The following is a 144179-nucleotide window of genomic DNA, read 5'->3' as shown; positions in this document are numbered from 1 at the left end:
TATTGAAATCAGCCTGGAGCCTATTTAAATCAGGTTAAGGTGTTACAAGCCAGTTCGTAGTCGTTAGTATTTACAAACATTTAGTATAAATTTTTTTTACGCGGTGGTTTTGGGTCATTTGTATGAATAATATACGTGCGTTAGAATTTATACATTTATTTTGAAGTTTTATTTAAAAATTAACAGTGTGTTGTGGTTTTGCTAGCGGTGTTGAGCATTTCGTTTTAGTGGATACATATGTATATCTCATCTATCAAATTGTAAAATACAATCGTAATGTGATTAAAAGCAACTAATATTTCTTAAAGTTTCTGCAATGGAAACCACTACACTAGTTTTAACAATGCTTATATCTTTGTCGTCTTCCACCGGATTATCTAGAACACATCTGATCCCCACCACCTAAGGCATAACCTGTGTTTGAAACCACTAGCGAATAATGATCTAGCTTATACCAACGATGTAAAGCTGTCATTAATAATTATTATATCAATTAAAGCAAATACAGAATTTCCTTACAATCGGTCAACGATACATCGAAATGATTCTTCGATTTTAAATTCTACTACTTTGTGATAAAGCATATTATTCATATATTAATTTAGTGTTTGACTTCGAGTTAGTGTTTACTTACATGTCTATCTCTGACGATCGCATGTTAACCTTTGAGATCTATTTACACGTATTCATAGGTTAAGCATATCAATTCAGGTGGGTTTACAATAATGAGATAAATTAATATCTTTGCAAGCTCAAGATTTAGGGTTTGATAATCCAGGCTATTTTTATTAATATTTCGGTATTTGAGATACATAAAAAGATCATGCATCCGAATTCTGGTTTGAGAAAGTTGAAGTTTCTATCAGTAACATCATGTATTTGGAAGTAAGTATTGTTAAATTTTAGAACCTCAATATAAAGCGATTAGTGCTCCACCCATCTCCCTGTGGTCATGTTAGACAGGCATTCCATTTGAATTAGAATATGGGGGAATGGTAGGTCTATTTAAATTTATGCATACACTTGGGCGCAGCATTTTTATAGGCAGCTGGTTAGTCTCCGTTCCGAATGACTAACTGATATTAAAATCAGTCAAGTTTGTCAAGAAAACATATAATAATAATAATAAATATTGGATAACATCACATACATACATGATTTTAAAGTAAGTTTAAATATATTTTTTTAATACTAAGTAAAAGATAAAATGTTTTATATAATGGAAATTAAATAACGGTCTAAGAATTTCACCAACAAAAATGCAAGGCATTTTAATAGTAGTCTTGGAAACGTTGCAGAAATCTGCTAATTAAACCTCAACTTAGCTTAAGAACTTTTGTAAAGGCTTCGTCGAATATATGTAAGGAGAATTTCATACAAAATTAATGTAAATTACTCGACACAGTTTTGATTTTTTTTAATTAAAAAGTAAGGGTTTATCATCAAATAATAATAGTCGAAATTATCCACATATAATATACATAGTTAGTGTAATAATGATCTTTTCTATTAAAAAAAAATATATACTTTTAAGGCAACTAATAAATAGATCATTATGATTTTTTTAATACACTGTAGTACAATTTTCTGCTCAGTTTATCTAACAACCTCATGTTTTTTTTTATGCGATATTGCAGAAGTGGTAGGCCCAGAAGAGAGAAGCATAAGTTTATGAAATAGAGGAATACCCGAGAAAATATATCTTTTATTATTCATAATTATTTTGTATAAATCTATATTTCCAAGAACGAATGTGAAGAAGTAATTCTGAAGTTCAGAAGTCGCGAAAGAAAAACATTACGCCTTTAATGAAGGTCGTGATGAAATTATCAAGTTCTGTTTTTCTTCTTTAGTCTCCAAAACTAATATACTTCAATGTCATGTAATTTTCGCTTGACTTTGACTTCATTCGAATATCGAATTACTAATGACAGAAATAGACGAGAATAATCGTTACGTGTTGATTTTACCTTCATATAAAATATCAATATGAATGTCAACTTACATGATAGAATTATCTATTCTATACGTATACAGGTTGAGGCCAAGTTTTTGTAATGTCTAACTGAAAAACTAAACCTATATACATTATTTTTTTACCAGAAGGAACAGTGCGTTTCTGAATAGGTTTTATTTATATGTCTAGATAGACTATCAAAGATAAGAAAGCGTCAAAAAAATTGCTACCAACTGTTTTGCAGTACACGCACACTAGTAAAGAAGAATGACGTTTGACGAATGTCAAGCGAAGCAATCACGCACACCAAGATAATAAAGTTGGTACATTAGTTTTAGTCCTTTAGTAGTAACATAAGCAGCCCGTAAATGTCCCACTGCTGGGATAAAGGCCTCCTCTCCCTTTGAGGAGAAGGTTTGGAGCATAATCCACCACGCTGCTCCAATGCGGGTTGGCGGAATACACATGTGGCTGAATTTCGTTGAAATTAGACACATGCAGGTTTCCTCACGATGTTTTCGTTCACCGCCGAGCAAGAGATGAATTATAAACACAAATTAAGCACATGAAATTTCAGTGGTGCCTGCCTGGGTTTGAACCCGAAATCATCGGTTAAGATGCACGCGTTCTAACCACTGGGCCATCTCGGCTTTAGTAGTGCGACACTCAAATTACACTAGACTCATATAAGACTATTGTAGTGACAAACACGAATCTCTTATTCTTTTAAGACGTCATTAATACCGCCAATATAATAATAAAAATTGTTTGAAATCCGGTATTTATCGTTCCTATCTTACAAAACTAGATAAGAAAAAAATATTGCTTATACAAAAAAACTTATACAGGTTGTTTTTTTATATCCACGCTGAAGGATAGTTTTGGGATATGCCATAAATGCTTGCAAACGATATTTTCCACCAAATATCGCCAGACGGCTATCGTAAATATATAAGTAATAGGACAACAGGGCAGTTTACTTAATACAAACTCTTTTGGGATCGTTTGATAAAATAAACGTGTTTTACATGCCTTTGCTCTTTCAAATACATATGTTTCTAAGAGCTGGTGTTCCACGGTGATAAAAAGACCAACTGATATTGAGTCACCTTTGACGATGAATTTAGGCACGTGCATGTGTTTACTTCATAATGATCGGTCGAATAGTTAACACGTTATAGCGTAACAAACAAACAATAATACACAAAGGTACTTTCGAATTTTTAATGTTAGTTTAGATTACTTACAATATTGTACCAATTAAAAGGTGTAGGATATATTTGTTTCTTGCGTTATTGATTCTCCAAACGACAAAATAAATGACGACCGGACCTTATACAGAAAGCATTACCACTAGCAAAGTATTTACATTAACTGCCTGTAAATTTCCCACTGCTGGGCTTCCTCGCGATTTGAGGAGAAGGTTAGGAGCTTATTCCACTACGCTGCTCTAATGCGGGTTGGTGGTACACATATGGCAAAATTTCATTTACACATTAGCACATGAAAATTTAGTGGTGCTTGCCTGGGTTTGAACCCGAAATAATCGGTTAAGATGCACGCGTTCTAACCACTGGGCCATCTCGGCTCAGTATTTATTTTGAGTTAAATCACCGTTCACAATCTTTCGACAGTTCATGATCTCGCGATGGAGGTTATAATCTAACGTTATTTACAATTTTACGGTGACACATATTATGAGTAAAATTCTTAAAGTGTTCTGAGCTAATCTTTGAAAAGACGCAAGGAGATTTTATCTAGTTGTTTTGGAAGGTAAATGTAATTCGCCATATCGTTGTAATTAAATTCCTGCTTTTTCAGTCATTGGATGAAACTAGCTCTAAAATTATAACACTATTTAACTAAAAGAGAAATATGAGATACTGATCGAGCTTTAATTGAAGAGATTTCTTAGAATATGCTGTATTTTAAATATTTATTACACGTCATATTGTTACGCTACTGGACTGAGGTTTGTAACTATCCTTTTGTGGAGACGGCTTGGAGTTTATGCCACTACGCACGCATAGGATTGGTAGATGTGACAGAATTTGATAAAGTTTATGTATTTATGTATTAAAAAAATATATTTAGGACAAACACGTTATGGAGTCATTTAATTATAATTATTTGTAAAACAAATATTTTATGTGAATTAAAATCGAAAATAATACAAAAAATATCGTTTTATTTTAAATTAAATATCATTAAACTTTTTATTCGTTTTTACCTCTCGAAATAAAACCGTCCTTCAAAGTTCAAGACAATTAGTCTCTATTGTATTATATTGTATATTGTATTGTATTTACACTATTTTAGTAGTCTGGCAGCTTCTCGAGGGAAAACCGGCCGCAGTTGGTAGGTTTGCCCTGATGCGAACCCCGGAAAATATTTACGGAACCCTGCCAAGGTAAGGATTGAGACGAGTCTCTATCCTCGACTGAAGACAGCTACACCCAATAAGCACGCCACATTAAGCACATTATGTCAGAACGAATCCTAGCCCCTCCAAGCCGTGCAGAAAATGTCCGTCGTCGGGGATTTAGTGGGTAAAAATTCCACTTAACTAAGATCCCTTTAAAGAACATTCCAGAGTTTCTGTTCGGTATATAAAAAAAATAAAATAAAGTGCAACTGCGTGTTGTAACTGCTTATTAATAAAAAAAGGCTATAAAAACTTAAATAGTAAAATTTATCAAATGTTATGGCCGAGTCGGTAAGTGGTAGTGCCACTCTGCATACCTTCGGGTTGCAGCCGAATGGGCCGGCACGCCCGGGGAAGTACCACTCTCTCACTTAAAATCAGCGTGAAGTGGTAGCTATGTTACCGCGTTTCGTCTGGTATGTGAGAGTCCCGGAGGCCCGATCCCCCCCCCCCCTAAACATGATGGTTGTGCAGAATTTGGTTACATTACCCCAGGAGGGTACCATCAGCGACTGCGGTGGAGAATCCCTCCCTGGGCATCCATGCTCAGGACGTACACCACCTGAGCAGGGATGCCCAGGCTGCCCTCCGAATTCTGGGGGGGGCAATTTTGCGCTCGCCACTGTTCGGGGCAAGCGGAGCAGGCATCATAAGGCAACCCCTACCACCCTCACTGTGGACTTCTGCAACATAAGGGGACTCAACTCGAACTTGCTCTTTCTTACCGAGACTCAGATATCTTCTCCTGCCGATACGACTTTTCTTTCCTACCCCGGGTATAAATTGGAACATTCCTTTGTACCACGAGCTGGGGTGTGCGTTTACGTCAGAGATGATATCTGCTCTCGACGCCTCGGCAGTCTTGAAGGACCTATCAATTATCTGGCTGCGTGTAGATTGTGACGACCATCCGCGAATCTACGCTTGCCTTTATAGGTCCCATAGCGGTAATGCCGAAACCGACCGACTGGTTGAGCACGTCCAAATGGCTACAGATTCCGTACTGCAGCAGATCCCATCCGCAGAGATCGTGGTTCTTGGTGATTTTAATGCCCACCATGCCGAATGGCTTGGATCACGTACTACTGATCATGCGGGTAGATCTGTTCTCGACTTCGCTTTAGCATATGATTTGACACAACTGGTCACCTCGCCAACGCGAATACCGGACGTGGAGGATCATACACCTTCCCTGTTGGACCTTCTGCTGACTTCTCATCCGGATAGCTATCAGGTTATCGTCGATCCCCCTCTGGGCTCGTCGGACCACTGTCTCGTTCGGAGTACAGTTCCGGTTATGCGGTACTCACGACCTCGTTTCATGGGCTGCCGCCGCGTGTGGCACTACAAGTCAGCGGATTGGGATGGGATGCGGTCCTTCTTTGCCTCCTACCCATGGGGGCAGGTTTGTTTCTCGCTGGATGATCCGAGCATTATTGCCGACTCTGTTGCCGATGTGGTGCTTCAGGGTATGGAACTGTTCATTCCGTTTTCTGCGGTGCCCATCGGTGGCAAGTCCCAGCCCTGGTTTGGTCGTTTCTGCAAAACGGCCTCACGCCGAAAATGGGAACGTTACCATGACTGGGCTAACGCATCAGCGTCTCGTGATGTAAAGACCAGCGCATTCAGAAAGGAATATAACTCTGCCTCTAGGTCCTTCAAAAATGTGATTGCTAAGGCGAAGACGGAGTACATTGGCAGAATTGGCGAGAGACTGGTGCGTCTCCCTTCAGGAACACGTGCGTTCTGGTCTCTCGCTAAAGCTGTTCTTGGGAATTTCTGTCAGCCTTCTTTTCCATCTCTGCACAAGGACGGTGAGTCATTGGCCCATACCGCGAAAGAGAAAGCTGATCTTTTAGGCTCTCTCTTCGCGTCGAATTCGACCCTGGATGATCAAGGAAATTCACCACCAACAATACCGCGATGTGATACCACGATGCCGGAGGTTAAATTCCGGCAAAGTGCAGTTCGTAAAGCACTTTTTTCCTTGGACATTCATAAGTCGAGTGGACCCGATGGCATCCCTCCAATCGTGCTACGGACATGTGCTCCCGAGTTGGCACCGGTCTTAACGCGTCTTTTCCGGCAATCTTACGCATTAGGCGTCGTCCCGATCTCCTGGAAGACTGCTTTAGTGCATCCGATTCCCAAAAAGGGTAACCGCTCAGACCCGTCCAATTATAGGCCTATAGCCATCACCCCCTTGTTCTCCAAGGTAATGGAGTCCATTGTAAACTGTCAGCTCCTGTGGTATCTAGAGGAGTACCAGCTGATTAGTGACCGCCAGTACGGTTTCCGTCGAGGTCGCTCAGCCGGTGATCTTCTAGTTTACCTTACTCATAAATGGGCGGAAGCAGTTGAGAGCAAGGGGGAGGCATTAGCAGCCAGTCTGGACATAGCGAAGGCCTTCGATCGCGTATGGCACAAAGCGCTTCTTTCGAAGCTTCCTTCCTATGGGCTTCCCGGGAAATTATGCAGTTGGATTACCAGCTTTTTGGCAGATCGGAGCATCAAGGTCGTTGTCGACGGTGCATGCTCCGACCAAAAATTCGTCAACGCTGGTGTTCCACAAGGCTGCGTTCTGTCACCCACTCTGTTTCTTCTGCATATCAATGACTTTTTGCAAATCAGGAACATTCACTGCTATGCAGACGACAGTACCGTTGACACCTCATACACCGGCCGTGCTAATGTTTCTCGGGAAAACGTCGAAGAAAACCGGAACAAACTTGTGTCTGAAATCGAGTCTTCGTTAAACGAAGTCTCGAACTGGGGCCGGCTAAACCTAGTCCATTTCAACCCCAAAAAGACGCAAGTTTGCGCGTTAACCGCTAAAAAAACACCATTCGTCGTATCTCCACGATTCGAGAACATTCCGTTAGCCGCCACAGCTAGTATCGGAATACTTGGCGTTGATGTTTCGAGCCTCGTTCAGTTCCGCGGTCAACTAGAAGGCAAAGCCAAATTGGCATCAAAAAAGCTTGGTGTGCTCAGCAAGGCAAGACAGTATTTCACGTCGGCCCATCGCCTAAGACTATACAAGGCGCAAATTCGGCCTCACATGGAGTACTGCTCTCACCTCTGGGCGGGTGCTCCCCAGTACCAGCTCCTTCCATTTGACCGTATCCAACGTAGAGCAGCTCGAATTATCGACGATCAAGCCCTTTCTGATCTGCTTGATCCTTTGGCGTTGCGTAGAGATGTTGGATCACTCTGCATCTTCTACCGAATTTTCCACGGGGAGTGTTCCGAGGAATTGTTTGGATTAATCCCGGCAGCTGAATTCCATCTTCGGACATCTCGACAAAATTCTAAATTTCACCCACACCACTTAGATGTCCGTAAATCCACAACAGCGCGATTTTTAAGGCATTTTCTGCCTCGCACAACCACTCTGTGGAACCAGCTTTCGCCGGCGGTTTTTCCGAACCGATACGACTTGGGAACCTTCAAGAAAAGAGCGTACTTATTTCTTAAAGGCCGGCAACGCACCTGTAACCCCCCTGGTGTTGCAGATGTCCATGGGCGGTGGTAGTCGCTTTCCATCAGGTGAGCCTCCTGCTCGTATGCCCCCTATACCATAAAAAAAAAAAAAAAAAAGAGATGGCCCAGTGGTTAGAACGCGTGCATCTTAACCGATGATTGCGTGTTCAATTCAAACCCAGGCAAGCTCCAATTAATTTTCATATGCTTACTTTGTGTTTATAATTCATTTCGTGCTTGGCGGTGAAGGATAACATCGTGAGAAAACCTGTGTGTGTGTCTAATTTCAACGAAATTCTGGCACATTTGTATCCACTTACCCGCATTGGAGCTGCGTGGAGGAATATGCTCCAAACCTTCTCTTCAAAGGGAGAGGAGGCATTAGCCCAGCAGTGGGATAATTACAGGCTGCTAATGTAATTAATGTTATGTAATCAATTGTTTCATATTTAATAAAACAAAAGTCATTATTACACATCAATCCTTTTAGAAAGGTATATTTTTAGGAGTTATTACGCTATTCTCGTGATCATTTTTCTCCGTAAACTCACAAAGGTCGGCGTATAAAAACCATTCAAAAATAACATTGACATTACATAGTCCTCGCTCCGCTTTTACATCGATTCTTTTAAAACAGTTCTATTTTATATTTCTCGGTTTTTATCTCTGAAATCTTCCTAAAAATATTCAACTGAGAATTATCAGCTGTAATTTTAGCTGACGATCTATAAAGAAATCTATTTTAGAAACGTCTGAGAGAATTTTTACGTATCGATTGTTGAACTGTCCAGATTAGTACCAAGTCGTACTACAGGAGTTTTTTACACGAAAATTCAAGTATATAATAAACACAATAAAATTCCATTTGTAAGGTGTTATTAAGCAGATGATTCGTATAAGGTATTCTTTCAACCACAAGAGGACAGAAGCCAAATAAACAACATTTGACATCGAATTAACGCGATACCATTGGTCAATTCGATCAGAACTTAAATAGTCTAAGACATTAATTATGTATTTACGAAAAATTGCGTTTTTAATGTTGACGGTGCTATTATTGAAACTTTCAAAGAAAATTAAATTGAGTATAAGTATATGACGACCTCCGTGGTCGGTTAGTGTGTACACCGATTTTCGTGGGTAAGCCGCTCCGAAGTGCCGGGTTCGATTTCCGGACGAGTCGATGTAGAAAAAGTTCATTCGTTTTCTATGTTGTCTTGGGTGGGTGTTTGTGGTGCCGTCGTTATTTCTGATTTTCCATAACACAAGTGCTTTAGGTACTTACATTGGGATCAGAGTGATGTATGTAATGTTGTCCTATATTTATTTATATTTTATTTATACTATAAACAATAGTTTTATACTATAAACAAAGATATTTTCAATCAACAAATGTTAGTTGTTTACAATATGAGCTGAGTTATTACACAAACGCACGGAATACGTAAATCTAAGTTTTATTTTTACATTCTTTATTCGATTGAAATAGGCAGAGGTTGATAAAAAAATATCCAATAATCATAGCCACGTCGAATGGTGTATAGAATTTCACAAAAAAATCTTGGTTTCCTTACAATTTTTTTCATTAATAAATAGTTTTTTTACCATAGGTGACTACATGGCCACTCAGCACGGCTAAGCTCCTATTTTAAGAACAAAATTATAATATTTACGTAGCGTACCTTATACGTGGTTCTAATGTTGCTTTTTAATGAGAGCCGGTTTGTCATATACCTTAACGCTGCGGTTATACCGCTATGCTTATATACGAATATAGGTTCGTGTTCCGCCCCCGTGCACCCCACTACCCGCTGTCGTCGAGGCTGCGGCCTAAGTCTCGAGAGCTACATTACACGTTATGTCACTTTGTGAAACTACCCAGACACTATGAATGTTTCATCTCTGTGATGTTAAATGTAATGGGTTCATGTTTATATATATAATATATATTTTTAATCAATTTAAATTAGGAACACTGTAATCGAAAACTATGGTGTAAAGTTTTTTGTTTAATTGACTCAAAGAAAGCAAACTAGAGGATAGTTCGTTTTATATTTAGTGACAACCTTCGCCCATAGACAGCTCTTCTGGAACCTTCAACTATCCTTTTTAATCCACAGCCAACCTTGAAAACATAAGGGTGTCTACTACAAGTAACTTATGACTAATAATAGTGCTATTCATTTCTAATATTTATATTAAAATTGAGTCCATTCGAAAGGAAAAATAAATTGATTCAGAAAGTACCTTACGTTTAAAACAAAATGTTTATGGGCAGTGATGACGACCTCCGTGGTCGAGTAGTGTGTACACCGGTTTTCATGGGTACGCCACTCTGAAGTCCCGGGTTCGATTCCCGGCCGAGTCGATGTAGAAAAAGTTCATTAGTTTTCTATGTTGTCTTGGGTTTCGGTGTCTGTAGTACCGTCGTTACTTCTGATTTCCATAAGACAAGTGCTTTAGCTACTTACATTGGCATCAGAGTAATGTATGTGATGTTGTCCAATATTTATTTACAGTGATGCAGGATCTGGTTTATTTACCAGTCCACCTACCACGACATAAAAAAATATATTTATTTAATTATATATATATATATTAATATCATTCGGTCATGTATATACACATATAAACAACACGTGGTCATTAACTATTTTAATTTTTTATTTACGTATAGTTATAAAATAAATCACGATTTAGATTAGGTACTTACTACACTAAGTTAAATTTTGTTTAAAACACGCGTGACATACCTACGAACATGACTTTACATGACTAACAATGAGGGTACCTTGTTTGACTACAAAACTCAGTACGTAAATAAATGAAATCAGAGCCAACAGTAAATAGATAAAGGTAAGTCACGTGACAAGAACAGAAACCCCGTTCATTTGAAAAGGGTCAGAGACAATACATGCGATTAATCGCTTTGATACTAAACACACTATATTATCATTTAATTATAATTTTGTAAAGAAAACACGATGAACACGAATGGAAAGCACGTTTCAATTTCGAACCCATTTTTTTAATTATTTAACGAAAAATGTTATTAAATTAAATTACATTAGCAGCCTGTAAATTTACCACTGTTGGGCTAAAGATCTCCTCTCCCTTTGAGGAGAAGGTTTGGAGCATATTCCACCACGCTGCTCCAATGCGGGTTGTAATACACATGTGGCAGAATTTCGTTGAAATTAGACACATGCAGGTTTCCTCGCGATGTTTTCCTTCACCGCCAAGCACGAGATGAGTTATAAACACAAATTAAGCACATGAAAATTCAGTGGTGCCTGCCTGGGTTTGGACCCAAAATCATCAGTTAAGATGCATGCGTTCTAACCATTGGGCCATCTCGGTTCTTTGAATTTTTTTTTTATATCTAAGACTGAACTGTCAAAGTAACAGAAATTGATGGGCTATTTTCGCCTTTGTTTAACAGATACGAAATGGATCATTTCGATAGCGAATATACCGTTTCAATGAATGTCTATTAAGCATATTATGGCAAATCATAACGACGGATTTTAAGAAATAGTAGTTGCGTCTCTGATATGTGCTTAAGAAAGAGAATTTACGATTATATGAAAACTATGATTAAGAAATAGGGACGAAGGTCTAAGCTTGTCCAAAAACTTGAAAAATATATAATCCTCAATAGTTTAGCGTCTACTGCTAATTTACATGCTGTTGATTTTAATGCGAGCGAAAATTTATTTCTTCTTTAAATTTTTGTCATGTTTGAAGTTGTAATAAAAATATTGTGTTTTAAAGTACGTTTTAAATATAATCACCCATGTATTGGAGCAGAGTTGTGAAATTAGCTCCAACTGAGGGCCATTAATTAGAGAGATGAGATGATCATTTATTTATATATTATAGAAGACTATTTTATTAAAAAGGTAATAATATGAAGTAGGTAGAATTTTATTTTTTATTTTTAAGACCCATAAAATTTATAAAGCAAAATTGCTCATCTATTTGATTTTCTATTGGTAAATTTTATTTTATTTCAGTAACAATAAGACTCTTACAGCTACAAACTGATATAATTGCAGAAAAATCCGCGGGCACAGTTAGTTAATAATAATTACAAATAATCTAATCTAAGGTTAGACCTTTTTTCTTTCGATTAACCACTTCTTCTGTCGGGTCTCACCGATACTTCAAACATATATTTGTTTCTTAAATCAGTGGTTGCAGCACGCTTGAGACGGTAACCCTTGGTCTTCAGACACTTGAAGAACACAGCCAAGGGATATTATATTATTTGTTGGGCTAACAAAATAGGCCACCTGGTGGTAAGTGGTCATCACTACGCATAGAAATTAGCGCTGCAAAATATTATCCATTCTTTACATCGCCAATGTTCCTCCAACCTGAGGAACAAAGATGTTATGTCATTCGTGCCTGTACACTGGCTCACTCACCCTTCAAACTGAAGCACAACTATACTAAGTTTGGTCTTTGGTAGATAATCTCATGAGAAGTACCTATTCAGACTTGCAAAAAACCCTACCACCATGTTTTTACAATTAATACAAAATATTCAAAGGAATTGTTATCGACTTGCCAGTGTGTCTTAATACAATGTATTATTCATCAATAAAACTTCCTTAGATTTATATAAAGTCGTGTGAGTAGTCACTTAAGTCGGTTGCTAAGCGACTGAAGTCCTCATCCATCGTATCTTTGCGCAAAGTCAAACCAAATTGTTTGCTCAAGGGTCCCAGATTGAATTATGAAGGCTTAAGCTGAAGGTGTGGTTTTTCAAATTCAAATATTAGCAAGAAAGTTGAAGACAGACAAAACTAAGATGAACGTTAAATTATAATTTGAAATATTTATTCAATGGAAAGAAAAACATTTTATTTGAAGGAGTTCAAATTTATAATAAATTATCAGACTCAATCATTAATAGCAAGAGTTTTCCTATATTCAAAAAACGTGTAATGGAATATGTGCAAAATAATTTATAAGTTAATGTAACCCCTACCTAAACATGTTTGTGTAATATAACTACCCGCAACATTTTATTTTACTGTATATAATTCATAAGGCAGACTTTTAAATGTACCCCCAAGCAAAATTATTTATTATAAGTGAACTTTTGTGTTCTTTATGAGAAATAAATGTCTTTAAACCGAAGTTTATTCCAATGGCAGTAGCAGTTAAGATAAATAAACCATAGATTATTTCCTAGACAATTAACTAATAGTTCTCGCTAATTAAATTCATGAGATGAAGCTCCGCGGTGAAGAAAGACATCGTGTAAACCTGCAAGCATTCAATGAAACTCTGCCATATGTATATTTACAAACCCGTATTGGAGCAGTATCGAGAAATACCGCTAAGATTTATCCTCTAAAGTCGAGCAGACATTAGTAGCAGACACAAGTAGGTATTTATACAATTACCTATTTTTTTATATAATAACCAGACCATAGTATTAGGCATCGGGTTTACAATTTGTGGTATTAAATATTATTGGCAATAGGTAAACTTTGAAATATCTTTAATTAAATTATTTTAATAAAACAAGCTTCTGTAGGACCAGAAATATAACCATTAAATGTCGACGAGTAGCGTAAGGGAACCCTATAACGTATTTTTTATTTAATCTAATCAGGTCTAATTTTTAATCATAAAATAATACTTTTACATAATTTATAATTTAGATGACTATAACTATCATGACGTGTTTTATGTTATTAATCTGTTAGTTAGGTTAGTTAAATTGAGGCGGCCCGGAGAATACCTGCATACCGCTAAATCTACATACGAAAGTTATGTCAGCCAACGCATACAAAACTTACTTATTCTCGAAGTGCATCGTTATGCGTTCGTTATATAATGTTTCAGATGTAGATTTATGGTAATATTGTATGTCAATGTAAATTATAATGTTAAATTTTATACTCATCAATACCTAAACAAACGAATCGTTCAAAGCGGAACACAACAATATGGACAGTTTTTTACATATTTTACATTTTTGTATCTCCAAGCTGACTCAATCTAGGCATACGTCAATACATAACAATATATATATTTTTATTAATTGCCAGTACTGGTAATGATCAGTTGCATTCCACTATTATAACTCGCCTGAGGTCCATCAGCTCGGCTATCTTGGTGCAAAGACACTTGAGCTCCGTACCGTTTATGTTTATGCGTTTTGATATATCTATTTTGATAAATAAACTTCTACGTGTTGCAACGATTATATGAACATTCAAAGATATTCAAAGGGTTCTGGATGTCGACATTCTGGCATTGGGTCCAATAGTCATCCGCAGATTATATCAAAGTGCGGTGTGTGCGCAAAACATACCGATGGGACGGCAAATTCTATTCGAAACGAAAATTTCAGGCGCAGGATTAACGGCTGAACTTGCTTCTCGAGGCATGCTTTTACTAATTTTTCTATAGAAGAACCCTTCGACGAGGCAAATAAAGATATGCGAGTACATTTTTATCGAAATTTCATACATAAGTACATACTAATGCTACATGTTATTGTAGAAGAAATAATAAAAAATATAAAAAAAAATAATATTTAATAATTTTTAGTATAAATAGATTCGAATTGGCCCAGTGGTTAGAAGGCATATATTATCTTAATCGACGATTGCGGGTTCAAGCACAGGCAAGCACCACTGAATTTGCATGTTCTTAATTTGTGTTTATAATTCGTATCGTGCTCAGTGGAGAAGTAAAACATCGCGAGAAAACCTGCACGTGTCTAATTTCAACGAATTTCTACCGCATGTGAATCCTCCAAACTGCATTGGAGCAGTGTTGTGGAATACTCCGAACCTTTTCCTCAAGTGGAGAGTCTTTAACCCGGTAGTTAGAAATTTACAGGCTGTGCATATGATAAAAAAAACCTTTATAATTTGTAGGTCGCCAGTAAACAAAGCCATTGTATAGACCGATATAACTCTGAGTCACGGCTCTGACAAGCTATGAGACACAGCTTGAAGTTTTATCCTCGCTTAATAAAAGTTCTAAAAAAAAAACACACTCGATGCTGATGAGAAAACAGCTTAATTAGTAGGGTGAAAGATCTGACTGGTGTCGGAGCACGAAATCTCATTAAAACGCCCGTTGGGTCAGTGTGAATAAACACGATAAACAATTAGTAATACCAGATTACAGACATTTCAATTAAAACTAGATTTCACAATCCAATTGTAACATTGACGAGTCCGATAAAGTCAAAAGAGGAGTAGTATTGAGCAGTTAATGATGATATTCGTTGAACGAAAAAGAAATTAGACCGATGCATAAATCAAGTTCAAAAAATTACTTGTATCAATTTACTTGAAATAAGCAAAACGATATTAAAAAAATATGAAATTCTAGTTGTTATTTTAGTGATAGTTTTGTTTTCGTCTTCAATATCTTTAGAGCCTTTGACGACGTGCAAGACAATCGACTAGAACAGCTATTTTCAACAATTTCTTTGTGATTCTTTAAACAAAACAATATAAATGTAAAACATGTTGGACATTTTTTTTTGTTTATTTTTTATTTTATTTTCATACGAACATTTTAACATGTAGGTAGATTATCGGAATGTTCTTAAATAAAGTCATGAATCCATAACTATATCTTAAGCATGAATATAATTATATGTTAAGTATTGTAGTATCGTATGTTTTACGTAACTCATAACTTTAGTAAAGTCACTCCAACCTCTATATGACTTTAACACACTAGAGAAAGTCTGCGTTAATTACCAGTAACTTAGAATTAGTCTAAGCGCGTATAAAATATTACGGTTTCTCTTTATATATAAATACAATAAAGGTAGAAGGTTAGAAGATTAGTAGATTGAAATTCCAATAATATAATTTCAATTAATTTATTTAAATATTTCGTTAAAAAATTATTATAAATAAGGAATTATACAAGGTTCTAGTCGCATTATTAGGTGCCGAGATGGCCCAGTGGTTAGAACGCGTACATCTTAACCGATGATTTCGGGTTCAAACCCAGGCAAGCAACACTGATGTGCTTAATTCGTGTTAATAATTCATCTCGTGCTCGACGGTAAAGGAAAACAAAGTGAGGAAACCTGCATGTGTTTAATTTCAACGAAATTCTGCCGCATGTGTATTCCTCCAACCCGCATTGGAGCGTAGTGGGATATGCTCCAAACCTTTTCCTCAAAGTGAGATGTGGCCTTAGCCCAGCAGTGAGTAATTTACAGGATGTTAATGTAATGTAATGTAATGTAATCGCAATAGCGATGTAAGAAATGGTTAAAATTACTCACGATGCCGATGGTTATATTCAATGGTGACCACTCACCATCAGGTGGATCATTTCCTCATCCACGTGCCAATGTTATCAAACAATTTGCAAGTGGTTCTACTAAACATCGCAACTTAAATTTAAAAAGCGCGTAGAAGTATTTCTACTTTCAGGCAACAAAAAATGAAGACTGTATTTGGTTGATACAACTGAGTAACTGAAATGCTGGAAATGAGTATTTACCGAGTTTCTTGGCAGTTCTTCTCGGTAGCATCAACATTCCGAATCGGCGTCAGATTTTTATCTATACTAATATTACAAAGATGTAAAATTTGTTCGTTTGTGTATAGTGATTAATCTCAGAGACTATTCTTAATAATTTTTCACATGTCATAACGTCTAATTTATTCTTGTATCTTAAATATTTATAAGCCTTTGTTAGTTAGTATGCTTTAGTTTAATATAACCCTACAAAATGGTTATTTAAAATTATATCATAAAAGCCTACTCGAATGAAATATACTTTTATTATTTATTGAAATTCAAATAAACAAGCTTATGTGAATATTACAAATTGTTTAATATTATGATTGAAATTACCTTAAAATTATATATTTGTTTAAGATTTTAATAGTCGTGTTGGGTCGTGTCGTGTCGTAATTATTATGATATAACTATTCCCATTAAATAACTTTGTACATATCTCACAGTACAATGATCTCCATGTTGCTTGAAGAGTTTGTAATGTAAATTATAACGAAGACACAACATATTATGAAGATATAAATGGCAATTTATGCATCTCAACATCATTAATCTAATGCAAATAATGCTAATTCTGATCATGCCGTGGAAAGACGGAATACGTCAGTGAGTAGGAGGAATCCGGTATAAACGCACGACTTGTCCGTTAGGTAAATTGTCATGAATAACACGATAAAATTGATCGGACGTAAAACCAGAACACGGTCCTTTTGACCGATTTCGGTCACGGCAGCTATCCTCGAGGGAGACAAGCGATCTGCGCGGGATATATTACTATAGTTTACGGGTGTCTTTTGCCTTTCTCGGCAAAGTTGACACAACTGAAAAGAGTCTAGGCGAAGGACCATCGGTTTATGTACTTTCCGAGGTACTGGAGTTATGACTCTGCCGATTTGCATTAAAAAAAACAATACATTTTTGATAGATTGAACCCGGGACTTTGGAATTGCATCTATAGTCACTAAATCAATGAGGCAGGAAGCGAACACAATATTGTACTCAACACAACATAGAACGTGCGAGATTATTTGATCAAACTATTATTGTTAAATGTGACTGTGGCAGAACTGTTAGTTAATTACGTTTTAATCATTTCAATTTTAGTTTCTATTAATTGTCTGAATCGTAATTTGTATAATTAAGGAAGGGTTACATTAATTAACATGTTTAATGAAACTATGTTTCTACTGGAATATTTGTTCTCCATTTCGTATTTCGAACACATTTTCTCGACTTCAGACGGTTTAAGCGTTGAAAGCGCTTCGCCAGCAAAGCGTCTACTTGATTTATGTCTCTAAATAGACTTAAAATAAATATTTCCACAAAAGTATTCTGCAAACTTGGTTGGAAGAGTGAATAGTTCAAGACAGGTTCGAGTTCAAGGGAGAGCTGTATCGGAAGCCTCTAGCGTGAATTGTCCACGTTATAAATTTATAATTTTTAGACGAATAAAAAATTAAAGCTGCTATATATAATAAGAAAAAAAAAACACTTTAATAACGAATGAAATAATTTGAAACTTCGAACCGATTATTGAATATTATTTTTCATTTTAAAATGTATCTATCAGCCTATAATTTCGTTGAGCGCTGGTTGGGTCTAGGTGGCGCGAAACGACACGAATAAATATTAAGATTTTATAAATTAGAAATCAAATGATATCGAAAACAAAGTTCTCAAACCACTAAGTAGTTACTACTACTAAATAACATAACGATTGATTGTTAAATTTAACCATATTTATTAGGTTTGAAGCGAGCCTTTGAAACATTTTACCCAAAGACGAAGGTAATACGATTTCAGTCGGTACGTTTTTGTTTTGTTTTTTTTCTTTTCCCGCATACATTTCAAACATACAGTTCGACAAATAAGGTAATGTTAGCAGTGTTTTGATTTTCCACTGGTTATAGGTTATGTGACGTCACTCTAAACTCAATATGACCTCTATATAGATGATGAAAATCCTGTAATATTTTTTGAATGTTCCGTGTTTAGTATCAACTGAAATGGGTCATTTAAAAAAGATAACTCTCCATAATTGTGTAAAACCTGAAGTGATGTTTTAATTTTTAAACTTTTATGTATAATATAGATTTTTATGATTATTTTACAGAATCTAAATATTTGAGCTCCGATTACCATGCTTAATGCGTGAATACCAACTGAAGTTTGTGGGTTGAAGCCAGGCAAGTACCATACTTTTACACATATTGTCAGAAAGCCCCTAGCTCTAATGACTTCTGCTATGCACTATTATTATGGTGTTATTATTATTATATATTTGTTTTTGCGATAAACAGTATAGATCAATATTTATTTTGTAGATTATGCATACTATATGGATATATATATATGTTTTTTTTTTGGTAGTTTTATAAAAGTATGTGCATATATTGTTATATATTGTTAATTCATTTTTAATTACCGCCTTCATGGTTTTCTGTTTGGCCTAAAGGTTGACTGGCAGAGAATGCATTCAGGCATTAAGTCCGCCTTTTGTCCCATTTACTTTGTGGTGGTCAATAAAATATTTAAATAAATAAAAAAATATGCCACATGTATTGACACCAATCGTTAAAGATCAATATGACTGGTAAGACAGTTTACTTTTAACGAATTTCAAATACAATGACTATTAATTTAACATTAGTGTATATAAAACCACAATACACAGACGATACACACAATATCAAGAGATGATTTTTAAAATCTCTAAACGTTTTCCGCATCAAGAAATATATATGAAGGATTTCGACGCAATAGAAAGGGACGTCGTTAGTACATCGAAGGGATCATTCGAACCTCTTTTTATAATATTGAATCTGAGTTCATCAATCATGGACAGTTTAAATTGCCTGAGCAATATCTGCCAAACGATTGTAACCTCTACAGCTGTGCGATAGGATTTAAAATGCATTGCATTTAAAATCAAAATAAGAATATAAATCGGTGCGTTTGAGTGATTTATTTAATATTTACTGGTGGTAGAGTCATATGGTACCGTGTAGGTTGGAAATAATTTCTGTTTATCTTGAAATCTTATTGAAAAATTATTGTATTGTTTCAGATGTGGTATTTAAATCGAATATCCTGTATTATCCATTATTAAAACTTGTACTCTAGTAATTAATTCAATACTTAATTAAACACAATTTTATTTCGAGTGAAATTTTAAAATAAAGGAATTTTTATCAATGTTTTAATAAAATTGACACAGATTTTACTTCTCGTAATAATAATTATTTAATTAATGTTATGATACGATGAATTTGATGTCAAAAAATGACTTATTAAGTCCAGCTAACGTTTTTGGGTAGAATGAAACGACCTCCTTGTATAAATATAATAATTGGAAAAAAAAATGTCACGATACGACATATATTTTAAGAAATCAATAATAATTAATGTTACTGTTTGTCTGTAATAAAGGAGAAAACACGAAGGAGGTTGCTTGGTATTTTTTTCTTAAATGGCGACACTGGCGCATCAATCGGTTGGCCTTATTCTTCTATTGTAAGATCAAAATACTAGAGCCAACGTGCAAAGTGCAAATATTGGTTACCAATGTATCACTTATTTTGCCCTAATAATTTTAGTCCTTCAATTACCAAATACGATTTAATTCAAGCGGTTTAACGAAAAACCAATAATCTAATTAGTCTGAATGGTTTGTATCTGAATATATTTGGTTAAATATCTGTAGAAAGTTTCGAAATACTTAATTATTTAGTTTGAAAAGTTTTATAAATAAATTCAGTGGCAATTAATTTAACAGGACAGGTATATTAAATTATTATTCATTTCAATTAATAATTTATAAAATTAATTAAAACATTATATAAAATAATCATTCAAAAAATACTCGGAGCTTTCCCTTAAAAGATTCGGTAGAAGGTTGAAGGTGCAGGCTGGAGAGGGCTCGATCGTCAACATTTCGAGCTATTCTACTTTGAATACGAAAACAGATGAAGCTGATATTGGGGAGCTCCCATCCAGGTGAGAGCAGTATTTCATGTGGTGCCGAATTCGCGCCTTGTATATTATAGGCGATGAGATCTTTTATATTATATACAATTATTGTGACCGTGTTGCGGCATTTTAAATTGTAGTCAGCATATCTGACTATATTTTTTTTGTTTAATTTTATATGTAAAGACTTGCACGGCTTTTTGTCTAAAGGAATAAATCTGACGCCATTAAATCTGGCGATATAGACAGTCAGATATTAAAGTCTCGAAAATTTGAGATCACTGGGTCCAAAAATTGTATCTCAAAATCTCCATCGATGCCTGAGCTGTGTCAGTGTGTTTTTGTCCTACTGTCGTGATATATTTGGTATAATAATAATAAGTGACAATAGGTACGTTCTTCAGTCTCTTCGTAGCTTGTTGTAAATTATTTTTTTTTGTCTACAGCACGAATATCGCAGCCCAGTGTCCTGTCCAGCACCTTCAAGGTCATTGACAAAAATTGATCACACGGAATATGTCTGTTTCATACACGCCATGAATACATAACCCAGGCAAATAGGGTTGAGTGCCTCGTCCGTCTAATGGTTATTTACCTTAGAGGGCCACAGATCCTGAATTATTGAATTCAAAAACAGCGTCAACTATTCAAAAGCCTACGTCTTTTATATGCGTAATAATTATGATTTTGTATCAATATTTTTAGTATAAGAAAACATATGTTCAATTTCTACGTTCTAGTTATATACGTGTAATCTTATGTCTAGTAAAACAAATTTTCCTCATATATTTCTCAATTAACTTTTCTAAGGAGTTTTACAATAGTTGAACGTTTTTTTAAATTACTTAATATAATTGAAAGCAAAAATCCAACGACTTACAAAATGACAAATAAAGTGAACAACAAAAGAAAATCCCCGACAAAGACGAAACTATTGACTGACAAAAAAGTCTCGCTGTATCTTTAAAACGAGTATTGTTATCACTTTTTAATTAGGAAAGAAAGTTTATAAACGACCTTTTAAATTTAACTGCCTTTCATAATCGATAATTTACGATAATATTTCGTGGAATAGAACCCTATTGGTAATACTCCTTTTTCTCTTTTCTTATCAGGTCATTGTAACTGCGGCTCATCTAAAATTCAATCTAATTCGATCGGAAATATTTGTGTGCGTGTTTTTTTTTTTTAATTATTCAAAAGTATATTTTTAATAATGCCTAGAATTACTGATGTGTCAGAGTTAATCTTTGAAATAAATAAAATTGTTTTGTTTTAAAAAAATATTAAATTAAATGACTGCAAATAAATGAAAAGTCATCGCTACTTCTTGAGGCGAAGTTTGTTCTGTTATTCCACAACGAAGTTCCGGTTTTGGTTGGTCACATATGTTTAAATAGATACCACGTGGTTATCTGGCACAAATCCATGATATATGAAATAATTGTCAATGTGTTATGCGTCTACAAACTAGTATATATTTATAGATCTAGTCCTTGAAATTACATTTCGTTTTGGAGCTGACAGTTTCATAATAAGATGAAGAAACTAGAACACCTGCGCGATCAAGTGAAGTGACAGGAAGCGCGATGTTGGATCGTCTTTATTGCTATGACCAAATTTTTGCGAAAAAATAAACAAAATCGATGTTATTTTACGCGGCTTACATTAGGGCGAAATTTTGGCATCCATCCGCAGATATTTTTAACTTTGCCGATTGATAAATTCTAATAAAATTTGTGTAAAATAAATAAATAAAATAGCATATTATATATATCAATACAGGATTATTATATACATACCATATACACTTATATATTTAACTAATATAAGTTTGTATTTTAAATGTTAGAAAAGAGAAACTACGGCGTTTCTTGCTAGTTCTTTTCGGTAAAATCTACATTCCGAACCGGTGGGAATTTCACTTAATACAGTTTTGTGAAATGACAATTAAAAGTGATTCTACAGGTCTACTTAGATAAAGTATATTTTAATTGACTTAATATAATATTAGTTAAAAAAATATTGATTTAATTTACACCGGTTCTATTTTTAAATATATATATAATTAAATAAGATTTGTCTTGATTACTCGTATGTATAAACCATGCTTTAACGTTGTTTTAGTGAATTGTAATAAATAATGTATTATCATTGTAAAGAATTAACACGAGTGTTATGAAATTGTGGTATTTAATATTTTATTATTAAATTTATATATTGAATAATACATATTTATTTTAAATTTCCAATACATAGTGATCTACTTTATAAAAGTTTATTGGCATAATTAAACGTAAGCTGATTTTTTAGGTCATTAGACGTTGAGCCATTTTAGTGCCTTGAAAATGTTGTTGTTGATACCAATGTCTTTCTATCCGGAAACAAATCCTGCGCTGTGTAATTAAAATTGGTCATTAGGTTTATTTCATCGAGATTTATTCCATAGCAACCATAACCTGGTGGCAAACGAGTAAGAGGCTCACCTAACGGAAGTTGACTACCACCGCCCTTGGGCATCTAAAACACTGGGGCGCTTGCAGGTCTTGCCGGCCTTTAAGTAATATTTACGCTCTCTTCTTGGAGGTTCCCAAGTGCGAGGAAGAAAATTTCTTAAAAGTGGCGTTCATGTGGACTTTCGGACATCTAGGTGAGGCGGGTGAAATTTGTTATTTTGACGCGATGTCCGAAGGTGAAATTCAGCGGCCAGGATTAATCAAAGCAATTCGGTAGAAGATGCAGAGTGATCTAAACTCTCTATGCAAAGCCAAAGAATCAAACAGAATAGCGACTTGAAATAAGAAAATTAGAATATTCTGGAAAATATTACGAATAAACAATCATATTAAGTTGATATTAAAGTAAGTAGATAATAATATGGACATTAATAAAAACAAGTCTTGTTCTTTGGGATTATTTGAAATGTCACTTTGATCTTCTACGAGGTACTTCCAAAAATATATATTCCACAATTCCATTCGAAGAATTTCTTCTTTCGAAAACTGATTATACATTTAATCATAAATATAATTAATTACAAACCTAATGAAAGTATAGAAGCACTTGGACGTTTATTCGAAATGTCAAGATTTCGTCATTTCTGTTGCTCGATTATTATTATATTTCTTAATTTATATGTCAAAGGATTTGTCATCGGGATTACTTTGACTGGGTTCCATATTCTCAGAAACCAAAATAATAACTCAACCTTTTTATCGTTACAATATATCAACTTAAGAAACTCGACAATTAGTAGATTTTTTTTAAAATTTAGGTAGGCAGATGGGCAAATTGGCCACCTGGTGGTATATCGACACAACTCCTCATAGATATTGGTGTTATCCCTCCTTGGGTCTGCAGGATACTGGCTCACTCACCCGTTAAACAGTAACACAACAATAGCAGTTATTACTAATAATGTTCGGCAGTAAAATATCTGATCAGTGTTTGGTACCTACCTAGACGGGCTTGTATGAAGCCCTACCAACAACCGGTAGAGCTCTGTGCAAGTAATATCAAGTCATTATTAAATCGTTAATCAATTCTGTATTCAACATATTTGACAATCACTTAAATATATTCGTCGATTTCATCGAAGTTTTAAAGTCACATAGCCTATAAGAAATAAATAAAGCAAAAAATATTTCTAAAGACTCTATTTTTTTAATGATATACGGAAGCGGATTAGCAAATGGGCCACCTGAAGATGGTCACCACCGCCCATAGACATTCGCATTGTAAGAAATGTACATATTGTCTATGTTAACTACATTCAAATTTTTTCATAAATTAGAACAAAGTCTCTAAAGAAGATGTGTATCACATATTAACAGAGTTTGTCCGAAGTTTGGTGCCAGACAGAACGTTCGGATTCGAAAACATCGTTTTGAATAATCCAACATCCGCAGCAGAAAAAGGATGGATAAGATGGAGCGCAATAATATGAATCGTAGAATTAATAGAACTATATAGTCATCATATTGAATCAGTTCTTAAAATGAGAAAAAAAAAGATCAAAGTGCTTACTTTAGATATTTATTTGTAAATTGATGCTAAGACTTTTTTATCATATGATATACAAGGCAAATACTTCTTATAAAAGTTTGATTAATTTTTTTTACTAAAACAATATTTACAATTTTAAACGAATTTAGGATTAACAATGACATAACCATTTAGTACAAGAGTTGCTTGAAAAGGTGTCCTAAACAAACCGTATTGAATAGGACATTGGGTTGAGCATTAAATAATACGCCAAATTAAAAGTAAATATCGATTATCTTGGGTTAAATATTTGATTAACGTATACCCATAGAATAATTAAAAAGTAAACTGAGTTTTAATTACGATGATTAATCAATCGAGTAGTTACTGGTTTACATATAGAAATCAAATTAATATTTATTTTTTAAATTTGGATTGTAATTGGTCACTTGTAGTCGATACAGCAATAGGCGACCAACGAGCGTTCAGTACTTAGTCAGATTAGTATAGCTTTGACAAGCAGATTAAAAATTTAAAAGTGTCATTCTAAAAGGGGGCTTATTTAAATTTGTTAATAGTTGAATGAATAAATAAACACGTTAACAACTAATACGAAACGAGGTTTGTTACAACAACGTATTTTGTGATATTATTTGATCGATTTCGATAGCCGTGGCCAATTTTACCGACAATTACTTTAGAGAAGTTGATTTTATACATAAGTCTTAGTACTTGGTGGTTGGCTTTGTGCAAGCCCGTCTGGGTAGGTACCACCCACTCATCAGATATTCTACCGCCAAATAACAGTACACTTTATTGTTGTGTTCCGGTTAGAAGGGTGAGTGAGCCAGTGTAATCACAGGCACAAGGGACATAACATCTTAGTTCCCAAGGTTGGCGGCGCATAGGTGATGTAAGGAATGGTTAATATTTCTTACAGCGCCTTTGTCTATAGGCGGTGGTGACCACTTGCCATCAGGTGGCCCATATGCTCGTCCGCCAACCAATGCCATAAAAAAAGTCTTTTTGTTAATGGTAGATCTGCATCAAAATATATATCATATGTTTTTCAGCAGAGTACAAAAGAACCATCTCATATGAACGCGTAGGTGTCGTAAGAGCCGACAATGGCAATTGCTGCTAAGCGCTTCCATTAATCGAGCACGTATATTACGGTGAGGAACACTTCACAAGCAAAAGCATTCCACCATAAAAGTTTGCTGAATCTTAATATAAGTCTATTTATACTGCACTGATTTCAAATGAACGGATTGAAGGCAAGTACTGCGAACTAAAGCTACGATGATCGCGTTTTCGGTTTCAAAAACTGAAAAACCTGGTTGATATATTTTTTTTTTTACATTTGAATAGTTTAGTTTATAACGTCGGCTTTATATTAAAGCGTTAATACATAGCAAGAACATTAAATTGAATGTCTAAAAATACTGCTAGCTTTCTTGCGATCATTTCACGTCATCATGATTTCTACAGTTACTATAGGTTTTTAATTTTTATTTTTATAAATTGAAGTCTCAATGTAAATAAAATTGATATGATCTGACTTCAAATATATTTGCATTATATACTAAAATTGCAATGTATTCGATCCAAACCAACTATAGCAACTAATTTCGAACTTAAGAACTATAGCAACTAATTTCGAATTTAACGTGTACAGTTGACGAGCAATGAGTTGAATATCGTTACTTTGAAAACTTGTTAAATTTGTATCAACTGTAAGATGTAAATAGTTGTATTTGAAACTATATTTGAGAGAAACGATTTGAAACAGTAACATAGCCGATATGACCTAGTGTAACATGACAATTGTAACCGATAATAGTCGGTCCACATTTATTTATAGATCTTTGGGTAGATGATAATAAAGCGTGGAGATAGAATATGTTTATTTTCAGGATATACTGTCTGTATATAGATTCAATTGTGGTTTTTCTTTCTTTTCTCGATACCAAACGTATTACGCGTTTCCCCCGTGTGAAAAGAGGAGATATGTGGGACACGCTGGTGCCAAGGATTCCAAGTGCGCCGTAGTATACCGGAATACCCACTAAAAATGCAGCGGTACCCTCTCCGTCTTCTCGGCGTTCGCCACAGGATCGCTTTCGCATGCTACGGTCGGCCCGCCGCCTGGCGGTACCCGGGGTTAAAAATGTGAAATGTTCTACAATAACTATGTGTTAAAAGTTTCTACTGAGACTCTTGCAAGATCTCAGTAGGATTCCGAAAAGTGGTTAACATTGAATATTATCCTGTAAAAGGAAGGTTCAAAAAGGATGGTATTTTGTTTAATTTGTGTTTTATTAATTCATCTCGTACTTACATTTATCATATGTATTTATATAAGAAGGATACTTTCCTGTAGCGGAAGAAATTTTGCCAAATATGCCCGATATAAAAACCCACAGTGATGCAGTGTGGTAGAATAAGCTGAAAATCTAACTGTACGATCGATCTGCTTGATTTTCCGTTACTAAAATTAACAAGAAAAGAGAAATAAAGAAATAAATTAAACTTTAGCTATATTATTGTAAATTATTCTATTGGTGCTTACGTTATTATTGTACGGAGTGATTAACATGTTTCTGAACTACGGTTTGCATAATCTTGGTGCAAACACAATGACGTAATGTTAGGTAGAAACTTGTAAAAACAAACTATTTAAATTGTTAGTATATAACGTGTATGAGTCAAATATTACATGTAATTTAATTATTTATTAGTATCACATTACGGTTGATATGTATGCAGCTTTAAAGCAAAACAAGCGTTCCGATGCAAGCAGTGTTCAGCCAATAGCCGCTTTCCTTAAGAAAAATATTTAAAACGCCTTTTGGTCACCTAACTGTGGGTACAAGACTTAAAGTTTTTTGAATCCCCTCACTCTGAATTAAGATGGGCCTCGATGTATAGGAGAAGACATCATTTTTGCTTGATTATTACGGTTTGAAGGGTGAAAGAGCCAGCCAACAAGCACAGGCGCAATTTCTTAGTTCATAAAGTTGGCGGTGCATTGGCCAAGTAAGGAATGGTAATTATTTCTATCAGAGATAATGATTATTACCTGTGGTGACCACAGACCAACAGATGGTCTCCGTTGGGGCCAACAAATACATTAATATAAAATTACAAAATCTTGTTATTTTAATACATTAATGAAATAGGAAGCCTACGTTATTCATATTGTGTTTTTTACGTGACTGCTTTTTGCGTGTTTTAACGTGAGATACAGCGAATGCTACTTATAAACACGAAGTAAGATAATTCGTCAAGCCATCTGGTTTCGCTGACAAATAACAAACTTAGAGGAAACTGCCTGAAACATGTCAATTCAACTAAGACTTACGTAATGACGGAAATTTATCCTGAACTTTGTTATTAGTCTGTTCAGTCAGTACATAACAAGATTAATTTAAACTTATCTACCTTGAAGGTCTCGTGACTTGATTAGGAACCTGATGAATCTTTCCGAGGTCCTGAGGTCGATATTCTTATTATTATAACAATAATTAGCAATATAGTATATAATGCACGCATAATGCATCACATGGTCGAGCAGACGTGGATGGCATGAGACAGCATCATGGCGTATGACGTCACAGCATACGAGGCTTACCTCCAAAGCGCACTATACGTAACATACGCAAATAAACAATAATCAAGAATTTTTAGTAAAATATTAAAAATATACTATACCAATTGAGATTGCAATAGTATACTTAAGCATCCAAACCAAGGCATGCTTTACAATAGAGAACCTACTTGGGTATGTGAAACCGTGATGACATACAATTGCAAACATCAAATACAAATAGTGGAACTAAATTTCTAGATTCGATTGTTAACATCGAACAAGTGTTTCGTGGAATACGATTCGTGTTTATTGACAAATACTGAACAAAGACTTCAGTATAAAGCAGTTGTGCGACAAAGCATGTTAGTTGAACTGAATTTAATAACAATCCCTAGGAGTTAGGTCTCATGCAGACATGGAATAAACTCAGACTATAACTGACTAAGTGGTATTTTAGAGCCAGAATTGCTAACTGGGTGGAATTAATGTTGTGGATTTAAATCCGAGTAAGTAGCAACAAGTTTTCCACGTTCTTAATTTATGTGTAGAATTAATTTCAGGTTCAATGTTGTTGGAACAAATTTAGCCTCACGAGTCCATCAAAATGGGATGAACTCGGATCTAAAATAAATAAATGAGGAGGTTTTATAAAAGGTAAAAATAATGTATTTTATCAAGGAGGCCTCATTTTGTAGTTTTATATATAGCTCCAGCTTAGTTAAGTACTCTTCTTATCTCATTTTAATCACTTGTTTTATAGAGAAGACATAAAGGTTATTATATCATGTTAAATAAACAAATGAATTATATTTTTATATCCAATCGTTACAATTCATAAGAAGTTTTATTACGACGTATCTAGCTCATAAGTTTTATAGTCTAACTATGAGCAAGCAGAAAATATAATCTGTAAAAGTGAGCCGAAGGTTCCCTTGATCTTGTGTTACCATCACCATTTTTAAAATGAACCAATGTCACAAGTAAAACAAAAAACATTTTGAATCAACCTAATTTTTTGCGTGATGCTCGAATGAACTGACAATTTACAGTTTTATAAAATAAAACTAGAAGAGCATTTCTTTGAACCGTGAAACACTACTAAAATAGCTTGAACAAATAAAATAATTATTCATTTGTACCTTTCAAGAACAAAGTCGAAGGAATGTTTAATTTTAATCTTGAACAATGCGCAAACTTCTACAAAGAATGTAGTTTAATGCATTTGGTTGAACTAGAGTTCATTCATACTGTTTTCTCAAGACTTTTTTTTTGGGTTAAGTTACAATGTAGCTGAATTGAAATGGTTGAACTATGGTCACCATCAATTCTCTTTTTTCTCAGGATTTTTCTTGCTTTTTTAGGTTAAGGTTTGCATGAAGGCTTAGGCATTTGATTAAAATATGCTTAGTATCCATATTATTGGTCGTTTTTTATGGTCATTCGAGACAACGATTTTTTTAGGAACTGGAACGTAAAGTCTTTTAATTTTAATCAACAACACATAACTGTCTTATATATAAACAAATAAAAAACATAAAGCCATCACGACGCCCCTAAAGTGTGAAACTTCGAAATTGATTGTCATTGAGTCAATTATAGAAAAATATAGAGAATATTTTCTATTTACTAAGAACGTATAAAGTATGCGCGCCACCCATAAAAGTTAAAATCGCAGCGCAGAAAAGACATGACGGCATAAGAAAGCGTTATATAATTTTCCATAACAGCTTACGATTCGGACTTTTATCGATCTTCAGTAGACAATATGATCACTAAAATTGTTTTGTGCATATTTGTAACTAATTGCTCCAATGTGCTTACAAAACATCTTAGCTGATGTTGTTAAATGTTCATCTTAATGTAAATGTGTGATTAGTAAGGTCTGATGTAAATCAATAAAGATATTTTCTGAAATATTGAATTAATGTAACTAAAAAAATTTTACAAGATTTATTTAAAGCAAACCGATTTCGAATGTAGGTTATACCAATAATTCGAAATCAATTTTCAAACTAATTTTATTATCAAGACTGAAAGTTTCTCCAGCATCGTTGCCCCTTATATCATATTTTGTAACTTAATACAAACTAATGCGAAATTGATAACATCCGTTCTTCGTATAATGTATATTGAAACCTATCTCCAATATTTTGGTCACGAACCTTTAGACGGAGGTAATTTCAGCCATAAATAATATTTCTGAAATTTAATATCGTTCAAAATATTTGATATTTTAAAATTTTATCATCAGATTTTATACTGCGTGATACTTTTTTATAATTAATCGTCGTCGTTAAGTTATGATATCAAGTTTTTCAGTATTATTTTTAGTCGATATGAATAGTAAAGAAAAGGAGGAAAACGCCATGCCGGCTATTTTTTTAGTTGACTTTACAAAGGAGGTTATTAATTGGGTTGTATTTGTTATATATGAATTGACTTGGAAATTTTTTCCCTTTCCGTTTGATCCCATTTAAATTTGAAGGATATATTAGAAGTCCATTATTTTCTTGTTAAAATTTTATTTTCGTACGCTAAACCCTATCTTCGCCGACTGTAAACCGATATTGAAGATTCCAATTTTTTTAAATACGTTATTTTTATTTAAATTTTCGGAAAATATTTTATTAAGATTGGAAAAAGAGGGTTCGTTTCTTTGTTGAGTCCTGCTATGCTAATTGTGATTTCATTTTAAAGATTTTTGAGTAAATGAATAGTCTATAATTTATTGGTTATCTATAATCTTGGCTGTATAGTGTATCGACAAGTGTAATCGAAAAATGTTTGCGTCACTATTTTCTCTAAAAACAGCGTTGTCACCGTCACGTCGATGATTCTCAACTAGTATTAGGATTGATGCGGTTTTTTCTCTATATAAAAAAAAAAACGCTGTTGGTATAGAATTATTTGATATTAATAGACTTCGACACCGGTAGACCTACCATTTTTCATGACGACGTTTTTTGTACAAAATACATTTTCTTGTTCACGCCACTAGATGGCGCGCAGCATATAAACTTCTACGTATATATCGGACAATATTTTAGTGCAAGTTGCATCGGTGTATTATAACGCATACCGAGAACTATATATTATTATAATTTAATATTGTACATAGCTTCCAGATTGTTATATAAAGGCACGCAGCAAGGCAGAGTTACAGATGAGAATTCACCCGACGTACATCGTAATTTCTGTATTATTGTCTAGTAAAAATTATGTTACAAAATATTACAATGTTACTTACTTATTTTTTAGGTATCAATCTATAATAAATATGACAAGTTCATTTCAAATTTCACTTGTGAATTAGCAAAACCGTTTATTCGCTTTTTATATAAAATACCTAAAATCGCGTACGATAAAAAAAACACCGTTTGTGCGCCCATTCAAAAATGATTTGTTTAACTGCCAAGTTCTTTATTGACGTTGACAATGTTATAAATTCAATATTAACGACCTCGAACGCTTTTGAGGTTTTAACAAATGGTGTTTTAAAAATATTAACCTTAAAATTGTTTGTTACAACTTGTTTGATGTCAGCGATGGCGAGTATTCAATGATAATTTGTAATTGGAATAATAATGGAGATATTTCTTTGAAGACTTTTATATATCTTTAAAGAGCCCGGGGACCCTCGATGAATCATGTCGGATCGGGATTCTCCTCTCTCAGCTATTATATTCTATAATAATTCTTCAGCACTATGTGTTGAGTTAGCCTTTTCCGTAATTATTGTAAACTTTTGGTTAATTATATCTATTCAAGATATCTATTAGGTAATATTTTTTAATTGGTTTGGCTGTGGTAATAATTAAGATACAAACTTGTTGGTAGGGCTTTGTGCATGCCCGTCTGGGTAGGTACCACCCACACATCAAATATTCTACCAGCAAACAGTAGTATTCAGTGTTGTTGTGTTTCGATTTGAAGAGAGAGTGAGCAAGTGTAACTACAGGTACAAGGGACATAACATCTTAATTTCCAAGGTTGGTGGCGCATTGATGATGTAATAAATGGTTAATATTTCTTATAGCGCCATTGTCTATGGGCAGTGGTGACCACTTACCATCAGGTGGCCCATTTCATCGTCCGCCTATCGATATCATAAAAAGAATAAGATCTCTAAATATACTTTCGAAATTAAAAAAATATCTTTCATATTCTTATTTCCTATGCAATGTTTAAAAGTCTAATCAGTAATATTTTTTATTTCATTAAGATACGAACTCAGATCATGGATTAAGCCAGCAGTAGTAGTAGTCGTAGTATACCACTAGTTTTATCGTTTACGTAAGGTGATATCAGAAATTCATACTTTGCAGAACGTGAGTGAATATACATAATAATACCAACACTCGATGAAGAATATTCAATATGGTTGGATCGTCTTACTAAAAAATTTTTTCGCCATTTTTTGTTTATTTTTTTCTTTAAAAGCACTTTGAGTTCAAGAGAAAAAAAAGCGTAATAAACTCTGGATTTCACCTGTAAAACTCGGTCTAGGTGTAACAACCTGCCTAGGGCTGATCTCATTTTGTTACAAACGACTCATATGTGAGTTAAACATACTCAGGACATAATGACTATGTATTTTTTATATGTTTGTATACTAAAATAATCCTTTGATATACTTGTATATATGTTATGTAAGTCGGAACTAAGCCACAAACAGCAGTTAAGCCTTTCCCTGTTTCTAAACAGAAATTAAAGTCGCATTTTCCGGACTAAGTAAACTTTTCTATAGTGGTAAGTTACGACGAATAGGGTGACAATAATTTATAATAAATAAGGCAGAGATCAAAGTGAAATTGATTAAAAAACATTAGACCATCATCATCATAATTTTTATGATTCTATTAATTGAGATTACTGAAATAAATAATTTAGCATTGGAGCCGAGTTAGAATAATTTTAAGGTTATGTTTTATTTAAATTTACGATAACTTTTTTTTCAATTGGTTGTATGTAGGTAGGTATCCTGGCCAACTGATCACTTCCTGAAAGAAATATTAACTGTCCCTTAAATCGTCAGAGTGCGACTAAACTAAGGTGAAGATAAAGTAAGAGTATCCTTTACACTGCTACCCTCAACTTGCAAACCGGAACACAATTATATTAAGTGTTTAGCGGTAGAATAAGCGATGACTTAGAAAAAATCTGACTTGAACAAAACCTCCAATCCTTAATAAATAAACTGTCTTAATATTTCCAAAGACAAAATACATCACTATGTAACATATGTACATGTAATTTAAAATTTCTCAAGATACGTAGAATATCATTACATTTTTTTTCTTTATTTCTGAGAATAAAATAAGTGTTCAAGAAAATTAGCACACTAATTGGTCCTCAGAAATGCTTGCCTAGATTTATTTTTTTTTTAGTTGAGATTTACTCTTTAGGAATTTCGCCTCTATCTACATAGTTAAACCATTAGAGTTCATTTTTCCGCCGTATTCTGGAATTAGAAAACAGACATAAGTCCTGTAAGAAATAATACTTATTCTTCATATCACTGATACGTCGTCAATCTCGGGAACTAACATATTATGCTTCATATGCCTGTAGTTCCACTGACACGGTAATCCTTCAAATCGGACAATAATAAGTCTATCACATGTTTATCTAGCCGGAGTTACATGGTGGAATGCGTTTGAAAACATCTTAACACTTTTGTTTAACACTTAAAGGTCATTACGCACGTAGTAAACAATTAACACATTTTAATTTTTATTTAATAAAAAAACAAAAAAAAATGTCTCTAATCTTTGACGTAGCTTGTTCCCTCTACTGTGGGCTTCGGTGCTCATCAGCCGTTTCAACATAGCACTGGTTGGTCGAGGGTCTCCGCCTGGGCAGTTTGCGTACATCATGTTACGGTCGCAGTCCTAAGGATTAGAACATTTTAGGTTTAAGCTTAGAACATAAGTGATGAGATGTATTTGAATAGTCTTTTTAACTTGGATAGTTTTGAAATAGTATTTGGCGTAGGTAAACGTACATTAGTTGTTTTAATTTCGTCATAGTAGCCTAAACCTTAAAGCTAGAATGTATTTACGTGAAATGACTAATGACAATATGTCTTTTTTCAATGTTTACTAAGTCTGGATGGTATATTTTATAGAATTTAATTCTTTTTTAATTGTATTATTCTTTTTGAAAAATAACAAGAGTTCTTTATGGAAAAGGAAAGGACACATAATTGGAGTGGTGAACAATCTACTTGACGTCGCGTTGCTTAGAGATCAATTATTATCCATGAAATGGGTGTAACAGAGGTGCAATACTAAAAGTATTCCCGTGTCCAAATGGAATTCATATCCTTTCGTCTGTAATTAAACTAATTCAAACACCCTTCTTCACTAACTACTTTAATTCAACGTTTTAAGATAGTTGAGAAAGGCAGACAAGAAATTTTCTGCTCTTCTAAGATAAATAAAAAATGATAACGTCACCACCATGTAGGAAACCTTAACAGAATAATCAAGTCGTAGGAAAACGCAGTCGAACTTACTCAAGTTAGATTTTTTAGAGTTACTTTCAGTACTAGGGTTTAATATATATTTAAAACCGATGAGACTTAGTGATTAGAACAAGTGTCTCTTAAACAGAGATTGTGCTTTATAATCCAGATAAGAACGTCTGAATTTTTATTACCTTTGCTTAATTTATGTTTATAATTAATCTCGTGCTCAACTGTGGAGGAAAACATCGTGAAGACTAAGTTCTCCACCAATCGCTTTTATAGTTTGAAATACACTTTTAACCATAAAGGCGGTTTTTATTTTAATCCTGCAAAATATAAATTGATAAAATTTTCGTTCACGTCCTTACTTTTGCGATTAATAAGCAAGACCACTGCAAGTTTTAATAGTTTCAGCTTTTTCAGGTTTACCTTTAATTCTGTAAAAATAATTTTTAAACGCGCATTGACTATAAGATCAGAATGGCTCTATGAAAACAAGGTGGGCGAAGTACAGGTAAAAACCAATAATGTCATAAATTCGAAATATCTTTTTTAAATTTTATATTTCTTTTTTAGGATTCTATTTAAATTAAAAACAATTTAAAATTCTGAGTATAATGAAAATACTTTTGTAAAAATATATGCTCGTATTGTGGCATTTCTCTTTTTATCCAGAATTATTTTAGAGTTAAGACACGGTCTTCTTATTGGATAATCTTTTTTTAACAAGCATAGCTTCTCATTTTTGTGTAGACGTAGTTTTAATTGCTGGCACTTATTTACATTTTTACAAATGCGAACGTTTATGAGGTAAATTTTTTTCAGTGTCTCTATTGTGTATTTATTTGTATAAATATTAGTACGCACTTTCAATCTCAGTCGTTAAATTCCTATCACCAGTGTTTTTGTGATAGTGGAAAAACGATCCAAAATGTATTTTATTTCTATGAGTGTCCTATGAAATGTGGGACTACTGGTAAGTAGCCGATATTATGGTCATTATGATGTCTTCCTGACAGTTTTCAGTCATGTTGGGCAATCTCAAGGGCGATCCGTCAACTATGCAGGACATATTATAGCATACAATTGTGTATCCAAACACAGGTGCACGCTCCAATTGTCAAATTCTCAAATCCGACACTACCCGAAAGATTCCTAGCGCAGAACCAATGGCTTTAAGTGCTATCCGAGGTACGGGAGTACACATTTGCAACTTCCAGAATATTGGCTGTTATCGAGCATTTTTCGACAGAAAAACCCAATAACTTTTTTATCGGCTTGACCTGGTGTTTAAGCCCAGAACCTCGGTTTTATGGCCTTATATTTAGCCACTAGACCAACAAGGGAGCCATAATATTATAGAAGGCACGTGAATAAAATTTTTATCTTATGTTATATCATAATAGGAAAATATATGATCTTTGTACTGAGGTACAAAGAGAGTCGTGAAAGTTAGAAACACGGCCACAATGACAGAAACTAAGTTTGGTATAAATAATACCTGATAAACTCCTCCCTCGGAAACAATGACTGAGAACTTCTGAAGCGTAGCCGCTTGTTCTTGCGTACATTGAGTTGGCTTAACGAAAAGCGATTCGAGAGTGCAGCGGCGGAATCGAGATCTTGCGCTAGAATAAACAAGTGCAAATTATAACTCATGTGTTGTGTATTATCATGAATAGAGACATTGTAAGGGTCCACTATATTTAATCACCGGAAGTACCATCAAGTGCCTCCAGATGACAGTCTGGGTACAGTACAGTCTGGCCGCAGTTGCTTAGTTGACTGCGAAAACTACCTTCCTAGGAACTGTTCAGTTTTTAGTGCCTTATTGTGATTTATGACAATTATTTGAATTTGGTTAATATTTGAAAAGAGTTTGTCTAAACTTCTATTTTAATGCATAATACCATCGTCGTCTGAAGATGTTGGTTTTAATATTTTTCTGACCAAATATCCTACACATGTATTTCAAAGCATTTATGTTCCTACCATTTTTATTACATAGGTAGGCGGACGGAAAAATGGTTCACCTCCCAATAGGCATAGGCAAAATACGATTATACATTTCCTTATATTTGCCTGTAGTTATACTGGAAGGGTGAATGATCCTTCAAACTGGACAGACAAGAACCAAAATCTTCTCCTCAAAGGGATAGGAGGCCTTAGCTCAGCAGTGGCTTAACAGGCCGTTGTGGTAGAATATGTGATGAGTGAGTAGTAGTGACTAGACGTTTTTGTACAAAGCACTTCGCAGGTACTTTCGAATTAAAATGATGTTTGAAGTTTAGTTTTTGACTATCAGCATGGGATGCAGAGGCGAGATGGCCCAGTTAGAATTATTGGGTCATAAGTTTTTTAAAGAATTTTGTAATATGTAAATTATTTGCCACTTGAATGATTGTTTATTTTTATAAAATGTATCTAGTATGTGCGAAATTCATCCAAAGTTACCCCTCCCCTTGCTCTCCCTAAATTTGAAATTTCTGAAATTCCTTTCTTAGTGAGCGTCTACGTCGCGAAAGGAAATGATAAATTTTACGTCAATTGAACTTATAGTTTCAGAGATTTCATGCGGTATTTCGCTTATATAACATATTATATTAAGGTTTAATTAAAATGATAAAAAATATAACATGCACAAATTTAAAATTCCACTGTTTTGAAATTCAACAAGCTCTACTGTAATTTAACATCAACCCAAAGGCCTCATGTTTTATTCAATGCCGCTATTGGTTTTTACTACAGAGAATTTTGTAGTTTGTCAATACTGTTAGCTTGGACATCGAGAATTTTGACACTGCCACGAATTCACAGTTGATAAAAGAGATTATATATACTTCATTAACAGTTAACGTTCATATACCTGAATAGAGTAGATGAAGTAATATGTATTAATGACTATTTATTTTAATGAAGAAGTGGTGACGTAATAGTTATTACGTCACTTTAAATCGAGTCAATATCAAAATAATAATGTAATAAATAATAACATATGTTGCAAATACACTAACAGATGGGAACGAAGGTTTTGTTCGTTGATGGTGTTTTGTATCGTTGTTGCTGTTGTGAACTGTTGATGGTTAATAGATAACTGATTGCAGGGAAAATTATCTTTATAAACTCAATGCTATTACCAGATTTATCCAAATTAAACATTTAAAGGAACAAAAAATCTTGTGTTCTAAAAAAATTGCATTTATATAAAACAGAAAATTTGATATCAAGTAATTTAAAAAAAATCATAGTACTATTTTATACCGACGAAGTTGTTAAGTTAAAAAATATTTTATTCAGCATGTTGTGTAAGCTTTCCATATCAACGTCAATAACATAACCAAACTGTATTGAATTTGATTGAAACTCGCATCTTTCTATTAAAGTTAATATCATAATCGAAATCAAATGTGTTTTCTTTACTCAGAACATATATCAGATCCAGGCAAGGAACAAATTTGTATTTGCAAAGCCATTCCCGTTAAAAAAATAGGAAGAAAATCTAAATGACATCAAATAATATGACATCATTATCCCTTGCCCTTTTAACTGGAAATACAACATGACCAAAGTATGTTCTGATGTAGAACAAGGGCCTTATTTGCTTTTCAAGGATCGGGAGCTTATTGACTGACAAATTGACTGTTATCGACAATTTACTGAAACAGAAAGACGTATAACGTTTGGCTTGACCTGGGCTTAAGCCTAGAATCTTAGGATTCGCAGCAATATGAATTAGTCATTAGTGCATACCTTGAACATACTAACGAGGCTGAGGGAATAATTATCTAGACACGCGGGAGCGTGTCAGCCAAGTACAAATAACAGAACTGCCGATCAGCGCCGTGTGTAATATGACACGAACCATTTGGAGCCACTTTTGACCTCCTCATAACTCAAAAACTATTTGACATAAACGTGTCAAAATTCTCAGCTCAATATATAAGCCAAGAAAGACCTTAGGCTACAATATGTTATCCTAAATTATAAGAAGAAATGATATTTTATGTAGTTATAAATAAATTTTAGGAAGGACCATTGTACTTGGCACCCATTTAGATCTCACTTCTTTTGTCGTTGAAGTCAACAACCAAGGTATATCATAATATTGTACTTGGTTCTCATTTTTACATTTATGTTTTTGATGGGATTTCCTTAACAGGATACGATGCCAGCCAATGTAGCTCAAATGACTCAACAACAAAACTCAGAAAAAATTATACGAGTACAGTAGCCCATCAAAACCAAGATTAAGATATTCACTATAAAACCTTACCAGCACAGCTTAAAATGTACTTCATAATGAGTCCATTCTTGGCTAGTATTCTTGTGCTCCTCAACCGAATCCTTGAAGTTAATGTAGCAAGTTTCCCATGAATCTGTTGAACTTTCAACACAGAGCGCAATCTCATCGTACCCTGAAAGATTTTATTATTATATAAAAAATAAATGACAAATATAGCACAGGTTATACACAGGTACAGTTAACCAGAAGTCATGTAACTCGTACCATAGTAAATTGAAAAATGCGTTGCATGCCATATAATTTTTGACCTTATAATAATTTATAGTACAAGTTATTAGTATTATATAAGTCTAAATTGAAATATATTAAAGTGTTTCTAACTTGATAAGTATTAAGAAATTTGAAAGATAAATGTAGATCTAATTTAAGGTCATGGACTTAAGGCGAAAATAAATTCGGGCATTTGCGATTTATGACTTAAAAATTTTCAAAATTACATAAAATTTAACCAAAAATTAACTAAACTGTGAGCTTTTCTGAATCAAGCACTTTTTTAGTTCATTAAACGTTTCATTTTAAGAAAACAAGTACAATCAGGTAAATTGGCAATTAGCAACGAAAATTCCTTTTTGCTGGCTTTTAATTTGACATATTTTTTTTCGTAAATGTACAACTGCTGACTAGTGGATCGTGACGGAACCAATGCCTGTCAATCAAATAATTAAGGGAAACCGAAAAGAAATGCTGAATTGGCGGAAATTATTTTTAGCCGTGAAATTATTTAATATGCCTCAATAAAAGACACGGTTTACTTTTAAAATGCTTAAATCGAATTATTTTAAGTCTAACTGTTGCTAATTCTTTATTTATTCAGGAAACAGATTTACGATATACCTTTAAAAATAGAGTATGAATATAGTTTAATGATGATTTAGTGTTCAATGTCTCCAAAACGTTTTAACTAAAGCTGTTTGTCTATTCAGACCCAAAATATTTCTAGAGATAGTTATATACTTTAAATAGTGATTTAAATATTTTGACGAATAATACTCATTATAAAAGACTCTATAACAACGATCCTAAGGAGTTTGAAAAATTAAAAAGATAAATAAATCTAAATCTAAAAAACGATCCCTAAATTGATATAATTTTAGTAGGTGCAGGTTCAACAGGATAAAGACGACTGATAAACAAAAGAATTAAGACCAAGGAAATTCTACCTTTTTTGAATTTGCAAGCAGTTTTTTTAAAAAACGAAACCTTTTCATTGTATTATACTAGTTATATAATTGAAACCTACTTATGAGGAACCATTCGTCATCGCAAATATTGTTGACGACGTGAATGTGACCTTTGATACTTTCTTCGTTAAAACGACTGTCAGTAGCATCTTTACAATCCGTGTTCCAATTGATAGCGCAATTCGTAAGGTGTCTTATAGCCCTGGGGAAATAAATATAAGTATTACATATAAAAAAATATTGTCATAAGCGTCTGTTTAGCACGCGATATTTGTGTCGTTTGACGTAGTGCACATTGCAAAAGTATTCTCTAAGATAACAAAAATGATTCAACAATTACTTAGCAAAAAACTGCTCTGTAATAATTTTGGTTCTTATGTTTGTATAAAACTTCTTTGGGTTGGTTTGGCGATTGTTATCGCTGTTTTAATCTCTGCTGCTTATTATTTCAAAAGGTCGTTTGTATTAATTTTACTATTATTATTATTATATTATAATATTTTGGCATTTATTCCGTAAATAATATGCTATGCGTACCTGATACCAGTGCTGGTCGGAAAAATTGACGATAATGATCAATTACATTGAAAATAATCAACCACAAATTTAAATCACTACATATATGATAAAATATTTTGTTGCAAACTGTTTAAAATTGAAATAGGTTTTGTAATCTACCTTTTGATTGTAAAAGTCAAGCGTTACATAACAGTTTTGTTTTAATAAAAATTCCAAGGAGATTTTAGAAGCCTCAGTATTTTTACATGAATAAAGTGTTATTATTTATTTATCTACCAACCCGTATGGTTCCGAAGAATAAGCTAAAAACCTCGTACGAAGAAAAGACCTTGGTCCAAAGTGGTACATTCAGTGGAGAAAATCTTTTAACACATAATAATATAATAGTATAAAACAAAGTTTCTGCCTGTCTGTCCCTGTGTATGTTTAGATATTTAAAAGTACGCAATATATTTTGATGCGGTTTCTTTTAAATATATAGAGTGATTTAAGAGGAAGGTTTATATTCAACATACATGCATAAAATGTTGTAGAGAAACACTGATGATTTTAGTGGTTTATTATGTCGTAGTTTTGCGCTTACATTGCAAACTCTGGCTGAACACTACGAGATAGATTAAAATAATATACTACAGTATTGTACACATTAAAATGATCTACAGAAAAGTCCGCGATGGTATATGCCTATCTCTTAGGAATAACTCACAATGACCATTTTTTATCCTTTACTTTTTACGAGAAATAATGGTTTATTTTCGAAGCGATTTTGAGCAATTATAGCATTAATCCTTATCCAATTAAGTATTTTAAATACATTGTGCATTTAGTACACTTTACAGTATGTAACTAAAATGAATATTTTCGAAGAAATTAAGGATTTAAAATGCAGGGACATATTGGTTTGTTTTGTCTCATGAGTGAAAAACTGTAAACGTTGTACATTCTGTAGTATATTTAGTATCAGCATTGCACCCGTGCGAAAACGGGGCGGGTCGCTAGTTATATTATAATATTGAAATGTAATGGGTAAACTACCTGTAAACTTTCGTTGCGAAGCGTGAACAGTGTACATTTCATCTTATATAGTATCTTAATGGTCATAGAAAAATATATCATTACTAACCGACACCAATCATTAACTTTCGCAGGGTAAGGCGGAGACATTCTACTTGAGTTATAAATCATTGCCGCTTCAGCCGTACAGTTGACGGCATATTGTGTGAAGTCATCACAGTTTAAATTATGAGGAATATTTCCTGAATCTTTAAATGGAATTATAACAGGTTCAGATTCATAATTTTGAGATTCTCTTACGGATCTATTTATCGATTTATTTTTATAATTTAAATCTAAAACTGAAATATTACCTGATTAATTCACTAGTTTAGTTTTATCATAACGAATTAAAAATTCTTGTAGGAGCCGACTTTTTTAATATTGGCCGGCAACGCACCTGCAAGCCCCCCGGTGTTGCAGATGTCCATGGGCGGTGGTAGTCACTTTCCATCAGATGATCCTCCTGATCGTTTTCCCCAGCTACACTAAAAAAAAAAAAATATTGAACTCATATTGCTACGATAGGTACCCAAAATTCCTAGTCCCATGAAGGTCAATAAACGTTGGTGGGTTTTTTAGTCAAAAAAGACTTAGAAATTTATCAGCATTTCCGTGCCTAGTGTAGCAACTGCCCCTCAATGGGATAATGAGAATAACGCATAGAGAATGCACCTGTGGTTGGGCTCACAACAGTACATAATATTATCGGCGTCAAATTGAGATAAACTATGTGCGTTGAGCGATATTCGATCAGCATATTAAAAAGTTTTAATAAAATAAATGGAAGAACACTTACACACCGCGCTTATATGATCAAAAAGTATAACGAAAATTGGTATTTTCATCGTATAAATTTGGAAGCATTTTACGTATAATATACAATATCTCTAGAATTAGATTTGGGATCGTCAATATGATAGATGTCATTTCTCTATGAATGCCAGACAGAACTTTATATAATAATTTTGACACATAATTTCGTCGCATCCATTTCATAAAATACTCGCGAAGGATATAATAAATAGACAATATTTATATTGTGAGGTAAAAATGTTTAAATTTAAATTACATTCTTTTAACACTTTCAATAAGTCACCACAGATTCGACATTACGTTGTCTTAAGGTCGATTTTGTCCATCACCAGGTAAATTTTATTAAAATAATAACGTAGACGATACAGTTTATTGTAAGACAATATTGTGATATTCAGTGATCTTGGATGATATCTCTTCTAACCTGTAATGTATTGTATTGTATGTATTAATGTATAAGCGCAGTCAGCCTTTAAAATGAAACTCAGAAGATTTTAATTTTAGATCGTGAATCCCTTCAATGTAAAGCTTCCCTAATCAGTCGAATGATGTCATGATGATGATATCTTTTTTATTCAATTTTATTGTTATATTCATCATAAGAAATAATTCGTAAACGTATTCAGATTTGAAAATGAGACTTTACGTGGAAGACTCGTATAAGCGTATTTAAAACAGGATATTATCATGTTTTTTTATGAAGCTCAAAAGAACCACGAGAATTAGGGCAAGCTACAGGCGAAAATCTCATTACGAGCCGTGCCTTAGGTCACCGCATGTTTTTAACGTAAATAAACAAAATGTTATACATTTAAGAATTAATTTAAATTAAAAAAGCTTTCAATATTTAAACTACGTCTATTGAATTGGTCAAAGATGTAGTTCAAATTCAAGAAAAGGTCAGTACAAAATGATCTATGAATTTCTGAATAACTCCAGAAAATATATTTTTTTTTCATCATAAGTTTTTTTAACTTTGAAAAGTTTTATTACTTCAGGAAATACCAGTAATGTGTCAAATCAAATCAGGCCGGTTCTTCTCGGTAGAGTCTGCATTCCGAACCGATGGTAGCTACACTTAATATAGTTTATTAAATGACGATTCAAATTGCTTGTAAAAGTCTACTTGAATAAAGTTTATTTTGAGTTTAACTCATTCACAAGGTACCAAGGTTTTATATGAGATTTGAGTTAATGAAAATTTCCGTCAAATATCTATTTTTGACATGCAAACAATCTTTATATGAAGACTTTAATAATAGTTAAAAAAAAAATACTTACGATTTCGGCCATAGAAATAATAGAATTTTTAAGAGTGATCAGCTTACAACATCGAACTACACAAGATCACATAAACAAACATTAGCAACGGATAGCAACTACACAAGAGTTAGCCGAAAAACTCGTATACTCGATCATTTTCAAAGTTTCATAAAGCAATGAGACGGCAAATCCGTTACAACTAGAAATATTACAGCCTTAGGTGAAATATTTCTAGTTGTAACGGATAGTTTTTAACAGCGTTTTCTATCTTTTTCAAGGCACGGAAGAATAAGCACTGCTAACCTCAAGTCACTTCTGCTATTGAGAAAATCTTGACAGAAAATTGAACCCAGTTATGCTATATCTACGACGTTAAAAGCTAGTCCTAGATCGACTAAATAGAAGTAATTACTGGCTCAAACAAAGGACATCTTCAAATCCATGTTAAGCGAAGCGCTAAGAAGTTGTTTATAAAGTTTCCATACAACAGGCTTTTGTTCTGCATTAGAATATTTATCAAAAGTTAACCGTGACTCCCTTTTTTCTCAACAAAAACAAAATATCAAATAAATCCACTCTGAATAATTTTGTCGATCACTAAGAGTAAAATGCGGTACGGTATTGGTCAGAGAGTATTTACTGAGTAACTGTTCACATTGAATTGAAACTTTTCTACTGTTAATGAATGGGTCTGTATGAAGTATGACGATAATAATTCTCAAATAATGAACATGTATATAAAAGATTTAAATTTAAAAGACAATTTATAGACTTTTGAAATTGTAATATTAATGGGGTCCTTTGTTTCATTGTCCCTTTTCGGATTCTTCATTCAATTTTATATCAGAACGAGTAAGTTTAATTTACAAAATTGTTTTAAAAAATTCTTTGATTTTATGACGTCATAGTCTTATTTATATTATTAAGATGGAAGGTATTTAAATATTTATAAACACACAATATGCAGCCATACATTATTCCCACGGGCTTTTCTCTGTTTGTTTTGGATTAAATTAAAAAAAAGATGGTGTTTTAAATGTATTTATAAATATTACGTATTTTATTAGTAAGTATATACAATTTATGTTCTAAGGTAAACTTTATTAAAAACAACCGATTTTAGTATTTTTATTTAAATTATTATGTAGCTTGTGGCAGATAATGTTTTTAATCAAGTTCCGGTCTTATAACACGGTTGTGTAATTGACTCAAACGACAAGTCTTTATAAAAAGTTCGACAGGTTCAGATTTCAGATGTGGTTCAGTGTTGAACACTGCACTGTGCTCTGAACTGTTTATTTGATAATAACCCAGATGAGCATATTGTTGTATTTATTCTGTAATAATATAATTTAACTTAATTATTTTATGGAATTCATTGTAATCAGTGTTTAGAAATAAGTGTAATTAAATAATTACCTGCTATTATATTAAATATACTTTTTATAATATTTACTTATAAATTGATTATACTATTTATTTGGCTTTCCGTCCTCTCATAGATAATATTTCATCGCGTAATAAAGTATCGATATCCAGTTTTAATCGATGTTTTTTTTTAATTATATTTAAATTGATTAATATTTAGTAATATTGATATTATTGATTACAAATGAAAAAATGCCCGGCCGACAATACATTGACTTATTCGAGTCAGATATTTAAAAAGACAGTTGTTACAAATATTGGAGAACATCACATACATTACTCTGATCCCAATGTAAGTAGCTAAAGCACTTGTCATGTTAAATCTGAAGTAACGACGGTTCCACAAACACCAGACCAAAGACAACATAGAAAACTAATGAACTTTTTCTACATCAACTCGACGGGAATCGAATCCGGGACCTCGGTACTCATGAAAATCGGTGTACACTTTACTCGACCACGGAGGTTGTCAAAATCTTTGCTATTTAATTCATTATCAAAAACATACATCAGCTTGTCATGTCATTAGTGCATGGAAAAAGAAAATGGTGGCCGTTTGGCTGACGTCATCCCGTCTCAGGAATTCTTTGGGTCGATGCCCAGCCACTATATGGGTGATTTAGACGTTTACGTGCTCTACCGGATGCGTGTAATAAAAATACCCTTACTGGGCCTTACAACATCGACGCGTTGAGATGGTTGATATGGGATTGCTCGAAGAAAATAAAAATTATGATCAATAAATGTTAATGTATAAATATCAACAAAATAGAGAAGGATTTGAAACAATTCAGATAAAGCATAATAATTCTCACCAAAGATTAAAGCTTATTATAATGATATTAGCTTCATATAATTTTTTGACGTTTTAGCGTCTACATTTAACCAAGTGTCAGGCGAGACTTTAATATTTATTAATAAATATATCAACCAAGACGCGTCCTTTAACAAAAAATAATTAGAATCTTGAAGCTTTAGCCAATTGTTTAATAGATTACAATAAACTTAATTTATTCCAACGACAATTAAATAGCAGGTGGTTTGTCAACCATTGAGCCGAGATGGCCCAGTGGTTATAACACGTGCATCTTAACCGATGATTTCGTGTTCAAAACCAGGCAGGCACCACTGAATTTTCATGTGCTTAATTTGTGCTTATAATTAATTCATCTCGTGCTCGGCGGTGAAGGAAAACGTCGTGAGAAAACTTGCATGTGTCTAATTTCAATGAAATTCTGCCACATATGTATTCCACCAACCCGCATTGTAGCAGCTTGGTGGAATATGTTCCAAACCTTCTCCTCAAAGGGAGAGGAGGCCTTAAGCCCAGCAGTGGGAAATTTACAGGCTGCTAATGTATGTTATCCAACTGCCCGTGACTCATTTTAACATAAGTGAAATACCAGCAAACATCGGCATCACCTGCTAAGATTAACATTTTAAAACTATATCGTTAAAGTATTGCACTTTACCATAAAATGACAATGTTTACATGCAAGGAAATGTTGCATTACTTCGAAATCTTATAGAGGATCACCGTCGGCGTGACATCGGGTAAGCAAAGCACGTTTTACAGGAGAGTGGAGTTAAACCTCTACGAGCTTCTAGCGACATTTTACCGCACAACTTTAGAGTTGACTTATACTGAGATTATTTCTAGTAAATTTGATTATTATTGCTTTTTTACTAATTTATGTTTCTCTTATAGTAAGATGAGTGGGCAAAGGCTTTTCCGATAGTTATTGCAAGGTTTATTATGTCAAATTTGATAATAACACTATAAGTGAAGATACAGAAAGCAAAAAAAGTACTTAGGAGTAAAACACATAAAAAATAGAGTTTCATTAGAAAATTTATAAAAATGTAATTAAACTTCGGAAATAAATATGTACATTTGAATTTGGAATTGGCAAACGCTTTTGAAACTTTTTTTGTAAATATCCACCGATATAACTTCCCACTTAAAATAATCTCCTTCAAAAGCCAATAAATTACTAACAAATTATGTTCCTAAAGGTAATTTTGCATTTTCATTTGAACGATTTACTGCATTAGATATAAAGGTATTTAAAAGTCTTAATAATAAAAGAACAAATGACTTATAGGATCTTTCAGTGCACCTGAAATCAATATTATAATCTCCGTACATAGCCTTAATTTTTAACAAGAGTTTGAAAATGGGTTAATTTCCAGATTTATTAAAATGTAGTTTTATTATCATTAGCAGCCCGTAAATGTCCCACTGCTGGGATAAAGGCCTCCTCTCCCTTTGAGGAGAAGGTTTGGAGCATATTCCACCACGCTGCTCCAATGCGGGTTGGCGGAATACACATGTGGCAGAATTTCGTTGAAATTAGACACATGCAGGTTTCCTCACGATGTTTTCCTTCACCGCCGAGCACGAGATGAATTATAAACACAAATTAAGCACATGAAATTTCAGTGGTGCCTGCCTGGGTTTGAACCCGAAATCATCGGTTAAGATGCACGCGTTCTAACCACTGGGCCATCTCGGCTTTTATTAAAATGTAGTATGACCATTTTTTAAAGGTGAAAACAAAAGTGATTAGTGTAATTATCCCATTGCTAAACTTCTGCCTTTGAGCAAAATATTTGAATAAATATATATATATAGGTAATTTAACATACGGTTATAACATATAATATATAATCTGGCTCACATTAATATACTATTTTACAGTTACATTTATACTAGTTTACAACTGATGCTGAAATGGCACTACTTAGACATATATACGACACAGGGGAAAATTGCAGAATGCTATTGGCGTGTTCTGTGATTTTCCTAAAGCATTTGATTATGTAGAGACCGAAACGCTTTTGTACAAGCTAACACATTACGGTCTTAATGGTAAAGATCTTGATCTCATTGCTCATCAAATATCTCAACTGGTGTTTACTAATAGCAAAAAGGCTACTATGTCTGTAATAAGATTGCTTGTTTCTATAGGGATCAATTTTGGGTCATTTTTTATTCGTGTTATATATAAACGATCTTCCTTTTTGTCACAGTATTCGTGATATTGTACTTTTTTCTGATGATTAATCATTACTTTTTAAAGTTGACAGGAATCAACCTAATTATGACGATGTAAACGATACTTTATCATCGATATGAATTTGGCTTACAAAAAATAATTTAGTTCTAAATTCCAAAAAGACTAAACGCGTACTCTTTACCTTATCTGGCTATGCACCATAAATTTTAAAGTTGACTTTAAAGTATAGTGATCTAAATCTAACTGATACTATTATTTCTAGGAATCATTTAAGATTCAAAACTACATGGGATTTATCATTTATCGTCCCTGATAAATCCAGCTCCGCAGGATACGTAGTTAGAAATTTTAAACAACTAGCTGATGTCGATACTGTTCGATTAGGACACTTTGGTTACTTTTATAGTGTTATGTCTTACGGCATTTTACGTTTGGCATAAGCTTCAAATTTTAATAACCCAAATACAATAACTGTGGAAATTTATTGTAGAAACGAATACCGTGTCCCCAAAAGGATATATTAACTCTGCAAAGTCAGAAGCTATATGTTATATGAATATACATAATATTGTTGTAAGCATACTCTGAATCAACTGTTAGTATAGGTTCATTAAAAACATTCCGAAGGATATCTTTTGAGACACCAAGATTGTAAATAGACCCAATAGCTCTTTTTTGCAGGATAAAAACAGTTTCAATAACTGTTAAGCTAATTCAGTGTAAAGTTATAATTAAATGAATTACTGTATAAATATGTTGATTACTCAGATATACTGGTTCCTTTACGAAGGATCTATAAATGTAACGGATTTAAATTGAACCAAAATGCTTATACAGTCTTCAAACCAAAATTATAAAAAAATAGTTATAACAAACAGTAAAAAGTAATACATTCTACATGAATAATAAAATATCACTATTTTGATAGACACAATGAGACTACTTTACTTGGTCGTAGGGCTTTGTGCAAGCCCGTCTTGGTGGGTAACACCCACTTGTAGGAGACAGCAGTACTTAGTATTTTTGTATTCCACTCAGTGAAACAGCTATCTGGAGGGAAGCCAGTCGTTATCAAGCTGGTTTAAATTGACAAATAATTTAGATGAAACTCGATAGAGTTTACATTTAAACTATGCCAGACATAACATGGTGGTGCATTGACAATAGGAATGGTTTATATTTCTGATTGCTTGACTTGACTGATTCATGTGGTGGACCATTTACCGGTCCATATTACCATCTAAGCTGTTACATTAAAAAAGAAAATACATTCTTATTTTTTAAAATAAAGCGGTAGACGATTAAGAAATCTTTTCACTTTTGAAATAACAGAAGCCTTATTTGAAAAGGCTATCGTAAAGTAACAAACGATTAATGATCTGTATTCGAACCACGTATCTTAATAAACTGCGAAGCTCTCGTGACTCGAGGCAAGAATATTTTAACAAATAGACGATATAAATTTGTCCAAATTGTTTATTGCTATTGATTTAGTTTCTTGTACGTATTGGTTCCATAGAATTCCGTAATTCACAATATGTATATAAATATATAAAACATACAATAAGTGTGTAGTTCACAATAACTTTTAGGGTCCCATACCTCAAAAGCAAATTACTTAAAACCCTTATAAGATCTCTTCATTGTCCGTCTGTCCGACTGTTTGTATCTGCTCTCCGTCAAGAATCTTTTTCACAGGAACACGTAAAGGTAAATTTAAATTATTACCAAATACTGAAGTTTGCGGTCCTTGAAGCGCCTTTGGAAAAAAATCAAATCCCTAAATCTACACAATCCACCGATATGGCCATTTATGTCGCACTTCCCATACGTTTTCAAAAGGAATTAAAACCTATGTATACTTCCTCGTGACTTAGAATTGTGAAATTTATTAAGAAACAATATCTAGTATACAAAAAAAAATCGAAAACCGTAATACCGTAATCTTTAAGTATTATTTGATAATATGGAACTCTCAGTCAAGTAAGTACGACTTTCACTTGGCCGGTACTTTTATTAGGTAGGCAGAACAATTGAACGACTTTGGATATTCTATCTTCTACGAAAAATCCTTCGTTAAATACATATTATATTCTCAACAAAAAACAAATCACTCAAAGAAATGTATATATGCGTATCCTTTAGCAAATCTTACTTTATTTTTTACACATTCTATCTCAAATATTCCGCACGCTTTCGTCAGCAAACTCACTTAAATCCGAAACCGGGTTCGGTAAATTTGCGTCCATCACGGCGACAGAATTGATTTGATGGTGAAAATATATCACAACCAACGCTGAGGGGTGTATACGTCACTAAAGGATCAAAACCCCAATTGATACGAATTATTTTATTCAGAATGAATACTTACTAAACTTTGAATGTAAATTTTATTTTACCATATTATAGTTTTACCGGTAGTCGCTCAATGGTCGAAACTCGACATTCATTGTGTAAGCATGAATGATAATAATGACTAATGAAATAATAGAATAATAATTATTAATTACTCCGATCTTCGAGCCAATAATAATTTATGTCTACTGATAATGAACTTTAATTTTCTTAAACGACTTATGACCTAACCTAAGATTGTATTATCTGAGGAAAAAGGATTAGGAGTTGGCGGGCTTTCAAAAATATAAAATGACGTATGTTTTCTTATAGCAGATTACAAAGATATATAAATCATAAATTGATGAAAAAATGGTTGAGTGTGAATTTTTAGTAATGTAATTAAATTAATTCAAACTATAGAAAAGAGTTTTCTTACAATTGTTAACAAAAATATATAATAGCTTAGCTGAACGACCTCTGTCCTTGTCATTATTATATATAAAAAAAAACAAATGTCAAAATAAACGTCATTGATTTTTAGCTTTGACATGTCATTTTTCTTATTGGCAGTGCTAACATACACTATGAATGTGTCATTTATTTTGTTTATGAAAATATATTTAGTCTATTCTAATTGAATAAGGAATATAATAAACAAACCCTAGATTTTCGTATTTCATACGATTTGTTAATTACTCAGATATATTGTGCACTACGAGTACTGACAGTTCTTGATTAATACGTCATTATTTATACTATCTCACTTAGTGGCTCATATATACTATAATTTTACATCCAAAGCGCCGATAACAGTATTGTCTTCCTACAAAACGCCAGTTTTTCGAAAATCCTTAATGTATATCATAGATTATTCAAGCTCTCGACCAATAACATCGCGTCAAATCGATGTCAAGTTTTGTTTATTTAGCTTTAATGTCCTCTTGAGTTCTAGTAGGGTATATAATGTTTTCGCGTCTAAAACGCAACGTAATTTCTTACGGTTACTTGAATATTTAAATGTATTTAAAATATTAACATTAAATTAATAAATACAAGAATATTCTTATAACTTTTGTAAAACTATGTACAAAGTATTTGCTTTACGTGTTAACAATATAATAGATAACGCGAATAATTTACGTGCACGTTACAGAAATGTTAAAAGTATTATAAAAAGTTCCAATATATATTTCGTTAAAAATATTCAACAGCAAATTGCGATTCAACGGGTAAATGCTGCCAGGCTTATTGCCATCATTCCACACGGTCATGATTTGGACAATAGCTATTTTTTTATTTTGATGTTCATGTATTTAATACATAACGTATATACGTTTCATAAAAATGTAATATTAAACGATACAATAATATACGAAAAAATCGTGTTTTTTAAACAAGGATCTTCATTGAATTAATCGGATAAATGGCGATTATAATGAAAAATTATGGACGCTAGCGAAGATTAGGAACGCATATAAAATAAATATACATGCATTATTATTTATTAATATAACAATTTTCAGTTTTAAATAAATATATTATTTCTCCTTTTTTTTCACAAAAACCTTTCCATTATATTCATTATTCGATACACAACGTATCGTTGTGTACAGTAACAAGCGACCGTAACAATAAATAATAATATTTTAACAGGTATTATTATTTATTTAGTTGTCGAAATGTGACTGTTGTTAATGTAAATAATATGTTAAACATGTTTGTGAAATACATTCAATTCTAACTAAAATATATTGTTGACTTCAGAATTTATTAGGTTTCACACTGAGCTGTTTTGTATAATAACGAATAAGGTTTTTTATTTGAGTTATTTAATTCCAGTGTTTATTTGGTACAACATATTATATTACCAAAGATTACTTGATTTCTGATTACTGGCATTTGAATTTCAAAGTAATTTTTTGGCAGTTATTAGAACACGTGAATTTTGATCAAACCAGGGTTGAATTTTAATTTGGTCAATTATTGTAATCCACTAATACGGATTAGAGCGATGTGGTTGAATAAGCTACAACTCTTCTACTCATAAAGAGGAGAAGAGACTACTACTAGTTTACTTACCGACTACTAAATTATTAACAACGCGTCTTAACTAAGACATGATTACCATATTCAAAAATAAAATCATTTGTCTTGCTTACGTCTAATACAATTCTCTAATTGACGTTTACATCTGTCAATAATATGAAATATTTATTCTCCATCGCGTCTTTCCATTGCACGTGACATTGGCGGAATAATCTGTGCCTTCTCGGCTCAAATTAAAACCAAAATAAAATAATAAAGAGAACTTTTCATTGCAACACGACGATATGCCATCTTTAAACATTTATCTTACTATCCGTTGTTCGTAGTCATCTGATCCGTAAGTATTTTTTTTTTATGTTATATGTGGCAAACGAGCAGGAGGCTCATCTGATCATCTGACATCCGCAACACCGGGGGGCTTGCAGGTGCGTTGCCGGCCTTTGAGGTAGGACGTTAGGTACGTTCTTTTCTTAAAGGTTCCCAAGTCGTATCGATTCGGAAAAACCGAGAGTACTAAGAAAGCCAATGGTAGCTTCTGAATTTTCTCTCGAAGAGAATTCTACTATGCTTAAGCATAAGGAATTGTTTCTTGAATAATGTGCCCACATTAGAACGCTACCAATATTCATTTTGTCAAGAGGTTGCTTGAGTGACATCCATGTATATCTATATTTCTATGCGAATGTAACTCCGCTTGTTACCTCTTCACGCTCAAAATCGCTGAACCGATTTAGATGAAATTTGGTACGGAGATAGTTTGAGTCTCGTGGAAGGACATAGGCTACTCTTTTTATTCAGCCCTCGAGGATGGGAGCCGCAGAGTCAACTAGGAATATAAAATAAAGTGTTACGATAATAAAACCGAAGTAATGTTTAAATACTTATAAAGGATATTTATTCATCAATCTACAACTATAAGTTCAAAAGATATTCACTTTAAAAAATCTTTAAGAAATTGGCGACGACGGTCTAGGTCTCACTTCTGCAAGAGATATACCAAATTACGTAAAGGAAGCGAGTAAATGAAGCGAGAACGCGATTATTTTGCTCGGAGACTTACGAAATTTATACAGTGTACGACTTGCCGAGAGACATTGTTACGAAACCAGCTTTAAATGATATTTTTTGTATTTATATATCAAACTAGCTAGTTTAGGTAGCTACCCAATCCGGTTTTGCACGAGTAGAACAAGGTCTATAAAAAATATATATATTGACGGACCAACATAAAACAAAATCTAGAATGTTATACCAGGGTTCTTTCCGTAAAAAGGGTATAGGAACGCATTTTGGCAAACACATATATTATTTTGATTTTATTTAAAAAAATATATACTTTTGTTATATTTCTTGATATGAAAAGGCCAAAACAGTTTGCCATTGATGTAAAAGAATTGTCTAATAATTTGAAGTCTTCTGGAACGATTTCAGTCACGCCCCAGTCAGCTTGTCTCGCTTAAGATCGATCATCTAAGGGGAAACTAAGTAACTACACAAAGCATGAGATAGTTCATAACTAGTATACTAGTAAATACTAACATAGTATACTCAGTACAACTGCTATATTTATATGATAGATCAAACAATCTACTCTTTTGTTACAGTCTGCTCAAAATCAAAATTTAAGAGGCAAAAGCAAAGTCGCGTATTGATTGCTTTGCTATATAAAACTCGCAGGTTCGATATTACTTTAAACTGTTGTAATTTTCAAACTCATTCAAATCCAGCAGTGTGATTCTGTGGGAATTAAATGATGACAACCGATTTGTGTGTCCTATAAATTTTATAGTTTGTAACGCTTCGCTATATGCTAAGCCGAGAGGAACCGAGTCGAACCGAGCACAGCCAAGCCAACTCAAGACAGGTAAGCCAAAGCCAGGCCAAGCCAAGCCAAGCTAAAGCTATGCCACGACAGTTAGTGCTGGAATCATCTTCCAATCCCTACCGCCTGTGACTATTAGTGACGTCACATACGATTATACAGTGTGAGGAATTAAATACCCGAACCATTCTTTTCGGAACGTCATCCGAGTTGTAAAAATATAAAAGATTAATATTAAAAAGTATGTATAACATAGTAGTTGTTATTACCTTTCGTTTCGTTCCACATTATTAAAATCAATGTTGCATATCACATTGCGACATTTCACTCTCGTGTTTTGGGGTGAGTTTCGAGTTTCTTCTCACAGAATACCCCTGCTGTTTCAAGTAAAGTTCGAAGTATTAAGATTAGCAAAAAGTTTTCTTAACCTTACTGATAAAGTAACCTGATACATTTTTAAATAAATTATTAATTTGCATAATTATTTAATGCATTTTGCATAAATAAACATACCTTTATAATTAATGTTTTTGATATAAATGGCTGATCCCGTTTTATATTAAACAAATGAATTCAGATATTTATATCACATTAAATTGACAACAAATATGATATTTTAGATATGTAAACGAGTACTCATCCGTTATTTTATTAAATAAATATGAAATAAATGAACGTGACTGCAAAAAATGTCTTAATACCAAACACTGAAAATTCTTCCAACTCATTTTCAGGTTCGTTAAAATGCTTAAATTTGAATGATGTGTGCGAGAGATAAGGGATTTCTTTTGATTTTCAGTCGTTGGAGCCGCAGACTTTACAATATGAATTCCAAATTCGTTTACTTAACAGGGTTAATTAGCGGCATTCCCTGAGCGATGTGATTTTTAGAACACAAAAAAAGAACGAAATTTCGTGGAACTAGAATAGATAATTCATTGTTTCGATTTTCGTTTACAATTTAAAAAAAAAAGCTTAATCAAACACTTGAAATTCGTATTTCTGTTTTAAATTATGGTAAAATTCATGTTATTTATATCGTCATTGTTTCAATTTTAGTGTGAAATTTATTCTTATATGGAGTTTGGTACTACGACGAATAATTTGAAAACTCGGTTTGCTTAAGTTTTGATTTATGGTTTTACAGTTTTTAACTATTCAACTGTGATTTTTGTATTGCAGGAAACAATACTCTGTTACGCTTATTTACCAAGAAGACGAAAGAAAAAAAAGAAGAAAAAATACATCAATACTTAAATTATTATATACGAAGACCTCCGTGGTCGAGTAATATGTACACCGGTTTTCATGGGTACGCCACTCCGAGGTCCCGGGCTCGATCCCCAGCCGAGTCGATGTATAAAAAATTCATTAGTTTTCTATGTTGTCTTGGATATGGGTTTTTGTGTTACCGTCGTTACTTCTTATTTCTATAACACAAGTGCTTTAGCTACTTACAATGGGATCGGAGTAACGTATGTGATATTGTCCAATATTTATTTATTATTATTATTATATTTTTTACTTTTTCAATGCTCTCGTTTTATCGAGGTTTTATTTTCCGTTTTTGCGGGATTTTGTCCAAACAAAAACGGTTAGGACTACCTAATCATTAGATAAGAATTTCCGAACAATTCTACATGTATTGAGTATAACTGCTTTCTGTAATAAAATAAAAGTGAGTTTGTGAATACCAAGCGCCTGTAAGCTGGAGAAAAGTGATTGAGGAATGACTCCAGTTGATGAAATGATAATGGGTATAGTTTTTACGATTTTTACTTTCCATTGAGATTTAATTTCGATAGACAAATCAGTATACTTGGCAATTTTTTCGGTGAAAGTTGAAACTATGTTATGAGTATTAGGCACAGCGATATCTATAAGGTATACTGTCTCATTTTTCTTATCATGTAACATAATGTCCGGTCTATTAAAGTGCACAGTCTTATCAGTTATTACAGTCCTATCCCAATACAACTTAAAATCACGTGATTCGAGGATGATGTCTGGTTTGTATTTATAATAAGCAGTTTTGTCATTGACGAGTTTGTATTTGAATGCTAGGTATTGGTGAACAATGGCAGCTATTTGATCGTGTCTATGTTTATAATCTGTCTGTGTTATTGAACTACATGCTCCTGTGATATGTTGTATAGTTTCTGAGCTATTGCGGCAGTGTCGGCAAAGGTCCGATTGTAGTGTGTGGTCTTTGATGATGTGTTTTCTATAGTTTCTGGTATGTATGATTTGATCCTGGATTGCCATCATGAAACCCTCTGTTTCAGGGAAGAGATCACCGCGTTTGAGCCACATGTTAGACGCTATCTTGTCTACAACTGGGTCCATCAAATCGCGGCGATGTCTCCCATGAAGTGATTTCTGTAGCCAGGTGTTAATTTTTTCTTCTGTGGAGACAACTACTTCATTTTTCTGTTTGGTATGGTCTTTAAGGTTGAGAGGAGTGAGTTTTATGTCTGCATGAACTATAGCATAATGGAGTGGGGTCTTAGTGGCTTGGTGATGAAAGAATGCACGTATAGAGGTAATTTGGGAGTTATGGAGATTTTTGATATCGATAAGGCCTCTACCACCTTCTTTTGGCGGTAGCGTTAGCCGTTCAATGCAAGATCGTGGATGGTGTTTTCTATATTTTGTTAGTGTTGTATTTATAAGACGTTGGAACTTAATTAAATTACTTTTAGACCAGTGTATTATGCCAAATGAATATGTTAATGTTGGAATGACATAGGTATTTATTGCTTTTATAGTGTTTCGGGCATTTAGATGTGTTTTCAGTATTTTATGCAGTCGTGTTTTAAATTGTTTTTCTAATATTTTCTTAGTTTGTTTCTCGTGGATCTGTTTAGTTTGGTTAAAGCCTAAATATTTATAACCAGATATTTCATCTACGGGTTCTATTATTTCACCAGTTCGAAGGCAATATGAGTTTTGTTCAATTTTGCCTTTGTTAATTGATTGTATACTACATTTATCTATGCCAAATTCCATATGAATATTTATTGAGAAGTTTTCTGTGAGATCAGCAAGATTATTAATTTCACTGAAACTATTTCCATATAATTTGATGTCGTCCATGTAGAGAAGGTGTGAAAGAGTGTAACTTTTATTATTGCATGTAAGTCTATAACCCAAGTTGGAATTGTTAAGAAGTGTAGATAGTGGGTTTAGAGCTAAGCAGAACCACAGGGGGCTCAGCGCATCGCCCTGAAATATTCCACGTCGGATTTCTATTGTTTCTGTTTCTAAACTATGGTTGCCATTAAACATTTTGAGAGTAGTTCTCCAATGAAGCATTGTATTTTTTAGAAAATCTATAATAAACGGGTGAATTTTATAATGTTCAAGTATGTATATGAGCCAGCTATGAGGTACTGAATCAAATGCTTTCTTATAATCAATATACATAGTGTAAATATTTCTTTTTTTGGTGATTGCTTGCTTAGAAACAACTGCATCAATAGTCAGCTGCTCCTTGCAGCCTAAACTACCCTTCCTACATCCTTTTTGCTGTTCCGTTAAGATATTTTGTGAGATCACATGACTGTAAATTAATTGACTAAGACAAGAGGTAATGATCTTATATATAGTTTGGAGACAAGTTATGGGTCTATATTTAGCAGGATTTTTTAAATCAGTTCGGTCTTTCGATATCATATATGTTGACCCTAATGTGATGTAGTTAGGCATCATTTCCGGTTTTTTTATAAAAGCATTTATATGACAAAGTAGCAACGGATGTAAATATGTAAATTTTTTATACCAGTAGTTGTGTATTTTATCAGATCCAGTAGCTTTCCAATTATGTGTTTTGTTTATAACTTGTTCCAGAATATCAATATTAATTTCATCAAATTTCATTTCAGGTAAATCTACTAATATTTCCCTATCTCGTTTAATCCAATCGGTTTCATGATGTGTTTTAGGATTAGACCATATGTTAGACCAAAATTGATGTAATTTTGTTGCTTCTGGCATATCTGTTGAAGTTACGTTATTACTATCTTGTATATTTGCATTAAGGTTTCTATAAAATAATTTCTCATTGTTATTAAATAAGCCATTTTGTTGTTTTCTAAGAGCAGTTTCTTTATACCTACGTAACCGATTAGAGAGAGCGGTTAGTTTTTGTTTCAGAGTATCGAGAAAATGAGTCAGTTCTGTATTAGCATTTTCATGACGTGAATGAATTTTGTAAGCTTTTTTAATATTATCAACTTCGAGTTTTATTTTCTTACTCGTATTGCCGTTAATGTATTCTGTTAGTCTTCCAATTTTTACTCTAAGGGCCGCAACTTTATCGTCTAATCTTTTTTGCCATTTAGGTATAAGCCTTGTCTTGTGTATAGGTTGGTGATCACTTATTTTGCATCCATTATATATAGAAGCTGTAACGCCGCCACAATATATAGCGTTTTGAATTTCACTAAAATCGGATTCTGGTGATATGTGGGCAGGAAGAACGGATAGGTTTATATATTGTACTATGCTAGCAAATTTTTTGGAGGTCTTTTGTTTAGGAATACTGGGTCTATCGGTGGGATCCAAGTTTTTATATTTATTTAAAAGTAACAAGAACGTCTCTTTAATTTGATTTTGTATGTCACTGGACAGGTTAGGTAAATGTTGTAAGTTGTTATTGTGTTCAGTACCTTGTACAGTGTTATGGCTAGTATCAGGTTGTAGAGTATTTTCAGAAATAATCGGTAGACTTACAGGAGTTAGAGTAAGTAAATTGTCCGGAGCTGCTGTTGTTGCTGTCTGGGTGCTATCTAAAGGAAAATGTTGTACTTGTGATATTTGCAAGTTTGTGTTACGTTCAGTAAGATTTGTGTTATTATTGCTATGACTCGCTAATTCTATTGCGATTTCATCTTTTAATTCTTGAAGTCTATCGGTGTTTATAAGTTTATTATTTATAATTATTCTACGTTGATCCGCTACGCGTTGTTCAGATACGTGAGAAAGGTTAGGGTATTCTAAAATAAAGCATTGATGTAATGGTCGTCTGTACGCAGTTTTGTTTGTTTCAACTTTAGTAATTCTGTAATAGCTTCTCATAATAAATTCATTTAAATCGTTATCCCAGCGCATTCTTTGGCTACCGCTTACATTATTTTTGATCTGGCCAGGATTCTTTTTTAAGTAGTCACCCGCCTCTTCACGTATCATTTGAATTTGTTCAGTAGTTAATAAGTTATTTCGAACTATAGCCCGGCGCTGGCCTCCTACATGTTGCCTGCTGGCCTGCATATCCGGAAATTTTTCTGTGAATCTAGAATGAAGTTCGGGAAGGTACGATCTTGTATTAGTTTCCATAGATGTTAGAATGAAATATGTGCGTAGGATAAAGATATTCATAGCTTCGTTCCATTTCCTACGTGCACGTTTGCTAGCTTTGGCGGGTGCAGGCGTTTCGGCGCTTGCCTCCTGCACAACGTCCGTAGCTAATAACGACGTTATCGATCCAGTGGTATCGGAGTCCGAGAGACTAGCATTGGTCGTCTGATAGTTAAAGATTCCCACCCGGAGATTCATCTTGCCCCTGGCGCCACGAGTTAACTGCCTACTATCATCAGCATCCCCCATGGAGCTACCGGGAACTAGGGGCTTATTTAAAGGATTATTATTCATAATTTTGTTCATTTGGACGAAGAGAACTCATCATATTAGTCCAAATTTGATGAGCGCACAGTAAGCTTCCTAACTGAGCCCGTGGACGCCGCCGTTGGTATACTTTATACTCTTCCGCCGCCGTCCTGTAACCGACATCCTGTGCTAATGCCAGTTGTACTATCTAAACCTTAGTAAGATGTTCACGCCTAAAAGCTTTAGATAGCTCCCCTGATGGATATACCGCCATCGATCGGTCGCCATTACCTCGTTGGTTTGTAGCAGGGTGCACCACGAGCAGGTGAGGTTGGCTTGGAGTCTATCCCCCCTTATTAGACTCCCTTACACCCCTTATTATTATTATTATTATTATAGCTGCCCATCTCAGCTTTGTCTGTGTAAAATAAGACTTTTATCTCGAGATATTTTTAACCAATGAGATGTAAGCATTCGTCCGTACCAATGTGTCATACTGATACAACAAATCCCGACTATTTTTATACATTTCTTTAAATATCGTATTTTTTATATAGTAAAATATGTATATAAGACATACGCTTTTCGTTTTAAAGAACTACATCATCATACCTTATACAAAAATTTTGTGTAATTTTTGAGTGTTATAGTTTTCGCCGTGTTCACTTCAAAAGCGCCTGAGCTAAAACTGGAATAGGATAATTTTATGCAATATTTAATGTTACATAGACTATTTCGACCAGAAACAATATTAAAGTTCCAAATCAATCGGATCGTTTGTTTTTGTGTGAATTATCTTGTACACATATTGAGCAAGATCCTTAAGGATGATATTTTTTTGATATAGGTTGGCGAACCATCACCGTCCACCGGCCATGAATTTTGGCCATTCCTCACATCGCCAATGCGCCACCAACCTTGGAGTCTAAATTGTGCTTGTAATTACACTGAATCGGTCATCCTTTAAACCGGAATACAACAACACTAAGTATTCGAATATATGAATACCCATTCTTGCAAAAAGCCCACCAAAGTAAGTATAAAGTATGATAAAGTCAAATTTCTCCGTAATTCAAATATTAATGTTCACAAATTCGTATTCTTTTTAAAATTACATATGGAAATCAAGAAGGATATGAAACGACTTGTTCGTTTCACAATCTCGGACGTGCTGCGAATGTTTATTTTGCATTGATATTTCTTACTAAACATACTTCTTTATGTTTTTATTCAAAGTTTTAGTCGACGACGTCATTTATAAATAAAATAGTAATTACACTGTGGACTGAGTCGACTCGTATTGAAATTTCTTTTAACAAAATAATACGATAAGAATTTTATTTCGAGTTGGAATGAAACGGTAAGAACGTACGATTCTAAGAGTAATAAAATAGTTTCTTTTTTTACTATTAGACTTATTCTCAAAGATTTCGTTGCACAAAAATAAATTCAGTTTTTGTAATATTTTTTTAAAATTTTAGATACTGAAAAGTGGCATTTGGAATAAGCGCTCTTATTTTGCTATTTATGTACTTATATTGTAAAGATCTAAAGTATGTTTGTATGTAGAGAGTAATCTCCGGAAAAATAAGCTACAATATTCTTGATTGCTATATAAATATAATTTATACCCAAATTATATTAGTCATATCAATTTCGTTATTGATAAACCGTACCCGTGCGGTGCCGTGATTGATACTTAGTATATACATAGGTAATTAACGAATAGGAATGCTTCGAGTCCTGCTCTGATATCTGCTCGATGTTTCAAACTTAAGTATCCGAAAATTTATCAAAAACGCTGTTATATTGTATAACGCTGTTATGTTATATTATGTTACAAAGATATCTTTTGGTTATTTCTCAAAATTACAGACGGAAAAAGCAAGGCCAGACTTGTCGAAAATAATATGTTCTAACTTCTTTACGTTTACAATTATTTTACGTTTTTTCATTTCAAACATACGAGTATTAAATGTTTATGCTAAAGGGAAGGTCTGTATGACAAGCATAAAATTTGACAAGTATATTGAATTAGAAGTCGCCCGCGGCTTCGCTCCTGTTTTAGGGGGTTGGTTGTCATATTTTAGGCAAAAGAAGTAGCCTATGTCTTTCCTTCGAGTTCAAGTTTGCTTCATACCGAATTTCGTCAAATTCGATTCATCGGTTTGGCAGTGAAAGAGCGACAGACAGGCAGACAGATAGCGTTACTTTCATATTTATAACATTAAGTATAGATTGGATTTTTTTTAAATTGTAAAAATTGTCTCCGTAATAGTTACTAAATATAAAAACTTTTTCTAAATATTATATATATAAAACTTTTTCTCATGTGTTTGATGAGTGTTTGTAACTCATCACACTGGCGTATAAATAAAGTAACTTTTAGCATTGCTAGAAAAAAGTAAAATCTCGTAAAATAAACTGCCTTATAAATAATCGAAATTTTTCTTGGAAACGATATAAACTTTACTCAATATATTTTACCCTATTAAGATACCATAACAAAAGTTATGAGTCGAGTAAATGATTCAACAACATGCGTAAATACAAAGTAAAGCCAATGAATGTTCGCTATTTAAAATATTAAATGTTAGTTCTTGGTTCGTGCAAAATTTTGGGTCCTCCGAAAACGCTTGATGTACCTTTGTAACCTTCGAAACGAAGGAGGCTATAAATTGTATCGCGTTACATGCACATTATACTATGATATCTTTTGGTAAACTCTTTTATATTGAATAGGTTTATACCTCGAATATTCAATAAAACATTTTTTAACTAAAACCCTTGAAATAATATACAATAAACTTTTATAAATAATGAAATATTGTTTACCTATAATATTGACAATAATGTATCTAGGATCTCTATCAGATGTCTCTTATAAGAAACAATTTATGCTTTGACCATTTTTTACCCAATAAGAAATTAGAAGGACAAAGTAAAGATCATCCTTATGTTTTATTTTTATCGACTATATTTGGACCAAAAACACTCATCAATAAACTAATTAGGACACCAAAAGAAAATGATTTCGTTGTCCCAATCAGCATCTTAATGATGACACATTATATATATAACAATACAATATTTACCCTGTGAGCATTTAATTCGATTTGCTTCGTTTGTTTTTGTTAACGTAGCACATCTATACTAATATTATGAATGCGAAAGTTACTTTGTCTGCCTGTATATCTGTTACGCTTTCACGACTAAACAACATAAGAAGGACATAGGGTACTTTTAATACCTAAAACCTACGACCGGTCTCCTAACTCTCTAGCGAACGAGTACATTATATAAAAATGATATACATACATGACGTCACAATAAATAAAACCCAACCACAGAGATAGCATACTGTTCTTATTTATCTCATACAACAATATGTAAGCAATAATTCACATGAATTGTGCTTTACTTCGTAAACGATAACACTCCGAGAAAACGTAGCTGAAGTTTCAAATTATGATTTATATGTTTCAAAGTTATTTTATTCGAGAGTTTTTATATCGTGTATGTGGTTCGGTCCCTATAAAGGAGAAAGATATAACGTTATATTGTTCAAATTTTATTTTAAATTGTATAAATAAAAAGTATTGCTTGATATACAAAATAGAAATTTTAATATTAAATTAAAGTTTTTAAAGCATTATAGGAGATATAATATTTTCATCGTATTATATATTGTAATCTGTCAACAGCAAAAAATGTGATTGATTCAAACTCATTGATAGAAAAATATTTAGTGGATAATTTAATAGAAAAGAAACGAGCGATCCTTACAGTACGCATTTATGACGTAACATCTGACGACTCACCTTGGTAATAAGCAACATTGACGTCATATGCTCACGAAAAATGAGTCATTAATGTGACGGCGAACCGTAGCACGCACGCTCATTGGTCAAATCAAATAGGGCGCCCTTATATCTTTCCGTTACACACTTCCGTCCCTTTTCACAAAATCACAACCAAAAATACCTCATCAAAACCCTAGAATCCGTATGTATCTTAATGATCAATATTTATCTAAAAGTCATATTATACTTTACAAAGTGATATAGATAGGAAAAGGCTGGATTAAGAAGGTTGAGTTACGAATATTTGTTACTTAACGCGTTAAAGTAATTCTAAGTAAAATATTTAATATGAAGCAGCAATTAGCGATAGTTGGACTACAAGGCGTAAAATTGATTGCATGCATTTCCGACTTTTCAAAGTTGTTAAGTGGCCAGTTTATCCGTATTCATTTTAAATGAATTCATAATATAACAATTTAATATCAGCGTTATGGACTATGGTGACGGCAAAAAGTTTAAAATTAGACATACAGAGTTACTCTTGCATTTAAATACAACTAATTCATCAATTCAGAATAAGAACTGCATTTTAAGCGCATTTTCTCAGTAGAAACCGGTGACAACTTTGTATTTAAAGTATTCCTTTAATTGAGGAATACGCGAATAAATTTGTTGCACTGTGATTGTTTGAGGTTTTCTCCTATAATTGATGCTAGTTAACAAACATAAATACTTACAATATTTGGACATAGGGCTTTGTGCAAGCCTGTTTAGATATCACACAGAAGTACCTAATTCCAAGATGGGTATGGTAAGGTATGGTTAATATTTTTGAATATACGGTACGGTGGTGACCACTTACCATCAGGTGGCCCATTTGCCAGTCCATCTTCCAATACTTGAATTAAAAACAAATCTTACTACCCCAACCGCCGGTTCCTAAATTTAGTGACATTAGTTACTAATGGAGCTAGATAGCTTTCAATTTCTCTTCAAATCTTCATTTAAGATTAAACTTTTTTATAATTTTGTGAAAATTACAGTTACTAAGAGTGTGTGTTCGCTAAAAAGTCCCAAAAAAAGAGCGTGTGCAGTGCAAATCGAAGTTAACTTTAAAGGAAGTGCGAATAATATATGAATAAAGGTTGAATCGTTTTATTAAAACTATAAAAAAATTACACATTTAAAAGTATAGGAGCTTCATAGCTGTAGATGTGGTAGGCATACGAATTTTATGTATTATTTTAAAAATAAATTATGACGTTTTGGTTTTTATATAATTCGTTAACTTTTTCTTTAATAATTTCCATAGAACGTAGATGGATAGAGACATTATTAGTAATATACTAAATAATGCAATAAGTACAATTAATACTAATTCTAATTCTAAATATTCAGCCCAAGATATGTTAGCGCCAGCTGCCCGCAAATGTTTAGCTCCGCCGTGACGTAACACGTGTTCCGTCCACCAGACCGCGCGTTCCAACGGTGACTGCGGTTGATCTTCCATAAGTATTCGTAACCGCACTATATTGTCACGGTAGCTGTTAAAGATAATTGTAATGCTTATATTACAACCTAAAAATAAATCGTCAGTTGAAGAAAAAAAACCGCTAAAGCACCAAAATCATCATTGCGGAAGTGAAATGTATAGTAAAAACTACAAACGTCATTTCCGAATAGGACCATTTTGGCGCTTCAGCTCTTCTTCTTTTTCACTGACGAAATACTAAACAAATTAGGTTGCAATATTATATAGCTAAATTATAATTTGAAATTAAATGTAATTGTATGAATGAAACATGAATATATGTGTGTACATTATATATGAACATTTTATGTTATATCAAATAATAAGTGTGATTATTTCTGTTGAAATCATTCTAGTAAAATAAAACTAATTTAATAAATTGCAAAAGTTCCTCATCCGTACAGTACACACTACATACGTAAACCCCTATATTTGATCGTTGAAATTCGACTTTGCAAACAAATCAATTTGAGTCTTATGATAAAACAACCTTGAATTAATAATAATCCTTATTGTTACCCAATACGAGCTTATGTAAATGACACCAAAGCGTGTTGTTAGTATTCATTGATTTTTATTTGTATATCGCTGATGATGTTATTTCATTTGCGAAAGTATAATCTACATTCAGTACCTATGGTAGAGTAAAGAAGTCAATATCAGATTCAGGTGCTCGTGAAAGCCTATTCAAAAGAAGTAAATTTTAATTGTAAGCATGATTATGATCGTGATTCGATTTCGATTTGTTACTGCAGATCAAGGCTACTAAAATATTCAGAATTCACTGAAAGTTAATGAATTTTTTGTCAATAGATCGTTACTAATTGCCCCGATTTAGAAGTTTGACTGTTATATTTGTAGGCCTCGGAAATTACGTAACACCATTGGTATTTAATCAATTAAACATTAATCATTCAAATACAATATTATTCAAATAGTAATTCAAATAACTATTCTCAGATAATAAGCGTAAAGGAGTCAATGATGTTCCTATGTTTCAAAAAAGACTTGGACACCATATCAGCCATAATAAAAATAATTATTAAATAAATACCTGTTATCTCGGGTGATTTTTGCGATTGCGCTCCTAAATTCATTTTCATTTAACGAAGCCAGATCTAAGCGAATTCCTATTTTATGAAGAACGTATTTTTCAACATTATACCATTGGTCTCCCAACATCGGTATACCAATGAGAGGTACTCCTGCACTTATTGCTTCATCTGTAGACTGTAGTCCTCCTTGAGTTATAAATAGCTTTAAATTTGGATGACCTGTAATAAATTACTTAGATTTTATTGACTAATTAAAGTATGTTTTTTTTTTTGTTATTAATGTTTTTCTTAAATCCAGTAATTAGAACTGGGATAAAACATAACAGATTCCATCATACAAATTATCTTTCAACAAATTAAAGAATAGTAACAAAAAAGTTTCCAAAGTTAAAGTATTATAACCATGCAGATATTCAATGATAATGTGCGACGGCCAAATATAACTTTATATTATATTTTGTTAAGGATATAATCTGATATCATATTACTTAAGAACATATTCAAATACTTACGAAGGACATCGGACTGTGGGAGCCATTTGAATATTTTAATGTTTTCCGACTTGCCGGGCAACACGTCCTTATCCCACTTCAACAAAACATCATATGGTAGTTGAGAGAAAACATTTACAAACATCTGTATTTTCTCAGGAGGCAAAAGAGAAGGACTAACATTTGTTCCCAAACTAAAGTAAATAACCCCATTTTTCGATGAATCCAAATAAAGCTGTAAGTCCTGTAAAACATATTAGTATCAGCATCGATTGAATCAATTATTATGTTGTTGGTAGCGTGCAAGTCGTCTACCATCGTAGGTACCACCTACGTATCATATTTGGTTTGTTTTGCGGAGTCCTGTAATTAATTGGTATAGTATTGCATTGACAAATTCGATATTTATATTATATTATATTTATATAATATATATATTATTTTATAGGTAAATGTCATTCGTGACAAATCTATTTATTTATTATTATTATTATTTTTGTGGCATTGGTGAAAAGAAAGTGAAAGTGACTGTCATTAAACTATTAATTAATGGCTTTTTATTGCTTACGTAGATTTATAAATAGATTTAACAAAAAAAAAAACCTATAGAGGTTCAGATTATTTGAAACCATGCAAATGTAAATATTGTCGGAGAATTCTGAATCATCTTTAAGAATTATAAATTAATTATTATTTATAGAACTTGAGTTGACTTATCCAAATACAAAGTGATTTTACCAGGATCAATGTTATTTAAAGATTTTTGTGCTGATAATGACGGGTTCGAAGCAAGAGACCCAACATCAGGCTATATATATTATTTTAGGCAAGTAAAAATACTAATTAAATAATCAAAGTAAATATGTAGCCCGTAAATTTCCCGCTGAAAGCTAAATGAACATTCATTAGAACTTCTATTTGAAAGGCATAGTAAGGTGAAAAAGGTGGCAAATCAATTCATTTCAATTTAATCTGTTTTTAGCACCATCAAGCATGAGATTTATAAACACCATATAAAATATATAAAATTCAACGGTGTTTGTCCGGATTAAGAGATAATAATGATTTTTAATAATTTTTCTACTCAATGAATGACATTGATTAACAAATATGTATGAAAATAAATAAATGATAAGAATATAACTATACCTGAGGCAATTGCCTAGGAGGTGTCTTGTGTATTCCTCCCATATAAACAACACTCGATGGCACTGGTTGATTGTCGGTCCAAATCGGATGAACATTAAAAAAAATCATATGTATATTATTAAATAAATCACTTAAAGGTGGAACATCAGAACCGAACATCGATTTTAACACTTTATCGTTATCTAGTTGAATTTGATATAATTCATTTTCGATCCACAGATGGTTAAACATTTGATGAAGCTTCTCCCATTTTGATAGATTGTACAATCTTTGATGAAATTGTGATGGATACAAAAGAGGATGTGTAGCTGCTCCAATTAACTTTAAATGGTACTCCAGCGGACTCATAGAACTTATATAGATTACTGGCACTTTAAATATATGTGAAAGTATCAATGTTGGTTGAGCACACGCTTCTAACAATAACAAATCGTAATCTCCACTTTTATTTTCAATTATATTTCGAACTTCCTTTGTTTGTGTTTGTAAATAAAATATCTCATTTATAAGCCGAATAATTTTACTCATTTGTGTGTGAATATCTTTAACTTCTCCAAATGATTTACTATGTAATACATCTCTCCACATTGTGTAAGATAATTCATGGACGTCTATTTCTGTAAGGTTAGGTGGCGCTTGATTTGGTTTGTACGCCGGATCGGTTGTGATAACTGTCACTTCATGTCCTCTTCTGACCAGCTCATTGGTCAAAGGTCTGAACGCTATTTGATGACTTATTGATGGTGTTGGATATACTGCCAATATCCTTGCAGCTGTGATGTATTTTACATAGAATAAGATTAAAACACTTATTAACAATAATCTCACCATGGTTAAAGAAGTTACAAATTAAGACTGATTTAATTTATTGTCGAAATCTTTATATATATTAAATGTGAGGATTTTAAGTTTTTGCTTGATGTTTCAATCTTTAGTCAAGGTTACTCTTTCGTTATTTATATACTTTATAATATATTCGTATTATCATAAATAATAATGGCTTATATAAAAATAATAAATTACCTTAACTTTATAAAATGTTTGCAAGGGAAATAAACTTTTATAAATTTAGCATTTGTAAAAATTGGAAGATTTAGAACAGGTGGAAAGTTAGTTTTACTTATATTCATTTTTAACAGTGTCGCAGACCAATTTCGAAACATCCTTTTAGTAGGGGGCCGAATTTTTTTCTGAAAAAATCCTCAATGACGTAAGTGGAACCAGAATATTTAGTAATAATAATATTTATTTTAACATCAAATTGTGTATAGTAATTAATAATATATTTAAATAAATATGTAAATTTATTAGCCAGCACACTTGTGACTTAATATACACGTCGAAATAAACCTGCCACCCGATTCTATTAAAAATTATATTGAAGTCCACACTTACATTTTTATAAAGTTATTTTCTTTTGTAATCTGACTTAAGTTACATTTTATTGCAATAAAATTTTGTAATGTTACAATAGCCTGTTAATGTCCTACTTTTTTTGCCTACTTTCCTTTCAGAAGAAGGTTTGGAGCTTATACCACCTCACTGCTTCAATTGGTTATTGGTGAATACTGAATACTGATTACTTGGAAATTCATACGTATTTGAACTTGTCTTCTAAAATTCTAGGTCAGTAGATGTAAAAAAAACGACATATTGGCATCTTATTATCAGATATATAGTATACACATAGATCACGTTACGACACGGTGATCAAAGTACAAGAAGTGTTAAATATTAATTAAAATATGATAATTTTTGTCATTAAGTGTAATATGTTTTTGTTTTCAACTTACAACGGAAGTGCTAATTAATGAATAATAACCAGTCCATCTACTTAATTTATGTAGATATACTGGTTAATTTTGATTAACACTTAATTATATGTACGTATTGGAACAATAAAAAATATACATACAAAACATGTCAAAGAGATCTTAGCTTATCCCTTTAAGAGATTTCGTACAGCACATCCAAAAAGTAAGGAATTATAATCGGACATATATATCGGTATAGTATATACCTACATATATAATATATATAAAACATAAATAGACAGTGAGAAAATGCTCTTAATTTTTTTTTTAATATTAATAAATCTTTTTATACCTTTTTATCAGTTTTATCATTATCGTGCCCAGTTACAATACTAAAACTTGCTGTTTGGCGGTAGAACAGCTAAAGAGTGGGGCTGACTGAGTAGTGGGGGTACCAACACAGATAGACTTGTACAAAGCCAGTTATTATTATTAGGTAAAATAGTATGTTAACTAGCCATAAAGCGATATTATACAAATCAATTTAGGCCACTGACAAAGTGATTAGATATTGTAAATTAACAATTATTGAGTTACCAATAAATGTACTGGCTGGCACATGAAAATTAAGAAGTGTTTCCGGCTTTAAGCGCATCTTCCGCTGAATCTTAGTTCACTGACTGTTCCATATCTGCATTTTTTTTTATTCTGACTAATATACAACGCACCGCCTAACCCGGTGAGTCTAACAGAATGAAATTTTGCGCAAGATTTTCTTACGGAACGTAGATGAGGTAACTAAGGAGAGATTTTCTGTCAATTTTGAAGTTAATAATATAGAAATTAGTGTGCTTTTGCTTAAAAGTATAAGACAGATTTACAGCGTTTTAAAAACTAAAAATTGAATAAATAGAAATTTATATGGATTTTTTTAAATATTATTTGAAGTTAGAAATATGATAATTGTGTATTTGTTAATATGTATAACATCATTTTGAGTGTTATGTTGATACTGATTTTTTTCCCTTAAACCTGAAAAGAGGTAGAGGAGTTCGTTATTTAAAAAAAATCTAATATAGGAAGTGGCCTTAAAGACAACTTCTTTTCTTATGATACGAAATGTTTCTAATGGGATATCCAATCAAACACATAAGACATACTAAGAACAATTTTAATTATTATACATTTTACATTGACATCATTCAAGGAACTACTTTTAAGTTTTTGTAAGTAATTGCGGGAAAATGTAAAAATCTGACAAATTTTTTACCTATTGTATTCGGTTTGCTGAATTTAATAAAAAATTAATAAATTAATAAACACTTTATTCTGAAGATTGCACTAAAGATTTAAAATAAAATGAATGTTATCAGTGTGAAAAGATGTAATCGCAAACCATCAAGAACTTAATAAATTATGTTATTGTAAAATTGAAGGTACTTTTTTATAATATTATAAAACTATAATATTAAAACTTATTCCAACTAGTTATTCCAGGCTGCCTAGTTTTTATTTTTCCATGGTTTACTTCGTATTCGCAGTTTTATAAAATCAATTTTGTTTTAAGCTTTTCTTGACAAGAAGTTTGCGCAGAAAAAGTGCTTATCAGACCAGTATGTGTTGCTACCGATCACAGCGTTGATGATGTATAAGCAACGAGTAGGTTCCACCCACAGTCGCCACCTGGGAACACCTTTGGGGGCCCACGATGCATACTCCGTCCTGGTATGGTAGGTCGTGTCCTCTCTCACAAGGCGCGCCTTAGACTAAGGCCTCGGCCAAGGAACCCAGATACTTGCTCCCATCGGGCGATCAGGATTTTTAAACTTATTTGAACCATAGTGATTGTAAGTTTCTATAAAGTTTCCCTGTTTCTAAAAATAGAAATTTGAATCATTATAAGTATTTATATTTTTTATTTAACAAATAAAATAATCAAATACAATATGGGGCCTCTTCTCAGTATTGGAAAAGTAAGGTCATAGTCCAAAACATTAGCAAATTGCTGATTGAGCGAAACTTAGCGTTGCAATTCAGCAGCGTCCTCACTAAGTTGGTATGTTTTTATATATCATTTAAATATGCATTTTTATTAGTAAATAATATTAATTTTAAAATAATAGTAGCAATGGATATTAATGAAAGGTGGATTCCAGAAGCCACAGATTCAAGTGGTGTTTGGATCATACGGCATACACGTGGAAATTAAAATGTGAAAAGGTTTTAGTTGTATCACCGTATTTTGTTTTTATTTATTCTATATTATCTTGGCCGCAATTTCAATTAACGAATCGTATCTGCTTTTAAAAAAAATATCTATTGCCATTAAAATATCTATTGCACTTAATGTTATTACGATTCTATAAAAATAATACAGAGCTAAAATGTAAAAAGGAACGTATTGTAAGCCTAACTACTCATATTACTATCCACCGTTTATATGTATGTGTATATGTACGTAAGTTGTTACGAGGAGAGAGACGAATAAAATCTAAATTTTATGTTAACGAAATCATTCCTTTAAACGATACAAATCAATATAGGATTCGTCTTAGGCAGATGTAAAGCAAGCTCACTTTTACATATACATATATTACTTAGTAGTATATGTAATATTATTTAGGAAGTCAATGTGATCGTAAATTTGATTGTATAAGGTTGTGTTTGTACTATATAATTTCTTCATGGATCTTTAGCGACACCCAACGCGGTATAATTATAACTAACCGGCGCGACGTATAAATCTATCGTGCATTCTTGAAATGCGTCCATATTTTTTGGATATTGTTTACAGTCCGTGACGCACGCGCTAATTTACACACAATTACCTTTTATCGACAAATCTTCTTCGTTTCAATGTCATCATACTTAAGACTGGTGGTTAATATGTTTACAAGATATTTGTTTTTGAAAAACTTCAAATTTTAACCAAAGATATGATTTTCGGGCATTTACTACCACCTTCAAAGACCACCATGACGTTTTGAGATAGACTACATAAGTACCAAGAGTTTTATCCACTAGCAGAACAATAACATGACCCTAATTATTGTCACTGACTGTAACTTTATCCTTACTTAACTTTATATATTTTTAATAATATTTTATAAGATTTCTATATATATTATTATATAGGTCATATCGACGTAGTTGATATTATTAACTCTTGAAAAAACTATGATGAGAAATTTTCCTTAGATAAATAAACTTATTAATGAATTTTGTTATTAAAATATTTACTGTTTAACTTTATTGTGGTGAATAATATGATTTTTTTTTTCTGAGGTTCACAAACAATATACGGGTTTTAATGTCAATTTAAAATTTAATGACTATAATTAACAAACCATAAATATTCATAGCTTAGCAACAAAAACGAACTAAAAAAACATGATATCGTATAAAATGCACGAGAGTAATTTTGCTATTATTAACTTAAATTTAAAATGTTATTATATTAAAGTTATGCTACAAATAAAAAAATTACAACATCGTTAATTTACCGTATTTGTGGTTACTGATGATTGGACCGATTTTTACCCGCCGCGTATACTAGCTGCAGTGTAATTATAAGCCCAAGGGATATGACATCTTGAAATCCACGATGACACTTAATTTTCGGTGCGATTAGTGGCTGTCACCAAAAGAACCGTGCCTGACGAAGCTGGATGCAAGCCGAAGAACGACCACAGTGGCGTGCATTTGGAGAGACCTATGTCCAGCAGTGGACGAATGTGGGCTGATTATATGATATGATATGATATACCAAAAGAAACGTGACAGTTTTTGTGGTGAACGTGAACAGTTGAACGGTCTATTGGTTAATCGATTGCGTTTCCAAGAAAATTTACTCGTATATATTACAATATACTAAATCTCTTTTGATTGGATAGATTGGATTGCATTGGTAAAGCCGCTGGTTCAGCTAGTGTATAAATGAATTATATTAGGCGATTTCGATTTCGTCGAAATGTAGACAAAAAAAAAGGGTACGATCGCGGTTAAAATCCGAATATAATATGTATTAAATGTTATATAAATAATTCAACTTAAAAATTAAATTGTGTAAGGATTAATCAACGAAATCTGAGAATTAATTTATTGATATGGAATGATAATCGAATTATTTTTCTTAAAATATGATAGTAAAGTTTAGACCAAGAAAATCTTATTAGTTTATATTGTCAGTCCTCGAAGCGAACAGCCAATAATACGTTCAACCTTTACCACTTAAGATACTTAATGTACTTATGAGAGCCGAGATGGCCCAGTGGTTAGAACGCGTGCATCTTAACCGATGATTTCGGGTTCAAAACCAGGCAAGCACAACTGAATTTTCATGTGCTTAATTTGTGTTTCTAATTCACCTCGCGGTGAAGTAAAACATTGTGAGGAAACCTGCATGTGTCTAATTTCAACGAAATTCTGCCACTTGTATATTCCGCCAACACGCACTGGAGCGTTGTGGTGGAATATGCTCCAAACCTTCTCCTCAAGGGAGAGGAGGCCTTAGCCCAGCAGTGGGAAATTTACAGGCTGCTAATGTATGTATGTAATGTAAAAAAATACTCATATTAATATTTCATCATAATGTATTTATTAATAGCTCATTTTTAATCATAATTATAATATTATGAATACATGTTTTGTAATATTATAAACGAATTATATAATTAAATTTTGCTCCTGCTCTTCACCTCCACACGCGGATGTAGCTGCAGTTTGAAGCTAGTATAATTATATGCCTAACTTTTGCTTGCTGCTTCCTTTACATTACCTCGATAATTGCTAGTGTCCGACTGAAATTCAGCATCGGGTCCGAGTTCTCTGACGTAAGGTGGGTTAGGCCGCAAAAGCCACCTTCAGCTAAAATAGGCGGAAGTTTTGCCCGAAGCCGAAGATTCGAATAAGCGCGGAAATTGAATGATTACGCCAGAGTTAAGTGGCAGAGGCGATGCGCGCGACGCCATTTCCAGTATTAAATAAAAAAAGATACCCGATTATCTGCTCAATTAGCTTGAATTAAGAATTCAAGAAGGCTAAGTGCAAATATTCAGAAACGAATTTCACTTAATCTGATCTAATTATAATCACAACACTGATTATGGTTTGTAATTCATACTTTTATTAATAAAAAAAAATAAAAACAATTTATTGACATGAAAAATTAATATAGTCATAAAACATTTAGTGGCCCCGCAATAGGCGAGCCAGTCTTGCGGGTACCAACTACCGGTTACATTTGCGTACGTTTAAACAAGAACTCGGACGATATACAATCCCATAAAGAATTATATAACAATATTTCGTTATACAAAATACAGCAATATATATGAAAAATAGAATAATACCTAAAGAAATAAAAACAATATATAAATTAAAATAAATAATCAATCTCATAAGAGAGCTTATACAGCATATGTAGGTGCTAATTTATTGAGAATGGGGTTTAATATACATACTTGTAGTTTAGAAGCTGGTTTAATGGTGCCAAAAAATGTTCAACCTCGTCGTATGTCATGGAATTTAACCAGTCAAATATTTTTGTTTTGCTTCGCGAATATTGCATTTTTTGATATTGTAGACCTTGGTTACTTTATTGTATATGGAGTACTCTTTAAATGTACCGAAGCGTCTCGCAAAGGGAGTGTTCAGTCGTGGTATCTCAATTTTGAACAATCGTCGTTTAATGAGATTTTGATAATCGGCCGAATTTAAAACAGGTTGATGAACCTAAGCAGCGGTTTTAAGTATAAATTTACGCACGCTAAGTAGATCGATTTCCTCCAACAGCTTTTGGGTTGGATATCTAAAAGGCTTTTTAAGCATCGTTTTAATCAAGGATCTCTGGACTCTTTCCCATTGAAGTAAAGATGTCTTTGGTGCACTTCCCCAGCTTGTAATGACTGAGTTAAAGCAAAGTAAACAGACTTTAATATATCTCTCGTTGCCGAGACGCAAAGAAGGCTCATTATATTTGCTGGTTTACGTATACGAGATGAAAGGGATTTTATGTGTGTTTTAAAGCTTAAGTTAGTGTCAATAATTACGCCGAGATACCTGACAGTATCAGTGGATTTTATAGATTCATAGTTGCATGTATCCACAGAATTTCACTTGTGTAATTTTATAAAGGGTGCGAAAACGCGGTGACGAAGCAGATGTTTTATAAAAACATAGTTTTTTTTTTAATTATAATCAATTGATCGATTATCAACAAAAGTGCATTTAATTGACTACCTTTAAGATAAAAGATAAATAATTCTAGTGTTACACTGCTTCAGAAAAACTAAAATTTATTGGAATTGTTAAATGACTTTGCGTAAACAAAAAATATAATTGACATATACAAATTATTTCGATATTTTTTTTATATATATTAGTAGCGGAAGTCGATTTTAGTCCCAGTGACTAGGTATAGGACGATAGCTGTGCATCAAAAATGGGTTATGGTTTTAAAGAGCACCAGAAGTGGTTTTAAAGAGTGCAGAAAATGAAAGATGATTCTTGATTGCAATTTACTAAATTACTGTTACAATTTAACGAATAATTAATTTTAGAGAGCGGAAAAAAGTTACTGGTCGGTTAGAGAGCAGTGCAACGGCTGTATAATATCCATAAACTCCAATTCTAACTGAATTAATGAGGTACGTATTATTAGAACATTTGACATTAAAATTTTTATTTAAATAATGTTTTATAATTTTGACACAAAATGTAGTTGCGTGACTTGCAGTTTAATGAAATCAAAACAAAACCTCTCATAGTTTTCGAACCTCCTAAGAAATATTTTGAATAAACGCGAAAGTTCGCGTGTGTTAGATTTTTTTAAGCTACCACCGGTTCGGAATGTAGATTCTACCGAGAAGAACCGGCAAGAAACTCAGTAGTTACTCTTTTTCAATATCCAAAAATATAATCATGTTAGTTAAATACAATTTTACTAACTTTGTATATATAATACTATCTTTGTATATTGATAATTGCAAAAACACAATTCAACTATTCATCAATAATTTAACAAGCAATAACAATTATACTATATCACAAAATTATATCGTACCTTAAATATTAGCACCTTGCTAGTCTAAGATCAAAGTGGATAGTAAAAAGTCGTAGTCCCAACTCAAAAGTGTTCTGAACCGAGCTTCCATCACTTATATAAACCTCACTACGAATCACGTGACTCACAATATTGAACAGAAAAGTCAAAGTACCCTCTTATTTAATATCAATGTTATCAATACAATTCAAATATAACTTAATTTTAAATATTATTATTACAGAATTGATTAAAACATACAATACATAGTGTAAGCCTTGTTTGTAATTGTCTTATTATTTATTTATATCTTACTTAATTTGACACGGCCATCCTGACAAGTACTTCGCTCTCGAAGTACAATACCTTGTAGATAGATGTGATTGTTAAGAAATATCATAAACCTTTTATTATTTTTCTGTTTTGCCTATTGCCTAGACATGTCAAGTCCCTCCACCCGCTGCTAGTGGGATAGACTTGCATCAAGCAAAAGACCGACCAGCGGCAACAGATTTTTTTTTTATATCGATTACCTCTTTTTTTTCTGTTTTGCCTATTGCCTAGACATGTCAAGTCCCTTTTAAATAGTTTGATAATTACGATAACTACAGCTATTACAATGGCTAAATAATCTTTTATTGTCTTATAACCTTAAAATATAATAAAATAATAAAGAAATAGAAATTATCTTAAAATATCCTGACATAATGTATTAAGGATTTCTCTCTAATAATAATTGATAAAAAAAATCTAACACGTGCGGCTTACTAGTCTTATTATTATTGGCAAGTTACACGGTGATTTTAATCATCTCATTTTATATAATCACAATAAACATTAAAAAAAATATTTTATTTACCTGATCGGCTTTGAATTCTGTGGAAGATTCTGGCGATAGCCGGGCCTGGGCTAGAAATCGACCTTCGGTTTTACATTAATGATTGCATAATTATGTTCAATGATATTACGTCTCACAAGTTCGTTTGGACTAAAAAACGCGATAGGAAGTCGAATTAATCTTTAGTTATAAAATAAATTTGCATTGGAAAGACGACGTCGAAGAAAAACAATGAGGTAAACTTTGAGCGGTACATTTCTTTTCATTTTCAAGCTAACCCAAAATGATATTATAATCAAAAAGGTTTTAATGGTCATTACGTGAATGTATAATCGACTTAAGAACACAGATTTTTCAGAGTCAGATCTTAAGATGAGATTTATTTTTCGTACCTTTGATCAAAATAAATTGCTTAAAAATCCTCATGACTCCCAATCTTTCAAGGAATTAAAAAGTTTAAGGAGCCTTTGATATTCCGAAATTATAATCGTGTAACTTGAGTCGATAATATAAAGTACCGATCGAGGCTTGGCTTCGTTTTACTACTTTCATCCATATTTATCTCTTTGAAAGAGATATTTCCTTTTTATGAAATATTAATTGTACCGACGGCTTTACACGTGCGAAATTTTTAAAACTTTACCAATAGCACACAAGCTGTCAACCCACATTTCACCCTTTCGAAGAGTAAATTAAATGAAGTCCCAGCTTATATCCTTCCCCAGAACTCAAACTATTTCTACACCATATTTCATCTAAATTAGTTCAGCGGTTTAAGCGCGAAGAGGTAACAAATACAACTAATGTTCACATTTATAATATTCGTATAGATTTCTCTCTCTAGATAAGATATCTGTGATATGAACTTAAAGAAGAAAACTCGATATAAATACAAAATTTGAGTAAAATAGTTATCGAGGCGAGATACACAAAATCAATTTATAAATACTTAAAAGAAAATAAAGTCCAAAATCAAAATTATGAGAACAGTGGTACTTCTAACACTTTTTGAAACGTGTGCTCTGATGATACGGAACAAGAAAATCTTCTTATCCGAAATTGTATTAAGTATTCGATTATTTCTTATATAATTACTATACTACTTTTAAATTCCCATTGTAAATTAAGATAGCTGTCCGTTTTGTCTTCGTGCAGGTGAAATCCGATCGTAACACCAATATTGGCGTAACGATCTAATCTAAATCATTCAATCCATCCAACTCAAATAAACACTAAAAAAGTCATCGAAATCCTACAAATTGTTTAAGAGATCTCAAGAGATACTCACACAGAAGTTCATATATTATAATATATAATTCGCATATAAGGTCGATGGGAATTTGCCCTAAGGATTTGCTTGAATTTATCGGTCTTGAAAAATAATAATCTAAAATGTATTGTAACGTAAGTAAAAATTAATATTATTATCATTAAATTAAATGCGAGACTTATATGTAATAAAATCATTCACTCTAGTCGTTTAGATATCGTAAATCAAGGGAGCGACAATGCAGGGGACAGTGCCATCTTACGCAAGCGCCCTACTTTCCTGCACTTGAACAAGACGTGTGGGTGATGATATTATAGTAAGGTTCCGTTCGGCTATTGGAACAAGAGATTGTCTGATTTTAATCTACGAAAACTCTTAAAACCAACTTACGTTATTATTATTATCACTCATTGTCCAGTAAATTTAACTAATATTATTGGTTTTAGCTTGTTTTGCCAGTTCCTCTCATGTTTGAGATGTTTCGTTTCTGGTAGGAGAATTTAGTCAACCAATGAGAAAGTGGGATACTTCAATGTTATTTTGAATTTTGTGGTATTAATGTTTAAATAATCTCTTTGTGATAGTTCAAGAAGGACCGCTTCAACGATTGTCAAAATGGAAGATTTCGAAATTCATCCACGCCAAATATTTGGATATCGTATACAATACTGGTAGCTGACTGATAGTTCTTATTTTATAAGAACGTATTTGTAATTTCATAGACATTTTAAGAAGCAATTAAAGAGAAGACAATAAAAATGTTCACAGTCTAGAAGTTCAGTATATAGATAACTTTCTATACGAGTCTGCACTTCGTTGGAGAGAGTAAACTATAAACTTTACCTTGGACAACATGCTCAACCATATTTTTTGCTTTTAGTACCACTATATTCTAAGGGAATAAGGTTGATAATGGCATATTGAATGGGCTTTGAAGTCTGTTTTACACTATACGATGTCTCTCAATTGTGAAGTGTCTCTCATCTGGCACGAATGTGAAAATTATATAAGTGTGTGATGACATCGAAGCCTGTGTGCGTGTGGTTCAGAAAACTGATGAAAATTTAATTGCTTTTGTGTGTTAAAACTGGAACGAATTGTTACGAATGAAATTGTTTATTATACTTAAAAGAACTTTTATAAAATTTTGCCTTGGCCATCCAAAAAATAATGTTTTTAAAATAGATCTATTTATTATTTTTGGAAAAAAATTGCTGCATTGATGGAACCACTCCATCATAAAATATATTTATCAAGTTAAAAATGACACGGGAATATTAAAATTTCAAAATCAGTAAAATACAATATTCTTTACAATAAATATGCAACGCAAAATTATTTAGAACTCGAGGATTTCTAGGACCTAGCCTGCAGCAAAGCAAGCAAAATATTTTTTATCTATGAGAACTCTCACAACATTTGAGCAAAACTTGGTCTCTTTTCTCAGAGGATATTTTTTATTTTATATAACAATATTATACTTACATTTTTATATATAAATAAAAGTATAATTAATTTTACTCGTCTTATTTAGGGCCAAGCTTATCTGAATATACTACCTGATGTCACAACTAATCACAGACATTGACAGTATGAAGTAGGTATTACTATTTATACTAATGTTTGCTTATAATTTTAAGGATTTAGTGACTCTGTTAGTTCTTAGTACACGATAACAAAAGATACAAGCAATGTCAAAAACAAAATATTTTGTAGTCATGTATTAATAACGAGGTGAATAAAATTTCTCTGGTGATCATATACGAAAGGCCTTTCCAGTAGTGGATAGCGATTGGCCAATGACGACTTCTATACTAGACTACTATTTCTATTTAGTACCATTATTTCATACATCTTTTTGTCATATTCAATTAATTATACATACATACAAATAAATCTTAAAGTTGAATAATAAATTTCTACATTCATTCCAAGAACTTCAAACAAGCTGGCTAAATTTAATTTCTAAGGATATCATTAACTATCTATTACTAAGTTATTTACTACTCGTGTAAACTTGAATACCAATTTAACTTTACTTCCAAAGTTATCAAGTGATTATTTTAATTGTATATTGTTGGTTATAATTTTTAGTAACGTAATTAATTCCCGCGCACGTTACAATTAAAAGTTATACGTGAGCATAAAATAGACAATTGTTATGGCATATTAGGTAGAGCTAAGTTTTGTTTGTGTGTCTCGCTATCTTATACAGATTCCAGTTAATGCTATTAATTTCATTCAGTAAGAGTGACATGAGACTGTAACCATATATAGAACATAGTCGAGACGGATCTAGAGTTTAAGTAGTTATTAATATTATAATAAAAAAACACGAAGTTATTTTTTTATGGCATTGGTTGGCGGACGAGCCTATGGGCCACCTGATGGTAAGTGGTCAAAGGCGCTGTAAGAAATATTAACCATTCCTTACATCACCTATGCGCCACCAACCTTGGGAACTATGATGTTATGTCTCTTGTGCCTGTGATTACACTGGCTCACTCACCCTTCTAACCGGAACACGACAATACAGTGTACTGTTATTTGGCGGTAGAATATCTGATGAGTGGGTGGTACCTACCCAGACGGGCTTGCACAAAGCCCTACCACCAAGTGATGACCAAGTCACGTCAATACCCTAAATTTTAACTACACACACAACAATATTTTATACTAAGTGCTTCTTTGAAACTTCACGCTCCATTTTCTTGTAGTTTTTGTAGTTAGGCAATAGAAAAATGTCTATTCATTTATTTTTATAGACAGATATAATATATTTCGTAAAAGATTTTTGGTAATGTTATCCTCTGGTCTAAAGGATGGTTTACCAATATTATTAAATACATAAGGGACTTAAATTTTAGTTGGAGTTGTAGTCTTAAGAAATGGGTTAAACAATAATGTAGGAAACATTGCTAGTGTAATAGGACTCAGGATAAGGTCGTTTTCATTGGTGACTTTTTTTGCTTATAAATTAGATGAAGGTAAATGATTTTCAAACAAGTTAGTGACAACGTTAGTTCTTTATAAATGACAATACAATACAATCAAAATCAAAATTTACTTAAAGTACCAACTCATCAAATATTGTACCACCGAACAACTTTAGATAGTAAGCATTGTTATGTTCCAGTTTGAAAGGTAAGTGAGCCAGTGTAACTACGGGAACAAGGAAATTTGAGATTCATTCTAGTTCCTAAAGTTAATGGAGGGACATAGTATACAGTTGGGGGTGCATTGGCGATTTTAGGAATCTACTTAATGTACTGGTGATCATCTATCTGTACTGAGTGAAAACATAAATCACAAAGACATAGATAAATTGATATACTATTTAATATTAGTATAGAAATAATGATTAAAAAAAACGATAGATATACAACACGATTAATGTTAAAACTGTTATTGATAACGAGTATTACGATTTTATCACCAAATTTAGTCTTCCATATCTACCACTTAAGGATCACGCAATTTACATTCATCACTACGCATGCCAATTGATTAGTCTAGTTTGTTTTTACTTTATTTTTTCTACATAATAATTTCGATATAAATCTAAATAAAAATATAAATACTAGAATTAATAACATGAAAGCAATAAATACTATTGATAATACAAATAATACTATTTCTAATTCTAAATACTGGGCGTATGGAATATTAGCCGCTGGTGCACGGAGATGTTTCGCTCCACCGTGTCTTAATACATATTCGATCCACCATACAGATCGCTTTAATGGAGTTTCTGGTTGATCACGCATTAGTTCACGAAGCTTGATAAGATTTTGACGATAACTGAAAATGACATACATTTTAGTTATATGTTAGTTATGTGAAGTCGCAACTTCTAAAACATATCTCACTGCCTTAAGCCTCATCTCCTATTGAGATTTATAATATCACGCTGCTCCATTGCGGGCTGACAGATACACATGTAGCAGATTTTCGTTAAATAAGAAGGTTTCACGTGATTTTCCTTCACTGTCCTACAAAAGATGAATAATGCAAAATTGAACCCGGATTTTAGCCAACAATTTTCGGTTAAGATTCGCGTTATAATTGAAACTAAACGCTTTCGGTAAATTCATTAAAATAAAATCACTTAAAGTAAACATAACATATGGGGTTTTTACCATATCGTTACGGAACAAGTATAGCATATGTGTTGATAGGTTCTTGTTAGATTTGTTCGTACTATGTTTTCAGTAACATAAAACTACAACGTAAGCTACAACGTAAGGTAGCAACGTATTATTTGTAAACTTCACCAAAAGAAATATCATTTTTTTCTTATTTTTATGTTTCATTCCAAAAAATAAGTTGTACACCTAATGAAATTATGCCCAAAATTTGCAAGCCTCATGTCGCTAAAGATTTTTTTTTTAATTATAAGCAATATGTGTGTATATTAAATAACCTATAAACAATTTCAAACTTAGCATTAGTACTAAATAGACTGCTTGATCATTTAACTATATATCAATATTTTTGGTAACGTTGTGGAGCTGGAATTATTTTAATTTTCCCCAAATTCTGGGAATTGGTAAAAATAGTAATATATGTTACTTTCCCAATAAATATAAAAATAAATAACCAATGTGTGATACACATATGTAAACCAGTATTTAAATTAAATTAATCTAAATAATATTCACCTTTCCTCGTTTATAACTGTTTCAATAGCGTTTTTGAGTTTGTCTTCAGTTAAGGTTCCAGTCTGAAGATTTATACCGATTCCGTGTTTTTCATATTTTTCAGCGTTATACCATTGGTCTCCTAACATTGGCAGAGCGACTAGAGGAACTCCAGCAGTTATAGCCTCATCCGTTGATTGAAGCCCAGCTTGTGTCACAAATAGTTTTATTTTAGGGTGCCCTGTAAATATACTATATTTTTGACAAGGAATATACTTCACATTGAATTACTCATAATAATGGTTTAAAATACTTACTCAATAGATCAGACTGTGGGAACCATTTAGAAATTCTAATGTTTTTTGACTTTACAGGCAGTTCATCTTTGTCCCACTTCCACAAGACATTATAAGGTAACTTGGAAAGAACATTTGCTATAATTTTTACTATTTCTTCGGGCATCATGCCTGATAACACATTTGTACCAAAACTGACGTATATGACACCATGTTCCGATGAATCCAAATATGACTGGATATCCTTAATATACACAAAAAGTAACATTACTTTACAAAATAAATCACAAATGTATATAAAAAAAAGAAAACCCAACATGACAAACCTTTGGTAATTCTTTTTCAGGTGACTGATGAATACCACCCATATACACAACACCTGGTGGCACAGGTTGATTGTCTGTCCAAATAGGATGGATATTTAAAAACAACATATGGACATTTTCATATAATTTACTAAGAGGTGGCACATCTGGGCCAAAATGTTTTTTCAACATTGCATGTTCATCAACTTCACCTAAATAGTTCGCGTATTCAAATGAAAAATGTATATACAGATTGTGTAACTTTTCCCAGAACGTCAAGTTGTAAATTTTTTGTTGCAATGTCGACGGATACAAAATAGGATGTGTTGGTGAACCCATAACGTCATGGTTATTAAAAATAGCACCAAAAGAACTAACTAAAATAGTTGGTGCTTTAAATATATGCGAATAAACAAGTGCAGGACGAACAACAGCTTCGATTAGCACGACGTCAAATTTATTATTCTTATTCGATACTAACTCTTTAACTTCAGGTGAATTAAGCTGTCCAAGAAAAATGTAAGAGAAGAATTGATTTGCTTGTCTAAATTCTGTAAATTTTGGCATTGATTGTTGCTCAAACTTGAAGTTTTCTTGTAATGCCTTTCGCCAAATTGTATAAGATATATCGTGGGTATCTATTTCTGTTAGATTAGCAGGAGCTTTTCCTTTGGGGTAAGCTGGATCTGTTGTTATTACTGTCACTTCATGTCCTCTTTTAACTAATTCTTGAGTTAATTTACGAAATACCACTTGATGGCTTATAGATGGTATCGGAAATATGCCTAATATTTTCGCTGATTGCGTAACCGTAAACAAATACGTCAAAACAAATATTGATGTCTTTAAAATCATTTTAAATCAGAGCACAATTGTCAGACAACTTAACGGTTTAAATAATTACACAAAAGTAAATCCATTTTATGAAATTGTTATCTTTTGATAGCATATTATGTAAAAGATAATCTTACCATTTGAGTATACTCGATATATATTTTTTTTTATTTCAATTAGATAATATAAGCAAATGGATTATTAGGCCGAAAATTTAGGTAAAGACGACATTAAGCAATCAATGCGTGATCAAAATGTTAGCTAGCTATTTCACTGTTCCACTAACCCTAACTAGAACACAGCAGTGTGGAATATAATTTGGTCGAACTCGATAACCCAGTAAAATGTCCTAGCAATTTCACCTGTAGAATTTACACTTAAGTACTTCAAAGTATCATATTTTTAGAACATTGAATATTTAAATACTTATCAGTAATAATACGGTTGCTGACGATAAAATCTTGTCAAGATCACAAATTAGGGTAAACAACTTTGAAGATTAAAATGCAATAAGTTCTTTTGATATAACAATATAGCCTGGATCAATCTTTAATGGCTTAATAGAGGAAAATTAAAATAATTCGCTCAGAAGACTATTTAAAATCTATTTTAACCTAATGAGTGAGTTTTTTGTACAATTAATAAGAGAGCTATCAGATAATGGGTGTTGAACCGGGGATTTCATCTGAGGTAAAAATAAATATTGATAATATTTTACGCAATTTTTAGTGAGAACTTTTTGTTTGTTTTTTTTTATTAATAATGGTAATGTTTAGGCGAACCGTCAAATGGACCTTATGTTAAGTGGTCACCACCGCCTATTGATATTCCTTACAACGGCAATGTGTAAACAACTTTAGGAACTAAGGAGTCATATCCATGGTGTCTGTGGAAACGCTGGCTCACTAGCCCTTAAAACCAGGACATAGCGATAACTAAGTATTGCCCTTCAGTTTTGTTAATGCAATAAATTTATTTATTCTGTCCCACAGATGTTGCGGTTTAAATGCGTCTTAATAATAAGTACAATTGTGTATGGGAGACTGGACTAGGTTGCCCTGCACTAAGATTTCCCGGTTCCGCCTCTAGGATAGGAGCTATTTATTTGTTTAATTTTACAGTATATATATAGGAGAAAGACCAAACATAAGAAATTTCATAACATTATGAAATAAATTTAAAAAGAAAAATGTGTGCTCGTGAATATATGTGCGTGTATGATATGTTATTGTGTTTTTGATATTTAACGTACATCATAAATTATGTATTTACTTTCAATATTTTTGTATCTACATACGTGTCATTTTGCGTCCATTTCCATCAAAAGTTAAAATTATGGTTTGTTGTGGATTAGGTATATAAACTGTATGACAGCTTTTGAATTTCCCACCAATTGTTAAATAACATTCTACAGGTTACTTAGGTAATAAATTCGGTTTGTTTATTTTGGTTTCAATTAAAAAACTACAAATTTTATTAATTTTCATTTTTATTTGTATTCTCAAGACGGATGTTTGTTTAGAAGTAACCTAATATGTTGCATTTTTTAAAGATATATTAAGTTCAATTGGGTTAATGTTTATATCTCGTGGATTAAAAAATACCATAATAGAGATAAAATATTTATTATTACCTAGTTTTACTTGAAACGTTTAGACAGCCTTTTTATGGATAACTGTCGAACGAAAACTGAGTAACTTAGTCAAGGAAGTGACATCACCTTTCAGACACTTGGGTTGTCACGGTGGTAACAAAATTAAACTATTAGTTGCGTTCTCGATGAATTTTATAATATTTTTCAAGTATTTACCTAATCCAGTTACTAGATAACCGGTCGATTATAAGATATACTCAAATATTTTTGACCATAATATAAAATATAAAAATGTTCACTGTAAGATACTCTTAGAAGCTTCTATTACATTTTTTAAAGACGTTTTCACTAGGAATCGTTAAGCTAAATTAGTTTCTTGTAAATGTAACTACGACTTAATTGTCAAATATGGTCAACACGAATTTAGATAATTTACATAAATACATAATACATATAGTATAATCATTTAGAATAATGTACCTTTTAAATGGTGAAAGATTTTTTCAGATAGGTGTTGGGATTCCGTAGTTTACTTTCCGTGAGGCCACAAATTCCCAAAAACGCGCACATTCTTTCTAATATTAGTATAGATTATCAATATATTTTGTAAACGCATAATATAATTGTAATTGATAATGGTTTACTGTTTATTTTATTTATACTATATCGTATGGCCATTAATACATTACTACCACGCTAACAAATTGTGTGAAAGATAATATGGTCAGAAATAATGTTACTTGTGAGATGACAGCCGACAGAGAAGTATGGAAGAAGAAGACATGCTGCGCCGACCCCAAATAAAATTGGGATCTCTTATCCCAGGAGGATGATGATGATACCACGCTAACAAATGTCTACTAGACATATAACTTGTATTTTCTCTTCGAAACATGATTCAAAGACAGTGTTACAGAACGTTGTAGATTTAACATCAATGTTTCCAATACACAAATTGTAAAAGAAATGCATTTTGTCGTCACCCGTTCGTTTGACATTCTGGACGAACGTGAAGCGAATTGCGATGTTTAGTATTTCATCGACGAACATTCCTTAGATTTATCTGCAATGTTTATTTTACTATAAAACTTACTATTTTCTACTTTTAAAATAAAACAACTCACATCACATAAAATTCCATTATATCAAAACCACTCGATACATATATTACTTATAACTTTAATAGCAAATCCGTCCTTCGTCCTCAGTTTTTCTCTCCAGTTAAAAATCCCGCGCTTCTCCGTGCCAGGCAGTACCAGCTCGCCTCACCACGCCACGAGACGGAAGTGACGGGAGTGCCACAACACGGTGTCGATAACCGAATCAATAATCATACTTCATACATGTTATTTCAATTTAAAAAAAAAAGTATTTAAAAGTCAAAGCAGTACTAAATATTATTATTTCAATTAAAATTATATGAGTATATTTAAAAAATCATGACACTTTTATCTGACTACGTTAACATATCATTGTGGTTTGAATTACTCAATCATACCAATCATTTCGAATTTAAAAATATCACGTGACCTTTAGTAATTTTGTCTATATGCTAATAAAAACGAATTTAAGTGATGATATTTTATTGAATTTAATTATTGCCTTAGAAGGGTTAGCTAAATTGTGATCGATACGGTATTGCGGCGCAGTCTAAAAGGATGTTGATCATATATTTTATGTACAACATCTTATATCTAAAAGTTCTTCCGAGAAAATAATTTCATATCCGCTTCAATCCCACTGCTATATACTAGATGCCTTGAATTATTTTATAGTTTTCATATTAAAAATAAATTTTTGATGTTTTCAAATAGAAAACATAGATAAATAAAAGAAAGGATAAACTATTTTTTCAAAGTTTCAAGCTTGTAAGGATTCTTTGAGTTTAAGCTCAAAGATGTCAAACGTGTATTTGACACCTTCTCTGTCCATAAAGATAATATATTATTATATCAAAACACGTTTCTTCTGTCTGTCTGTTTTTTTTCTCATTCATGCCATACTGCTATTCCAAATTTGATATAATATGAATTGAGGCATGTTTGAACCCAAAAGAAGAACAAAGGCTACTTTTTATACCCAGCACCTGACATTAGCATTTAAAAAAAAAACTCCACCTGACAACCACCACCTAAAACGCGAGGAAAGCCGTGACGACATATATATGACGACAACGATAGATAATGATATTGGACATTGTGATATTATGTATTATGGAACACTGGCTCATTACATTTGTAATAGTCGACACCTCTTAACACAATGCTTAGTTTTGTTTTGTTCTTTTTCCTTGAAAAGGAACAAAACAAAACTAAGCATTACTGTTAGGGGGGATCATATTTGATGTGTGGATGCTACCAATCCAGATGAACTTGCACTAAGCGCCAAAATTGTATAGCATAGATAAGACACATTTAGCATAAATCTTTAGATTTTGATGAATCTTTCCAAACAAGAGATATTTAATGTTAATGTTTATATGTTATCAACACATAAATCTCCGCTATCTTATGAAGTTTCAAGATAAATAATGAATTCCTTATAAATGTTTCAATGACGAAAGGAATCAGTCGCTATTGTTATCTAGACATTATTAAAATGGTGAAAATGAATTATTTCATAATTTTACTCTGCTTTAACATAAAGTTTACCTTATGCGCCAGAATATTAGCAGTGTTTCCTACACCATCGATAAGCCATCAAATGGTATTTAGACCTTTGATTAATGAACTGGTAAGACGGGGTCATGTAATAACAGTTATCACTACAGATCCTCAGTACCCACCGGGCCAAACGCCAAATAACCTAACAGAAATAGACGTTCATGATGTATCATATAAACTGTGGAGAGACGAATTCGCAAAAATGCCTAATGAAAATACTCCTGATACACTTTCTCAAGCGAGAACAACGCTCAAAGTACTTTTAAAACTCATACTAGCTCAATTAGAGACGAGTAAAGTTCAACATCTTATCAGAGAGAAGAAAGGCGAATTTGATTTATTATATATAGAAGCTTGGGTCAAACCAGCATTGATTTATTCACATTTCTTTAAAGTGCCAGTAATACAGATAAGTTCTTTCGGCGGTTTAAGCCATAATTATAAAGCAATCGGTGCTGTTGAGCATCCATTCTTGTACCCCTCAATACTGCAACAGAGACATTATAATTTGACGAAATGGGAGAAAATTCAAATGTATTTAAAATACTGGCGACTCGAAAAAATCTTCGATGAAGCTAATGAGGAAGATGATAAAGCGTTACAAAATATATATGGTTCAGACTTTCCATCGTTGAATGAATTGTGTGATAATATTCATATGTTATTTTTAAATATTCATCCTATTTGGTCGAACAATCAACCCGTACCCTCCAATGTGATTTATATCAGAGGTCTAGACGTCAAGCCACCGAAACGATTACCGAAGGTATTTTGTTTTTATAATTCTAGTTTGTTTCAATATCTGGTTCTAGGTTTAGGTTTGTTGGGACCTAGGGCGAGTGAATTGATAAAACCCAAAAAAAAATTCCTAAACCAATTTAATATTACAAAAAATCCCCGGTAGTGTTGATATACCATGAAGTACAAAATTCAGGCTCAGCATTAAATTAAACCGAACGTTTTATCCTAAGATCCGAACATTTTTCAGCGATAAGTACGACTGCATTACGCTCGATTCGATATACTTACAATAAACCGATAAGATTGGATTCTTAAATTTTTGGCTAAGTATTTATACCCAGCCAGGTTCAATAAGAATATATTAAACACTGCAATTTTTATTTTTACAGGATCTCCAGACGATACTGGATACATCGAAAAACGGCGTAATTTATTTCAGTTTCGGAACAAGTATTAATTACTCTTTAATACCTCTAGAAAAAATACTAATATTCATAAAAGTATTTTCACAACTACCGTATGATGTTATATGGAAGTGGAACGATGACGTCTTACCGGTTAAATCAAAAAATATTCACGTATTTAAATGGCTTCCACAAGCCGATCTGTTAAGTAAGTTGGTTTGATAATAAGAAAGTTAATAAGGTACTCAAATTTAAATTCTAAAAAATGATTTAAACATTATTTTTGTAAAGAAAACTATTGAAGATGATACTGATCATATCAGGATATTTACGAAGCAGATTTGGCTCTGTTAATTAGTTATCCATATAATGTATTTAACTTGCTATTAAATCCGACATTGCGTGATTACATTCTACTGTATATATTTCACTAGTTGTCTCGGCGGCTTTTTAGTTGTTGGTCAGTAGGTGTTAGGTATAAAAAATACCCTATGCCCTCCTTCCTTGAGGTTCAGACTTGGTTCATACCAAATTCAGTTTGGCCGTGGAAGCAAAGTGGAGCAACATATTGACAGACAGAATTACTTTCGCAATTATTAGTATATATAACTAATGAGATATTATTGTATACACAAATGTTACAATATTAGAGTATCAAACTCAGTGATCTATCTAAAATAGCTTCTCTTAAGTCAATGATCTACCATAAAATACTCGTTCCATAACAATCGGGTATGTACGTAGTTTTGACAATTTAAAAAAATAAAATGAAGTATATGATAATTTTATAATAATATGTTAATTTTCAATATTTTCTGAATGTTTAAGACATATACACTTCGCAATTGGTTCCAGAACATCCAAATATAAAATTATTCATAAATCAAGCTGGACTGCATTCTACAGACGAAGCTATTAGAGCTGGGGTACCATTAATTGGCATACCAATACAAGTGGATCAATGGTACAATGCTGAAAAATACGTTTATCACAGAATTGGTGTTCATCTCGAAATGGCTAAACTGAATGAAAAAGTATTGCGTGATGCAATTGTAAATGTAATTAGTGACAAAAGGTATTTACTGCAGTTTATTCTTCAAAACAGGATTTATTATATAAGATTTACTTGATATGGACGTATTGATATTCATTTTTGTAATATGCACAATTTGCCAACAATGGCTAAATGAGGTGTTTCATATAATAAGGAAGATACGCATCGAGCGAGCGCGAAGTGTGTCACTGACTTATTATGCTTTATATTATGATTGCGGATTGTTGGAGATAAAAACGACATAAATAGTACTGAAATGCCCGATCGATAGAAATATTGCTGGTTTGGAAGGCTCTTAATACAATTCACACTAATGAATCCCTTTGATACTTTAAAAACGAGGAATACAATATTAGATGATGTGTAATATATGACATCTCTCGTTTGTAATAAGCAACGTTATATCATAAAAACTACTAAGAACTTCGAATTTTTCACTTGGACAATATTGTCTCCATATATATTGGTAGACAAATACAAATCTGTTCGGACAAATCCATTTTTCTTTGTTTGTCAAACGAGGCTTTATATACGACATTGAAGAGCTTTGGTGTTGTCAAAAGAAAAAAATAATAGTAAATATATTTTCAATATTGATTATGGAATTTCGAAGTAAGTAAAATTATATAACAATATCAAGTTAAATTAAAAAAACAGATCGAATTGAAAACTGACGCAAGGCTCACTTACCTCTTTTTTACAGCTTTGGTATGCAGACGAGTAAATTGTCCACCTGATGGTAAGTGGTCGCCACTGCACTGCAAATAGACATTGGCATTCTAAGAAATTTTAACCATCACTAATGCGCCACCAATAAAATAAGTATAAGTATTTCTGCTGGGCTTGTATCTGGTGAGTGGGTGGTAGATACTTGTCTAGTGGCTTGCACAAAGACCTCTCTTTATCTTGTTGTCTTCTCTTTATTTCGTTTAAATATTTTTGATAGTATCAATTTATTTTACAGCTATCGAGACAATATATTAAGATTATGTACTCTTATGGAGGATCAATCAGATATGGCGCTAGAACGTGCTGTGTGGTGGACGGACTACGTATTGCGTCACGGAGCTAAGCATCTGCGTGCTGTTAGTGCTAATATTTCTAGGACACAATACTACGAATTAGAATTAGTGTCCAAAGCTATATTTATTGTTTTATTCATCTTAATAGTAGCTATTATATCTGTATACAAAATAATTAAACATATCAAAGCATATTTAACTATTAAAAAGAAAATTTCTTAAGATAAGTTTTTTTTTTTCAAATATATGTAATAGATAGGCGGACGGGCAAGTGCGTTATCTGATAGTAAGGGGTCACCACGGCCCATAGACATTGATGCTGTAAGAAATAATAATCATTCCTTACGCGCTACCAACCTTGGGAGCTAAGATGTTACGTATTTTGTATGTAATTACATTAGCTCGCTCACCCTTCAAACCTTAACACAACAATACTAAGTATTACTGTTTAGCGGTAGAATATATGGTGAGTGGGTGGTACCCCTATAAAGCCCTACCACCAAGTAAATATACAACCAAGTATAATTCCACTTTTAAATGCCTGAACAGATTTTGATTTATGAGGTATATTTCGTAATTATATAAATATCATTATCAAATCCTTTTATTCTTGATACCTGTATCTTTTTACATTTTTAATGATGCAGTCGCTTTTTTTTTTTAAATTTTTGACATCGTCTTAATTTTTTATTTATGTTTCTTTAATCATAGCTTTTTATTAATTTAGAAATACATTTCTTTAAATATAAAATTGTCTTAAATGCTGTAAACTTAATGAATGAGATTCCTCAATTATGTTTATTGCTTTATTAAAACATCCTCTTGAGTTTTTATGTTGGATATTGTTGAAAGCAAAATTATTATTATTATAAGTACTTAATTGTAATTGCTTAAGTGCTTAAAGTGTCTTATTTAATTGATATATTTTATAATCGTTGAAATTATTTATGTATTTTAATGCTAAAGATATATTTTGAAGACTTACAAATAATTTTATAAACAAGTTGGAAGCATTGAAACGAGATAAAACACGAGATCAATCATGAGGTTATTAACTCAAATTAAACACATGAAATCTATGTGCTTCATGATTACACGTGTTCTGGTCACCGGACCATCTCATTTTCTAAACATTCATATATATATGATTTATATGCTGTCTCGCTTTTCTCCGTTCAAAATAATATCACTCTGAAAATCGTATATAATAACAGTAGCGTTCGACGCCGTGTGAGAGAGATGACATGTGTTAAGTAATTTATGAATTAAGTCAAGGTCTAAGCTATATCCATTTCAAATTTTATCCAAATCTGTCCAGCCGTTTTTGAGTGATTGATTAACAAACATAAAAAATAAGATAGATTATTATTTAATTAAAAATATCGATAAGCACGTTAAGATATATCACGCAATCAATTTTTTAGTACCGTAAGTTAAAAAAAAAAAAATTAAAGATTATAGGTATCACGATGATGCAGCTTTTTATGTTGACAATGATTGAATATAAATGATACATTATCAGCAGACGCTATTTATTGTATATACGATAGCGTAGGCAAATCACGAAAGATACGTTTGTATAATTTAAAATTGTATTAGAAATAAATGTTGAAGCGAATTTATTCGTTTTTTTTTTTTTGCTGTTGTAAGTAATCGCCTCTACACGTAGACGTTGGTAGTATAGAAATATATCCCTTACAAGGTAATTGCATAACCTTTGAAGCCCAACCACTAAGCCCTATCCAGTAAAAGGAATGCCTCAGAAATTTCATTTAATTGAAAACTTTGGAAGATATTACCGACTCTAAGCATATTTACCAGAATAAGAATTAATAATGTACTGGCTTCGCTAATAACCTGTAGTTTTTTACGAATCTGTAATAAATAAAAAGAGATCTCAGACTTGTTTTAGGCCTTTTTAAGACCGTCATTTTTCTATAAAATTAATTTGAATTAGATCCAAAGGATTAGTAATGTAGGCTTACCAAAAAAGTTTTGTGGATTAAACGCCGTCATAGCTCAGCCATTTTCTGCAGAATATTTAGAAGTTGTATATAAATGTCTTCATCGTTTATCGTTATTTTTTTTTATTGAAAATCGCAATCGAATGAAGAATGCTTAGAAGGCAGACGCAGAAAGCGACTTGGTATTATACCATTTCCGATTGCAAAAATACAATTTATTATTAATAAAATATATTTATTGGGTTACAGGTAATAATCATCATTTTCAATGTTTTCAATCTGTCGCGCGTTCCGTCACGATAATTTTTTCTAATAAGTGTTCTTGTGATGTATTTTTAATACTTATAATTTGTTGATACTTAAGAATATTTATTACGTGGATTCCGCACATATAATTTATCATTAAAACAATAGTTGTTATCAGGACTTAAGGTTAATTAAATTATCATTTTATCAAGATTATATTGAAATCCACTTAAGATGCTGCGTTGAAATGGCACGCGAACGATGTATGTGCTTGTTATGCATATTAGTTAAGACTAAAATATAAAATAATACTATAAATAAAAATCTGATAAGTTACAATACAAAAGGAACGACATGTAAATATTTAACATTGAATAACATTGGTAATAAAATGCCGTTTATAATCTTGACGTTACGATCAAATTCAGAAATATATTAAAATAAATTTAAATTTATCATTAGATTTGTTCACTTTATATTTAGCGGTGAGAATACTATATTGCCTTGAGATTTTATTTAGCTTTTTATATCCGAACTCAGATGTATTAAAGCAGTTCGTACTCGCAATTTCTGAGAAGATGACGGTGCTAGTTTTAAGTGTTTTATTTTTATTAAATTTTGGAGATATTAGTGCTGCAAGAATATTAGCGGTGTTTCCAACACCCTCAATTAGTCACCAAGTTGTATTTCGACCGTTGACCGTTGAGCTAGCGAGACGAGGTCATGAGGTCACTGTTGTCACCGCTGACCCCGCTTACCCGCCAGGACAAGCTCCGAAAAACCTAACAGAAATAGATGTCCATGATTTATCCTATAAATTATGGAAAGATGAATTTCCAATTCAATCCGTTGGTTCAAAAGAAGACATATATGCACAAGTAACAAAAATATTTTCTATAACTTTCAAGCTTATTATGTCTCAAATAGAAACAAAAGAAGTACAAGATATTATTAAAACGAAGAAATTCGACTTGTTGCTGCTAGAAGCTTATACGAAACCAGCATTGGTGTACTCACATTTCTTCAAAGTACCAGTAATACAAGTCAGTTCGTTTGGTGGTTTAAAATTTAACTATAGAACTGTTGGTGCGTGTACACATCCTATGTTATATCCAACACAAGTACACCAAAAGCTCTACAATCTAACTAATTGGGATAAATTGCAACAGCTATACATTCATTGGTGGTTTGAAAATTTCCAGTGGAAAGTGGAACGAGAACAGGACGAAATACTGAAATCTAAATTCGGTTCTGATTTTCCGTCGTTATATGAATTATCTAATAATGTGGACATGCTTTTTTTAAATGTGAACCCAATTTGGGTGGATAATCAACCAGTGCCAACAAATGTTGTTTATATGGGAGGAATACATATGACAGAACCTAAAGAATTACCACAGGTAACGTATATACGAGTACAATAAGTTTATATTGTGGTGCATTTCATTATTTTAAATTGCAGCTGAATTCATTCAACGATTTCATTGAGTTACAATTAGTAAAGTAGAGTAGGTATTCTTGGCAGAACTTATTTTTAGACTGTTTCAATGCCATTCAAATTGTACAACGTCCGATTTGCCTATTGATTGAATGAATGATTGACATATTTGAATATTTTATAATGTTACAACATTATTATATAATTTATATTGAATACCTAAATGGAATCATAAATATTGTAATACTAGGAAAACCTGGTGTACTTTGTACTGTATATATATTTATATTTTCGACGCCTCCAACGACGGTTTAGTTCCGTGTTTACAAGATTAGAAAAAAAAAATTGCCTAAAACATTTATAGAAAATATCAACAGTGCTCAAATAACTGCACATTTTTATATCGATAAGTTAAATAGGATAGCAGACGAGTTCTAACAAAGTGGTCAGTATAAAAACAATTGGTGAACATCCATTTTGTATGTTATAGCCATTTTGTATATTTACTATGCCGACAAAATATAAAATATTGTTTTAGTTTACCACCTAATGAAATTTTTTTGATTACCTCACTATCTAACGATATTTATTAAAAAAAAATTAAATAATAATATGACCTATACTTAAATTTAGATTTTTACGAGTTCCTAATGACATGCAGTTTATAAAATTAAAAGTTTTTTAAGTAGTAGTAGATTCTGCGTTTTACATGTCCACGTCATTATTTAGATCCCATGCTACCTCAATATCAAATTTTATTACGATCGCTTCGGCGATTTAGCCATTATGAGATGAAAGAAGAAGTTTTATAATTACTAACAGTATTTAAAACGGGATATTTACCATGTTTTTTATTTTTATTTGTTGGAGCTCGATATTTTGACATTGTCTACGAATGTCTTGTTCACGAGACTGACGTTTGCGGGTAGATGATGACGGCATTAGAAGTGTCCATATCGGACTACCTCCTTTCTCGTACGTTTGCTGCGTAAACACTGATTACCACTACCACTGTCACTTTCACCCTTACTATATGTTTTATTTGCACTCGAAACTCGATCCTACAGCGGAATGGATATAAAGTGGGAAACACAGCTACACGGGATCATAAGTTACTGCGGCAGTACAGGGTTGAAAGACAACCAGCATTTATGCCATATGTTAAAGGAGTGACAGATAAGATAGCTAGAGTCCTGAGCAAATATGCGGTGAAGACTATCTTCACTCCTTTCAAGAAGATAGGGCAAATGTTGCGTTCACCTAAAGATAGCTTTCCCTTGGAAAAACCCGGAGTTTATAAAATCGATTGTAGTTGTGGTAAATCCTATGTTGGACAGACAAAGCGTAAGGTATCTTGTCGTATCAACGAACATATCAAGGCGGTAAAAAACAATGATATCAAGAAATCAGCCATCGCGGAACATCTTCTGGAAGCCGGGCCGAACCATTGGATCGAGTTTCATAATGCTCAGATACTCGCGACAGAACGCCATTATATACCCCGACTGGTACGAGAAGCCATTGAAATTACTAAATATAGTAATTTCAATAGGGAAGATGGGTTTCAACTGTCGAAAGTATGGAATCCAGTGTTAAAGTTATGCAAACCCTTGAATAATAATATAAAAAATTCGCGAATCGATACGGTGAGTTTCGTTTGTAAAACATGGGATCGAGTTTCGAGTGCAAATAAAACATATAGTAAGGGTGAAAGTGACAGTGGTAGTGGTAATCAGTGTTTACGCAGCAAACGTACGAGAAAGGAGGTAGTCCGATATGGACACTTCTAATGCCGTCAACATCTACCCGCAAACGTCAGTCTCGTGAACAAGACATTCGTAGATAATGTCGAAATATCGAGCTCCAACAAATAAAAATAAAAAACATGGTAAATATCCCGTTTTAAATACTGTTAGTAATAAAAATAACCATGTTAATTTAAAATCTTATAAAGTTTTATAATGTTAGCTAAAATTTTATATTTTGTATTATAGATTTAACATTAGTGTGCGTTCATATAAATAAATGAATTGGAATACTTTCACGACAAGAAGAATCAGAGACGAAGTTCATTTATTTGATTTTTATTTACAGGATCTTCAGTCGTTTTTGGATTCATCAAAAAATGGTGTTATTTACTTTAGTTTGGGAACGAATGTTACGCCTTCTGTTTTGCCTCCGGCAATAATACAAATGCTTGTAAAGATATTTTCACAACTACCTTACAACGTTTTGTGGAAGTGGGATAAGGACGAGTTGCCCGGACAGACAAAAAATATAAAAATATTCAAGTGGCTGCCACAAACAGATCTACTAAGTAAGTTCAGTTTAGTAGTTTAATATGTCTGGGTTTAAGAATGTTAATCAAAGATAATTAACAGCATGTAAATACGATATAAGGAAAATAAATTCCAATGCTTATTCCTAGCCCGATATGTGGTCCATCGCCATCGCCTACAAACATTGGCGCTAAAGAAATATTAAAAATTTCTTAGGCCTTTGAGCCATCCTTGAGAAGTTAGAAGTTCCTTGTAAATGTAGCTCACTTAACCTTCAAACCAGCAAGTTCACAATATTTTGCTTTTCATATGGAACGAATCGGGAGGTTAAGATGTAGAATCAGTTCATACATATATCAAAACGCATCATTGGAAATAAACCAAATATTTTTTCAACTCCGTGAGATAATTCTGATTTAGCTTACAAGATTTGACTTAAACAAACAAACAATCATTGTGAGTTAAATAAAAACTTGTAAAAATACACATACGAATTATAGTTACGAATACCCATTTAGACCCATGATTCTTGTTCTCTAGATTATGTTTATCTTTTGCATCTATTTTTATAATCGTCGTAATTACTTAAATCTCAGTCGGCACCGGAGAGTTAACGAATTGTATGAACACAGTCTTTATGTTTTTAAGTCTGTATAGACAAAGACGTAAAAATATCAAATAATTTATGTTTCTTTTATTATCTGCACAATGAACTTGATCGTTAATGAATTGTTTTTGTTCGGAATTCAAATTATTTGATACAGCTCCGTATAACTAATATCATGAATATAAATCTGATTTTAGAAAATGGGTATGGATGCGAAATGGAAATTCAGTACTAAAATTACAAATAATGTTATAATAATTACAAGTTTGACAAAATTTATTTCAGAACACCCAAATGTAAAGTTATTTATAACTCAAGGCGGTCTGCAATCTACAGATGAAGCCATAAATGCTGGAGTACCACTCATAGGTATACCGATGCTAGCAGATCAATGGTATAATGTACAGAAGTACCTTCATTTTGAAATTGGAGTCCAGCTTGATTTCACATCTGTTACCGAAGATGAGTTCAGAAATGCCATTTTAACTGTTGCGAGTGACAAAAGGTAAATTTAGTTTTTTCTTCAAATTATTCAAAATCCAAGATTTCCGTAAAGATTTCTACCGTATTGATAAAATCTTTAATAAAAAACATTTATTCAAATTTTAATCTTTTGTCGAATTATTCATTGTATAAAAATCTTTGTGCTGATGAAAATTCTTCAAAGATTCTAATATAAATGACGTTACGGTCGTTTGATACTGAATTGTTGATTCGTATCAAAGACATCGCCACCGCAGTCACTTGGCTTAATTGACATAAACCAGTGTCAAAGTCAAGATTTTCAATATAACTTTTAGAAAACGTTATTCACTTTGATATAAATTTAAACTTTCCTTATCTTTAAATGTAATTTTATAAACTTTGAGAAATGTGGGTTATTGTGCGATGAAAGTCCATACAAATGATATAAAAGCGTGAAAATAAATATGAGAAATAATATTTTAATTTAATATTGACTTCCTTCAAGGTTTCTCTTTTAGATTTTGATAAGAATCTATATTAGAACAAGGTCTACCATGTTGTTCTAATATTTTATTAAATCCAACATGATTTTACAGAAGAAGGCAATATTTTGATATGATAAAGTATAGATCTTTGGGGACTACTACGATATTTAATAATAAAAATGACTTTTTTTACTGGTTCTAGATTTAATACAAAATATGATTAGTATTAGGAACTTCTTAAATGAAGTTACGAATCCATTTTATCTATTTTCACTTATATGAATTCCATTTTATTTATACGTACAATGAAGTGATCTCATTGCTGGACAAATTTAAAGAGTGAATAAATAAGTAAACGTCCTGTAGCCTACTCTAATAACAGAAATCGTAAATATACATATATAAACAACTTAGACATCGTATTGATGTGGTCAAGATCTAGGCTAATCTATTTACATGGGTTCATAAATAAATCGTAATTTAATTGTCGTGGAAGTTACTTTCAGAACGTCAAAAGTAATTTACAAGCGGAAAAATATTCAATTGTAAATAAAGATTCTTTATTACTTAAGGTCTGTTTTTAGTCCATATTATGGCAGAGTTTTTACCATATCGCTAATCGTATTATAAGGTTTGTATACATTTTCTGTCATTGGAATAAGATTCCATTGTGATCAGGGAAATGATGACGTCAGGAATTATGCATTTAAGTTATGTTATAGTGGTGATTTAAATTTAAAACTACCACTGGTTCGGAAAGTAGATGCTACCGAGAATAGCCGACCAGAAACTCAGTAGTTACTCTTTTCCACCATTTTAATTACAGAGTATCTCAGTAAAAAACAATTGTTTTGCCTTATTTATCAATGTTTTTTTTTAACGATCTTTCAATTTCTTTATTGGCCATTTACGAATAACTGTGTGAATCTTAATATATTAACGCTTATTCGTCGTTATCTTGATAAATATGTCTGATATAGGTTAATGTCGGAAATGCAAATACCAAAGAAATTATAAAATATTTAATTCTTATGTTATCACGTTAGAGAACGTGAGAGATGTCAATTTTTAAAACTATACAGCTAAGGAACATTCTTTAAGACCCAAATATTAAGCATTTACAGAGTAAAATACAATCGACATTATGTGAGACCTAATACATAATTATTTTCCTTATGACATTGTGTTTATAAAGACTGCTCTAATATGAGATTTATTTATTTTACAGGTATCGCGAGAATATAATAAGGTTACGTACCCTTATAAATGATCAGCCCCAGTCGCCATTGGAGCGGGTCGTCTGGTGGACGGAACACTTGTTACGTCACGGAGGAGCTAAGCATTTACGAGCAGCTGGCGCGAATATATCGTGGGTAGACTATTTGGAACTCGAATTAGTGTTAATTGTATTATCAACATTAATTTTTGTATTAATAATTATAACTGTATTTATTACTATGTTATGGAAATTTTTAATGAAATACTTTAGGACTGATATCAAACGAAAAGTTTCATAGATCTTAATTTTTTTTTTTGTATTTTCTAAGTTTCTATCGATTTTAGTTATATAACTCGTATTATATATTAAAATATTCATAATCTTAACTGTGATTATGCTGAAACTTATTAAAACCGAGAAAACATAATTATTTTATTAATAACGGAGTTAGAATTAGATCACCAGTTCCGGAGATCACCAACATACAACAAACAAGTAAAATAAATGTGAAATCATAGTTTTTTTATGCATAATAAAATGCTTACAATGGACTTGTAAATATATTTAATAAAAAATGCTACTTTTCGGATTAATTACAGTCATAAATAATTTTTTTTAATAGTGACTAGATAAACCAAGTTGCTTTTCGGAAAAAACATGAATTTTTAATACGTACGTTGAAAGATTACATTGCGAATTATAATAATGAGATTTAATAATAATAATACAAAAGAGATTTATGATTCAAAAAATATTTTTTTTTTATATATATAGTTATATAAAAAAAAAATTTAAAAATTTTGATATTTCTGATGGAGTAGGTTAAACAAAATATTATTAGTAATGAACAGTACAGAACAGTGATGAAGGAGAACAAAAACAAAATTTACAATCATCGCTTCTAATTATTTAGGAAAAAAATTTAATAGCGTTGAAAAAACGTAATGTATTCAAAACACATTTTGATGGGCGACCAAGGTCATCGAAATGTCAAGGCAATTGAATGTTATTCTACTATTTTTATTTGGATTACATTATAGTCTCTAGTGATACTCGTTTGTTTGCATGGCGATAGGGAGAATCGATTATAATAATTATTATTACATAGTATAAAACAAAGTCGCTGTCTGTCCCTATGTATGCTTAGATCTTTAAAATTACACAACGGATTTTGATACGGGTTTTTTCAATAGATACATTGATTCAAGAGGAAGGTTTATATGTATAATACATGTACAATATAGTAAAGAAATACTGATAAGTTTATATTTTTAAAGTGATGTCGTAAATAAAAACATATTTGCGCTTACATTGCAAACGCTGGCCGAACCCTACAGGGTAGATCAAAATAATGTACTACAGTATTGAACATCTTAAAAATCCCGCGATGGTATATGTCTATCTCTTAGAGATAATTCACAATAACCATTTTTTATCGTTTATTTTTACGAGAAATAATGGCTTATTTTCGAAGCGATTTTAGGCAAAACAACATTAATCCTTATACAATTAAGTACCTTAAATACATTGTGCATTAAATATAGTTTGGCGGTAGAATATCTGATGAGTGGGTGATATCTACCCAGACGGCCTTGCACAAAGCCCTACCAACAAGTAAATTATTTTGCTTTTGGTTTTACTGGTTATTGATAGTTAGTATAACTTGTAAGTTGACTGTAATACACTACCGGACATCGGAAAGTTGATTGAAAGCTGGTTAAAAGTGATAATTTTTTTTATCGATTTTTCGAGGAAGTAATAGCATAGATCTCTATCTCTGATTCAAAGTGCACAAGTCTATAAATAATGATCTTGACTTATTCGACTTGATCAAAATTTCATTCAAAGTTCGTAAAACATGACTCATATTTAAAACATTACAACATTTGTATCCAAATTCAATTTAAACCAGCAACGTAATATAATATCAGCTAAATTATATCAGCCGATGGTTCGTGACCGAAATATTGAGATAGTATTCGATTCGGCTTGAGAGCCACTGAAAATTTATTATTATAGCGCAATTTTCTGCTATAAATAAGCGTAAAAATATGACGAGGAATCTATACCACTGTTACTTTGATATTCGTCAGCATAATAAATCTAATAATTATGTGTTGGTTTCGTAAATAAATACAATATTTATTATTAATATTATATTTGTAACTCCTGTTAAAATATAAAAGCAAAAAAATATATTTGTGTTATTGTACTATTATTTTTGAAATGGTGTATCTATATTATAAAAAAAATCATTACTTTACACAAAAAAAAAATAACATGTTCTATTAGGACTCGCTTAGTTGTGGAAGCGTACTATTAATGATCTTATGAGAAAATGTGATACATTGGTAGCATTGGTACAAGGAACAAACACAAACTTGTTACTCCTGTTACTCGACTGCATAGAGTCAGTAACTCCTTTGTGGGGCAATCTATACGGTTCCACAACAGGATCCCAAAAGGCGTTCAAAATGCCTCTGTTGCCAAACTAAAAAAAAATCGTTAAGGATTGTGTGCGAAAGGCAATACAACTAGTGAATTTATGATTGATACCACACCTTGGGAATGAAACGATCGCTTCCTGGCTATTTCTATTCATATTCAATTTTGTAAATAATAAAATAGAGAAAAAAAAGACCAGCTAAGTTTCTTTCGCTGGTTCTTCTCAGGTCAGGGTGTTTTCTTTTCCGAACCGGTGGTAGTGTTTCATTTGACTATATTGAATAAATGAATCTGAGTTTGAGTTGAGTTGAGTTTGCACGGAACGATATTTCAGTTAGTTACAGAACATATATTTTTGCCGTGAAAGTCAAAAATTATTGGCGCACCTTAGGGCAAAAAACTGACTTGCATGCAAACGACATTTTGCTCTCTTATGCCTGTCTTCTCCTTCGCCGCTCTCTACTTTCTAGTAAGCATGTTGCATGTTTTGCGTGAGTACATGCGAAAAACCCTCAGAAAAAAGCTTACTCGGATTAAATAATTTTAAGATACAATATCATTCACTAAGATTATAAAGAAACTTCCTATTGCTGTATAATACTTTGTGGTTTATTATTATTATAAGCAGGTATTTATTATAAATCGTTAGATAATTTTTAAATTGTCTTTTGAGTATCAATGTTATTGATATATTTATTATAATAGCTAAACAGTGATTCACAATTATTTCTAAATTGATCAAAATTTATTTGAATACATTTGAAAACCACCTCCAACCTCAAGAGCTCACTTCACGCTTACTCGTGCAAACCAATTTGCGCAGTTAAGCACGGCTCTGTGGTAAAACGATATTTCAGGCTAACAGCTTTTGTAATCGTTGCATTAATTGCGTTGGTTTTCGAATACGACTTTACCTAGTTTTAGACTAAAGTGAAGAAAATCACACGTTATGCTTACAAGTACCGTACATTGTAAATAATTTTACTGTGAGTGGTGAAACAAAATAAACGCTATAAACATATCAAAATCATAGTATAACCCGATACATTTAATTTTTGCCTAGTAACGTATTTTTTATCATCTTTACGCGTATTCAGTTACATATTTTAACAGCATTTTTATTATGAATATGAAATTCTTTTCACATTTCCATCAGTATAGTCAATAGGGACACGTACAGAATATCAGTATCGAAAAATTGACAGCGAAACTTGATCCCGTTGATCTGTGAGACCGACATACATGTTCAAAAGTATTAGGTTCTAAACCATCATTAACTGGAGGAGCTTTGGCGGGAACAATACCGTATGAACTGATCGTGAAACTACAAACTTAAAATTCATAAAGAAATAAACCAAATCTCTTTAAGGCTGTCATCAACGAAGATATAATAATATTCAATGAATGGACATTTGAGTTTATGTGAAACGATAAATATGTAAATCAGTAACATCCAACGATGCTTCTGTAATTTATATAAGGGCTCGTAAAGTTTGTACATTTTCTTTTTCAATGGTTCCGTATATAAAATATTATTGTAATTATAGATGAAATTACAATTAAAGGACAAGTGCGTTTTCATGTCCGTAATTTGTGTGATATCGATCGCGTACTCGGTGGTGGAGGAAAATCGAAATGGATCGAGTAAAAATTTGTCACATATGTGTTTATTAACTGTGTGTCTTCAAAACATATAACAGCATAGTGAAATAAACTACAAAACTTTTCGTCGGAGAAGGGAAGGACTCAGAAGCTCTTTACTAGCGCGAAATTTATAAAACACAAACTCAAACAAACACAAACCCCGTTTTACCCCCTTAGCGGTGGAGTTTTATAAAGTCCGTTCTTAGCGGATATTTACACCCTATAAGGAACCTACTTGCTACAATCTTTTAGGTGTTATAATACATAGTTTCTGAGATTTCGTGATTAATCAGTGAGTGGTATTTCGGTTTTATATAAATAGATTAAAACTGCTTAATATATCGTTATTGGTATATATCAATATATTATCAGGGTTATCTAAATCACAAAACGGAGATTTCAACAGTATATATTATTTAACTCCATACTCTCGATAGGAAATAAAAGTGAACGAACATATGGGCCATGATGGTAAGTGGTCACCACCGCCCATATATAAAGGCGCTATAAGAAATATTAACCATACCTTACATCACCTATGCGCCACCAACCTTGGGAACTGAGAGCACTGTTATTTGGCGGTAGAATATCTGATGATTGGGTGGTACCTACTCAGACGGGCTTGCACAAAGCCCTACCATCAAGTAAAACAGTATGAGTGATATCTAAACTACTTAATATGATTACATAGCAATGCGATGTTCTACTAATTACGTGAAGGATTTATGTGAAACACATTAAAGATATATTTACAATAATATTGTTTTATGACTACGAATATATTACTACATAACATTACATTAACAGCCTGCAAATGTCCCACTGCTGGGCTAAGGCCTCTTCTCCAATTGAGGAGAAGGTTTGGAACATATTCACGCTGGCCCAATGAGGGTTGATGGATACACTTGTGATAGAATTTCGTGGAAATTAGACACATGCAGGTTTGCTCACGATGTTTTCAGTCACCGTCGAGCACGAGATGAATTATGAACACAAATTAAGCACATGAAAATGCAGTGGTTGCCTAGCCCGGTTGTGTGGCTTGCCTGGGTTTGAACCCGCAATGATCGGTTAAGATGCACGCGTTCTAACCACTGCGCCATTTCGGCTCGAATATATTATATAATTTTGTAAAAATATGGCGTCGATGTTGTTTACACTTGCAATGCATGATGCGTCAACCATCATGCATATTTTGCAGTAAAAATGTTTATATATAAGTGATACGTAAATTTTTAAGATTAGTTTATATAAAAAAACGAGAGGTATTATGGGGCAGTATTCATTCACAGCTATAATTAATAATTAATTAATAATAAATTATAATGTATCATAACAGTTACAATCAAATAAAAGATTTTTTAAATTAATAACCGGCTACAATCAAAATAATAACAAAAAAGTTTGGTGGTAGGGCTTTGTGCTAGCCCGTCTGGGTAGATACCACCCAGTTATCAGATATTCTACCGCTAAACAGCAGTATCTAGAATTGTTGTGTTCCTGTTTGAAGGGTGAGTGAGCCAGTGTAACTACAGGTACAAGGGACATAACATCTTAATTCCCAAGGTTGGTGGTGCATTGGCTGTATGAGGAATGGTAAATATTTCTTATAGCGCCATTGTCTATGGGCGGTGGTGACCACTTATTACCTGGTGGCATATTTGCTCGTCCGCCTACCTATATCATAAAAAAGAAACAGTAATGTATGTAATAGAAAGAGACAGACATATATAAAGAAGAGAGATAGAGAGGGTATAACGCTTATTCCGTCTGTGACGATTACTGCCAATTCACTGGAGGCCGCGTAAAAGAACTTCGTTACAAAAATTAAGTTTTGAAGACCGCTGTTAATTGAACCCTGACAATAAAATACTTTATCGCCTTCGGCTCTCTCCCTTAAATTTATTCCCAATTATTTCTATTAAATTTACTCCCAATCACTTATACTTCTTACAAAAGTTTTATTTAAGTTTCGTACAGATCCATAAAATAAAAGCAGGTACAGTCGCGTCGTTAAATGAACGGATAGCTTTAATAGATAAAGATTAACACATGGCATAACATTCGTTACGGGCTCAGGTTGTTGAATAATTAATTTGTATAAGGGATATCAGAGTTGCTTAAACGGATATAGGGTAATGGCTGGCTCGTTCGATACAAGGATTTAGTTTATGGAGTGTGTACACTTCATGCTGAAATCCGATTACGGAAATTAGCAATATAAATGTGTATCAATTTTAATACATTCGCGTTAATCCTTGATTATCGTTATCATTACATAGTATAAAATAAAGTAGCTTACCACTGTCTGTCCCTATGTATGCTTAGATCTTTAAAATTATACAAGGAATTTTGAAGCGGTTTTTAATAGATAGATTGATTCAAGAGAAAGGTTTATATGTATAATACATGCACAATATAGTAGATAAACACTGATTATTTTAGAGGTTTCTAAAGTAATGTAAATAAAAACATTATTGCGCTTACATTGCAAACGCTGGCTGAACTCTACGAGATAGATCAAAATAATGTAATAAAGTATTGTACAACTGCTAAAGGTCTTCAAAAAAGTCTATCTCGCAAGGATAACCCACAATAACCATTTTTTAACCTTTATTTTTTACGAGAAATTATGATTTATTTTCGAACTAATATTAAGCAATACAGCATTAATCCTTATCCATTTAAGTACCTTAAATACATTGTGTATTTATTATAGATCAATATGGCCCCATGCAGCAATAACATGTAATTTAAATGAATATTTTCGAAGATATTACATATATATTTAAAACGCATTTACGGGACATAGCGGTTTGTATTGTTTAATGTATGAAAAACTTTAAACATTGTAAGAGATTCTGCAGTATATTTAGTATCAGCATTGCAACCGTGCGAAGCCGGAGCGGGTCGCTAGTATTGTTATATAACTTTCGTAGCGCGAAAATTGATAATCTATCTGTTAAAGAGAAATGGATTGTCTCGCAAGTATACCATAAAACAAAAACTAATTGCTAAAGAAGTTTTATTATTTCCTCGTAGTAAATAACATCCTGTATATGACTCTTAGTAAATAACAATGATTCACAAATAAGACTTCTTTTCCTTAAAAAAATATTTCATGACACTGCTCCAGTACTCATTGGCACATGTGGCAGACTTTCATACGAAAAATGTAGGTTCGTTTACGATGTTTTTCTTCATTGCCGATGATGAGATAAATTAAAAGGTAACATTATTTTATTTATATTTATGATATAAAATATTATTTTGCTCATTGAGACGGACAAGAAAGTCAAATAACAGATTAAATTTTTGTATTTCAGTGTATAGGATACTTAAGGATACTTTGTTTACATGTTTCGTTAAAATGGCGTCATCCAAGGTTTTAAGGAGCTATTTATTTAAATAATGTTCTCCTTCAAAAATAATGTGTTAATATAATTCTGTCTTTATTTTACACTGACTCCTGTTATATAAAATATTTTTCAGATTCATAAGATCTTTTAGGACAAATTCAGGTGAGTTTTTCTGAACTTAACGGATTTTTAAATAAGTAAAATTTGATTCAACATATTGCGTTCAGACTTGTAAGTTTTAAATTTTATAAACATATTTGTTTAACTCTATAATAACTAACGATTATTGCTTGAAGTTAATATAAAATTATAATTGGTATTTCGTTTAGTTGGAGAAGTTCGGAATGTAACGCACGAAGAAGGCCATAAATGCCATTGTAATTACTGTTCCCCTTTTCTTCTCAGAACAATAGGATTCGATATTTCCAGCACAACTTATTGTACCCTCGGTGTGAATGATCTTTGTTCCGAGATCCTGTGTTCAAACCCAAGGTCAGACCGATAAAAAGTTTTTCTGTCAAATATTTCTCCGTAACAGTCCTGAGTCTTGAAGTTGGAAGTGTGCATACTCAGGAAGCACATAAAGCATTTGGTGTTGTGCCTGAACTATACTGATTACCTGGTGTGACCTGTGATTGCGCACACGCTTGTGCAAGTTGTTGGGGTAAAAGTTGGTCAGTAAGATATCATTAGTACTATTAAATTACAGGTTTTGAAGACTGAACACGATAACACACTAGTAAACTCGAAAATGTATTCTTAAGAAAACATTACCTAAGATATTTATAGAAAGCACTCATAATGTGGAGTAACTAGAGTAAAAAAAATAATTATTGGCATTACTTTTAATCAAGTAAATATGTTTACATATAATTACTATTCAAATCACAATATTATATATCACTGTAGAACAAAAATTGAGTAACGTGGTCAAGGAAGTGACGTCATCTTTCAGACATAGTAAATGAAAGGGGTATCCATCTTGGGTTGTCATGGTGGTAACAAGTTTGTTTGCTGTCAGTTGCATTCTTGATGAATTTCATAAGGTCCGTCGATATTTATTTTAAACGTTTTAGTGAATGGCCGGATATAATATAATACACAATCAGTTTTTATTCAAAACTTCGAGTAGTATACAAAATAATGTCATATTTCAAAACCACAAAGCGACTCCACGTATTGTAATGTCTGCCTTATTCAGTAATATGATTTACTCCTAGTAACACGCTGGAGCTTCCTTGCTAGTCAAATAATAAAGAGAAAATTGAAATACCTACTGCTGCTCCTTTCTTCCATATGATAAAACGTTATTCAATTTATTTTGTAAGCTTATAGATTTTATTCATATGAACAGATTCAAGTATGCTTCTCCTTCTCAGAATCATTGAGCATAGTTCAATAGCTAATACGTCTCCAACTTAATAGAATTCTAAAATGACTGACTGATCTACAAATCACAGCCAAAATCGGGAAATGGTCGCTTCAATTCTGCCTATTATGATACCCACTCTTAATACAAGCTTTAAAAAGACCCTGGGCCATCTTATTTCGCTTATATTGAGATCTGATAGTTGATATTTTATTCATCAGATTGTTAACATTAAAAATCAATATAACACGAATAATCTTTTAAAACCACATATGCATTTTTAAAGTTATACTTTTGTTGGCGTACTTTTGTGGTAGTCCAGTCATTATAGACAAAAAACAGGCCGAGAAAGGCAAATTAACCGAGAAGGCTGATTTTTGGATATGTTGGAGGAAAAGCTTTAAAAACTCAACTTGAAATTGTCAACCTCGATTTCCGTTGTGCGTTCGCCGTCATCTTGAAAAAAGGGTTGATTTTTTTTTTGCGATAACTCGCCTGTGCTTCGTGATACGAGAATTATGATAAGATACTTTTTTGTTGCTTCTTTTTCGTTATACAATTTAGGTTCTATACATTTTTAATCTACGGTTGATGGTTATTGAGGTATTTTGATGACTTATTATGATGTGCGCGCAGAGGTCAAAACTTCACGATGAAGTTGCACGCTAAGCCACTAATTACGTGACAAGTCGTGAATAGACAACTTCACACCTTATCTCATTTTATAATTTTTGTTTTTATAAGTTTTATAAGTTTTGTTTGTTTTGTAATCTGTAATTGATTATTATTGTGTATTAAGCAGTGGAGAAAATACATTTTTTTTTCTACTAAGTACTTTTATAGATATTTACCATAAAAATTCTAGGGCTTCTAATTTTCCTTTATCACAGCATAGAGCAATTCCATCATATAGGTCAAAGCCTAAGGAATTGCTGCGTTAAGGCGTTCAGGCAAAGTGCTTAAGTTTAATTAGCAATATATTAAACATCTATTAGTCACTTTGGGCTCATAACAGACTAATAATAATAGCACTTTTGAATCGTCATGGTACAGTGTTGAAATAAATTTAAAGCTACCACCGGTTCGTAAAGTGGATCCTACCGAGAAGAACCGGCAACCGGCATTTTTATCTTTAATATAATCTTGGTTTGAGTAATTTCATATGCCTTATTTATCAATGTCTTTTGATATGAGATTTATTAAGGTCATGTTAAAAATAGCTGTGGAATCTTATTATAGGAACGAATACCGTGTCCCAGGAAGGATTTGTTAACTTTGCCAAGTCGGATACAGTCGGTGTTATTAGTACCTGTCCTCCTAGTGTCTATACAATGATTATCACCGTTCCTTCGAAAATGTGTATATTATTGTGAATTTATTAACATATTATTTATTATAAGGTTGTATTGTTAGATTTACTCTGGACTTAATTCATCCAAAGCTATTTATTATTGTCGAAATATCATAACATTTTTTGAGGCTTCTTTTCCTATTCAGGTTTATTTAGTTATTTATTTATGTTAATTAAACGAAAACATAAAACCACCTTTGTTGCCTAACGATATTTTAATTGAAACGATGTTCTGCCAAAAATACTTTTTTGAATATAGGACTGATTTACCAAATGAAACGCGAGATATGAATTCCAACCTTGAAATATTTCTAGAGGTACGGGTGGGTAGTCAGACTCAGGATAACACGTCTAATGAATATTCCTTAAATGTGTGCAAAATACGTTATTTAAACCGCCAATTAGGCTGTAATATTGCTTTGTAAAGTAAAGTCAAAAATTTGTATAAATTTAAATAAACATGCATAAATTCAACATTGTTATCATTTTAATGATCATATTATCCTCATTATCATTTTAATAACATTTTAATCAATAGATATAAATAATAATTAAACATTTTAAAACTACAATACGTAGAATAAATAATGGCCTGAGGAAGATTTTATAGTTAGTTAGCCAGTTGGTATATGTTATTTTCACTAGGCGTCGCTCCGAACTCCTGGAAGGCTGCTTTAGTGTACCCGATCCCTAAAAAAGCAAACGGCTAAGACCCGGACTATAGCCATCTTCCACCTTCTTGTTCTGCAAGATAATGGATACATAAAATCTGATTAGCGTTTCCACTGGATTCGTTCAGCCGGTGATCTTCTAATTTACCTACTAGACACACAGATCGGTGGAAGCAATTGATACCAAGAGGGAGACACTAGCAACCAGTTTGGACATAGCGTATGGCACAAAGCGCTTCATTCGAAGCTTCCTTCCTATGGGCTTTCCGGGTAATTATATAACTGGGCTATGGCTCCTTTTGAGATAGTTTGGAGCTTATTCTACTATGCTGCTCCAATGTTGGCTGATGGATACAAATGTCGCAGGATATCATTTAAATTAGACACATGCAAACAGCCTCGTGATGTTTTCCTTCACTACCGAGTACGAGATGAATTAGAAACACAAATTAAGAACGCGTGCATCTTAACCGATGATTTCGGGTTCAAACTCAGGCAGGCACCACTGAATTTTCATGTGCTTAATAAGTATTTATAATTCATCTCGTGCTCAGTGGTGAAGGAAAACATCGTGAGGAAACTTGCATGTGCCTAATTTCAACGAAATTCTGCCACATGTGTATTCCACCAACCAGCATTGGAGCAGTGTGGTGGAATATGCTCCAAACCTTCTCCTCGAAGGGAGAAGAGGCCTTAGCCCAGCAGTGGGAAATTTACAGGCTGCTAATTTATGTATGTATCTATGTATAGTGTTACGAAAATCAATAATGCTCTATTGTCCTCAGATCTATTTGGCATGCAATTATTATAAATAATAATTACGTTTGACAAATTGAAATTACATAATGGAATAAACTGTACGTTAATATTTGGTTGGACATGTGCATTGAATTAATAATTTTACATTATTTTAATACGTGTCAAGTAGTAGTAATTATTTATTTATTATTCCTATGTGACTCTTACTATGATTATAGTATATACTCTCTCTGTGATTCATGCTAACGACATAAATTACCAATTATGACCAAAACCTCGTCAACTTATATTTACGTTTATCAAAGATAGTATCTTTATTTTGTACTCGTCGTATACGTTTCATAAGAAAACATAAATAAAATCACGTATTTTTAGTATCGTGAATGTCACATTTCCGTACCATGCAACCTGTGGGGGATTTTCGAGAAATCAATTATTAATAGATGTATAACCATTAGGTACATTTTTACTTCTAAACGAAAGCTCTGTTGCGGCGTATTGCAACCCCAACCCATGCTTATGAAGATCTCGTGATGTGTAAGTTAGTCTATTCTTTGTATTGAAAGAATTTGCTTAATTGCTATTCCACGAAACATACGCCAAGGGCACTGTACGTATTTTTACATTATATATAAATTTTTCATTACGGCAAACATGAGAGTTTGCTTTTAAAACACTAGAGGCACCTACGAGTATGCCACTTAACGAAAAATGCAAAAATTCACAGAAATATTTAGGTAACTTAAAATTTAATACTATTATTTAATTTAAAAACTTTTTATAAGATTAATCTTGAATATATTTCTTAAGAGAGGTTAATGTTCAGAAGCGTTTTAAGATAAATCCTTATTATAAGTTATTACTTTATATACAAAAGTTTGTATAACCAATTGTCACATAAATATAATCGTTGAGTCATACTATGTATATATATATGTTTGGTATTTCCAAGAGCTTCCATGGTTTAAAATGAAGTCTATGTATTAATATATTCATGGTAATGAACACTACTAAACTTACTTGGTTAGTAATACTGATTAGTACTAAAAGGATGGATATAGAGGTAGGGGACGACCAAAGAAACGATGGATGGATTGTGTGAAAGACGATATGGTTAGAAATAATTTTACTTGTGAGATGACGTCCGACAGAGAAGCATGGAAGAAGAAGACATGCTGCGTCGACCCCAAGTAAAATTGGAACAAAGGCAGGAGGATGGAAGGATGGGGTTAGTAATACTATCCTACATGTTAACTAACACAAGTTAGTTTCTATATATATGAAGTTATCAATACATTTTTAACGAAATATTACATACATGTTCATAAAAACGGTGATTGGTGTAGTAATCGTTACTATTTTTACACTATTTTTAAATGTTTGTGACTTGATACTTATCTAATATTACTATTCCTTTTACCTTACATACCCATGAAAGGATTTGGGAACACTTTTAATTGGTAATATTAAAAAACCTCATATTTTTATCGATATCTACATTAATATGGATTTATCTGATTATGATGAACTGACGGAGCTGTATGATGTATAAAGTGTTCTACAAATGTCAAAGTCAAGTAAATAAATATTATTCAACTATTATAAAATATGTCAATATTTGCTTAGCAATAGATATCAACTTTACAATGATTGTTTTATGATAAAGCTGAAATAATTACGCCCGTGTCGCACACACACACACACCATTAATAAACAAAATGTAATGTTACTTGGTGGTAGGGCTTTGTGCAAGCCCGTCTGGATAGGTACCACCCACTCATATATATTCTACCGCCAAACGGCAATACTCAGTATTGTGGTGTTCCGGTTTGAAGGGTCAGTGTGCCTGTGAGTGTAACTACAGGTACAAGGGGCATAACATCTTAGTTCCGAAGGTTGGTGGCGCATTGGTGATGTAAGGAATTGTTAATATTTCTTACAGCGCTATTGTCTATGGGGGTGGTGACCACTTACCATCAGATGGCCCATTTGCTCATCCGCCTAGCGACACCATAAAAAAGTGACCTACTCTCAGTATATAAGCTCGTAATGTATTATTTTATTTATTGCTACCGTTTATAATAATACGAAATGAAAAAGGAAGTACTTTTTATCAAAATTTATCAAAAATATGAAATACATGTCTTACCGAAACATTAAATGGGCGTGTGACTGAGCGACTACAAACATTGAATACGGCTGGAAAATTAGATTTGTGTTTTGTTATGATTGTGTATATTTGAGTAACAAATGATTTGCCCGAATAATATCCCGAGTTTAATTTATATATTTTTTTATGTTAAACCTAATCTAACGAATCCAATTAAAGTAATTGCTTGTTAAATTGGAGTGGTTTTTCGATGTTTTTGTTTACTGATGATTACATTTATCAAATCAGATTAAATAATTCCCACGAACTTCCTTTTTTAGTAAATGATCATCGTCACCGGTTGAATTAATTTTGCAAAAAAATTGAATGCTGCTTAGGTTTTAAATTACAGAATCTGTTCATCCGTCCTCAATTTATTTTTAATTTGCCCAATTAATAATATCGAAATTTAATTAAATATGCATTCAAAAATTTTATTTGAATTTCGTGATACGTTCTTTATTTAAATTAAAGCACTTAGCGAAAGGTGAAACATGGGACCTCATTACTAAAGTAGCGAATTATCCCTGCATTACGTAGGCAGAGGAATAAAAATCATTACATACCCTCAAAAGGCAACATTAACTTGAATGTAAGTCGTAACTATATAATAAAGTAAGTTTTTTTCCTGAATCCACATCTAACCTAGTAACCCAATTAATATAAAAGTTTTTTTTTTAATTAATATATAAAAGTATTCAGTTTCGTTTGAATTTCAGGGATTGGTCGTAAAGTATAAAAAAAGTTTAGAGTACTTACACTACTTTACGTATTTTAAAGCTATTGGTAGCCTTAACACTTTCTGCTTGTGACGGATTTTCCGTCCCATTGTTATAGGAGAGAAGATATGGGGAGCACAGTTATGTATGCGCACATACTTGTGCGCTGGACTTGTCAACTCTCTCTTGGGAATGGCCTTCATTGTTAATAGGTCAAGAGGACATCATCATTGGTTTAGGAATAATACATGCGAATGAATCGCTTGCCTACCGTATTTACTTAAATTAGATTTTTAAATTTACTTATTTAAAGGAATATCGTGGCAATGAGACCTTCAATAGTTATAGATATATAAAAAAGGGCGGATACTAAATAAAATTAAGATTTTGTCTCGAAATGTTTTTATAATTTACAAATAACGTCGAAAATTATACACAAAATAGAAACCCTTTGTGTCACATTATTTTTTATCAACGGAATTGAAACAATTATAAATTTTAAAAGTCACAAAATAATATGAAACAATGAATTATTACCGTTTGCCCCAACGTTGTCGAAATTTTATGAGTACTGGCAAGGGTTGAGCCTTATGACGGAGTAACGGTGGTACATAAAGCAAAGGCCGTTTTTCCCTCTGGTGCCATCTGTCCGGGTTGTAATGAATTAACTTTGAGCAACTGTGGCGCGTGATAAAAACTTCAGGTTATAAAATGAGGTGTAAAAATTTCAACGTGACCGATAAACTCTGGTATAACCTGATATTATTAGGTATTCAAACAAAATTATTTATAAAAGTTACAGTGTTTTTTAATTTGAAATATTAAAACAAAATTATAAAGTTAATTTCTCCATAAATTCATACTTTGAAGTTTGCCTAAAACACTATATTGCTGCTTTAAAAAATTCTAATAGAGTAATTATGAAAATTACAAACAGACAACATTCTAAAAGAACACAAAATACCGTCTGAATCTTAAATTTTATATAGGTATCATTATTAATGTATATATATATCCCATCAAAAACATAAATGTAAAAATGAGAGCCAAGTTAAATATTATGATATATACCTTGGTTGTTGACTTCAACGACAAAAGAAGTGAGATCTAAATTTGTGCCAAGTTAAATAGCCCTTCTGAAATTTCTTTATAACTACATAAAATAGCATTTCTTCTTATAACTTGGGACAATATATTGTTACCTAAGGTGTGACTTGGCTAGTTCTTATATACGAATTATATTATAGCCTTCGTAAGTTCTAAGCCTTTACAAATGAATTATAAACACAAATTAAGCACGCAAATATTCAATGGTACTTGTCTAGATATGAACTCGCAATATCTGGTTAAGATTCATGTTTTCTAGTGACTGGACCATCGCAGCTCTTAATGTACGTATATACTAACTAAGCAATACTGAGCTGTCCTCCCTTCTTCTTAGATGTTCTGAGTTATCATTTGTTATTCTAAACACAAACTACAAGTTGTGTTTATAAACATATAAGAACTAGCCAAGTCAGACCTTATATATATATATATATATATATATATAAGTATATAACAGTATATAACAACAAGAATATATATATATATATATATATATATATATTCTTGTTGTTATATACTGTCCCTTGTGCCTGTAGTTACATTGGCTCACTCACACCACAAACTGGAACATAAAAATACAAAGTATTATTGTTTGGTGGTGGACTATAATTGAAATTGTCTTTAAAGGAAAATATTATAAGCTAATAATAACACAATATATGTGTATTAATATGGAATCGTTAGATTTGACTGAAATTTGGAATCTTATTTTCAAATCCTGCAATCAGATTTAATTTTATGAGGTAAACTCTTTTATCACTTAAGATAGGATTTTTGGAAGTTTCGACTTTTATGACAGGAAAATGGAGGTAACTTTATTTAAACTTTACCCAATCTGGACGAGCTGTTAGTCACGTTTACAATAGTTTTAGAAGAAGATGAATATAATAGATCTGTTGTTTAATAAAGATATAAAATTCAAACAATAACACCCATTGTTCTTATACGTATTTAAGATAACAGTATTTATATATATTATCTATTACGTTTTATTTTTTCTGTCTCGTTGGTCTAGTAGCTATTTTAAAAGATCTTATTCCTAGGATCAATGCCCTGGTTTGGCCAGTAAAATGATATACGGTTTGTTCGAGAAAATTAAATGACAACATGACAAGATACTTTTTGTAGAACAAATAGGAAACATTAATTTACTTAAGAATTAAATGATTATAATATAATATTTGTCTTCCAACCTTATTTAGTAAGTAAATGTAATTATATCATTACGATAAAACATTGTCTCGAGACTAGATCAGGAATTTCTCGAATGAACACATTAGTGTGAGATATAAATTGCTGTCGTTAACAATACAATAACTAATTAATTTAAATAATTAAAATGTTAAAACTTTTGTGGTTCGTGGTGACTTTAAGTACACTTGACTTATGTAAATCTGCAAGTATTTTAGGGGTATTCCCCGCACCTATTCTGAGCCATCAGCTGGTATTTAAGTCATTGACACAGGAACTGGCAAAGAGGGGCCATAACGTTACAGTAGTTACAGCTTTATCCGTTGCAAAATATGAAGAAATAGATAATTATACTGAAATTGATTTATCTCACATCGGAATGGAAGTCCGATCTAAGTTGTTAGTTGATGAACTAAATCAAGTCCATGATATGTTCCATCAGTTCAAGACTACTTTGAAATTAGTTTTTAAATATATAAATACAATTATACAAAGCCATGAAGTGCAAAATTTAATTAAATACCAATCATTTGACCTGATTTTGATTGAAGACTGTTCCAAATCAGCATTAATTTTATCACATTTAATTAAGGCACCAGTTATATACATAAGTTCTTTTGGAGGTAGCTTCGATACATTCGAAACTGTTGGTGGCGTTGTTCATCCAATATTATATCCCCTAGCGACGAGAAAACGTTTTCATTATTTATCGACGTGGGATAAAATTTCGGAATTATCTATTGAATATAAATTACAGAATTTTTATAATGAATTAGAAACATCACAGGATGAGATTAATAAAAAAATATACGGTGAAGATACTCCGACACTAAATGAGTTGAAGACAAATGTTCAGATGATATTTTTAAACATACATTCGATATGGGATTCAAATCGTCCAGTCCCTCCAAATGTTATATATCTAGGAGGTTTGCATCGTAAACCGCAAAAAGCACTGCCAAAGGTAACCACAATAACAAACATATATTAAGCTATTGGACCGCATTTTTTTAATTACCATTAAGAGTAAGAGTAAATATTAGTTAACAAGACTATTAACTAATATTTTCGTTCTTTTCAGGCCTATTTTTAATTTTTATTTATATGAACATAAATCTTATGTAAATTATTAATGTACACTTTTGTTATATTGAAGTGATAACTTCTTATGGGAGGGTAAACCGCTTCGTTACGTAACGAGTCACGGTGTTAGTATATGTGGCTTTAAATTTCAATATTAAATAGTTATTTACTAAAACTATTAGTGTCCCAAAATGCTCACGTTTTTATTTATATAAACGAATTAATCTTGCTCTCCTAATTGCCGCATACCGAATACTAAGGTGTTAATAAAGAAAATTGAAATAAATTGGCTCAAAACAAAAATCAACAGTGGTTTGGAATTGTATAATCTAAACATATTTTAAAGATTGAAAACTAAAATAAATAAATTAAAAATAATAATGAAATAATTCACAGGACTTGAAATCATCTTTAGACTCATCTGTTAGAGGAGCTATATACGTCAGTTTTGGAACGTCGGTCGACTGCTCAATATTCACAGAAAAAATGCTACAAATACTAATCAATGTTTTTTCGAAATTGCCTTACGATGTTTATTGGAAATGGAACAATGAATTACCAAGATTACCTCAAAATGTTAAGATATCAAAGTGGTTTCCACAATCAGATCTTCTTCGTAAGTAAATAATTTTTTTTATCATATAAAATGGGTAAAAAAACTGGCAAATTACCTAACAGTGAGGGGTCGCCATAGATCATAGATAGACCCTATCTATTGATAACGGCTTACTCCCTCTTTCCGAAATGTGTCCATACCTGTAACTGACCCACCTTGACTTACTTGGCGTTACTCTCACGTCGACTTTAAATTTCAGCTCCCTAATTAAAGCCAAAGCCCAAATAGCCGCTCGTAGGCTTAGTATTATCTCCAAGGCTCACCTTAGGCTCCAAGTTACTTTACTCCAGAACAACTTCTCAGCTTATACAAAGCATAAGTGAGGTCAAGTTTGGTGTACTGTCCGCACCTATGCTACTACTCTGCTAAATACCACCTTCAGCCTTTAGAGTTGATTGAGAGGCGTGACAGGAGGCTCATAGGAGACAACAATCTGGTCGAGTCTAGGCTCCAAACTCTGGAACATCGACGTGTAGTTGGGTCGCTTTCAGTTTTCTATCGGATAACAAATTTCGGAAAACGTGCTCAGGAGCTACATTAATTAATTCTGCCCACCCCTTTTACTATCGAACAACCAGGTAAGCGCGACCAAAGCGCCATAGGTACACAGTGGAAATTCCTCGCTTACGAACGAAGCGCTTCGAATCGGTGGATTCGCACCGTCAAACTGTGGAATACTTTGCCTGAGTCGATATTTCCCGTTAGGTACAAACTTGGTGATAATACCAAGTAGGTATTGCTGTTAAGTGATAGAATATGACGTAGGTATTGCCGTTAAATGATAGAATATGATAGAATATGATGTATGATGAATCATGACGTATGATGACTGGGTGGTAACTACCTAGGCTGATTTAAAATATTGTATTACAGAACATCCGAATATCAAATTATTTATAACACAAGGAGGCCTGCAGTCTACTGATGAAGCTATAGCTGCTGGAGTACCTCTCATAGGTCTACCGATACTTTGGGACCAATGGTTCAATGTAGATAAATATGTTCAACTGAAAATTGGCTTACAAATAGATATAGAAAAAATTACGGAAGATGAATTGGAAAGTGCAATTAAAACTGTAATAGGCGATAAAGAGTAAGTAGACTTTATATATTTTAGTCAAAATAAATGATTATTCAAAAAAGGTTCTTAAAAACAAGCCTTTGTGTACAAAATTCCATGTCTTTGTAGTCAGTGTCAGTGTACGGCTAAGTTCCTTTATATGGAGCCAATCCTGTTGATAAATCGTTTTATTGATCAGGATTTATAACTGAATTTAGAAGTATTGTCCATATTATATTTAATAGTTCAGTCATTTCTCCACAAGCCAAATTAAATAAACCATTCACATTTTCGCTTATCAATACCAATATAATTTTAAACACCTTAAGCGAAATACTTTTATTGATATTATATTCAAAGTCAACTTCACAAATCCAAAGATTTGACTTGCCCAACAAATGTCACGTATTAACCCATGGGAGTTAGTTTCGTGGAATCTTTTTTAAAAAATATTTATTGTATTTATTAATATTTCAGATATACCCACAATATATTGAAATTGCGGTCTATTATGTTCGATACTCCTCAATCGTCTCTTGACCGGGCTGTTTGGTGGACAGAATATGTTCTACGTCATGGAGGTGAACATCTCCGAGCTCCTTCAGCGAATGTGTCTTGGGTTGATTATTATGAAATTGAAATAGTATTATATTTGGTGGCTATCGTTACTATTGCCATGACATTAGTGATTATTGTGTTAAGGTGCACGTTGAAAAGTATTATTAAGAAATCTAAATTAAACAAAACTAAAATTCATTAACTAGGTTAAAATAAACAAATCATTAGAACATGATCTTTATTTATAATTAAATATACGGGTTTAAGTTTAAATTTATTTTAGCAACGCAGAAGAAAAGTAGCAACATGTCACTGGGATTAGAACTATCGATTGACTATATCACACGCTACAAGTTATAAAAATGTATTTTTTTTTGTGTAAACGTACTGAAGATAACGGTATTTCACGACAATTATGAAAGCAATTTCCCCGCAAATTTTCCCCAGTTCTGTCTGATTAATGGAAGGAAAAGTTTACGAAGAAATTAGGGGTAATTGAAAAATATTGCCTTCAACATCTAAGAATTTTACTAAATTGATAACGGGTCTCCTAAGTATGTATTTTATATAATATACAGTAAATGATATGCGGACTGGACTATATGACGTAGAATAAAATTGAAAATATTTATTATGTCAACTTACAATAAATATTACTAGCTGTTGTCCGCGGCTTTGCTCGCATTTAAATTGATCATATTACAGAATAATTTAGAATGTTACATTAATTTAAGACCTCATTTGTGATTTAACTTTCGTGGGCGAGATACACCAGACTGCTTAAAGAGCTCACTCTCGAACAGGTTATATAGAGCTGTCCATGCGAAAAATAGTTTTCTCTTATCTACTCTGGCCAATTTAGAAATTTGACCTTGCGCTTTATTAATTGTCATGGTGAAGCATACTTTAAGCGCGAACTGTACTCTTATGGTATCAAAGATATTCGTGGAATATACTCTACTTCTCCTTTAGTACAGTGGTAACTGTTACATAAAATAGCAAATAAGCTCTTGCGTTTTTGAATAGAAGTGGAACAATTAATTATCAGGATTGCTGCAAAATGTTAAGATATCAAATTGGTTTCTACAATGAGAAATTCTTAGTAAGCAAATATATATTTTTTAATAAATATATCTCTATATATAAAAAGCGAAATATCAATTACTGCTTAATCACGTAATCTCAGAAACCATAACACCTACAAACTTGAGATTTGGCAGTTTCTTTATAAAGTGTAGACTTCCGCTAAGAACGGATTTTACGGAACTCCCACTCCTAAGGGATTAAAACGGGAGTTTGAAGTATGTATTTTATAATTTTCGAAGGTTCAGCTAATATTATATAAAAAAGGTAAGAAGGTAAAATATACTGTTTACTCAAGTAGGCTCGAACACATTTGAACCATGGTTTTTCAAGATTCAATTACATTTGAAGTAGCGAGACTAGCAAGAAGAATCGTTAAAAAAAAATATGTAAATCAATAGTAACATGTGTTTGAATTATTAGTGACTCTGCATTGAAGTCAACGAATGCTCCATAGTTTTTATCGGCTATATAAACTTGTATCGAGTATTACGCTGCATTAATCAAAGATTTTTTAACATTAAAGTTTCGATTTATGAATTGGCAAAGCTATAACAGACAGATGACAGGAATGTCTTCTCTCAGCAGCCAGACTTCAAGTCCAGTATGACTTAACTAACTCCTGATATAAATGCCATAGCAAATGCTACAATGTTTCATTAATATTAAAACAATCGTCAACACAGCCATTTACTTAAAAAGATTTTCAACTTTTCAAAAACGTATTTAATTATTCCTTATTGATTAAGATTCATTTTTATTTTTGCAAATTATCTAGTTGCAGAATGATAATAATTAATTACTTTATGACCCACGTCGTAATCATCCAAAAAAAATGTCACGTAAGCCTACACTGTGCCCAAAAACATTTTTATTTTATTAAATGGGAATACTATATACATTAAAAAAGTAACACACACAGACACTCGGTCGAATTGAATTTTCTTTTGTTTTCAGACACAATGAAATAAAGTTTTAACGTTTGAGAATAATTAAATGTTACGAAATAAAATTGTCATTGAAAATCCTGTGCGAATAATAAAAACAGACAAAGATTATGTGAAAGAGAGTGAAAGATTATCTAGATGAGACAGAACGCTTTTTCCATGGACAACGATTTCTTTTTCAATTTACTATAAGCGGCAATTTTTTTTAATTATATTAATGGCGTCATCAAATCAGCATAAGAGTCACCTGATGGTAAGTGGTTGGCATCGCCCATAGACAATGTCGCTGTAAGAAATATCAACCATTCCAATGCGCCACCAACCTTGGGTTCCTTGTGCCTGAAGTTCACTGGCTCCCTCACCCTTCAAACCGGAACACAACAATAATGAGTACTGCTGCTAGGCGGTCAATTAGCTAATGAGTAGGACCACTTACTCATTAGATAATTGACCGCCTTACCTGGGTACCTTGGGCTAGGTATCCTTATCTGGGTAGGTTGGCTACCCAGATGAGCTTGCACGAAGCCCTACTACTTCGTTACAAAATCAAACAAATCTGCTTAATATGGAATAAAGCTAGAAATATGAAACTATTATTCAGTAAAACATAAAAGACGTTAGTATAAGTCAAGGAAGAAACCAAAAATCTTATTACGGAAGATAAAAGCCTCTACTACAACTACGTCCTAATGCCTTACTATATCTCGTCTTGTACTTGTAGCTTATATGAAACATTTTGTAAGATAGACACGCTAATATCCTTTATATTACATCACATATTTTGTATTACATAACAACATTACGATCACGAATATATATGTCTTGTTTCGTTATCATAAAATATACTTAAATAACAGTCGCTAACATTGTAACAATATATTTTCTTAGGACTGACAGTTTTCTTAATGGAATTTATAAAAGTATGTGTTAGAAGTTAATTTACTGCTTAAAAAATAAATCATATTATAATAATATTATATAATTTATTAATTTGTACATTTTTTACTATTTACTTTATATTGTTCAGTGTGAAATTGAAACGTAACTTATTACGTAACGTAACGTAACGTAATAAGTTTTATTATTTTATTTAACACGTTCAAAGATGTGACCGTAAAAATAAACATTAATGCATGTTTGCGGACAACTGGTATTATATTATACAACAAACAAAGCGTGTTCGACAAACTATTCATTAGCACGATCAGAAATTCTAATTAACATTCTACATTTATGACGGTTATCGTGATCAGACCAAAAACCACGCAATTACATATAATGTTTCAAATGCAATAAAATAAATAGTTATTTTGCTGAAACTTATAACTGAACATTAAATGTCAGATTAAAATTACTTTAATTAGTCGGGGTAATTTAAATAGACAGTATAAAGTAGAATTAAAGTAAAATTTCTTTCCTCATGGAAATATTACTAAAAAAAGAAAGTGTATAACTACATTGTTTAGACGAGAGACGAGTTTACTATATACATATTTATATAGGTTACTGTAAAAGCTCGAACTACTGTGATGATGATCCTAAGATTTTCCAGTAAAACCGAAGATTTACAAATTCTTAATGGTAAAAGCCCAAAACGGTTTGCGATTCGAACTTTTGCCACCATTCACTAAGTAAATCTTAGGATTTATATTTAAGGCACGGTAAACGTTGAAAAAAATCATGTCATGACGTGTTATAAAATAATATCCGAAATGAAAATAATTTAAAGGTTAAGTTAGGTTAGTTATATAATTGGGGTACATGGCAGTCACCTCCTCGTGGCGTACCCTGGGCAACGGGGCCGGCTTGAGCTTGCTCGTCGGCCACGGCTAAGACTGGCGGGAGGGATGCCGCGGGGCTGCTCCTGGTACGTCCCTGATCGGCGTCATGGTGGACCACATGAGTGGCCTCGTTGGCTAGGAGGGAGTGGGAGGGCTCGCTACTCGAGCCTCCCAGGTGTTTTACACCGGCGGTCAGCGGCGGAGTCTACCATCTTATCCGCCGCAGGGAGTCAGCTTCGTTGACGCCCAGCCTCCAGTGGCGGACTCGGGAGAGTTCGCCACATTCCCGCGTGGAGGATGAGGGGGAAGTACGCGTACTAGGCGCGCTTTTCATGAATATTCAGCCGCCTTATGGCGGCTGCCGCTGGTGGGGTCGCGGTTGCATGCCCTTGGCGATCCCGTGGCCTCACCACTCGGCGGCATGGTGGAAACCCGAGGATGGTTTTAGTGGGTAGGACAGGGCATTAGCACTAGCGTGCCCTGGCACGGGGCATTAGTTCCCGGTTGAGTCCCACATACCCGTCCCGGTCCCCCGACCGGGCGGCATGCGTAAATGCATTTCCTCCTCGTTAACAAAAAAAAAAAGGTTAGTTATATATTACTATCATTTGATTAATAGTTCATTGAAATAAGTGATTAAGAATTACTCATTGTTTTATTCCTAAAACCAACATCTACCTGCTGAAAGCGGTAAAACCTAGCATATATTGAATTCGAATGGTAAAAGCCCGACAAAATCGTCCCATTTTCAGAAATACTTACATTTACCAACTCATATTGGTAAGCCCTAACTTACTCTTAAATCTTAGGATGTACCGTAGTTCGAGCTTTTACAGTGACATATATATAATATATATATATATATATATATATATATATATATATATATATATATATATATATGACGGCGGAGGGCCATCACCACAGTTATAGTTCATGGTTTTCTTACGTCTATCGGTGGGTGACGTAGGATCAAGAAAACACACTTGTACAATCAACCACAGTATAATGACTCAGTAACACAGTTTAAGTAGGTGACCGGAATGCGCGATGGTTCTGTGACTGCACGCGTCGAACGCTCGGAGTGTAGTGATGTCCGACGTTCCCCTCTGGCGCATGCTTACACAAACTCCATCGAGTGCCGCTACGTGGCGCTGGCGTTCCGGAAACGATTCCAAAACGTAGTCTCGAACGTATACCACTAGATGGCGTTGTCAGAAATAATTCACCCGGTTGCGACATATATATATAGAGAGATGTACATGTGTAATGCAATTGAACTACTATGTCGAATTCGATCAATATTTATCTTTGTATTTGATTGCGACCCTGAATTGTTATTAAAATACATACTGATTTTATTTAATTATAAATTCTTACAGATATTGAAACTGTTTTCATCAAAGTCAAAGTCAAAGTCGAAAATCTTTATTCAATATAGAAGTGTTTGCACTTGCTTATTGATTGTCAAAAATCTACCACCGGTTCGGAATTTAGCACCTCGGACCTGAGAAGAACCGGCGAAAGAAACTCAGCGGGATATATTTTTTTTCATTTTTTTTAACCATTTTCCATGTAGGTACAATGATAAGTATATATTAGTTGTTTGAAACAGCCTGGAGGCGATCATTTCATTCCCAAGGTGTGCAGTCAACTAAAAAGTCATTAGTGTTGTAATATCCTTTAGCACACAAACGCTCTTTAACGACTCTTTTGAATTTTATAATTGAATAATTTTGAACGTTTTCTGGGATCCTGTTGTAAAAACGTATACATTGCCCCAAAAAAGAGTTACTAACCCTGTGTAATCGGGTACTTGGAGTAACAAGTTTATTCTTGTTCCTAGTGTTAATAGAATGTACGTCACAATTTCTGGGAAAATCATTTATGTTTTTGCGTACATACATAACATTATCAAAAACAAATTGAGAAGCGACAGTCATTATTTTAATTTCTTTAAATTTACCTCTTAACGAATCTTTTGGGACCAGGTTATAAATTGCACGAATAGCCCTCTTCTGCAGTACAAAAATAGTATTAATGTCAGCTGCATTACCCCAGAGTAGGATGCCATACGACATTATACTATGGAAATAACTGAAGTACACAAGGCGTGCCGTATCCACATCAGTCAAAAGTCTAATTTTTTTTACCGCATAGGCTGCAGAGCTAAGTCTATTCGCCAATTTATTTATATCCAACACATCCTACAACAAAAGAGCTGTCCATTCTATTTATAGTCTTGGAGCGCGATACTCTCTTTGGGATGTTCGTGTATTACTATCGGGCGTCCCGTGACGGCTATATTTTTATCAACAATATACATTTATCGTAGAGTAATGAAAAAAATGGCAGAATCTTGTATTTTCATTTACAATATAACAATGTGAGTTATACTTCACACGATGCCAATGATAAAAAGGCACCAGGTGATTAACCTTTCCGCGGCATATAATACAAAATAATTGTTTCGCGATTGAAGCTCGTAATTTCTCTCTCAATTAACGTATTTACAATAAGCAATGATTGCTCATTGAATAACATAATTATTGCTTTTAGCTTAGGAATATTAAATTCTTATGTCAGAATATTAAAGTTTGTTTATACTTACTTAATATAATTAATAAATAAGTTTGGGTAAATTATGGAGACTAAATATTATTTGTTTATAAATTATATAGGCATAAGGGCACAAGGGCAATTCGATGGTAAGTGGCCACCACCGCAAATAAACATTGGCGCTGTAATAAATATAAATCATTTCTTACAACGCCAATGCACCGCCAATTTTAAAAACTAAGATGTCCCCGGTGCCTTCAATTACGCTGGTTGGTAAGAATCACTCTTTGGCGGTAGAACATATAATGAATGGTTGGTAGCAATCCAGACGCGCTTGCACAAAACCCCACCAAGGGAAGGTATTCGTAAATTGTTATTATAGATTTCGCAGATATTTTTAACTTGGCCTATTCATAAATTTAAATCTAACGATAAAATATACAATCTATTACCACACTTAAAGTAAAATTGTAAAGTTAGTATTCGGTGAATTTCACCCATATATATACATATAAATATATTTTGTATAATTTTGCTGTTACTATAAATAGTCGCTTGTTTTAGTTTTAATCTTGATCTGATCGAAAAAATATACAAGTTGCCTGCAAAAAGTTACTGACTGGATGAATTAACTTAATATATGAGAATCTTTGCGATAAAATATTTTAGCAAATCTTGCAAATCAGAAAATAAGATCTTTAGATTTTTAGGAAAATATCGAGAAAAAATTATTTGCTCAAGGCTGCGAAGTAAGCGATTATCACGATTACTTTGTTGATACGAGTAGAGTCTTCGATATCTAAATTACTCAAATATTTTTTATTTGCAGTGATTGAAATGATTAAATTAAAAGATAAGCCAGCAACTTCAAAGGCAGCCATTTCGTTCGTTTCGTGTTCATAATCAAATTCAAGGTCATTTCTATATTCAAGATCATTTTTCACATTGATATGATAGGAACTGTAAATACAGTTTTTATTTTGAAAAGTTATTTAAAGTAAATGCACTATTTTAAGTATGTTAGTTCGATCATTACTTCTCGACAAAATGTTAGATGATGCTGTTGTTACCGGCCGGAAAGGATAGGTGGTTTATTGTCACAAAAAAACACAATCGAGTCTTTATTCAACAGAATTTATTCGTAAATATAATTTAATATCTATCTATAGATCTTCTTTAGCTCTTTAAATCAACAGAAAATTATTATTTCTACTAATTGTTATATAAGACTCCATATTCATAAAATATTTTTATAAGCCGAAATAATCGAAGAATATTGCGAGGGATTCTTGGTCAAAGTTGTAAACTTTAACGTCTCTATTGAGTTCATTGATCGACGAAATCTCTTCTTGAGTGAGACGGAAATCGAATAAATCAATATTTGACTGAATTCGTTGAGTGTTTATTGATCTTGGAATTGGTATTGTGTTAAGATCAATCTGAAAACGTAATTAATTTTTAATAATAAGAGAAATGAAGCGTTGTTATAAACAATAAAAACATAAATTATTTCTTAAGTGTTAATGTGTAACATTGTTACTTTTACATAAGCAGCCCGTAAATGTCCCACTGCTGGGATAAAGGCCTCCTCTCCCTTTGAGGAGAAGGTTTGGAGCATATTCCACCACGCTGCTCCAATGCGGGTTGGCGGAATACACATGTGGCTGAATTTCGTTGAAATTAGACACATGCAGGTTTCCTCACGATGTTTTCCTTCACCGCCGAGCACGAGATGAATTATAAACACAAATTAAGCACATGAAATTTCAGTGGTGCCTGCCTGGGTTTGAACCCGAAATCATCGGTTAAGATGCACGCGTTCTAACCACTGGGCCATCTCGGCTCTCATCTTGTTACTTTTAACTTCACTTAATATACATAGTTTGTGAAATGAAGATTCAAAAGTGCTTGTAAAAGTGTACTTGAATAAAGTATATTTTGGTTTAAAGTTAAAAATTAAAGCGTTAATTGAAAATAATTACAGATACACAAATCAAATATAAATACATACCAAATATCGCAGAACAACTTGGCTGCTAGTTTTTCCGTATTTTTGAGCTATTCTCACTAATACCGGATCTTCGAAGGTAGATGTTATGTTAGATTCGATTGGTCTGGGTACCATGAAACCAAATGGCGCATACGACAATACGGTTATATTAAGACTTTGACAGTAAGCTATAATTTCTGAATTTGTGTAAGTAGGATTTACCTGAAAATGAAAATATAACTCTTAAATTAATTTTAAATCTATTATAGATGAGTATGAGTAAGAGGATATTAAAGTTTTTTTTTTTTGTCCGAAAAGATAAAAATTGTGAACTTTCCTGTTTACATTACATACATTAGAGAAGGTATGGAGCATATTCCACCACCCTGCTCCAATTCGGGTGGGTAGATACACTGTGACTGAATTTCGTTGAAATTAGACACATGCAAATTTCCTCACGATGTTTTCCTTCACCGCCAAGCACGAGATGAATTATAAACACAAATTAAGCACATGAAAATTGGGTGTTGCTTGCCTGGGTTTGAACCCGCAATTATCGGTTAAGATTCACGCGTTCTAACCACTGGGCCATCTAGGCACATAGTGACATGTCTTGCTAAAATGAGGAGGTTCTCAAATCATTTCTCTTTGGTTGTCTGGTTCTCATATCATTTTTGTTTATGAAGCCAAATTGATGTTCCTTAACACAAAAGTGTTCGGTCCAATGTGGTCCTATCCCGATTTCTATAGCATTGACATAAAGTTTTTATTTAAAAAGAAGATAAATTATATAATTCATACTAATTCTGAATGAAATGTAGTTTAACTTTAAATGAAAAGTTTTACCTCAATTTCGTTAACAGATGGCACTATTTCGGAGTTTGCCAGAATTCTGTTTATGTCGGTACTGTTGAAATTAGAAACGCCGATGGATCTTGTTAAATTCAATTTCTTAACATCCTCCATTCCTTTCCACACACTTAAATAATCATATTCTGGGATTAACGCCTGTTTAAAAGATAACATATTATCTATTGGATCTCTGTTATTAAATGTTTGTGGGTTTACAAATTAACTTTGTTGAGTGGGTGTTATTTAAGTAATTTTCTAATTCTCTTATATAATTAATTTGTCATTTATAAGAAATAAGACACAGAATTGCTTAACTAATCACCTTCCTAAGATAATATCGTTTGAATGTTTGTTATTCTATAACGATTACATGAACTTACCAGGTTTTCAGGCGAATGTACCAAGTACAAGTCTACATAATCTAATTTCAATTTTTTCAAAGACTCCTGAAGGGCTGGAAGTACTCCTTCTCTGTTTCCGACGTCTAAGTTCAACTATAAAATAAAAAATAATTATATCAAAGAACAAGTTCACAGGATATATTATGTGATAGATCTTTTGTTTTGTATTGAACTTTTCAGCATTTATGGTTTTATTTACAGACGTTTCCAGCCTAATCCTACATTTAAAAAAAAGTAAAAATATTATAAATCAACGGATTTTAAGTAACAACGAAACATAACTAAATCATTTTCACTCCTCGATTTGTTTAATCTACAATTTCTTTAATGATTTTCTCATCGAGTTCTTGATTTTTCTTCCATAGTAGAAACATTTTGACAGAATCTATTTGAATACTTTAACTTAAAACTTAATTAATACATTTGCATATAAACATGGATTGTGTGATTATTTTTAAATTGAAGTAAAAGATGAAAATATAACTGATTGAAATTACTTAATATCTAAAGTTATATAAGTATAATCATACTTTCGAAAAGCCAAATATATAAAATAGATTAGTTACTTTTAGTTCTACTGGTTATTCTGACCAAAACTAAGTAATCGTAGACATAATAATATTATTAAAAAATACGGCATATACTCAAATTTCAAAGATTACAACTGTCTTCTACACAGATATTGTGATATTATTTCTTAAAAGAATAATATTCGAAGATTTCACAACAAATTAGATCGACAAACTAGTTTTAGTTAAAACAATACAGCTTTTGTTTTTGTAACGTTGACAAAAATAAAAAAATACCAATAAGTAGTTGCCTAAGTAAGCCAATATCTCTTGCTTTTTTAATGTCAATAGTCAATCGCCAATTTGGAAAGATATATTACAGATATAAGAACCAGTTACGAGACTATTTTTCGCTAAAGGTCTGATAATAATTAAATTTTTACATAAATGTAAATTACACTTGATAACCTTTTGTGTCCCAAAATCATTTAAGGAAAAGACTAGTAACATTTTGGCAACAGCTAATATTATGATATTCCGATTCCGGGGTTCGGAGGAGTGGATAATTGTTTATGTTCAAAATAGGCAAACAATTTCTTTATACCAGTTGTGTAATGAATTTTTCAATTAAAGCGATAAAGTGGTTGTTTTTATTTGTTATTTACAAAAATAATTTGCTTTGGTGGTACAAAAATAAAAGCGTACTCTGTGTATCAAGAAGGGAACTCAATTCACATTCCTAGAAATATGTCATCGAATCAGGCCGTGCGCTTGGGTATTGCCCTAATTTTATGAGCATTTGAGAATTATACCTAATAAAAAAAAAGTCACAGGAATTGAAGATGATATTAAGAATATCACGTTTTTGAGTTTCAAGTTTCAGGTGTATGCTCGCTCTTTTTTACATTCAATTTTTACTTATGAAAAATTCTGACACGATTTTTGACGAATGCATCATTCAATAATTTTATTTTATTAACTGCGTTGAATAGTTACCATCGAAAGTGAGAATATTCAAGTTGAACAATCCTTTTAACGCGAATGAATAAAGTGAAATTCTGAGAAACTACGCGCTAGTGAATACCGATGACTTTACCTTCGTAGTAATCCATAATTCTTCTCTCGTCACAATTCCTCGACTGGTCACATCAAGAATCGCATCACCGATTTGGTCTTCGTTTTTATAAGCTGCGGCTGTATCAATTTGTCTAAATCCAGATTCAATGGCTTGTATCACAGCAGTTTTTAAAAGATATAGTTCTTGTGTCTATCAATAAAAAAAAAAACTGAATAAGATAATATGTTACAATAATTGTTCATAAGTAAAAGTTACCTCGAACTCTATACTGAACAACATATGTATCATGAAACTTGATAGTATGTATTATAAAACAGCGATTCCAAAACAATTTAATAATCAAAATAGTATTGTTTTTTATATTTATTGCAATAGTGATGGCATTCCTGCTACAATGTACCTTTTTGTTTCACATTCTAATCATTAGTTGCTGTTATATCTATTCGAGTTTAATACAATTCACTACTTCTATGAGAACACATGTATATGGTGGCTAGAAGGAACTTTTTTTATAAATAAAATCAAAATATTACAATAAATAATACACTTCTCTACGATTTCAAAACTATTTGTTTCGGCACTTCTTGTAAACGTTATGTTCATTTTAGCAGTATATTTAAAGGGCCAACCCAATTATTTACGTTTAATATACATAGGTATATAATAATAATATAAAATAATAGGTATATTTATTTTTGTTTTTAAATAGTACTAGCAATGCATGAAATCATTTAAGGTATTAGTAATATTCCTATTTACCCCTCCTTTTAAGTTTATCACTTGTGTTAGGAGTGGAAGCGATAATAGTCCAAGGGGTCAGGATCGATCCTGCGAGTTTTTAGTTTTTATATAGCTAGGCGGCCCGTATAACATTAACTTTTATACAAATTAAAACTCTCTTCAAACATCTCTTTAACTACGCTTCAACAAAAAAATATTTATTATTATGAAATTATTTTTATTTAAATGCAACTACTCAAATCATTTTTGACTTAGTGTTAGTTAATAAATAAAGCAAGGGTAATCTACTTAGATGTCATGATACAAACGATACTTACTTTTATTACAGTACCAAACGAGACAATTGGCATCCTTTTACCATCATTTAAGAGTACAGTTTTGGGCAACACGTCAGCATTTATTACCTGCAATTAAAAAAAAAAAATGGAAAATCCAATAGTTCACTTACAATTATAGCCGAATCTTAGAGTATACAATAATTTTTGATTATAATTGAATATTAAAACTATTTGAAAATCGAGAAATTATAGAGATATAATTACATTAACAGCCTGTAAATTTCCCACTGCTAAGCTAAGGCCTCCTCTCCCTTTGAGGAAAAGGTATGGAGCATATTCCACCACGCTGCTCCAATGGGGGTTGTTAGAATACACATGTGACAGAATTTCCTTGAAATTAGACACATGCAGGTTTCCTCACGATGTTTTCCTTCACCACCGAGCACGAGGTGAATTATAAACACAAATTAAGCACATGAAAATTCAGTGGTACTTGCCCGGGTTTGAACCCGAAATCATCGGTTAGGAAGCACGCGTTCTAACCACTGGGCCATCTCGGTTCCATGGAGATATAATTACTGGACCAATTGTTAAGAGACATTCTATTCAAGTTGCGTTTTTTTTTCGCAAATTAGAGCTTTCACAAGTTTTTAGGACATTTGGTTCTTTTTTTATAGTAGCTTAGCTAAACAAAAATGATATACTTATTATGTGAGTCATAAAATGAGAAATATGATCGAATTGTGATAGATTGATCGAAATTTGTCCACGGCTTATAGATTCAAATTTGGGCAATTAAAACTACCAAACTGTAACTTTATTGTTACAGCTAGTTATCGGACCACCCGTTTCGCAGCGAACGATTTTTGTTTAATGCACATCATTCTAAAATGGTGATACAAAGTAATAGTTTAAACGATAACGTTAGTCTGTATTAAATGCCCAATTTAAATATGATTAATAATGAAGTGGAGCAAAATTAAACCGCAAATAAACCATTTTTTTTTTAGAATTTGCGAATGTTAAAAATCAGTTATAATTAGTGTGATTTAGAATATATACACGTTACACACACATATACATCACATAATTTTAAGCCAGCGTTAGACAATAAGGTGACGTAAGCGGATAAAAACTGCTGGGCCATTTTATACAAAATATTTATAAATGATGCATACAAAACTTCTTTGTTTACCGCTCTTTCTATCAGAGAAAACCTTATCAAAATCCGTCGAAAGGCTTGGAAGAAGTAAGCTGATACAAATGAGAGAAAGAGCCGAGTTGGCCCAGTGGTTAGAACGCGTGCATCTTAACCGATGATTTCGGGTTCAAACCCAGGCAGGCACCACTGAAATTTCATGTGCTTAATTTGTGTTTTATAATTCATCTCGTGCTCGGCGGTGAAGGAAAACATCGTGAGGAAACCTGCATGTGTCTAATTTCAACGAAATTCTGCCACATGTGTATTCCGCCAACCCGCATTGGAGCAGCGTGGTGGAATATGCTCCAAACCTTTCTTCACAAAGGGAGAGGAGGCATTTATCCCAGCCGTGGGACATTTACGGGTTGCTAATGATACAAATGAAGACACACAAAGACTTTATTTTATTTCAAGATTAACACCCACATACGCATATATTCTTTTGTAAATGTTGTTTTATCATGTAATAGAAACGAGAATTATTATAAATAGTGAGTATAGAGAATAATGAAATATAGTTTAGTTTGATAAGATAATTTCACCTTTAAAGGAATGGAAGGCGTTATATACAATATCTATAGCTATATATATATATATATATAGTGTCTTGGAACATCGATATTTAGCACTTAGCAAAGACGCTCATTGGGAATTCGCTTAGTTGATAATGATTGCTTTATTTGAAGTCTAAATAAATGAACATATCGAAAAGCGTAGAACAAGAAAGAAACTAAGATATATATACATAAATATTCAAATGAATATTTAACAATGTAGGATAGTATTTACTAATTGATAATCAAAATAAAAATTTGCATCGGTTCGGAAATTACGATAGTTAGACCTCAGAAGAATCGGTGTCAATTTTCATTAATAAGAAATAACCTACATATGAATGTTTCATTCCTAAGGTGTAGATATAAGACAAAAACTTAATTATACAGTTAAAAATTATTGACCAGGACTTGATCCATAGTTTAAAAATGGCTCACATTTGCAAGACGCTTGCATTGAAACACATTTCCATAGATTAAGGATAGGGTGGAATAAAAACTTCACTATTACACTAGAAAAATGTCTTAAATCATTACAAATTTGGTTGTTATTTGAAGGTTACGTAAATGTCAAAAACAAATTTGTTTCAAGTTATTTCAATAACAAATTGACATTAACAAATGTCCCAGTAGGGGACAATGGGAGTCTGTGAATTGGTTCATTGTATATTACAATGAACCAATTCATCATAATCTCATTGTAACTTCCACCGTTTCCAAATACAAATAAATATATTTTCTGAACCGTTACTTAAATGAACCTTAACTTATAAAATAATAAATAAATATTGGACAACATCTCATACATTACTCTGACCCCAATATAAGTAGCTAAAGGACTTGTGTTTTGGAACATCAGAAGTAACGACGGTACCACAAACACAGAGACCCAAGACAACATAGAAAACTAATGAAATTTTTCGACAACGACTCGGCCAGGAATCGAACTCGGGACCTCGGAGAGGTGTACCCATGAAAACCGGTGTACACTCTACTCGACCACGTGGTAGAATAGTGTGTACACCGGTTAGGTAAGGAAATAAAAAAATTAAAAAATCTCACTTACTGACACTATTACTAAAAAATATAAAATACGATACATCTTGTCACGTTTCTTAATACAGCGGTAAAAAAATCTGGATTTGCCTAATACAGCACTTTGTTTTATAGTATGATAAGAATTTATCATTTAAGCTATAAAAACTATTATCAGTGTGATCCAGGCAAATAACAATAATATTTAAGCGGGAGTTACAAGCAGCAGAAGTCTTAAGGAGTTAAATAGGTGACAGAGAACTGGAAATAAATTGTCTAATACTAAAAATACAACACTTTACCTTAGCTAGCTGCATCAGGATGAATAACGATATTTTTTATTTAATTACTGAATATTTGTACAACAGGAAGGACGACGAGACTTCGGTAAGGTAAACTAAAATATGGAATACTTTTCTCTGCATTATCTATAAAAATAGATTATTTTTTCCTATAAAGTAATGTTATTTTTGAAGGGTGGCCAAAACTATGTATGTGCGTAATGACAAATTATGATTTTTACATTCCCCAAAGCGTAAATATCCCACTAGGCTAAGGAATCCTCAGAAATTCTAGAATTAATTTACTTTAGAGGAATTTAGTGTACTTAATAAAACTTAATTAAAATTATTCGATATATTATTTAGTCTAAGTTCATTTTGAAACTATAAGCCGTTGTAATTTGAATATTCCTTGTCAATCGGATTAGAAATTCATGCGGGATTCCAATTTCGAGATAATCGATTATAAATTGGATGTGATATAGTCGATAATATTATCGGTATAAAATATAATCGAAATGTTACGCTGACAATAATGTTCATGAAAAATCAAAGTTGAATTGAAAATACTTTCTTGAATAACAGAGAGATTCATCGATGTGTATTGGTAGAAAATAAAAGGACCCTAAAAAGGTTGGGCTTCTTTCACCATGAATAGAGGGTGCTGATAGTGATTGATTTTGATTTTTTTATTAAATATAAAATTTTAACTGACAGTTTTGGAATGACGAATTAGTGATGGTAATAAGCTAATAAGCAATTTATTCAATTTCTCTCTACCTCTTCTTTGAATTTAATGTCTGGAGCAAAAAGGTTCGGTTATATTGCTACACTAATACGGTTGTATTTGCTGTGTGAACCTAGCCTAATACGAATAAGATCTTTATCATATTTGTTTTTAACTAAATTATACATACTTTTAATGTTAGGTGCAAAGATCATAGAATTTACTCTTGATTGAAATCCTTGTGACGATAATGAATGCCTGTGGATGATGTACTTACTAAATGAAATCAAAATAATGAAATATTTACAGTTCCCCTTTTTTTAATAATATAGTATAATTATATAATTATGCTAACCGGTAGTAAGATTCACACTGTAAAAGAAGTTTAGAGATACAACTGACAAAAATCTATGTTCTCAACGAAGCTACTCTTGAAGGTAGAACACGTCATCTACCTTCAAGAGTAGGTTCGTTTTCATATTCGATATACTCGTATATAAATAGGACAACTTTAAAGTATATATTCTCAATAAAATTATCAAAAATTCATCTAGTAACATTGAGAACTGATTGAGAACTATCTTTTCGACTCTTATGAGACAGAAACAATTCATTTTATTTCAGGCTAAGCCTTTTTGAATGAGACTGGATGTTCATAATGACCTGTTATTATTTATTGACTTATCTTAATATCAGCTTCCTTGGTCCCATCAACACGAATCAGGTGTCACATTTAATAAATAACATACCTATTCCTTTAATATTTGACATAATTCTTCTTTTCTCTAGCTTGAGATTATTTGTAAAAAGCACTTTATTTATTGCGTGGTTTGTCTATCACATAAAAATTTGCTATCACATCTTGCACCGATGCTTCTCAAAATACTTTTTATTGTTGTTATCTAGGTAAACATGCGAGCAAATAAATCACCCGATGCTAAGTGGTCACCACTACTCATTGGCACCGTAAGAGACTTTAACTATTCCTCACACCACCAATCTCGGGAACTAAGGTGTTATGTCTCTTGTACCTGTACTGACACTGGTAGGCTTACCCTACAAATCGGAATACATTCTTAAAACCCAGCTTAAAGCATGAGTGAACTAGTGTAACTATTGGTATAAGGCTTATTGACATTGTAAGAAATAGGTGATGGTGACCGCCAAGAATATGGAGATACTTAATTTAACACAAACGAAATGGTATGATAAAAATACAAAAAAAAATGTTTATTGTGAATAATAAGAATCTTTAGCTATCATAATATGCCTTTATTGTTATATGTTCTCCATAAAAACGACAAACGACGAGTACAAGCGAGTTGTAAGTAACATAGTTGATATAGGAAATATAAAAACAAATATACATCAGATTTCATTTAATTTGATATTTCATACAAAATCAATAAATTTTAAATACTGAATACATAACAAATCTGTTAATATTAATTTAATATAGTTTTCCAAATTATTGTTACAAACCATAATAATCGACAAATACAGGGAGGAATGATTCGTCGTTAAAGTCGTAAACTTTAGCATCTTCATTAAGTTCATTGATCTCGTAAACTTCATTTTCAGTGAGATTGAAATCTAATATGTCAATATTTAACTCAATTCGTTCCGCGTTTGTTGATCTCGGGATTGGTATTGTATCACGATCCAGCTGAAAAATCAAAGATAATTTTCATGGGTTTGATTTAGCAACGAAATTTGTTTTTTAGCAATAAAGGTAAGCATTAGCATTAGCAGCCCGTAAATGTCCCACTGCTGAGATAAAGGCCTCCTCTCCCTTTGAGGAGAAGGTTTGGAGCATATTCCACCACGCTGCTCCAATTAGACAAATGCAGGTTTCCTCACGATGTTTTCCTTCACCACCGAGCACGAGATGAATTATAAACACAAATTAAGCACATGAAATTTCAGTGGTGCCTGCCTGGGTTTGAACCCGAAATCATCGGTTAAGATGCACGCGTTCTAACCACTGGGCCATCTCGGCTCTCAATAAAGGTAAATATATCATGAAACCTGCATACGTTGAATGCAAATCTTCATGAAAGCAGGGTGGAATAAGCTCAAAACTACTTCTTAAAAATGAGAGATGTTCTAAGCCCAACAGTGGGACATTTAAATGCTGTTTGTTTTACTTTATCATTAGCACCAAGTGTATGTGAAATTTCATCATAATTCTATGGGAAGAGGTTTAACATTTAGCAATATTTTAAAATAGTGAAGCTAAATTAAACGGAAAAACCTTATTAACAACGAAATGTATAAATCCTAACAAAGATAATTATAAATGCGATACTGAGTTTGTTTATATCTTAAATTTATCTATTGAATTGTAACTAGTTAACAGATAATTTTAATAAATTTGCATTTCACGTACAGATAAGATAAAGCTAAATTGGTATACTATAATCTTTTTATTATTTTATATCTCTAGATAGACTATAAAAGCGTTGACCGCGTCGAAAAAAATATTTGCAAACATTTCGCCGACATCAGTAAAGTAGTATGACGTTTGAAGAGTGACAAACATGCTGCCAGACACACAAAGATAGATAAAGTGTGCACATTTGCAAATAATATAAACAATAAACTTTGGTTTGTATTATTTGTCAAAGTACACGATTAAAAAAAACAAATATACGTACCAAGTATCGCAGAACAACTTGACTTGTAGTTTTTCCATATTTTTGTGCTATTCTTTTAAGTACCGGATTTTCGAAAGTTATACTCGTTGTATAATTTAAGTATGGTCGTGGAGCCATGAAACCAAATGGTGCATAAGACATTACGGTTATATTCAAGCTTTGGCAATAAGCTACGAGATCCAAATCTACGAAATTAGGATTTACCTGAAATCGTTTGCATTATTATTTGATTCGTTTTTAATTAAATTTCAATGAATATATCAATATTCAAAAAGAGTAATTTTTATATATGTCTGAAGTGTAATTATACAATTATTACCTCAATTTCATTGACAGATGGTACTATTTTGGAATTAAGCAAAATTTTGTTTATTTCAGAACTTTTAAAATTAGATATGCCGATAGATCTAGCCAAGTTCAACTTCTTCATATCCTCCATGCCTTTCCATATACTTAAGTAATCATGTTCTTGAAGATTTCGCTGTAAAAAAAATAAAATACGATGAATTACATGTAATTATATTTAAATATCTCATGATTATCTTAAAAAGAATATGACATAAAAATTTCCGACATTTAACGAAGTTTAAAAAAAATCTTAATATTTTCACCGACTTACCAGATTCATCGGAAAGTGTATCAAATATAGATCAACATAATCAAGCTTCAATTTATTTAAAGACGTTTGAAGTGATTTAAGCACTCCTTCCCTAGTGCCGACGTCTAAGCTCAGCTGTAAGACCAAAATAAGAAAAATAATATAATATGCCTAATGAATAACAATGTGAAATACAACTTTTAAAATTTTGAGAACGCAAACCCAGACATATTAACCCCAAACAAATTATATAAGGCACACGAAAATATGGTATAATACAGACTTTACCTTGGTAGTAATCCATAGATCTTCTCTCTTGACAATTCCACGTTTGATTACATCAACGATCGCATCACCAATTTGTTCTTCATTTTGGTATACTGCGGCTGTATCTATGTGTCTATATCCAGCTTCAATAGCTTTTATTACGGCTGGTTTTATGATATCTACTTCATACGTCTATTAAAATAAGTCTTTAAGTAATTATTTATTAATAATGGGGATGTTGAATATTATTAGAAACTTTTTTTTTAATAATGTCTAAGCTAATTTCATTCGATAAAATGTTATATAATCCTGCTTATTTATTATCCTAATGTGCTTCATAACAATAATATAAAAAGATAATGCTCAAAATGCCTTTATGTTACAACTAATTACACTGATTACCAAAAAATAATTAATGTTGTATAAATTTTAATCGTGCATAAAATTCATCTCGGTAGAATCTACTTTTCGAACCTCCTTGAATAAAGAATATTTTGATTTTGATTGCTTTATAATTTAAAATGTGATTAAACAGTACTTACTTTCCCAAACGTGCCATAAGCCACTATTGGTATCCTGTTACCATCATTCAATAGTTTAGTATTCGGCAGCGCATCAGCAGTTGTAACCTGCAAATCAAGAACAGCATTAAATTCATATTCTTATTTACTGGATAGTAAAATTTGCTTCTGTAGCGATTTAAAGTCAACAATGAATCACTGATCGATTTGAGGAATGCAATGAAATTTTAGGCTTGATATTGGTAGAGACATATGTAACTTGTTTACCAAAAGGAACAAGGTAATAATTCACTATAAAATGCACATGAATCAAAAATTATACTTCATCTATAATGATAAAACTCCATTATATTTAATTTATACTTACAGATACTATCACTAACACATTTACTAAAATGCGAAGCATTTTGTCAAGTTTGCAACAGCTTTAGTAACTATTGCTGAATTTGCTTTATATATAGCGCCTATGTTATACTGAAATGATAAGAATTTATCATATAATTAAAATCAATTATCAATATTATATTAAAATGTATAAGATTATGTCATTAGTATAAATTTAAAGTCAGAAAGTAAAACCGTTTCAATTTTATTTTTGAAACTTACCTTAACGATTTTTTTATACGCAATACCTATTGCGCGGACTGGCAAAGAAGCCACCTGGTGGTAAGTGGTCATGATCGCCCGCATTTGCGCTGTAAGAAATAATAACAATTCCTTACATCACACCAATGCGCCACTAACCTTGGGAGCTAAGATGATATAAGATCTCTCCTCAAACCGGAACACAAAACAATACTAAGTATTGCTTTTTGGTGTTAGAATACCGTATAAGTGGGTGGTACTGACTGTACTCAGATGGGCTTCTACAAAGCCATACCATCAAGTGAAGTAAAGTAAAAAATTTGGAATAAAGATGATTGACGAAACACTAATACTTTGCCAAATGCATATAAATAAAATATTGATACGACTACAGGCATGATAGGATCACACTTATTTATTGTCTGTTAAAAAATCTTGCACCAGTTCGGCAGCACACAACACAGACCTGAGAAGAACTTCTTATTAACAATGTTATTAATGTATGTATTAAAAACAGCCAGGAAGCGATCATTTATTTCCCAAAGTATGCTATTATCTAAAAAATATTTTATATAGACTGTAAATTTTTTGAGCATTTTTTGGGTACCTGTTATAAAATTTAATTAAATTAAAATGAAAATACATCCCATTAGCAATACACTGAGAAGCAACAGTCAATATTCCAATTATCTTAAACGGGAATGCAGTTCGCGTTTAAGTTTGCTTACTCTGCTCACCAACCCATTAATATGAGGGCCTCGTTGCAGTTTAACATCTATAGATCCCGAGAATTTTTCTAGTATCAATAATGTCTAACATTTTTAATGGCAGTCGTTTGATTGGCGTAATACCATAATAAAATTCGAAGAAATATCGATCGTCAGCAAACAAAATTATATTGTGCGTATCATTTAAAATATAAGGAAGATCATTTATATTATTTAAAATATAAGCAAAAGATCAAAGACAATGATCCTTGGGTTTGATGGGTTCCACCCACGTACTTTCCGGAGTCTCGGGAGATCTTAGTCCTTAACATTTGTAACAATATAGGTACTATGTTTGATATTTTTTTAATTTCTAAGTGATGTACCGATAAGGCGCTTTTAAAGAAAAAACTTCTTAAATTTTATTTATTTAAAATGATAGATTTTATTTATATTACCAGCTAGTGACCGCGACTCCGTTCTTTAAGCTTGACTTTAAGCCTCAAAAGTAGGGATATTATATGGTTGACATATTTGTGTATCTTTGCGTCGGTCGTGGCATTGTAGTTCCCAAATGGATGGACAAATTATTATTTTTTGTAGATAGATGATTTATTTGAGTGCTTTTTCATAGATTTCATAGAATAACCAAACCATAAACAACCGAACGTTTTAAATTCATAATTTAATCTTGTAATGTTAAAAAGTTATGATGCATTTGTCTAACTGCGCAATGTATATTACACGATATTACACGTAGAGCCGTCGGGGATTAAAGCATAGATTTTTTTGCCGTTGCGATTCCACGACAGAGCCACATAAGGCTAGCCATGTGCACTCGAAACTGGACTCGCTTAAAAGTAAACGTAAACTTTTTTGAAATGAGAAGGAACCGGTGTATAAACATATACCTATTTATATACCTACTTATATTAATAATATATTTATTTTCAAATGCAAAGGGATAATGTAATACCCCTGGAACTCTTTAAAAAGGTTTTAACCCCATCAGCCCTGATACCATAACATCCCGATTTAAATAAATGTATATGTTAGCCCAAAGTTACTACAGTAAATCAATGAAAACTGCATCCAAATCATTGAGGCTAAGCCGATTTCGATATTAACAGTAACAAACGAACAGATAAACAAACAAACAAACAGACCAAAAAATCATATTTACTTGATTGTGTGCTATTGCTATTAGTATTTAAAACTGGATATTTACCATGGTTTTTTATTTTTATCGATATTTCGACATTATCTACGAATGTCTTGTTCACGAGACTGTGTCTGTTCTATTGTATTAATAGATATACTGGAAGTATCTATTAATATTTTTTCTCAAATATCTTCCATATACAGATTTCGATCTGTTACGATTTTATTATATGTATAGATATAGAAGAAAAGGCAAATATGTCCGGCTGCATCAAAGAGAGCTTACATAGGAACTTACATAGGAATATTTTTGTAATTTGTAAATCTCCGAAATCTACATTTTTTTTAACGCATTAACAGTTAATCAGAACCATTTTACAGACTATAGTTAAACAAAGCCTCAACCAAATCAACTTGACGACATTTTTACAATAAGTATTTAGACATATTTTCTTTAAATAGGTATATCTTTTTTATTTTTCAACCGATTTTGATAAAACAAAGCCTGATATGTTAACCCGAGCTTATTTCAGTACATCAATGAAAACCGCATCCTAATCAGTTAAGCCGTTGCCGATATTAGCAGTAACATACGA

General features: G+C 32.5%; 8 protein-coding genes across 8 annotated transcripts; 3 read left to right on the top strand and 5 right to left on the bottom strand.

Annotated features, from left to right (window-relative positions):
- Positions 1 to 33356: 33356 nt before the first annotated feature.
- Positions 33357 to 59857, bottom strand: LOC125072590. The gene is made up of 7 exons (XM_047683221.1): positions 59317 to 59857; positions 41532 to 41763; positions 39949 to 40091; positions 38679 to 38820; positions 35907 to 36033; positions 33731 to 33827; positions 33357 to 33397 (listed from the first exon to the last, which is right to left on the bottom strand). Exons 1-7 carry the CDS (start codon positions 59855 to 59857, stop codon positions 33357 to 33359), a joined length of 1323 nt encoding a protein of 440 aa, XP_047539177.1.
- Positions 59858 to 64873: 5016 nt separating this feature from the next.
- Positions 64874 to 73285, bottom strand: LOC125072589 (UDP-glycosyltransferase UGT5-like; the record flags this gene model as incomplete). Its single annotated transcript, XM_047683220.1, has 6 exons — positions 73225 to 73285; positions 73124 to 73174; positions 67830 to 68602; positions 66702 to 66924; positions 66189 to 66408; positions 64874 to 65147 (listed from the first exon to the last, which is right to left on the bottom strand). Coding segments are annotated over exons 1-6 (1602 nt in total), but the record flags the coding sequence as incomplete, so codon positions are not given.
- Positions 73286 to 83390: 10105 nt separating this feature from the next.
- Positions 83391 to 84829, bottom strand: LOC125072565 (UDP-glucosyltransferase 2-like). The gene is made up of 3 exons (XM_047683194.1): positions 83996 to 84829; positions 83691 to 83913; positions 83391 to 83614 (listed from the first exon to the last, which is right to left on the bottom strand). Exons 1-3 carry the CDS (start codon positions 84827 to 84829, stop codon positions 83391 to 83393), a joined length of 1281 nt encoding a protein of 426 aa, XP_047539150.1.
- Positions 84830 to 88966: 4137 nt separating this feature from the next.
- LOC125072588 (UDP-glycosyltransferase UGT5-like) lies at positions 88967 to 94553 on the top strand. The gene is made up of 5 exons (XM_047683219.1): positions 88967 to 89831; positions 90196 to 90418; positions 91066 to 91285; positions 92229 to 92448; positions 94500 to 94553. The coding sequence occupies exons 1-5, from the start codon at positions 89001 to 89003 to the stop codon at positions 94551 to 94553; spliced, it is 1548 nt and encodes a 515-aa protein (XP_047539175.1). The 5' UTR covers positions 88967 to 89000.
- Positions 94554 to 95066: 513 nt separating this feature from the next.
- On the top strand, positions 95067 to 101406 carry LOC125072563 (UDP-glucosyltransferase 2-like). The gene is made up of 4 exons (XM_047683192.1): positions 95067 to 95896; positions 98029 to 98251; positions 99106 to 99325; positions 100999 to 101406. The coding sequence occupies exons 1-4, from the start codon at positions 95075 to 95077 to the stop codon at positions 101285 to 101287; spliced, it is 1554 nt and encodes a 517-aa protein (XP_047539148.1). The 5' UTR covers positions 95067 to 95074; the 3' UTR covers positions 101288 to 101406.
- A 16419-nt stretch (positions 101407 to 117825) lies between these two features.
- On the top strand, positions 117826 to 121293 carry LOC125072564 (UDP-glucosyltransferase 2-like). Its single transcript, XM_047683193.1, has 4 exons — positions 117826 to 118717; positions 119233 to 119452; positions 120326 to 120545; positions 120990 to 121293. The coding sequence occupies exons 1-4, from the start codon at positions 117902 to 117904 to the stop codon at positions 121270 to 121272; spliced, it is 1539 nt and encodes a 512-aa protein (XP_047539149.1). The 5' UTR covers positions 117826 to 117901; the 3' UTR covers positions 121273 to 121293.
- A 7397-nt stretch (positions 121294 to 128690) lies between these two features.
- LOC125072587 (aldo-keto reductase AKR2E4-like) lies at positions 128691 to 132549 on the bottom strand. Its single transcript, XM_047683218.1, has 6 exons — positions 132526 to 132549; positions 132289 to 132459; positions 130663 to 130776; positions 130277 to 130438; positions 129452 to 129652; positions 128691 to 128879 (listed from the first exon to the last, which is right to left on the bottom strand). Exons 1-6 carry the CDS (start codon positions 132547 to 132549, stop codon positions 128691 to 128693), a joined length of 861 nt encoding a protein of 286 aa, XP_047539174.1.
- A 5909-nt stretch (positions 132550 to 138458) lies between these two features.
- Positions 138459 to 141536, bottom strand: LOC125072586 (aldo-keto reductase AKR2E4-like). The gene is made up of 7 exons (XM_047683217.1): positions 141498 to 141536; positions 141152 to 141238; positions 140631 to 140801; positions 140364 to 140477; positions 140064 to 140225; positions 139745 to 139948; positions 138459 to 138753 (listed from the first exon to the last, which is right to left on the bottom strand). The coding sequence occupies exons 1-7, from the start codon at positions 141534 to 141536 to the stop codon at positions 138562 to 138564; spliced, it is 969 nt and encodes a 322-aa protein (XP_047539173.1). The 3' UTR covers positions 138459 to 138561.
- Between the last annotated feature and the right edge of the window lie 2643 nt (positions 141537 to 144179).

This window comes from Vanessa atalanta, chromosome 22 (genome assembly GCF_905147765.1).
Source record: "Vanessa atalanta chromosome 22, ilVanAtal1.2, whole genome shotgun sequence".
NCBI lineage: Eukaryota > Metazoa > Arthropoda > Insecta > Lepidoptera > Nymphalidae > Vanessa > Vanessa atalanta.
This window is presented reverse-complemented; position numbering and strand designations above follow the sequence as displayed.

Excerpts from the sequence above, each read along its gene's own strand:
- LOC125072564 (XM_047683193.1), top strand. The coding sequence starts at position 117,902 with ATGTTAAAACTTTTGTGGTTCGTGGTGACTTTAAGTACACTTGACTTA. Across the intron at positions 119,453-120,325 it reads TCCACAATCAGATCTTCTTC|AACATCCGAATATCAAATTA; the intron begins GTAAGTAAATAA and ends ATTGTATTACAG. Across the intron at positions 120,546-120,989 it reads ACTGTAATAGGCGATAAAGA|ATATACCCACAATATATTGA; the intron begins GTAAGTAGACTT and ends TTAATATTTCAG.
- LOC125072587 (XM_047683218.1), bottom strand. The coding sequence starts at position 132,549 with ATGTTGTTCAGTATAGAGTTCGAG. Across the intron at positions 132,460-132,525 it reads TGTTCAGTATAGAGTTCGAG|ACACAAGAACTATATCTTTT; the intron begins GTAACTTTTACT and ends TTTTATTGATAG. Across the intron at positions 128,880-129,451 it reads AAGTTGTTCTGCGATATTTG|ATTGATCTTAACACAATACC; the intron begins GTATGTATTTAT and ends TTACGTTTTCAG.
- LOC125072590 (XM_047683221.1), bottom strand. The coding sequence starts at position 59,857 with ATGAACAAAATTATGAATAATAATCCTTTAAATAAGCCCCTAGTTCCC. Across the intron at positions 36,034-38,678 it reads GTACATTTTAAGCTGTGCTG|CGCAAGATCTCGATTCCGCC; the intron begins GTAAGGTTTTAT and ends TGTTTATTCTAG. Across the intron at positions 33,828-35,906 it reads CCGAGGGAGGAGTTTATCAG|GACTGCGACCGTAACATGAT; the intron begins GTATTATTTATA and ends TCTAATCCTTAG.
- LOC125072588 (XM_047683219.1), top strand. The coding sequence starts at position 89,001 with ATGGTGAAAATGAATTATTTCATAATTTTACTCTGCTTTAACATAAAG. Across the intron at positions 90,419-91,065 it reads TCCACAAGCCGATCTGTTAA|AACATCCAAATATAAAATTA; the intron begins GTAAGTTGGTTT and ends AATTGGTTCCAG. Across the intron at positions 92,449-94,499 it reads TAATAGTAGCTATTATATCT|GTAATAATCATCATTTTCAA; the intron begins GTATACAAAATA and ends ATTGGGTTACAG.
- LOC125072586 (XM_047683217.1), bottom strand. The coding sequence starts at position 141,536 with ATGCTTCGCATTTTAGTAAATGTGTTAGTGATAGTATCT. Across the intron at positions 140,802-141,151 it reads CTTATGGCACGTTTGGGAAA|ACGTATGAAGTAGATATCAT; the intron begins GTAAGTACTGTT and ends TTATTTTAATAG. Across the intron at positions 139,949-140,063 it reads CATCTGTCAATGAAATTGAG|GTAAATCCTAATTTCGTAGA; the intron begins GTAATAATTGTA and ends AAACGATTTCAG.
- LOC125072563 (XM_047683192.1), top strand. The coding sequence starts at position 95,075 with ATGACGGTGCTAGTTTTAAGTGTTTTATTTTTATTAAATTTTGGAGAT. Across the intron at positions 95,897-98,028 it reads AACCTAAAGAATTACCACAG|GATCTTCAGTCGTTTTTGGA; the intron begins GTAACGTATATA and ends TTTTATTTACAG. Across the intron at positions 99,326-100,998 it reads ACTGTTGCGAGTGACAAAAG|GTATCGCGAGAATATAATAA; the intron begins GTAAATTTAGTT and ends TTTATTTTACAG.
- LOC125072565 (XM_047683194.1), bottom strand. The coding sequence starts at position 84,829 with ATGATTTTAAAGACATCAATATTTGTTTTGACGTATTTGTTTACGGTT. Across the intron at positions 83,914-83,995 it reads CTGAAAAAGAATTACCAAAG|GATATCCAGTCATATTTGGA; the intron begins GTTTGTCATGTT and ends GTGTATATTAAG. Across the intron at positions 83,615-83,690 it reads CCCACAGTCTGATCTATTGA|GGCACCCTAAAATAAAACTA; the intron begins GTAAGTATTTTA and ends GTATATTTACAG.